Source organism: Salmo salar, chromosome 02, assembly GCF_965601325.2.
Source record: "Salmo salar chromosome 02, fSalSal1, whole genome shotgun sequence".
NCBI classification, from domain to species: domain Eukaryota; kingdom Metazoa; phylum Chordata; class Actinopteri; order Salmoniformes; family Salmonidae; genus Salmo; species Salmo salar.
The window spans coordinates 83,221,417-83,365,595 of record NC_138292.1 but is presented as its reverse complement, the minus strand read 5'-3'; the positions used below and the strand labels follow the sequence as shown (position 1 = coordinate 83,365,595).

The window sequence follows — 144,179 nt, the reverse complement described above, 5'->3', positions numbered from 1 at the left end:
GTGATGTGATCAGATCCACTACTGGCAGGGTGACAGACAGAACCAGACAGAGAAGGTGACTGTTGTGTTTGTTCCTGACATGCGTGTTCGTCTGGTCAACCTCACGTGTTACACATCCTACCTCGTCACGCTGTCTGCCTTCAACGTGGCTGGAGACGGCCCGCCCAGCGAACCCCGGGGCGCCAAGACCCTACAGGCTGGTAGGTTCCCTAACCTCTAACCTCTAACCCCAGGGGGCCAAGACCCTACAGGCTGGTAGGTTCCCTAACCTCTAACCCCAGGGGGCCAAGGCCCTACAGGCTGGTAGGTTCCCTAACCTCTAACCTCTAACCCCAGGGGGCCAAGGCCCTACAGGCTGGTAGGTTCCCTAACCTCTAACCTCTAACCCCAGGGGGCCAAGACCCTACAGGCTGGTAGGTTCCCTAACCTCTAACCTCTAACCCCAAGGGGCCAAGACCCTACAGGCTGGTAGGTTCCCAACCTCTAACCTCTAACCCCAGGGGGCCAAGACCCTACAGGCTGGTAGGTTCCCTAACCTCTAACCTCTAACCCCAGGGGGCCAAGACCCTACAGGCTGGTAGGTTCCCTAACCTCTAACCTCTAACCCCAGGGGGCCAAGACCCTACAGGCTGGTAGGTTCCCTAACCTCTAACCTCTAACCCCAGGGGGGCAAGACCCTACAGGCTGGTAGGTTCCCTAACCTCTAACCCCAGGGGGCCAAGACCCTACAGGCTGGTAGGTTCCCTAACCTCTAACCTCTAACCCCAGGGGGCCAAGACCCTACAGGCTGGTAGGTTCCCTAACCTCTAACCTCTAACCCCAGGGGGCCAAGACCCTACAGGCTGATAGGTTCCCTAACCTCTAACCTCTAACCCCAGGGGGCCAAGACCCTACAGGCTGGTAGGTTCCCTAACCTCTAACCTCTAACCCACCCAGTGAACCCTGGGATGCGTATATGTTAGACCTGGCTTCAAATATGATTTGAAATCAATGAAAAATCTTTATCTGGGCTTGATAATGATGGAGCCTGTTGTAATGGAAGGAATAGAACAGTCCCCAGACTGTCTAAAGCAGACACTGAGAGTATACACATACAGCTAATAGTATCTGATCCCAGGTCTGCACTGTCTAAAACAGACACTGAGAGTTTACACATACAGCTAATAGTATCTGATCCCAGGTCTGCACTGTCTAAAACAGACACTGAGAGTTTACACAAACATCTAACAGTATCTGATCCCAGGTCTGCACTGTCTAAAACAAACACTGAGAGTATACACATACATCTAATAGTATCTGATCCCAGGTCTGCACTGTCTGGTTGTGTTATTAAAGTTGAAAATCTAGATGGTATGAATGTAATGATCACCTGTGTAACCTACTCTCCCCCCCCCAGCCCCCAGCCAGCCTAGTTTCCTGTCGTTTTCGGAGGTGACAGGATGGAGTGTCAACGTCTCCTGGGGGGCGCCCAGCGCTTCTAACGGGGTAGTGGAGGGGTACAGGGTGGTCTACCAACCCACACAGCCTGTACAGGGTAACTAATACCCACACACACCTAGCAACACACTCACACCTAACAACACACACACATGCCTAGCAACACACTCACACTCACACCTAACAACACACACGCCTAGCAACACACACACACCTAACAACACATACACATGTCTAGCAACACACTCACACCTAACAACACTCACACCTAACAACACACACACCTAACAACACACACACACACGCCTAGCAACACACACACACCTAACACACACTCACACGCCTAACAACACACACACACACCTAGCAATACACACACGCACACACACACGTAACAACATACACACCAGTTTCTGGGCCTGTCTTGACATGATGATGAAGAGGAAAATGTTGCTGACACACAAAACAAGTTGTTCAATGATGTTTAATGGTGTTTACTGGTGTTTAATGGTGTTTACTGGTGTTTAATGGTGTTTACTGGTGTTTAATGGTGTTTACTGGTGCTTACTGGTGTTTAATGGTGTTTACTGGTGTTTAATGGTGTTTACTGGTGCTTACTGGCGTTTAATGGCGTTTAATGGTGTTTACTGGTGTTTAATGGCGTTTAATGGTGTTTAATGGTGTTTGATAGTGTTTGATAGTGTTTAATGGTGTTTGATAGTGTTTGATAGTGTTTGTATATCTACACATGTTTTAAAGTGTCCTGTGTGTGTGTGTGTGTGTGTGTGTGTGTGTGTGTGTGTGTGTGTGTGTGTGTGTGTGTGTGTGTGTGTGTGTGTGTGTGTGTGTGTGTGTGTGTGTGTGTGTGTGTGTGTGTCTAGGTGTGAGTCGGGTGGTGACGGTGGATGTGAAGGGTAGCTGGCAGCGTTGGTTAAAGGTCAGAGACCTGACTAAAGGAGTAACCTACAGGTTCAGTGTCCAGGCCAGAACAGTCAGCTACGGACCTGCTGCACACTGTAACGTCACCTCACAACCTCTTCAGGGTAAGAAGAGAGGGGGGGGGGGGGGTAGTGTGTGAGGTGTGTGTGTGCGAGGTGTGTATGGTGTGTGTGAGGTGTGTGTGAGGTGTGTGTGTGAGAGTGTGAGAGTGTGTGTGTGTGAGGTGTGTGTGAGGTGTGTGAGGTGTGTGTAGTGTGTGAGGTGTGTGAGAGTGTGTGTGTGAGTGTAGTGTGTGAGGTGTGTGAGTGTAGTGAGTGCAGTGTGTGAGGTGTGTGAGGTGTGTATCAAATCAAACATTGTCACAATCGCCGAATAAAACAGGTGTAGACTTTACCGTGAAATGCTTACTTACAAGCCCTTAACCAACAGTGCAGTTCAAGAAGAAAATATTTACCAAGTAGACTAAAATAAAAAGTAATAATAAAAAGTATCACAATAAGAACAACAATAACGAGGCTCTATACATACCTACACAATGGAAGGCTCTATACAGGGGGCACCGGTACCGAGTCAGTGTGGAGGCTATATACAGGGGGCACCGGTACCGAGTCAGTGTGGAGGCTATATACAGGGGGCACCGGTACCGAGTCAGTGTGGAGGCTCTATACAGGGGGCACCGGTACCGAGTCAGTGTGGAGGCTATATACAGGGGGCACCGGTACCGAGTCAGTGTGGAGGCTCTATACAGGGGGCACCGGTACCGAGTCAGTGTGGAGGCTATATACAGGGGGCACCGGTACCGAGTCAGTGTGGAGGCTATATACAGGGGGCACCAGTACAGCGTCAGTGTGGAGGCTCTATACAGGGGGCACCGGTACCGAGTCAGTGTGGAGGCTCTATACAGGGGGCACCGGTACCGAGTCAGTGTGGAGGCTATATACAGGGGGCACCGGTACCGAGTCAGTGTGGAGGCTATATACAGGGGGCACCGGTACCGAGTCAGTGTGGAGGCTATATACAGGGGGCACCAGTACAGCGTCAGTGTGGAGGCTATATACAGGGGGTACTGGTACAGAGTCAGTGTGGAGGCTCTATACAGGGGGCACCGGTACCGAGTCAGTGTGGAGGCTCTATACAGGGGGCACCGGTACCGAGTCAGTGTGGAGGCTATATACAGGGGGCACCGGTACCGAGTCGGTGTGGAGGCTATATACAGGGGGCACCAGTACAGCGTCAGTGTGGAGGCTCTATACAGGGGGTACCAGTACAGTGTCAATGTGGAGGCTCTATACAGGGGGCACCGGTACCGAGTCAGTGTGGAGGCTATATACAGGGGGCACCGGTACCGAGTCAGTGTGGAGGCTATATACAGGGGGCACCAGTACAGCGTCAGTGTGGAGGCTCTATACAGGGGGCACCAGTACAGCGTCAGTGTGGAGGCTCTATACAGGGGGCACCGGTACAGCGTCAGTGTGGAGGCTCTATACAGGGGGCACCGGTACAGCGTCAGTGTGGAGGCTCTATACAGGGGGCACCAGTACAGCGTCAGTGTGGAGGCTCTATACAGGGGGCACCGGTACAGCGTCAGTGTGGAGGCTCTATACAGGGGGCACCAATACAGCGTCAGTGTGGAGGCTCTATACAGGGGGTACCGGTACAGCGTCAGTGTGGAGGCTCTATACAGGGGGCACCGGTACAGCGTCAGTGTGGAGGCTCTATACAGGGGGCACCAGTACAGCGTCAGTGTGGAGGCTCTATACAGGGGGCACCGGTACAGCGTCAGTGTGGAGGCTCTATACAGGGGGCACCAGTACAGCGTCAGTGTGGAGGCTCTATACAGGGGGCACCGGTACAGCGTCAGTGTGGAGGCTCTATACAGGGGGCACCGGTACAGCGTCAGTGTGGAGGCTCTATACAGGGGGCACCAGTACAGCGTCAGTGTGCAGGGATACAGGTTAGAGGTAATTTGTACATGTCGGTGGGGGCGAAGTTATTATGCATAGATAATAACCAGCAAGTAGCAGCAGTGTACAATAGGGAAGAGGGATCAATGTAAATTGTCCGGTGGTGATTTTATGAATTGTTCAGCAGTCTTATGGCTTGGGGGTAGAAGCTGTTGAGAAGCCTTTTGGTCCTAGACTTGACGCTCCGGTACCTTGTGTGACTGGAGTCTGGACAATTTTATGGGCTTTCCTCTGACACCACCTATTATATAGGTCCTGGATGGCAGGAAGCTTGGCCCCAGTGATGTACTGGGCCGTGCTCACTACCCTGTGTAGCGCCTTACGGTCGGAAGCCGAGCAGTTTCCATACCAGGCGGTGATGCAACCAGTCAAGATGCTCTCGATGGTGTAGCTGTAGAACCTTTTGAGGATCTGGGGACCCATGTCAAATCTTTTCAGTCCAGGGTCCAGTTGCAGAAGGAGGTGTTTAGTCCCAGAGTCCTTAGCTTAGTGATGAGCTTCGTGGGCACTATGGTGTTGAACGCTGAGCTGTAGTCAATGAACAGCATTCTCACAGAGGTGTTCCTTTTGTCCAGGTGAGAAAGGGCAGTGTGGAGTGCGATTGAGATTGCCGCATCTGTGGATCTGTTGGGGCGGTATGCGAATTGGAGTGGATCTAGGGTATCCGGGAGGAGGCTGTTGATGTGAGCCATGACCAGCCTTTCAAAGCACTTTATGGCTACCGACGTGAGTTCCATGGGGTGGTAATCATTTAGGCAGGTTATCTTCGCTTCCTTGGGCACATGGACTATGTTGGTCTGCTTGAAACATGTAGGTATTACAGACTGTCAGGGAAAAATGTCAGTGAAGAAATGTTGAAAATGTCAGTGAAGACACTTGACAGTTGGTCCGTGTATGCTTTGAGTACACGTCCTGGTAATCCGTCTAACCCAGTAGCTTTGTAAATATTGACCTGTTTAAAGGTTTTGCTCACATCGACTACCGAGAGCATTATCACACGGTCATCCAGAACAGCTGGTGGTCTCGTGCATGCTTCAGTGTTGCTTGCCTCGAAGCGAGCATAAAAGGCATTTGGCTCGTCTGGTAGGCTCGCATCAATGGGCAGCTCGCGTCAGGGTTTCTCTTTGTAGGCCGTAATAGTTTACAAGCCCTGCCACATCTGACGAGCGTCAGAGCCGGTGTAGTAGGATTCCATTTTTATCCTGTATTGACGCTTTGCGCTTTGTGGTAGCTCTAGCCATTAGCTCGATGCGGATGTTGCCTGTAATCCATGGCTTCTGGTTGGGATATGTACGTACAGTCACTGTGGGGACAACGTCATCAATGCACCTATTGATGAAGCCAGGTGAGTGAGGTGGTGTATTCCTCAATGCCATTGGATGAATCCCGGAACATATTCCAGTCTGTGATAGCAAAACAGTTCTGTAGTGTAGCATCCATGCCATCTGACCACTTCTGTATTGAGCGAGTCACTGGTACTTCCTGCTTTAGTTTTTGCTTGTTAGCAGGAATTAGGAGGATAGAATTATGGTCAGATTTGCTGAGCTTTGTATGCATCTAAGTAAAGGTGGTCTAGGATGTTTTTTCCCCTGTTGCACATGTGACATGCTGGTAAAAATTTGGTAAAACTGATTTAAGTTTGCCAGCATTAAAGTCCCCGGCCACTAGGAGCTCCACTTCTGGATGAGCATTTTCTTCTTTGCTTATGGCCTTATAGAGTTGGTTGAGAGCGGTCTTAGTGCCAGCTTCACTTTGTGGTGGTAAATAAACGGCTACGAATAATTTAGATGAGAACTCTCTTGGTAGATAGTGTGGTCTACAGCTTATCATAAGGTACTCTACCTCAGGCGAGCAATACCTCGAGACTTCTTTAATATTCGACATTGCGCACCAGCTGTTTTGACAAAAAGACACACACCTCGTTTTACCAGATGCCGGTGCATGGAAAATCCCGTTAGCTCTATATTGTCCGTATCTTCGTTCAGCCACGTCTCGGTGAAACATAAAATATTACAGTTTTTAATGTCCCATTGGTAGGATAATCTTATTCGCAGATCATACATTTTATTTTCCTATGATTGCACGTTAGCAAGAAGAAAGGAAGGCAGTGGGAGTTTACTCGCTCGCCTCCGGATTCTCAGAAGGGTGCCCGATCTGCTGCCCCTTTTCCGGCATCTTTTCTTCACGCAAAAGGCATGATCTGTGCCTGTTCCAGTGAAAGCAGGATATCCTTCTCGTCGGACTCGTTAAAGGAAAAAGTTTCTTCCTGTCCGCGGTGAGTAATCGCTTTTCTGATGTCCAGAAGTTATTTTCAGTCATAAGAGACGGTAGCAGCAACATTATGTACAAAATAAGTTTAAAAATAAGTTACACAAAACGCCAAAAAAATAACAAAATAGTACAATTGGTTGGGAGAATATAAAACGTCAGCCATGTTCTTCTGGCACCATCTTATCAGATGACGCCATCGCCATCTGTGGTGTGTGTGAGGTGTGTGAGGTGTGTGTGTGAGGTGTGTGTGTGAGGTGTGTGTGTGTGTGTGTGTGTGTGTGTGTGTGTGTGTGTGTGTGTGTGTGTGTGTGTGTGTGTGTGTGTGTGTGTGTGTGTGTGTGTGAGGTGTGTTAGGTTTATGTGTGTTCAGCTCCACACCTGCTATACACACCAACATCCCCAACATCTACAGGTCTCTGTGTTTATATGGTCTGAATGGCTCCTCCCTCTCTCCCCCAGGCACCCCTGGTTCGCCCATGGAGATGTCAGTCACCAAGTCCTCCTCGGCGCTGACCATTCATTGGTCGGAGGGAGACGCGGGGGCGGGACCTGTCATAGGTTACATCATCGAGGCTCGTCCCTCAGGTGAGCAAGCGAATGTGTGTCTGTGGTGTGGTGTGTCTGTGGTATGTCTGTGGTGTGTGTCTGTGGTGGGCGGGGTGTGTATGTGGTGTGTGTCGGTGGTGTGTCGGTGGTGTGTCTGTGGTATGTGTCTGTTGTGTCTGTGGTTTGCCTGTGGTGTGTGTTGTGTGTGTGGTGTGTGTGTGTGTGTGTGTGTGTGTGTGTGTGTGGTGTGTCTGTGTTGTGTGTGGTGTGTCTGTGTTGTGTGTGGTGTGTGTGTGTGTGGTGTGTGTGTGTGTGTGTGTGTGTGGTGTGTCTGTGGTTTGTGTGTGTGTGTGTGTGTGTGTGTTTGTGGTGTCTGGTGTGTGTGTGGTGTCTCCTTCCATCTTTCCTCTCCTTCTATCACTAATGATATTTACACTTCCTTTTACATTCTCTCACTACCCTCCATTTTTCTCTCTCTCCCTTCCTTCTCTCTCTCCCTCTCACTCTCCCCCCTCTCTCTCCCCCCTCTCTCTCTCTTCAGATGAAGGTATGTGGGACTCGTTTGTCAGGCTCCTCCCCCCCAGCAGTAGGTCAGTAACCGTGGAGATGGACCGTCTGAGGTCAGGGGTTGGATATGAGTTCCGTGTCATCGCTGTCAATCGCTACGGTTATGGAGAACCCAGCACGCCATCCACCGCGCTCGCTGGTAAACATACACACAGACACACTCACAGTAACACAGTCTCTGTGTTAACACTGTGCTGCCATCTAGTGTCAGACTGAAGCAGCTCCAGCTGTAACACTATCAACAACATCCTGTCACCAGACTGGTTATAACGGCCTTCATAACAGTGATATGTCTCCATCCTGTCACCAGACTGGTTATAACGGCCTTCATAACAGTGATATGTGGGTCCATAGCGCTGTGGGACTGAAGCAGCTGTAACAGTATCAACAACATCCTGTCACCAGACTGGTTATAAAGGCCTTCATAACAGTGATATGTCTCCATCCTGTCACCAGACTGGTTATAACGGCCTTCATAACAGTGATATGTCTCCATCCTGTCACCAGACTGGTTATAACGGCCTTCATAACAGTGATATGTGGGTCCATAGCGCTGTGGGACTGAAGCAGCTGTAACAGTATCAACAACATCCTGTCACCAGACTGGTTATAAAGGCCTTCATAACAGTGATATGTCTCCATCCTGTCACCAGACTGGTTATAACGGCCTTCATAACAGTGATATGTCTCCATCCTGTCACCAGACTGGTTATAAAGGCCTTCATAACAGTGATATGTCTCCATCCTGTCACCAGACTGGCTATAAAGGCCTTCATAACAGTGATATGTCTCCATCCTGTCACCAGACTGGCTATAAAGGCCTTCATAACAGTGATATGTCTCCATCCTGTTACCAGACTGGTTATAAAGGCCTTCATAACAGTGATATGTCTCCATCCTGTCACCAGACTGGCTATAAAGGCCTTCATAACAGTGATATGTCTCCATCCTGTCACCAGACTGGCTATAAAGGCCTTCATAACAGTGATATGTGGGTCCATAGCGCTGTGGGACTGAAGCAGCTGTAACAGTATCAACAACATCCTGTTACCAGACTGGTTATAAAGGCCTTCATAACAGTGATATGTCTCCATCCTGTCACCAGACTGGCTATAAAGGCCTTCATAACAGTGATATGTCTCCATCCTGTCACCAGACTGGCTATAAAGGCCTTCATAACAGTGATATGTGGGTCCATAGCGCTGTGGGACTGAAGCAGCTGTAACAGTATCACCAACATCCTGTCACCAGACTGGTTATAAAGGCCTTCATAACAGTGATATAATGTCTCCATAGCGCTGTGGGACCGTCCCTTCTATGAGGAGTGGTGGTTCCTGTTGGTCCTGTCTCTGATTGGTCTGATCGTGGTCCTCATGTTGGTGTTCAGCCTCCTGCTGCACGGACACAACCAGCAGTACAGGAGCTGCAGCTCAGGTACACACCTACTACACACCTACTACATACATACCTACACACCTACTACACACCTACTACACACCTACTACATACATACCTATACACCTACTACACACCTACTACACACCTACTACACACCTACACACCTACTACACACCTACACACCTACTACACACCTACACACCTACTACACACCTACACACCTACTACACACCTACACACCTACTACACACCTACGACATACACACCTACACACCTACTACACACCTACTACACACCTACACACCTACACACCTACTACACACCTACACACCTACTACACACCTACGACATACACACCTACACACCTACTACACACCTACTACACACCTACACACCTACTACATACACACCTACACACCTACTACACACCTACACACCTACTACATACCTACTACACACCTTATACACACCTACTACAAACCTACTACACACCTACTACACACCTTATACACACCTACTACATACCTACTACACACCTACTACACACCTAATACACACCTACTACACACCTACTACACACCTTATACACACCTACTACACACCTAATACACACCTACTACACACCTAATACACACCTAATACACACGTACTACACACCTACTACACCTATTACACACCTAATACACACCTACTACACACCTACTACACACCTACTTACTACACACCTAATACACACCTAATACATACTTACTACACACCTAATACATACATACCTACACACCTACTACACACCTACTACATACATACCTACACACCTACTACACACCTACACACCTACTACACATCTACTACACACCTACACATCTACTACACACCTACGACATACACACCTACACACCTACTACACACCTACACACCTACTACACACCTACTACACACCTAATACACACCTACTACACACCTACTACACACCTTATACACACCTACTACACACCTAATACACACCTACTACACACCTAATACACACCTAATACACACGTACTACACACCTACTACACCTATTACACACCTAATACACACCTAATACACACCTACTACACACCTACTACACACCTACTTACTACACACCTAATACACACCTAATACATACTTACTACACACCTAATACATACATACCTACACACCTACTACACACCTACTACACACCTACTACATACATACCTACACACCTACTACACACCTACACACCTACTACACATCTACTACACACCTACACATCTACTACACACCTACGACCTACACACCTACTACACACCTACTACACACCTACACACCTACTACACACCTACACACCTACGACACACCTACACACCTACGACACACCTACACACCTACACACCTACTACACACCTACTACACACCTACTACATACACACCTACTACATACCTACTACACACCTTATACACACCTACTACACACCTACTACACACCTACTACACACCTTATACACACCTACTACATACCTACTACACACCTACTACACACCTAATACACACCTTATACACACCTACTACACACCTACACACCTACTACACACCTAATACACACCTACTACACACCTACTACACACCTACATACCTACTACACACCTTATACACACCTACTACATACCTACTACACACCTACTACACACCTACACACCTACTACACACCTACACACCTACTACACACCTACACACCTGCTACACACCTACTACACACCTTATACACACCTACTACATACCTACTACACACCTACACACCTACTACACACCTACTACACACCTACTTACTACACACCTAATACACACCTAATACATACCTACTGCACACCTAATACACACCTACTACACACCTAATACACACGTACTACACACCTACTACACCTAATACACACCTAATACACATCTACTACACACCTACTACACACCTACTTACTACACACCTAATACACACCTAATACATACTTACTACACACCTAATACATACCTAATACACACCTAATACATACCTACTACACACCTAATACACACCTACTACCTACACACCTGCACACCTACACACCTACACACACCTAACACACACCTAACATACACCTACACACCGAATACACACATACACACACCTACACACCTGCACACCTACACACCTACACACATCTACACACCTACACACATACACACCTAATACACACCTACACACCTCATACACACCTACACACCTCACACACACCTCACACCTCATACACACCTACACACACCTCACACACCTACACACCTCACACACACCAAACACACACCTCACACACCTACACACCTAATACACACCTACACACCTCATACACACCTACACACCTCACACACACCTCACACCTCATACACACCTACACACCTCACACACCTACACACCTCACACACACCAAACACACACCTCACACACCTACACACACCTCACACACACCTACACACACCGTCTGTCTGTCTGTCTGTCTGTCTGTCTGTCTGTCTGTCTGTCTGTCTGTCTGTCTGTCTGTCTCTTAGCTCTGCAGCAGCATATTTTACTTCTTTGTCATGTTGTTGTGTCTGTTTGTATAGTAACAAACGAAGGGTTTCACATAGAAACATGTTCTTCTGGGTGTAGAGGGGCTCCTAGTGAGTGTCTGACTGACTGTCACTAGGCTACCTGCCCCCCCCCCACTCTAACCACTAGGCAAACCTGCCGCCCCCCCCCCCCCCCCCCTCCCCCCCCCCCCCCCCCACCCCCCACCCCCCCCACTCTAACCACTAGGCTACCTGCCCCCCCACTCTAACCACTAGGCAAACCTGCCGCCCCCCCCCCCCACCCCACTCTAACCACTAGGCTACCTGCCCCCCCCCCCCCCCACTCTAACCACTAGGCTACCTGCCCCCCCACTCTAACCACTAGGCAAACCTGCCGCCCCCTCCCCACTCTAACCACTAGGCTACCTGCCCCCCCCCCCCCACTCTAACCACTAGGCTACCTGCCCCCCCCACTCTAACCACTAGGCTACCTGCCCCCCCACTCTAACCACTAGGCTACCTGCCCCCCCCCCACTCTAACCACTAGGCTACCTGCCCCCCACTCTAACCACTAGGCTACCTGCCCCCCCCCACTCTAACCACTAGGCTACCTGCCCCCCCCCACTCTAATCACTAGGCTACCTGCCGCCCCCCCCCTAACTACTAGGCTACCTGCCGCCCCCCCCACTCTGACCACTAGGCTACCTGCCGCCCCCCCTACTCTAACCACAAGGCTACCTGCCCCCCCCCCCCCCAATCTAACCACTAGGCTACCTGCCCCCCCCCCCCCCACTCTAACCACTAGGCTACCTGCCCCCCCCACTCTAACCACTAGGCTACCTGCCGCCCCCTACTCTAACCACTAGGCTATCTGCCCCCCCCCCACTCTAACCACTAGGCTACCTGCCGCCCCCCCTACTCTGACCACTAGGCTACCTGCCCCCCCCCACTCTAACCACTAGGCTACCTGCCCCCCCACTCTAACCACTAGGCTACCTGCCCCCCCACTCTAACCACTAGGCTACCTGCCCCCCCCACTCTAACCACTAGGCTACCTGCCCCCCGCCCACTCTAACCACTAGGCTACCTGCCGCCCCCCCCCCCCCCTAACTACTTGGCTACCTGCCGCCCCCCCACTCTGACCACTAGGCTACCTGCCGCCCCCCCTACTCTAACCACTAGGCTACCTGCCCCCCCACTCTAACCACTAGGCTACCTGCCGCCCCCCCCCCACTCTAACCACTAGGCTACCTGCCGCCCCCCCCCCACTCTAACCACTAGTCTACCTGCCCCCCCCCCCCCCCCCCCACTCTAACCACTAGGCTACCTGCCGCCCCCCACTCTAACCACTAGTCTACCTGCCCCCCCCCCACTCTAACCACTAGGCTACCTGCCGCCACCCCCCCACTCTAACCACTAGGCTACCTGCCCCCCACTCTAACCACTAGGCTACCTGCCCCCCACTCTAACCACTAGTCTACCTGCCCCCCCCCCACTCTAACCACTAGGCTACCTTGAGAGATTAAAGCTGATTTAGCTCACTGCAGTGAGAGATTAAAGATGATTTAGCTCACTGCAGTGAGAGATTAAAGATTATTTGGCTCACTGCATTGAGAGATTAAAGTTTATTTAGCTCACTGCAGTGAGAGATTAAAGTTGATTTAGCTCGCTGCAGTGAGAGATTAAAGCTGATTTAGCTCACTGCAGTGAGAGATTAAAACTGATATACCTCACTGCAGTGAGAGATTAAAGCTGATTTACCCCACTGCAGTGAGAGGTTAAAGCTGATTTTGCTCACTGCAGTGAGAGATTAAAGTTGATTTAGCTCACTGCAGTGAGAGATTAAAGCTGATTTAGCTCACTGCAGTGAGAGATTAAAGCTGATTTAGATCACTGTAGTGAGAGATTAAAGCTGATTTAGCTCACTGCAGTGAGAGATTAAAGCTGATTTAGCCCACTGCAGTGAGAGGTTAAAGCTGATTTAGCTCACTGCAGTGAGAGATTAAAGTTGATTTAGCTCACTGCAGTGAGAGATTAAAGCTGATTTAGCTCACTACAGTGAGAGGTTGTTTACCTGCATCCAGGTAATCAAAACCAAAACTGTCCTTGTCCCTAGTTTACAGGACACCAATATGGGGAGCTATTCCATATTAAGTGTGTGTGTGTGTGTGTGTGTGTGTGTGTGTGTGTGTGTGTGTGTGTGTGTGTGTGTGTGTGTGTGTGTAGGTCCCCTCCCAGGCCCAGTCCAGGCCTCCTCCACTACTCTGATGAAGACCTGTGTGATAACTACAACAATGGAGCCATCCTCACAGAGAGCACCACACTCACAGAGAAACCTACTGACATCTCAGAGTCTGAGGTACGCTCACAGAGAAACATACTGACATCTCAGAGTCTGAGGTACGCTCACAGAGAAACATACTGACATTTCAGAGTCTGAGGTACGCTCACAGAGAAACCTACTGACATCTCAGAGTCTGAGGTACGCTCACAGAGAAACATACTGACATATCAGTCTGAGGTACGCTCACAGAGAAACCTGCTGACATATCAGTCTGAGGTACGCTCACAGAGAAATCCACTGACATATCAGAGAGAAACCCACTGACATCTCAGAGTCTGAGGTACGCTCACAGAGAAACCTACTGACATATCAGTCTGAGGTACACTCACAGAGAAACCTACTGACATCTCAGAGCCTGAGGTACACCACAGAGAAATCTACTGACATATCAGGGAGCACCACACTCACAGAGAAACCTACTGACATCTCAGAGTCTGAGGTACGCTCACAGAGAAACCTACTGACATATCAGTCTGAGGTACACTCACAGAGAAACCTACTGACATCTCAGAGCCTGAGGTACGCCACAGAGAAATCTACTGACATATCAGAGTCTGAGGTACACTCACAGAGAAACCTAGTGACATATCAGAATCTGAGGTACGCTCACAGAGAAACCTACTGACATATCAGAGTCTGAGGTACGCTCACAGAAAAACCTACTGACATATCAGTCTGAGGTACGCTCACAGAGAAACCTACTGACATCTCAGAGTCTGAGGTACACTCACAGAGAAACCTACTGACATCTCAGAGCCTGAGGTACGCCACAGAGAAATCTACTGACATATCAGGGAGCACCACACTCACAGAGAAACCTACTGACATATCAGAGTCTGAGGTACATTCACAGAGAAACCTACTGACATATCAGTCTGAGGTACGCTCACAGAGAAACATACTGACATATCAGAGTCTGAGGTACACTCACAGAGAAACCTAGTGACATATCAGAGCCTGAGGTACACCACAGAGAAATATACTGACATATCAGGGAGCACCACACTCACAGAGAAACCTACTGACATATCAGAGTCTGAGGTACGCTAACAGAGAAACCTACTGACAAATCAGTCTGAGGTACGCTCACAGAGAAACCTACTGACATATCAGAGAGCACCACACTCACAGAGAAACCTACTGACATCTCAGAGTCTGAGGTACGCTCACAGAGAAACCTACTGACATATCAGTCTGAGGTACGCTCACAGAGAAACCTACTGACATATCAGAGTCTGAGGTACGCTCACAGAGAAACATACTGACATATCAGTCTGAGGTATGCTCACAGAGAAACATACTGACATATCAGAGAGCACCACACTCACAGAGAAATCTACTGACATATCAGAGAGAAACCTACTGACATCTCAGAGCCTGAGGTACGCTCACAGAGAAACCTACTGACATATCAGAGAGCACCACACTCACAGAGAAACCTACTGACATCTCAGAGTCTGAGGTACACTCACAGAGAAACCTACTGACATATCAGTCTGAGGTACGCTCACAGAGAAACCTACTGACATATCAGAGTCTAAGGTACCCTCACAGAGAAATCTACTGACATATCAGAGAGCACCACACTCACAGAAAAACCTACTGACATCTCAGAGTCTGAGGTACACTCACAGAGAAACCTACTGACATATCAGTCTGAGGTACGCTCACAGAGAAACCTACTGACATATCAGAGAGCACCACACTCACAGAGAAACCTAGTGACATATCAGAATCTGAGGTACGCTCACAGAGAAACCTACTGACATATAAGAGTCTGAGGTACGCTCGCAGAAAAACCTACTGACATATCAGTCTGAGGTACGCTCACAGAGAAACCTACTGTAATCTCAGAGTCTGAGGTACGTTCACAGAGAAACATACTGATATGTCAGAGTCTGAGGTACGCTCACAGAGAAACATACTGACATATCAGAGAGCACCACACTCACAGAGAAATCTACTGACATATCAGAGAGAAACCTACTGACATCTCAGAGCCTGAGGTACGCTCACAGAGAAACCTACTGACATATCAGAGAGCACCACACTCACAGAGAAACCTACTGACATCTCAGAGTCTGAGGTACACTCACAAAGAAACCTACTGACATATCAGTCTGAGGTACACTCACAGAGAAACCTAGTGACATATCAGAATCTGAGGTACGCTCACAGAGAAACCTACTGACATATCAGAGTCTGAGGTACGCTCACAGAGAAACCTATTGACATCTCAGTCTGAGGTACGCTCACAAAGAAACCTACTGACATATCAGTCTGAGGTACACTCACAGAGAAACCTAGTGACATATCAGAATCTGAGGTACGCTCACAGAGAAACCTACTGACATCTCAGAGCCTGAGGTACACCACAGAGAAATATACTGACATATCAGGGAGCACCACACTCACAGAGAAACCTACTGACATATCAGAGTCTGAGGTACGCTCACAGAGAAACCTACTGACATATCAGAGAGCACCACACTCACAGAGAAACCTACTGACATCTCAGAGTCTGAGGTACGCTCACAGAGAAACCTACTGACATATCAGTCTGAGGTACGCTCACAGAGAAACCTACTGACATATCAGAGTCTGAGGTACGCTCACAAACATACTGACATATCAGTCTGAGGTATGCTCACAGAGAAACATACTGACATATCAGAGAGCACCACACTCACAGAGAAATCTACTGACATATCAGAGAGAAACCTACTGACATCTCAGAGCCTGAGGTACGCTCACAGAGAAACCTACTGACATATCAGAGAGCACCACACTCACAGAGAAACCTACTGACATCTCAGAGTCTGAGGTACACTCACAGAGAAACCTACTGACATATCAGTCTGAGGTACGCTCACAGAGAAACCTACTGACATATCAGAGTCTAAGGTACCCTCACAGAGAAATCTACTGACATATCAGAGAGCACCACACTCACAGAGAAACCTACTGACATCTCAGAGTCTGAGGTACACTCACAGAGAAACCTACTGACATATCAGTCTGAGGTACGCTCACAGAGAAACCTACTGACATATCAGAGAGCACCACACTCACAGAGAAACCTAGTGACATATCAGAATCTGAGGTACGCTCACAGAGAAACCTACTGACATATCAGAGTCTGAGGTACGCTCGCAGAAAAACCTACTGACATATCAGTCTGAGGTACGCTCACAGAGAAACCTACTGAAATCTCAGAGTCTGAGGTACACTCACAGAGAAATCTACTGACATCTCAGAGTCTGAGGTACGCTCACAGAGAAACATACTGACATATCAGAGAGCACCACACTCACAGAGAAATCTACTGACATATCAGAGAGAAACCTACTGACATCTCAGAGCCTGAGGTACGCTCACAGAGAAACCTACTGACATATCAGAGAGCACCACACTCACAGAGAAACCTACTGACATCTCAGAGTCTGAGGTACACTCACAAAGAAACCTACTGACATATCAGTCTGAGGTACACTCACAGAGAAACCTAGTGACATATCAGAATCTGAGGTACGCTCACAGAGAAACCTACTGACATATCAGAGTCTGAGGTACGCTCACAGAGAAACCTATTGACATCTCAGTCTGAGGTACGCTCACAGAGAAACCTACTGACATATCAGAGTCTGAGGTACGCTCACAGAGAAACCTACTGACATATCAGAGTCTAAGGTACCCTCACAGAGAAATCTACTGACATATCAGAGAGCACCACACTCACAGAAAAACCTACTGACATCTCAGAGTGTGAGGTACACTCACAGAGAAACCTACTGACATATCAGTCTGAGGTACGCTCACAGAGAAATCTACTGACATATCAGAGAGCACCACACTCACAGAGAAACCTAGTGACATATCAGAATCTGAGGTACGCTCACAGAGAAACCTACTGACATCTCAGAGCCTGAGGTACACCACAGAGAAATATACTGACATATCAGGGAGCACCACACTCACAGAGAAACCTACTGACATATCAGAGTCTGAGGTACGCTAACAGAGAAACCTACTGACAAATCAGTCTGAGGTACGCTCACAGAGAAACCTACTGACATATCAGAGAGCACCACACTCACAGAGAAACCTACTGACATCTCAGAGTCTGAGGTACGCTCACAGAGAAACCTACTGACATATCAGTCTGAGGTACGCTCACAGAGAAACCTACTGACATATCAGAGTCTGAGGTACGCTCACAGAGAAACATACTGACATATCAGTCTGAGGTATGCTCACAGAGAAACATACTGACATATCAGAGAGCACCACACTCACAGAGAAATCTACTGACATATCAGAGAGAAACCTACTGACATCTCAGAGCCTGAGGTACGCTCACAGAGAAACCTACTGACATATCAGAGAGCACCACACTCACAGAGAAACCTACTGACATCTCAGAGTCTGAGGTACACTCACAGAGAAACCTACTGACATATCAGTCTGAGGTACGCTCACAGAGAAACCTACTGACATATCAGAGTCTAAGGTACCCTCACAGAGAAATCTACTGACATATCAGAGAGCACCACACTCACAGAGAAACCTACTGACATCTCAGAGTCTGAGGTACACTCACAGAGAAACCTACTGACATATCAGTCTGAGGTACGCTCACAGAGAAACCTACTGACATATCAGAGAGCACCACACTCACAGAGAAACCTAGTGACATATCAGAATCTGAGGTACGCTCACAGAGAAACCTACTGACATATCAGAGTCTGAGGTACGCTCGCAGAAAAACCTACTGACATATCAGTCTGAGGTACGCTCACAGAGAAACCTACTGTAATCTCAGAGTCTGAGGTACACTCACAGAGAAATCTACTGACATCTCAGAGTCTGAGGTACGCTCACAGAGAAACATACTGACATATCAGAGAGCACCACACTCACAGAGAAATCTACTGACATATCAGAGAGAAACCTACTGACATCTCAGAGCCTGAGGTACGCTCACAGAGAAACCTACTGACATATCAGAGAGCACCACACTCACAGAGAAACCTACTGACATCTCAGAGTCTGAGGTACACTCACAAAGAAACCTACTGACATATCAGTCTGAGGTACACTCACAGAGAAACCTAGTGACATATCAGAATCTGAGGTACGCTCACAGAGAAACCTACTGACATATCAGAGTCTGAGGTACGCTCACAGAGAAACCTATTGACATCTCAGTCTGAGGTACGCTCACAGAGAAACCTACTGACATATCAGAGTCTGAGGTACGCTCACAGAGAAACCTATTGACATCTCAGAGTCTGAGGTACGTTCACAGAGAAACATACTGATATGTCAGAGTCTGAGGTACGCTCACAGAGAAACATACTGACATATCAGAGAGCACCACACTCACAGAGAAATCTACTGACATATCAGAGAGAAACCTACTGACATCTCAGAGCCTGAGGTACGCTCACAGAGAAACCTACTGACATATCAGAGAGCACCACACTCACAGAGAAACCTACTGACATCTCAGAGTCTGAGGTACACTCACAGAGAAACCTACTGACATATCAGTCTGAGGTACGCTCACAGAGAAACCTACTGACATATCAGAGTCTAAGGTACCCTCACAGAGAAATCTACTGACATATCAGAGAGCACCACACTCACAGAGAAACCTACTGACATCTCAGAGTCTGAGGTACACTCACAGAGAAACCTACTGACATATCAGTCTGAGGTACGCTCACAGAGAAACCTACTGACATATCAGAGAGCACCACACTCACAGAGAAACCTAGTGACATATCAGAATCTGAGGTACGCTCACAGAGAAACCTACTGACATATCAGAGTCTGAGGTACGCTCGCAGAAAAACCTACTGACATATCAGTCTGAGGTACGCTCACAGAGAAACCTACTGAAATCTCAGAGTCTGAGGTACACTCACAGAGAAATCTACTGACATCTCAGAGTCTGAGGTACGCTCACAGAGAAACATACTGACATATCAGAGAGCACCACACTCACAGAGAAATCTACTGACATATCAGAGAGAAACCTACTGACATCTCAGAGCCTGAGGTATGCTCACAGAGAAACCTACTGACATATCAGAGAGCACCACACTCACAGAGAAACCTACTGACATCTCAGAGTCTGAGGTACACTCACAAAGAAACCTACTGACATATCAGTCTGAGGTACACTCACAGAGAAACCTAGTGACATATCAGAATCTGAGGTACGCTCACAGAGAAACCTACTGACATATCAGAGTCTGAGGTACGCTCACAGAGAAACCTATTGACATCTCAGTCTGAGGTACGCTCACAGAGAAACCTACTGACATATCAGAGTCTGAGGTACGCTCACAGAGAAACCTATTGACATCTCAGAGTCTGAGGTACGTTCACAGAGAAACATACTGATATGTCAGAGTCTGAGGTACGCTCACAGCAGACACACCCATTAACACACACTCAGGCAAGGACACAGACACACGCAAACTCCCCAACTAACCCTTTATCTTTCTCTCTCTCTCTGTCTCTCTCTGTCTCTGTCTCTCTGTCTGTCCCTCTGCCTGTCTCTCTGCCTGTCTCTCTGTCTCTCTCTCTCTCTCTCTCTGTCTGTCTGTCTGTCTGTCTGTCTGTCTGTCTGTCTGTCTGTCTGTCTGTCTGTCTCTCTCTCTCTCTGTGTCTCTCTGTCTCTCTCTCTCTCTTTCTCTGTCTGTCTCTCTCTCTGTCTGTCTCTCTCTCTCTCTCTCTCTCTCTCTGTCTCTGTCTCTCTGCCTGTCTCTCTCTCTGTCTCTGTCTGTCTCTCTCTCTCTCTCTCTCTCTCTCTGTCTGTCTGTCCGTCTCTCTCTGTCTCTCTCTGTCTCTCTCTCTCTCTCTGTCTCTGTCCGTCTCTCTCTGTCTCTGTCTCTGTCTCTCTCTCTCTCTCTGTCTCTGTCTCTCTCTCTCTCTCTGTCTGTCTGTCTCTCTCTCTCTCTCTGTCTGTCTGTCTCTCTCTCTCTCTGTCTCTGTCTTTCTCTGTCTCTGTTTTTCTCTCTGTCTGTCTCTCTGTCTGTCTCTCTGTAGGTAACAGACAGTGACTGTGAGGATGATCATCATCCTAAACATTCCTTTGTTAATCACTACATGTCAGATCCCACCTACTATAACAGCTGGAAGAGACAGCCTAAAGGCCTGAAGGGGTTAAGTCCACCGTATGGCTACGAGGAGTGTTCCAGCGCTGACGGAGCAGAGCCCTACTACCAGACCGTGGTCACACAGCACAGCACAGGAGGAGTGTACACACCCACTGGGCTGCCCGCCCACACACACACACTCCCACACACACACACGCACACACACGCCAACCCCAATACTAATCCACCAGGCTCACGCACGCCCGTCACAGGGTTCTCATCCTTTGTCTGACACGTGCACGTGCACACATGCGCACACACACACACACACACGCTCACACACACAGAGGGCGGAGCGGGGGAGGTTTGGAGCCCACTACTGTGGTAGGACACAGGGATGGAGGGAGAGGAGGAGGGAATGAGAAGAGGGAGAGGAGGATGGGGGAGAGGAGGGTGGAGGGAGAGGAGGGTGGGGGGAGAGGAGGGTGGGAGGAAGGAGGGAGAGGAGGATGGAGGGAGAGGAGGATGGGAGAGGAGGATGGGGAGAGGAGGATGGAGGGAGAGGAGGATGGAGGGAGGGAGAGGATGATGGGAGGAGAGGAGGATGGGAGGAAGGAGGGAGAGGAGGAAGGAGGGAGAGGAGGATGGAGGGAGGGAGAGGAGGATGGGAGGAAGGAGGGAGAGGAGGATGGGGAGAGAAGGATGGAGGAAGAGGAGGGAGAGGAGGGAGAGGAGGATGGAGGGAGAGGATGGGAGGAAGGAGGGAGAGGAGGAAGGAGGGAGAGGAGGATGGGGAGAGGAGGAAGGAGGGAGAGGAGAATGGGGAGAGGAGGATGGAGGGAGAGGAGGATGGGAGGAAGGAGGGAGAGGAGGATGGAGGGAGAGGAGGATGGGAGGAGGGAGGGAGAGGAGAATGGGGGAGAGGAGGATGGAGGGAGAGGAGGATGGGAGGAAGGAGGGAGAGGAGGATGGGGGAGAGGAGGATGGAGGGAGAGGAGGATGGAGGGAGAGGAGGATGGAGGGAGAGGAGGATGGAGGGAGAGGATGGGAGGAAGGAGGGAGAGGAGGAAGGAGGGAGAGGAGGATGGGGAGAGGAGGATGGAGGGAGAGGAGGATGGGGAGAGGAGGATGGAGGGAGATGTAGAACCAAGAGAAAATACTATGTCCACACCCACACACCTCCCTCCTTCCCTTCTCCATGCCCCACTGAACAGGAACGACTGTTGGTGTAGACTTCTTAGTGGACTTCTCCCTTTCTGTCCACTTAGTTCATGCTCCAATCACATCAGCGTGTCAATGTGTGTTTCCAAATCATAGATTTACTATTGTGATGTCACTGTGTACACACACACACACACACACACACACACACACACACACACACACACACACACACACACACACACACACACACACACACACAGATATTCCACATCTCTCTGGAGTGTGTGTAGTTCTGCACTGTCACAGAATGAAACAGTGATGTAACAGAATGAAACAGTGATGTCACAGCTAGGGAACTGAGAAGTGTGGAGTTACAGGCCCGATATCCGAGGGGACGGTTTTCAGGGTCCCACGGTTTCACAGACACAGACACTGAAGCTGCTGAAACAGCTTTTAAAACAGAAACACAAGAAGAAGAAGAAAATTCAATTGACTTGATAATCATCTCAGCTTTGGACTTGAGGGAGGGAGGGAGGGAGGGAGGGAGGAGAGAGGGCATGATGAAGGAGAATGTTGTAAGCATTTAAATCATCTCCAGTGCGAGCATGACTGTCTGGTTGTCAGGGAGACCATTAGCTAGTTTAGTTTGTTTAGTTTGGCATCTGAACCATGTCTGCGTCCTAATATAGTGCACTACTTTAGACCAGAGCCTCGTAGGGCTGCATAGAGAATAGGGTGAGATATAGTCGTCCACTCCTCTACTGCCCCCAGACGTGTTGTTTCACTGGAATCAACCTCTCCCTGTCTAGGGGGGGGGGGGGGGGGGGGGGGTGTGTGTGTGTGTGTGTGTGCGCACGTGTGTATTTCTACAATGGCTTTTGTACAGAATAAACTTTTTACTGTGTCTGACATTGCACCCAATTCCCGAGTGGCGCAGCGGTCTAAGGCACTGCATCTCAGTGCTAGAGGCGTCACTCCAGTCCCTGGTTTGAATCCAGGCTGTATCACATCCGGCTGTGATTGGGAGTCTCATAGGGCGGTGCACAATTGTCCCAGCGTCATCCGGTTTGGCCGGGGTAGGCCGTCATTGTAAATAAGAATTTGTTCTTAACTGACTTGCCTAGTTAAATAAAAAATGATATATATATATATATAAAGGCCAGCACTACCCTCAGGGCTCTGGTCAAAAGTAGTGCACTACAACCCATAGGGCTCTGGTCAAAAGTAGTGCACTACTAACACCTGTTAGACTCCATCTTTCTCTCTATCACTCCATCAGGACCCAGCACAGAGAGTCAGTCCCACCAAGAATCCCTGTTAGCCTCCATCTCTCTCTGTCTCTCTATCAGGACCCAGCACAGAGAGTCAGTCCCACCAAGAATCGCTGTTAGCCTCCATCTCTCTCTCTGTTTCTCTATCAGGACCCAGCACAGAGAGTCAGTCCCACCAAGAATCCCTGTTAGCCTCCATCTCTCTCTGTTTCTCTATCAGGACCCAGCACAGAGAGTCAGTCCCACCAAGAATCGCTGTTAGCCTCCATCTCTCTCTCTGTTTCTCTATCAGGACCCAGCACAGAGAGTCAGTCCCACCAAGAATCCCTGTTAGCCTCCATCTCTCTCTCTGTCTCTCCATCAGGACCCAGTACAGAGAGTCAGTCCCAACAAGAATCCCTGTTAGCCTCCATCTCTCTCTATCAGGACCCAGCACAGAGAGTCAGTCCCACCAAGAATCCCTGTTAGCCTCCATCTCTCTCTATCAGGACCCAGCACAGAGAGTCAGTCCCACCAAGAATCCCTGTTAGCCTCCATCTCTCTCTCTGTCTCTCTATCAGGACCCAGCACAGAGAGTCAGTCCCACCAAGAATCCCTGTTAGCCTCCATCTCTCTCTATCAGGACCCAGCACAGAGAGTCAGTCCCACCAAGAATCCCTGTTAGCATCCATCTCTCTCTCTGTCCATCAGCACCAGAGCGAGAGAGTGAGAGATAGGGAGGGGGCATGTGAGGGAGAGAGGGGACATGTGAAGGAGAAAGAGACGAAGACTGAATGTCACACACGTTAGGTGTAGACTGATGATGTCATCACAATCCTTTTGGTTATTAAACAGTTTATTGTCAATCTCTGCGTCTTTCATTTACATTTACATTTTAGTCATTTAGCAGACACTCTTATCCAGAGCGACTTACAGTAGTGAATGCATACATTTCATACAATTTTTCCCCCGTACTGGTCCCCCGTGGGAATCGAACCCACAACCCTGGCGTTGCAAACGTCTTTCGTGTGTGTGTGTGTGTGTGTGTGTGTGTGTGTGTGTGTGTGTGTGTGTGTGTGTGCTCACACTATATAAAATCCAGTGCTATTTGCATGTGATGCCAGTGTTTGTGTTGGTAACCCACTTTTTATATTATGTAGCAATAGTAATAATTTGGAATACAGAGTGTGACTTTGAGAGAATAACACATTACCTGTTTTTATGACAGTATTTAATATTCATGTACATATTCATATTACACTTGTACATCTGTGTATTGGAAAGTATTATTTTAAATGAATATGACGTTCTTTGCAGTGTAGTGAATTAGTGAAGTAAATTATTTTGTTGAACGGCCTTGCTCACTCCCACTCCAGTCAGCAGATGGCGACGTGAGTCTTTCAGATGACGCTTCTTGCGTGACGTATAATCTAGTGGACGGGGTGGGACTCTTTTTTCAACAACAACAACGATGACTACTCCTTCCACCACCTCCGTAGCACCGCTAGCAAACATTAAACCGAAACGTTGAAGCTCTTTACACCAACGTTGTACTTATTAAGTGGTTTCAACACACTCGTCATAGTTACTAATTACTCCATTTACGTTGTCTACTACCTGGCTTGTTATGTTAGTTTAACTCTGGGCTAGTCGTTAATGCTAACTAGCTAGTTAACATCCCCGACCATGAGCTCACTAAACTACTCCCCTCCTGCTAAAGAAGATGAGGTCTACTGGACGGAGAAAGAAACTCTGGGGCTGAACGTTGTCGTGAAAGAAGAAGAAGAAGAGGAGGATGATGAAGAGGATGCCGTTTTTGGAGTGAAGGGGGGGAAGGAGGAAGAAGAAGCTTTCAGAATAATAAAGGAGGAAGATGAGGCTATCACATTGAAAGAAGAAGAGAAGGATGTAATAGTGAAAGAAGATGAGGCCATCTCAATAAAAGAGAAGGAAGACGTTTTGGGAGTGAAAGGGGAGGAGGAGGAGGAGGGAGAGGAGACTGAAGATCTGAATAACACCAGTGAGTATTATTTAAAAAACGGGCACAAACTCTCTGCAGTTGTTGAACCACCGTGTGGTTTTTAAGGGGCGTTCTACTGAGGTTTTACACTTGTTCTGTACTGTAGGAATCGGGTAATTCCATATGATTTCAATCACTTTCTGACTGCACCCATTTTGGTAACTTCAATGCCAAAACATTCAGTAGAGGGTTAGTTCCGATTATGGTGATGCCTTCCATTGTGTAGGTATGTATAGAGCCTCGTTATTCTTGTGTTACTTTTTATTATTACTTTTTATTTTAGTCTACTTGGTAAATATTTTCTTCTTGAACGGTACTGTTGGTTAAGGGCTTGTAAGTAAAGCATTTCACGGTAAAGTCTACACTTGTTGTATTCGGCGCATGTGACAATGTTTGATTTGATTTGTATAGCCACGCACATTGTTTAAAATGTTGACCCACTGAAGGACCAAGCACACAAACAACCGGTAGAGTAAGTTCCAATGTTATTCAATTTTGCAATATGTCCCCCCCCCAGACTGTATACCAAGAATTGGTCAGTCTAATTTATTAGACAAGAGATAGGTCAAAGTTCACCCACTTTGCATACCCTACCCTGAGACGTCCATGTCTTCATCACTGGAAAAGATCAACGGTTGAGTTTGAGCTCTTTTGAAAGCTTACAAACAGGGTTGTCAAACTATTTCACAATTTTTAAGACAATTTTTTATTTTTTACCTTTAAAATAAATGATCTACAAACACGTAAACTCTATTGATATCAAACTCAACTGTTTATCTATTTCAGTGAAGAAGACATGGATGTCTCATGGTAGGGAGGGGTATGCAAAATGAGTGAGAACTGCTATCTCCTGAATGTTTTGGCATTGAGGTCGAAAAAGTCACCTTCTGACCTCTTCTACCATGGGCATGTTTGGAAGGTTTCTGGACTCTTCTACCATGGGCATGTTTGGAAGGTTTCTGGACACTTCTACCATGGGCATGTTTGGAAGGTTTCTGGACACTTCTACCATGGGCATGTTTGGAAGGTTTCTGGACACTTCTACCATGGGCATGTTTGGAAGGTTTCTGGACACTTCTACCATGGGCATGTTTGGAAGGTTTCTGGACTCTTTTACCATGGGCATGTTTGGAAGGTTTCTGGACACTTCTACCATGGGCATGTTTGGAAGGTTTCTGGACACTTCTACCATGGGTATGTTTGGAAGGTTTCTGGACACTTCTACCATGGGCATGTTTGGAAGGTTTCTGGACACTTCTACCATGGGCATGTTTGGAAGGTTTCTGGACACTTCTACCATGGGCATGTTTGGAAGGTTTCTGGACACTTCTACCATGGGCATGTTTGGAAGGTTTCTGGACACTTCTACCATGGGCATGTTTGGAAGGTTTCTGGACACTTCTACCATGGGCATGTTTGGAAGGTTTCTGGACACTTCTACCATGGGCATGTTTGGAAGGTTTCTGGACACTTCTACCATGGGCATGTTTGGAAGGTTTCTGGACACTTCTACCATGGGCATGTTTGGAAGGTTTCTGGACACTTCTACCATGGGCATGTTTGGAAGGTTTCTGACCTCTTCTACTATGGGCATGTTTGGAAGGTTTCATTTAAATATAAAGGGGTGCAGTTAGAAAGTGATTGAATTCATATGGAACAACAATGGTTTACTCTAGTAGCCAAATCCTCTATCCTACCAAATAACACAAATGTATCCTATACTGACTAGTCTATTTACCCATTAGGTCTAATACATGTATCCTATACTGACTAGTCTATTATCCATTAGGTCTAATACATGTATCCTATACTGACTAGTCTATTATCCATTAGGTCTAATACATGTATCCTATACTGACTAGTCTATTATCCATTAGGTCTAATACATGTATCCTATACTAACTAGTCTATTATCCATTAGGTCTAATATATGTATCCTATACTGACTAGTCTATTTATCCATTAGGTCTAATACATGTATCCTATACTGACTAGTCTATTTACCCATTAGGTCTAATACATGTATCCTATACTAACTAGTCTATTATCCATTAGGTCTAATACATGTATCTTATACTGACTAGTCTATTTATCCATTAGGTCTAATACATGTATCCTATACTGACTAGTCTATTTATCCATTAGGTCTAATACATGTATCCTATACTGACTAGTCTATTTATCCATTAGGTCTAATACATGTATCCTATACTGACTAGTCTATTTATCCATTAGGTCTAATAAATCAAATCACATCAAAGTTTATTTGTTACATGCGCTGAATACAACAGGTACAACAGGGGGTACCTTACAGTGAAATGCTTACTTACGAGTCAATGTGGAGGCTATATACAGGGGGTACTGGTACAGAGTCAATGTGGAGGCTATATACAGGAGGTACTGGTACAGAGTCAATGTGGAGGCTATATACAGGAGGTACTGGTACAGAGTCAATGTGGAGACTATATACAGGGGGTACTGGTACAGAGTCAATGTGGAGACTATATACAGGAGGTACCAGTACAGAGTCAATGTGTTAATGTTCAGGGGCACCGGTGTCGAGGTAATTGAGGTAATTATGTACATGTAGGTAGAGTTATTAAAGTAGCTATGCATAGATAATAACAGATGGTGGGGGGGCAATGCACAGAGTCTGGGTATCCATTTGATTAGCTGCTCAGGAGTCTTATGGCTTGGGGGTTTGCCATGCGGTAGCAGAGTAACAGTCTATGACTAGGGTGGCTGGAGTCTGACAATTTTGGAGTCTTTGACAAGTCCTGGATGGCAGAAAGCTTGGCCCCGGTGATGTACTGGGCCATACGCACTACCCTCGGCCTTGCGGTCGGAGACCGAGCAGTTGCCATACCAGGCAGTGATGCAACCAGTCAGGATGCTCTCGATGGTGCAGCTGTAAAACCTTTTGAGGATCTGAGGACCCATGCCAAATCTTTTCCGTCTCCTGAGAGGGAATAGGCTTTGTTGTGCCCTCTTCACGACTGTCTTGGTGTGCTTGGACCATGTTAGTTTGTTGGTGATGTGGACCTCAAGGAACTTGAAGCTCTCAACCTGCTCCACTGCAGCCCCGTCGATGAGAATGGGGGCGTGCTCTGTCCTCCTTTGCCTGTATTCCACAATCATCTCCTTTGTCTTGATCACGTTGAGGGAGAGGTTGTTGTCCTTGCACCACATGTTCAGGTCTCTGACCTCTTCCCTATAGGCTGTCTCTTCGTTGTCGGTGATCAGGCCTACCACTGTTGTGTCATCAGCAAACATAATTATGGTGTTGGAGTCGTGCCTTGCCGTGCAGTGGTTGGGGTATGTACGTACAGTCACTGTGGGGACGACGTCCTCGATATACTTATTGATAAAGCCAGTGACTGATATGGTGTACTCCTCAATGCCATCGGAAGAATCCTGGAACATATTCCAGTCTGTGATAGCAAAACAGTCCTGTAGTTTAGCATCTGCTTCATCTGACCACTTTTTTATAGCCCGAGTCACTGGTGCTTCCTGCTTTAATTTGTGCTTGTAAGCAGGAATCAGGAGGATAGAATTGTGATCAGATTTGCCAAATGGAGGGCAAGGGAGAGCTTTGTACGCGTCACTGTGTGTAGAGTACAGGTGGCCTAGAATTTTTTTCCCCTCTGGTTGCACATTTAACATGCTGATAGAAATGAAGTAAAACTGACTTAAGTTTCCCTGCATTAAAGTCATCGGCCACCAGGAGTGCCACCTCTGGATGAGCATTTTCCTGTTTGCTTATGGCGGAATAGAGCTCATTGAGTGCAGTTTTAGTGCCAGCCTCGGTCTGTGGTGGTATGTAGACAGCTACGAAAAATACAGATGAAACTTCTCTAGGTAGATGGTGTGGTCTACAGCTTATCATGAGATACTCTACCCCAGGCAAGCAAAACTTTGAGACTTCTTTAATATTAGATATCGTGCACCAGCTGTTGTTTACATAAATGCATATTGTGGAGAAACCTTACCACCGCCCCATGTCTTACCAGAGGTTCTGTCCTGCCGATAGAGTGTCTAACCAGCCAGCTGTTCTTAATGTATCCTATACTGACTAGTCTATTTATCCATTAGGTCTAATATATGTATCCTATACTTACCCATTAGGTCTAATACATGCATAACAACACTAAGTTTGATAGTGTTTATATTAGCCTCAAAGCACTACAGCCACTCTGTGATGACGCGCTCTGCTCGTTTATTGGGGGATCTAGTCTAGATTAAACCTCATTGGAAGACAGTTTTATCATGTGGAGGTTTCATTCAGGTCTCTCTGTTTAATCAAATACTCTCTTTAGCAGGAGAGAGACCAGATTCTAACTCTGACAGCGGGAAGAGTCCCTCAGTGGAACCAGACCCAGTGATGCCCAAACCAGCAAGACGACACCCCTGCTCCCACTGTGGAAAGAGATTTACTACATTAGAATACCTGAAAGTACATAAAAGAATAATACACTTTGGAGAAAAGCCATACCACTGTTCAGACTGTGGTAAGGAATTTAGCCGGTTAGATGGCCTGAAACAACATGAGAGAATACACTCTGGAGAGACGCCTCACCACTGCTCTCAGTGTGGAAAGAGTTTTAGCTGGTTAGGGAGCCTGAAAATACATGAGAAAACACATACAGGGGAGAAGCCTTACCACTGCTCTCATTGTGGAAAGAGATTTTCCCAGTTAGGGCATCTAAAAGGGCATAAGAGAACGCACACTGGAGAGAGGCCTTACCACTGCTCCCAGTGTGGGAAGAGATTTACCCAGTTAGGAAACCTAAAAAATCATGAGCTAATACACTCTGTATATAAGCCTTATCACTGCTCCCAGTGTGAAAATACATTTTTCTCATCAGATTCTCTGAGAAAACATGAGATAACACACTCTGATGAGAAACCTTTCCATTGTTCCCAGTGTGGCAAGAATTTTTTTACATTAGGGTCCCTGAAGGAACACGAGCGAACACACACAGCAGAGAAACCCTACCATTGCTCTAAGTGTGTAAAGACTTTTTCCTCATCAAAATACCTTAAAGAACATAAAAGAATACACTCTGGAGTGAAACCTTACCACTGCCCCCAGTGTGAAAAAAGTTTTGTCCGACCGAGGGACCTGAAATATCATGAGAGGACACACACAGGAGAGAAGCCTTACCGCTGTTCTCAGTGTGGAAAGAATTTTTTTTTATCAGGACACCTGAAAAGACATGAGCTAACACACTCTGTTGAGAAGCCTTTCCACTGCTTCCAGTGTGGGAAGGATTTCACCCAGTCAAGATACCTGAAAAAACATGAGACAATGCACTCTGTGGAGAAACCTTACCACTGCTCCCAGTGTGAAAAAAGTTTTGCACGGTCGGGGGACCTAAAATATCATGAGAGGACACACACAGGAGAGAAGCCTTACCACTGCTCCCAGTGTGGAAAGACATTTTTTTTATCAGGACACCTGAAAAGACATGAGCTAACACACTCTGTAGAGAAACCTTTCCACTGCTTCCAGTGTGGGAAGGATTTCACCCAGTCAAGATACCTGAAAAAACATGAGCTAATACACTCTGTGGAGAAACCTTTCCACTGTTCTCAATGTGAAAAGAGTTTTAAGAATTTATGGAACATGAAAGTGCATGAGCAAAGACACACAAAGGAGAAGCCTTCTACTGTTCCCACTGTGGAATGAAATGTTAATGGTTTTATCAACTGAAAGAGCATGAATGAATCCTCACTCCGGAGAGAAACGTCCGAAGCCATTATTTATACTGTGTAATTTAATCCTTTTTACATGTGTGAACCTTTTTACCATCCATATCAATTCGAACCTGTCTATGCATACAGGAAACTATTATTTCCTTCACCACTCATCAAAAAGGAACTGTGTGACAAACCTGGACGTTCTTTAAAAGAAGTGGTCATTTTTAGAATGTTGGGACATTGTTTGAAGCCACATCACATGGACTTAACGTTTATCAGGAAACACACAAAGTGCATATCTTTGGGTTTATGTTTATGCCACATTAATAAAATAAAGATGGGTCTTATAAAAGCCTGCACTGCTGAATTTGCAAGAATATAACTTTTCTTTCATTTTGATTTTGGCACAAATTAAAATGTGTCACTGACTCCACCCATGGATTGATGTTTCAGCATTGTCTGTCTCCATGAAGAGTTCTGTGTTCAACTAGCCACGTGCAACATAAACGCGCAGTTACAAGCCTAGCTCAAGCATGCTTGAGTGGGTACCAGATCAATATCCATCGTCATAATACGGATAGCATGTAGCCTGAGCTAGAAAGTGAAGCTAACTAGTTGGCTAGCTTTATACAGTACAAGAGAGTAGATCTAGCTAGCTTTATACAGTATAAGCCTGAGTAGATCTAGCTAGCTTTATATAGTATATGTCTGAGTAGATCTAGCTCTCTCTCTCCAGACATACTCAAACCTAGGAGAGGCCCTCCTTTATACAACACAACCCCTCTGATGGTTCTGGTCATGGTTGGGGTCAAACAGGGTGCAAACCGACCTTCAGACCCTCAAAAAACCACCCCTAGAATATTGCTGTGATGTTTAAACTTTATTTGTAGATGTAGAACTTGAAATAGAATTGACTTTTGATTTCTTTAAAGAATTATCTTAGACTAAAATGTAGTTTAAAAACTAAGCATTTTATGATTCGGGGCTCTAACCCCTCACCTGCTGCTTTTAGTTGCTCCTCCCCAAGTCTTTGTTCCCCTGCCCCTACCACTTCCCACCCTTCCCCCGTTTTCTGAAACATGGCCTGGCCATAGATACTTATAACTGACTGCCCAATTAGTAGAGGGAGAGAGAGAGTCTGACTTTGATGTCTGTTTAAAATGTTGTGACATTCAAGTTTGTTATGTTTAATACAGCTGGACTAAGATTGAAACCCTGTCTCCCTCTCCAATTTATTTGTATATATTGAATAAAGTTGGACTCAGAGTGCAACCTTGTCTCGCTCCCCAATTAATTTGTAAACTTTGAATAAAGTTGGACAAAGACTGCAACCTTGTCTCGCTTCCCAATTAATTTGAAAATGTTGATTAAAGTTGGCCTCAGACTGCAGCCTTGTCTCGCTCCCCAATTCATTTGTATATTTTGAATAAAGTTGGCCTCAGTCTGCAACCAAGTCTCACTCCCCAATTAATTTGTATATATTGAATAAAGTTGGACAAAGACTGAAACCTTGTCTCGCTCCCCAATTCATTTGCATATATTGAATAAAGTTGGCCTCAGACTGCAACCTTGTCTCTTGTCTCGAGAAGACATACCACTGCTCTCGTTGTGGAAAGACATGGACCTGAAATCACATGAGAGAAATGAGAGGCTGTGTTCTGACTTTTGCTTTTGACTGAAAATGTGTGTTTTTGTCATGAAATCTAATTGTATATATAAAATCATACTCATGATTAGGCCTACATTTTGTTTTTCATCTCGAAGCATGGTCATGGGATAGGGGCAGTATTACTGTATTTATCCCCAAGGGTACAGTCATGTGACACGGCAGTATATAGTAGTACTGTATTAATCCCCAAGGGTACAGTCATGTGACAGGGGCAGTAGTACTGTATTAATCCCCAAGGGTACAGTCGTGATGGGGCAGTATATAGTAGTACTGTATTAATCCGCAAGGTTACAGGCATGTGACAGGGGCAGTATATAGTAGTACTGTATTAATCCGCAAGGTTACAGGCATGTGACAGGGGCAGTATATAGTAGTACTGTATTAATCCTGTCGTGTCTTTGGGCATCATTAAAACCGAATACTTATTTTTATCAAATAACTCTCTGTAATTATTATTACGCGATTAACTGATTAATTGTGTAACTGTAATTAACTAGAAGGTCGGGGCACCAAGGAAAATATTCAGATTACAAAGTTATAATTTTCCTAATATAATTTTCCAGATATCATAATATCTGACCTATGAGTCTTCTGATTTAATGACTTATTTTTACCTCGCGTCAGTCTCATTCCAAACGTCGTAAATTGTTGTTATCTGCACGAACCCAGTCTTCACTAAGTCATCCATACATCAATTGTCTTAAAATAATTTATTTACTAAACTAAGTAATTCACAGAAAGCATACAAAACAGTAGGTATCGTTACAAAACAATGGTAGAGGAATGTGCCCTAGTGGGCTAAACCGGCATGGCGGCTTGTTAAACAAACAAGGGGGGTGGGGGCAGCAGAGAAGGCACACAGAGTTGGTAAATATTAACAATTGATATGCTATAACTTTGTACATGAACGCTCACTCATTCGGAAACAATTGCAATCAATATATATATTTACACTCAGTGTGTTGTCAAGATCTTTGTTGGAGAGTTTCATCCTCTCTCTCTTGGTTAGATGGATCTTTCAAAGCGACATTCATTAATGTCATTATAGAATGGATGTTTCGTCGGTCTTCGCGTTCAATGATACAGAATTTCTAGCTGCAGACTAGTAATTAATATCAAAGACTTGTTATTATTCTGTCGGTTTCGATAGTCTAAAAGTTTAACCACGTGGTATGGTTAAAGTTCAGTAGAGGAATGCATGGTCAAACCTTGGCCCTCTCTTCTCGAGGTAAGCTGGTCTCCAGAAAGAAACCCTGGGTGGGGGTTTATATACTGAACGTAGAAAAGTCTGTCACATGACGCCAGGTCCTGTCTGTGTCCCTGGGGGCGTGCCGATGACTTAAGACTCCAAAGGGAATTGGAGTTTCCTTCATTAACAGTCCAAAATCACATTGCACAATATCACAAACAGTTCTATCCTTATTCAATAATTTTATACAACCATTTAGATGTAAGTCTCACCACTGAGGCTATTATATAAACAGAGCCATGGTAATGTGGCCGTATTGTCTCTCATGAGTTTCATAAAATTGTACCAAACGGACCAGTTCGTAGCTGGATTCTTCACCAATCTTTTATACCTTCTCCAGAACATAAATGTCGTTCGGTTCCCCCGTCCTCTGAGGTGGAAGAATTCCTTTGTCTCTCTATGAAACCACCCTGTCTCAAAACTGTGGCCTGTGAGGCAGGACATTCCCTTTGGAATTTACGACCGCCTTCTGACCACAGCAGCCTGGGTGTAGGAGACAGAGGGAGATGGTGCAGAAGTAGGGGGATGGTAGAGGGGGAGGGGGTCAACTGTGCTCGCTGTACTCAGAGGGCAACGTCATGACAATCCCCAAGGGTACAGTCATGTGACAGGGGCAGTATTACTGTATTAATCCCCAAGGGTATAGTCACGTGATAGGGGCAGTATATAGTAGTATTGTATTAATCCCGAAGGGTACAGTCACATGATTGGGCAGTATATAGTAGTACTGTATTAATCCCCAAGGGTACAGTCACGTGATAAGGGGCAGTAGTACTGTATTAATCCTCAAGGGTACAGTCATGTGATAGGGCAATATATAGTAGTACTGTATTAATCCCCAAGGGTACAGTCATGTGATAGGGAAATATATAGTAGTACTGTATTAATCCCCAAGGGTACAGTCGTGATAGGAGCAGTATTAATGTATTAATCCTCAAGGGTACAGTCATGTTACAGGGGCAGTATATAGTAGTATTGTATTAATCCCGAAGGGTACAGTCACGTGATAGGGGCAGTAGTACTGTATTAATCCCCAAGGGTACAGTCACATGATGGGGCAGTATATAGTAATGCTGTATTAATCCCCAAGGGTACAGTCATGTGATGGGGCAGTATTACTGTATTAATCCCCAAGGGTACAGTCATGTTACAGGGGCAGTATATAGTAATACTGTATTAATCCCCAAGGGTACAGACATGTGATAGGGGCAGTAGTACTGTATTAATCCCCAAGGGTACAGTCACGTGATGGGGCAGTATATAGTAGTACTGTATTAATCCCCAAGGGTACAGACACGTGATAGGGGCAGTATATAGTAATACTGTATTAATCCCCAAGGGTACAGTCATGTGATGGGGCAGTATTACTGTATTAATCCCCAAGGGTACAGTCATGTGACAGGGGCAGTATATAGTAGTACTGTATTAATCCCCAAGGGTATAGTCACGTGATGGGGCAGTATATAGTAGTACTGTATTAATCCCCAAGGGTACAGACACATGATAGGGGCAGTATATAGTAATACTGTATTAATCCCCAAGGGTACAGTCATGTGATGGGGCAGTATTACTGTATTAATCCCCAAGGGTACAGTCATGTGACAGGGGCAGTATATAGTAGTACTGTATTAATCCCCAAGGGTATAGTCACGTGATGGGGCAGTATATAGTAGTACTGTATTAATCCCCAAGGGTACAGACACGTGATAGGGGCAGTATATAGTAATACTGTATTAATCCCCAAGGGTACAGTCATGTGATGGGGCAGTATTACTGTATTAATCCCCAAGGGTACAGTCATGTGACAGGGGCAGTATATAGTAGTACTGTATTAATCCCCAAGGGTACAGTCATGTGATAGGGGCAGGGCAGTATATAGTAGTACTGTATTTATCCCCAAGGGTACAGTCATGTGATAAGGGGTACATTAACCAAAAAAGGGAGAGAACCACTGAGCTAAGGGGCCAGGCTCAGTCTGTCATGCTAGCAATTCTGTTGTTGGTCCAGGCTCTTTGTTGTCCAAAGGGTGTTGGTCAAGCTGGGTACTAAAGAGTGTTGGGGGAGCTGGGTGATGAAGGGTGTTGGTGAAGCTGGGTGATGAAGGGTGTTGGTGAAGCTGGGTGATGAAGGGTGTTGGTGGAGCTGGGTGATGAATGGTGTTGGTGGAGCTGGGTGATGAAGGGTGTTGGTAGAGCTAGGTGATGAAGGGTGTTGGTGAAGCTGGGTGATGAAGGGTGTTGGTGGAGCTGGGTGATGAAGGGTGTTGGTGGAGCTGGGTGATGAATGGTGTTGGTGGAGCTGGGTGATGAAGGGTGTTGGTGGAGCTGGGTGATGAAGGGTGTTGGTGGAGCTGGGTGATGAATGGTGTTGGTGGAGCTGGGTGATGAAGGGTGTTGGTGGAGCTGGGTGATGAAGGGTGTTGGTGGAGCTGGGTGATGAAGGGTGTTGGTGGAGCTAGGTGATAAAGGGTGTTGGTGGAGCTGGGGGATGAATGGTGTTGGTGGAGCTGGGTGTCTGATAAAGAAGAAAGATAATATCTGTTATTAAACATTGTTTTTTTGTCTTTGTTATTTCTGATTTAGTCAGATGATAATTTCTGACCTAATCAGATTATAATTTTCTCTTTATTTTGCTTACCTACACGCCAGAGAGCATCAGCCTTCGTTTTAGCAATAAATAGCAATCCTGTGTAATCCACTACGATGTACTTACTGTAGTTGTTGCAGTGTCGCAGGAGTTTCCTTCACCCGCTGTGTTTGCATTAGGCCCCATCCTCTCCTGAAGTGGCACTGCAGGCTGCTGAAATGTTGCCTTCCCTTTTGGAGAGGGAGACAAAGGCAGAACGCTAACAGGACCTGTTGCAGAGGAACTGGAAAGTCTCTGCCGACATGAGGAAGTTACCAAATCCATTGGGTGTCTGTAAATTGTGGAACACAGCGGGTCCCACCACTCAGTGGACTGTCACCGGGCCCAGATAGAGGGCCCAGACAGAGGGTCCAGACAGAGGGCCCAGACAGAGGTCCCACCACTCAGTGGACTGTCACTGGGTCCAGACAGAGGGCCCAGACAGAGGCCCCAGACAGAGGGTCCAGAAAGTGGGTCCAGACAGAGGGTCCAGACAGAGGGTCCAGACAGACGGTCCAGAAAGTGGGCCCAGACAGAGGGCCCAGACAGAGGGTCCAGACAGTGGGTCCAGACAGTGGGTCCAGACAGAGGGTCCAGACAGTGGGTCCAGACAGAGGGTCCAGACAGAGGGTCCAGACAGTGGGTCTAGAAAGTGGGTCCAGACAGTGGGTCCAGACAGAGGGTCTAGAAAGTGGGTCTAGAAAGTGGGTCCAGACAGCGGGTCCAGACAGAGGGTCTAGAAAGTGGGTCCAGACAGTGGGTCCAGACAGAGGGTCCAGACAGAGGGTCCAGAAAGTGGGTCCAGACAGCGGGTCCAGACAGAGGGTCCAGAAAGTGGGTGCTCGCCTGTGGCTCTGCAACATGTGCTAGATATGAAACACATATTGCAGATTGTCACCATAGGTTCATGATATTGTAATATTCTTTAGGGAAATAGTCCTTTGTCTGCCGTTCCAACCTTGGCACCTACCCCCCCACTCAGAGTTCCTGGGAGAAATTACAGGACATTCTGAGAGCAATTACAATGACCATCCAGATGGTGGTACACACCAGATCAGACCATCTGGACCCAGGTGATCAATAGGATGGTGGTACACACGAGATCAGACCATCTGGACCCAGGTGATCAATAGGATGGTGGTACACACCAGATCAGACCATCTGGACCCAGGTGATCAATAGGATGGTGGTACACACCAGATCAGACCATCTGGACCCAGGTGATCAATAGGATGGTGGTACACACCAGATCAGACCATCTGGACCCAGGTGATCAATAGGATGGTGGTACACACCAGATCAGACCATCTGGACCCAGGTGATCAATAGGATGGTGGTACACACCAGATCAGACCATCTGGACCCAGGTGATCAATACGATGTGAGTTGGCTACTCCAGTCAATGGGAGAATCATCATATCACCAGAGACTTGGTAGAGATAAAATAGTGGATTGGGTTTATAACTTATCGTCTGAAGTGTTTCTCATAACAGTGTTCAGATAAATGACTCTCGCCATATTGAATGAGGACAGCTAAATGACTCTTGCAGTATTGAATGAGGACAGATAAATGACTCTTGCAGTATTGAATGAGGACAGCTAAATGATTCTTGCAGTATTGAATGAGGACAGATAAATGACTCTTGCAGTATTGAATGAGGAAAGCTAAATGTCTCTTGCAGTATTGAATGAGGAAAGCTAAATGATTCTTGCAGTATTGAATGAGGACAGCTAAATGATTCTTACAGTATTGAATAAGGACAGATAAATGATTCTTGCAATATTGAATGAGGACATCTAAATGACTCTTGCAGTATTGAATGAGAACAGATAAATGATTCTTGCAGTATTGAATGAGGACAGATAGCTATTACACTTGTAATAAGGTAAAGTCTGCAATATGACTGGCAGTAAGGTTGTGTGTGATGTAATGTCAGGCCTCGGTATGAATGTATCAGTGGAGGCTCCTCAGAGGAGAAAGGGGAGGACGATCCTCTGTGAAATTCATTTAAAAAAAGTTTAACATTAAAGTTATCCTTTTTAGATAAAAATACAGTAAATATATATTCACGCCACCAAATAATTGATGAAAACACATTGTTTTGCAATGATGGTCTACAGTAGCCTCAACAGCACTCTGTAGGGTAGCACCGTGGTCTAGCCCAGAGGACAGCTAGCTTCTGTCCTCCTCTGGGTACATTGACTTCTCATGGTTCTCACCCCCTTCAATAAGCTTACACAGTAATTATGGCAACTTCCGGAGGAAGTCCTCCAACTCATCAGAGCTCTTGCAGCATTAACTGACATGTTGTCACCCAATGAAAGGATCAGAGAATGAATCTAGTACTGAACGCATAAGCTACAGCTAGCTAGCACTGCAGTGCATCAAATGTGGTGAGTAGTTGACTCAAAAAGAGAGAGGACAATAGTTTAGCAGTTTTGAACAAATACATTTCTTTAAAAATGAAGGAGAAGCGAGAGAGAGAGAGAGAGAGAGAGCGCAAAGCTATATTTTGTAGTATTTTTTTTCACTTTCACTTAGCCTTTACAACTACGCCCAGAAAATGTATACAAATTATACCACCACCCAAAAGGGCACTTTGGAGACTGGTAGGACAAAGAGGCATGTGTTCTACACAGGTAGAACCCCATCTGTCACTGCTTCACGTGGCTGCTCACTTCAATAGCCCATATGTCACTGGGTGAGATAATTTTTCATTGTTTTTCGTCAGAATTATGTGAGGTGTTATTATGTGTTGTTAGTGATGCGTCTTGTCCGATTTATCTCTGAATATGCCACCATCGGCAATCTGTCACCTAATCCTGCCTAATGGGCAGGCAGCCTGGAGGGAAGAATTGGCTGTAAGAAGTAAGAGAAAACAACATCTGATTGTTTTTAAATGACTTCTTATGACATTGTTTGCCAGAATAAACATTGTAATGGAGATTTTTCCCCCCAATCTGCGTTACCCACTCCAGTCAGCAGGCGGCGATGTGAGTATTTCAGGTGATGCTTCTTGAATGACGTGTAATCTAGTGGACGGGACAGGAGGCTTCTTCAACAGCGACAAAAGGCTTCTGATCCGACCGATGCGGTGGTTTGCTAGCGAACATAAAACCGTAACACTTTAGACCATTCTTGTGTATATTAATGTCAGTGTTTGCTTGTTAAATGAAATTGGCTAATTTGTTCAATTGTTAACGTTACTGTACTAGGTTAATCGCTAATGCTAACTATCTAGCTAGCTAACATCCCGACCATGAGCTCACTAAGATACTCGGAGAAAGAAGCTCTAGGGCTGAACATGATCGTACAAGAAGAAGAGGAAGAAGCTTTAAGATTAAAAAAGGAAGAAGAGGCTATCACATTAGAAGAAGAGGTGGATATTACATTGAAAGAAGAGAAAGAACATTTTGGGGTGAAAGACGAAGAGGAGATATGTTTCAGAATCAAAAAGGAGGAAGATGCCATAACATTGAAAGAAGAGGAAGAACCGTTTGGAGTAAAAGAGGAAGAGGATGCTATCTCAATAAAAGAGGAAGACGTTTTGGGAGTGAAAGAGGAGGAGGAGACAGAATATCAGATTAACACCAGTGAGTACTGGGTTAAAAACAGGGACACAAACTATGCAGTTGTTGAACTAATGTGGGGTTTTAAAGGGGCATTCTACTGAAGTTCTACACTTGAATATGTTGTTCAGTACTGTAGGAATTGTTTAAGGGACAATCTGCCATTGGTACATATATTCTGGGACATTTAAATGTATAGATTTATTGAATTATCCGTGTGGTCTACATTATTCCCGTCATCTAATATAACAGGCTTTTAAAATTGGTGCATAATTTCTACTTAAAATATCAAAGGGACGTAAAAGGCACCCATTTTGTGAACGACCCTTTTACAATTGCATCATAAACAATATTTTATAAAATCATGATGAAAGTGGCCATTTTAGGCCTTTTTAGACATATTAATGCCTCTTGAAAGACCCTATGATTGTAATAGAAGATCATAAGTTTACCATCTGTTTGATGTTGTCATTCACACAGGAGAGAGACATGACTATTGTGGATCCTCTGGGGAGCCTCAACAACATCCTGATGCTGACGAGGCAGAGAAGAGTCTCTCCAGATCAGAACACCAGATGGTACAGCTTGGTCTGGTCTAGCATTCAGCTTGCTCTATCTGGGTCTGGGCTGGGTTTCTGTAAAGCACTTTATGACAACAGTGGCATCAGCATCCATAATGATATGTGTCTGTGTCCCCTCTTTATGGTTAACAGGACAACGCTAGCCCTTCCTCCCTCCTGGAGTCCCCGTGTCATGCCTCTCCCGGTAGCACCTTACTGCTGGGTATGAAGAGGTTGTCTGTGCTGCTGGTGGACTGCAGGAAAACAACGGGGCTGAATGGAACTGTGAGAGGAGGAGAAGAGAAGAAAGGATCAGATTTGACTTATCAAAGTAAGTGCTGTAGTTTGAACAAATACAATAGATCTGTCCACTGGTATCTGTTACCAGGATAATCAGCAGAGTTCTGTTAATTCTGGGATCGAACCTGGGTCTGTAGTGACACCTTAAACACTGCAATGCAGTGCCTTAGATCTCTGTGCCGCTCGGGTGGCAGCTCCTTTGTTTGGCTGACGTTGAGGGACAGGTTGTTTACCTGGCACCACGCTTGTTGTCCTCAGGGATTCTCCACGGCATCTGAGTCATTATGCTCGAAGTGGGAGAAAATGTATTTTAGCTCATCCAGTAGGGTGGCGTTGGTTTCTGCGACGTGACTAGTTTTATTTTTTTGTATTCTGTGACCGTTAGAAGCCCCTGACACATGTCCGACTCACTAAATAAGTCTTCAACATTTCTATGACTACTAGCACATGGTCAGACTGACTAGTACCACATGGACAGACTGACTAGTACCACATGGACAGACTGACTAGTACCACATGGACAGACTGACTACCACCACATGGACAGACTGACTACCACCACATGGACAGACTGACTACCACCACATGGACAGACTGACTACCACCACATGGACAGACTGACTAGTACCACATGGACAGACTGACTAGTACCACATGGTCAGACTGACTAGTACCACATGGACAGACTGACTAGTACCACATGGACAGACTGACTAGTACCACATGGACAGACTGACTAGTACCACATGGACAGACTGACAGACTGACTAGTACCACATGGTCAGACTGACTAGTACCACATGGACAGACTGACTAGTACCACATGGACAGACTGACTAGTACCACATGGACAGACTGTCTAGTACCACATGGACAGACTGTCTAGTACCACATGGACAGACTGACTAGTACCACATGGACAGACTGACTAGTACCACATGGACAGACTGTCTAGTACCACATGGACAGACTGTCTAGTACCACATGGACAGACTGACTAGTACCACATGGACAGACTACTAGTACCACATGGACAGACTACTAGTACCACATGGACAGACTGACTAGTACCACATGGACAGACTGACTAGTACCACATGGACAGACTTCGTTAGTGTGTTTGTGTCAGATTGACTTCTACCACATGGACAGACTGACTAGTACCACATGGACAGACTGACTAGTACCACATGGACAGACTGACTAGTACCACATGGACAGACTGACTAGTACCACATGGACAGACTGACTAGTACCACATGGACAGACTGACTAGTACCACATGGACAGACTGTCTAGTACCACATGGACAGACTGTCTAGTACCACATGGACAGACTGACTAGTACCACATGGACAGACTGACTAGTACCACATGGACAGACTGACTAGTACCACATGGACAGACTGTCTAGTACCACATGGACAGACTGACTAGTACCACATGGACAGACTGACTAGGACCACATGGACAGACTGACTAGGACCACATGGACAGACTGACTAGTACCACATGGACAGACTGACTAGGACCACATGGACAGACTGACTAGGACCACATGGACAGACTGTCTAGTACCACATGGACAGACTTCGTTAGTGTGTTTGTGTCAGATTGACTTCTACCACATGGACAGACTGACTAGTACCACATGGACAGACTGACTAGTACCACATGGACAGACTAACTAGTACCACATGGATAGACTGACTAGTACCACATGGATAGACTGACTAGTACCACATGGATAGACTGACTAGTACCACATGGATAGACTGACTAGTACCACATGGACAGACTGACTAGTACCACATGGACAGACTGACTAGTACCACATGGACAGACTGACTAGTACCACATGGACAGACTGTCTAGTACCACATGGACAGACTGACTACTACCACATGGACAGACTTCGTTAGTGTGTTTGTGTCAGATTGACTTCTACCACATGGACAGACTGACTAGTACCACATGGACAGACTGACTTCTACCACATGGACAGACTGACTAGTACCACATGGACAGACTGACTGGTACCACATGGATAGACTGACTAGTACCACGTGGATAGACTGACTAGTACCACGTGGATAGACTGACTAGTACCACGTGGATAGACTGACTAGTACCACGTGGACAGACTGACTAGGACCACGTGGACAGACTGACTAGGACCACATGGACAGACTGTCTAGTACCACATGGACAGACTTCGTTAGTGTGTTTGTGTCAGATTGACTTCTACCACATGGACAGACTGACTAGTACCACATGGACAGACTGACTAGTACCACATGGACAGACTGACTAGTACCACATGGACAGACTGACTAGTACCACATGGACAGACTGACTAGTACCACATGGACAGACTGTCTAGTACCACATGGACAGACTGACTACTACCACATGGACAGACTTCGTTAGTGTGTTTGTGTCAGATTGACTTCTACCACATGGACAGACTGACTAGTACCACATGGACAGACTGACTAGTACCACATGGACAGACTGACTGGTACCACATGGATAGACTGACTAGTACCACGTGGATAGACTGACTAGTACCACGTGGATAGAATGACTAGTACCACGTGGATAGACTGACTAGTACCACGTGGATAGACTGACTTGTACCACGTGGATAGACTGACTAGTACCACATGGATAGACTGACTAGTACCACATGGACAGACTGACTAGTACCACATGGACAGACTGACTAGTACCACATGGACAGACTGACTAGTACCACATGGACAGACTGACTAGTACCACATGGACAGACTGTCTAGTACCACATGGACAGACTTCGTTAGTGTGTTTGTGTCAGATTGACTTCTACCACATGGACAGACTGACTAGTACCACATGGACAGACTGACTAGTACCACATGGATAGACTGACTAGTACCACATGGATAGACTGACTAGTACCACATGGATAGACTGACTAGTACCACATGGATAGACTGACTAGTACCACATGGATAGACTGACTAGTACCACATGGATAGACTGACTAGTACCACATGGATAGACTGACTAGTACCACATGGATAGACTGACTAGTACCACATGGACAGACTGATTAGTACCACATGGACAGACTGACTAGTACCACGTGGACAGACCGTCTAGTACCACGTGGACAGACCGACTAGTACCACATGGATAGACCGACTAGTACCACATGGATAGACTGACTAGTACCACATGGACAGACTGACTAGTACCACATGGACAGACTGTCTAGTACCACATGGACAGACTGACTAGTACCACATGGACAGACTGTCTAGTACCACATGGACAGACTGACTAGTACCACATGGACAGACTGACTAGTACCACATGGACAGACTGACTAGTACCACATGGACAGACTTCATTAGTGTGTTTGTGTCAGATTGACTTCTACCACATGGACAGACTGACTAGTACCACATGGACAGACTGACTAGTAGCACATGGACAGACTGACTAGTACCACATGGACAGACTGTCTAGTACCACATGGACAGACTTCGTTAGTGTGTTTGTGTCAGATTGACTTCTACCACATGGACAGACTGACTAGTACCACATGGACAGACTGACTAGTACCACATGGACAGACTGACTAGTACCACATGGACAGACTTCGTTAGTGTGTTTGTGTCAGATTGACTTCTACCACATGGACAGACTGACTAGTACCACATGGACAGACTGACTAGTACCACATGGACAGACTGACTAGTACCACATGGACAGACTGTCTAGTACCACATGGACAGACTGACTAGTACCACATGGACAGACTTCGTTAGTGTGTTTGTGTCAGATTGACTTCTACCACATGGACAGACTGACTAGTACCACATGGACAGACTGACTAGTACCACATGGATAGACTGACTAGGACCACATGGACAGACTGACTAGGACCACATGGACAGACTGACTGGTACCACATGGACAGACTGACTAGTACCACATGGACAGACTGACTAGTACCACATGGACAGACTGACTAGTACCACATGGACAGACTGACTAGTACCACATGGACAGACTGACTAGTACCACATGGACAGACTGACTAGTACCACATGGACAGACTGACTAGTACCACATGGACAGACTGACTAGTACCACATGGACAGACTGACTAGTACCACATGGACAGACTGACTAGTACCACATGGACAGACTGACTACTACCACATGGACAGACTTCGTTAGTGTGTTTGTGTCAGATTGACTTCTACCACATGGACAGACTGACTAGTACCACATGGACAGACTGACTAGTACCACATGGACAGACTGTCTAGTACCACATGGACAGACTGTCTAGTACCACATGGACAGACTGACTAGTACCACATGGACAGACTGACTAGTACCACATGGACAGACTGTCTAGTACCACATGGACAGACTGTCTAGTACCACATGGACAGACTGTCTAGTACCACATGGACAGACTGACTAGTACCACATGGACAGACTGACTAGTACCACATGGACAGACTGACTAGTACCACATGGACAGACTTCGTTAGTGTGTTTGTGTCAGATTGACTTCTACCACATGGACAGACTGACTAGTACCACATGGACAGACTGACTAGTACCACATGGACAGACTGACTAGTACCACATGGACAGACTGACTAGTACCACATGGACAGACTGACTAGTACCACATGGACAGACTGACTAGTACCACATGGACAGACTGTCTAGTACCACATGGACAGACTGTCTAGTACCACATGGACAGACTGACTAGTACCACATGGACAGACTGACTAGTACCACATGGACAGACTGACTAGTACCACATGGACAGACTGTCTAGTACCACATGGACAGACTGACTAGTACCACATGGACAGACTGACTAGGACCACATGGACAGACTGACTAGGACCACATGGACAGACTGACTAGGACCACATGGACAGACTGACTAGTACCACATGGATAGACTGACTAGTACCACATGGATAGACTGACTAGTACCACATGGACAGACTGACTAGTACCACATGGACAGACTGACTAGTACCACATGGACAGACTGACTAGGACCACATGGACAGACTGACTAGGACCACATGGACAGACTGTCTAGTACCACATGGACAGACTTCGTTAGTGTGTTTGTGTCAGATTGACTTCTACCACATGGACAGACTGACTAGTACCACATGGACAGACTGACTAGTACCACATGGACAGACTGACTAGTACCACATGGATAGACTGACTAGTACCACATGGATAGACTGACTAGTACCACATGGACAGACTGACTAGTACCACATGGACAGACTGACTAGTACCACATGGACAGACTGTCTAGTACCACATGGACAGACTGACTACTACCACATGGACAGACTTCGTTAGTGTGTTTGTGTCAGATTGACTTCTACCACATGGACAGACTGACTAGTACCACATGGACAGACTGACTTCTACCACATGGACAGACTGACTAGTACCACATGGACAGACTGACTAGTACCACATGGACAGACTGACTGGTACCACATGGATAGACTGACTAGTACCACGTGGATTGACTGACTAGTACCACGTGGATAGACTGACTAGTACCACGTGGATAGACTGACTAGTACCACGTGGACAGACTGACTAGTACCACGTGGACAGACTGACTAGGACCACATGGACAGACTGTCTAGTACCACATGGACAGACTTCGTTAGTGTGTTTGTGTCAGATTGACTTCTACCACATGGACAGACTGACTAGTACCACATGGACAGACTGACTTCTACCACATGGACAGACTGACTAGTACCACATGGACAGACTGACTAGTACCACATGGACAGACTGACTGGTACCACATGGATAGACTGACTAGTACCACGTGGATTGACTGACTAGTACCACGTGGATAGACTGACTAGTACCACGTGGATAGACTGACTAGTACCACGTGGACAGACTGACTAGTACCACGTGGACAGACTGACTAGGACCACATGGACAGACTGTCTAGTACCACATGGACAGACTTCGTTAGTGTGTTTGTGTCAGATTGACTTCTACCACATGGACAGACTGACTAGTACCACATGGACAGACTGACTAGTACCACATGGATAGACTGACTAGTACCACATGGATAGACTGACTAGTACCACATGGATAGACTGACTAGTACCACATGGACAGACTGACTAGTACCACATGGACAGACTGACTAGTACCACATGGACAGACTGACTAGTACCACATGGACAGACTGTCTAGTACCACATGGACAGACTGACTACTACCACATGGACAGACTTCGTTAGTGTGTTTGTGTCAGATTGACTTCTACCACATGGACAGACTGACTAGTACCACATGGACAGACTGACTAGTACCACATGGACAGACTGACTGGTACCACATGGATAGACTGACTAGTACCACGTGGATAGACTGACTAGTACCACGTGGATAGACTGACTAGTACCACGTGGATAGACTGACTAGTACCACGTGGATAGACTGACTTGTACCACGTGGATAGACTGACTAGTAACACATGGACAGACTGACTAGTACCACATGGACAGACTGTCTAGTACCACATGGACAGACTGACTACTACCACATGGACAGACTTCGTTAGTGTGTTTGTGTCAGATTGACTTCTACCACATGGACAGACTGACTAGTACCACATGGACAGACTGACTAGTACCACATGGACAGACTGACTGGTACCACATGGATAGACTGACTAGTACCACGTGGATAGACTGACTAGTACCACGTGGATAGACTGACTAGTACCACGTGGATAGACTGACTAGTACCACGTGGATAGACTGACTTGTACCACGTGGATAGACTGACTAGTACCACATGGATAGACTGACTAGTACCACATGGATAGACTGACTAGTACCACATGGACAGACTGACTAGTACCACATGGACAGACTGACTAGTACCACATGGACAGACTTCGTTAGTGTGTTTGTGTCAGATTGACTTCTACCACATGGACAGACTGACTAGTACCACATGGACAGACTGACTAGTACCACATGGACAGACTGACTAGTACCACATGGACAGACTGACTAGTACCACATGGACAGACTGACTAGTACCACATGGATAGACTGACTAGTACCACATGGATAGACTGACTAGTACCACATGGATAGACTGACTAGTACCACATGGATAGACTGACTAGTACCACATGGACAGACTGATTAGTACCACATGGACAGACTGACTAGTACCAGATGGACAGACCGTCTAGTACCACATGGACAGACCGACTAGTACCACATGGATAGACTGACTAGTACCACATGGATAGACTGACTAGTACCACATGGACAGACTGACTAGTACCACATGGACAGACTGTCTAGTACCACATGGACAGACTGACTAGTACCACATGGACAGACTGTCTAGTACCACATGGACAGACTGACTAGTACCACATGGACAGACTGACTAGTACCACATGGACAGACTGACTAGTACCACATGGACAGACTTCATTAGTGTGTTTGTGTCAGTCTGTCCATGTGGTAGAAGTCAATCTGACACAAACACACTAACGAAGTCTGTCCATGTGGTAGTAGTCAGTCTGTCCATGTGGTACTAGACAGTCTGTCCATGTGGTACTAGTCAGTCTGTCCATGTGGTACTAGTCAGTCTGTCCATGTGGTCCTAGTCAGTCTGTCCATGTGGTCCTAGTCAGTCTGTCCATGTGGTACTAGTCAGTCTGTCCATGTGGTACTAGTCAGTCTGTCCATGTGGTCCTAGTCAGTCTGTCCATGTGGTACTAGTCAGTCTGTCCATGTGGTACTAGACAGTCTGTCCATGTGGTAGAAGTCAATCTGACACAAACACACTAACGAAGTCTGTCCATGTGGTACTAGACAGTCTGTCCATGTGGTACTAGTCAGTCTGTCCATGTGGTACTAGTCAGTCTGTCCATGTGGTACTAGTCAGTCTGTCCATGTGGTACTAGTCAGTCTGTCCATGTGGTAGAAGTCAATCTGACACAAACACACTAACGAAGTCTGTCCATGTGGTACTAGACAGTCTGTCCATGTGGTACTAGTCAGTCTGTCCATGTGCTACTAGTCAGTCTGTCCATGTGGTACTAGTCAGTCTGTCCATGTGGTAGAAGTCAGACTGACTAGTACCACATGGACAGACTGACTAGTAGCACATGGACAGACTGACTAGTACCACATGGACAGACTGTCTAGTACCACATGGACAGACTTCGTTAGTGTGTTTGTGTCAGATTGACTTCTACCACATGGACAGACTGACTAGTACCACATGGACAGACTGACTAGTACCACATGGACAGACTGACTAGTACCACATGGACAGACTGACTAGTACCACATGGACAGACTGTCTAGTACCACATGGACAGACTTCGTTAGTGTGTTTGTGTCAGATTGACTTCTACCACATGGACAGACTGTCTAGTACCACATGGACAGACTGACTAGTACCACATGGACAGACTGACTAGGACCACATGGACAGACTGACTAGTACCACATGGACAGACTGACTAGTACCACATGGACAGACTGACTAGGACCACATGGACAGACTGACTAGGACCACATGGACAGACTGACTAGTACCACATGGACAGACTGACTAGTACCACATGGACAGACTGTCTAGTACCACATGGACAGACTGACTACTACCACATGGACAGACTTCGTTAGTGTGTTTGTGTCAGATTGACTTCTACCACATGGACAGACTGACTAGTACCACATGGACAGACTGACTGGTACCACATGGATAGACTGACTAGTACCACATGGATAGACTGACTAGTACCACATGGATAGACTGACTAGTACCACGTGGATAGACTGACTAGTACCACGTGGATAGACTGACTAGTACCACGTGGATAGACTGACTAGTACCACGTGGATAGACTGACTAGTACCACGTGGATAGACTGACTAGTACCACGTGGACAGACTGACTAGTACCACGTGGACAGACTGACTAGTACCACATGGACAGACTGACTAGTACCACATGGACAGACTGACTAGTACCACATGGACAGACTGTCTAGTACCACATGGACAGACTGACTACTACCACATGGACAGACTTCGTTAGTGTGTTTGTGTCAGATTGACTTCTACCACATGGACAGACTGACTAGTACCACATGGACAGACTGACTAGTACCACATGGACAGACTGACTAGTACCACATGGACAGACTGTCTAGTACCACATGGACAGACTGACTACTACCACATGGACAGACTTCGTTAGTGTGTTTGTGTCAGATTGACTTCTACCACATGGACAGACTGACTAGTACCACATGGACAGACTGACTAGTACCACATGGACAGACTGACTAGTACCACATGGACAGACTGTCTAGTACCACATGGACAGACTGACTACTACCACATGGACAGACTTCGTTAGTGTGTTTGTGTCAGATTGACTTCTACCACATGGACAGACTGACTAGTACCACATGGACAGACTGACTAGTACCACATGGACAGACCGTCTAGTACCACATGGATAGACTGACTAGTACCACGTGGATAGACTGACTAGTACCACGTGGATAGACTGACTAGTACCACGTGGATAGACTGACTAGTACCACGTGGATAGACTGACTTGTACCACGTGGATAGACTGACTAGTAACACATGGACAGACTGACTAGTACCACATGGACAGACTGTCTAGTACCACATGGACAGACTGACTACTACCACATGGACAGACTTCGTTAGTGTGTTTGTGTCAGATTGACTTCTACCACATGGACAGACTGACTAGTACCACATGGACAGACTGACTAGTACCACATGGACAGACTGACTGGTACCACATGGATAGACTGACTAGTACCACGTGGATAGACTGACTAGTACCACGTGGATAGACTGACTAGTACCACGTGGATAGACTGACTAGTACCACGTGGATAGACTGACTTGTACCACGTGGATAGACTGACTAGTACCACATGGATAGACTGACTAGTACCACATGGATAGACTGACTAGTACCACATGGACAGACTGACTAGTACCACATGGACAGACTGACTAGTACCACATGGACAGACTTCGTTAGTGTGTTTGTGTCAGATTGACTTCTACCACATGGACAGACTGACTAGTACCACATGGACAGACTGACTAGTACCACATGGACAGACTGACTAGTACCACATGGACAGACTGACTAGTACCACATGGACAGACTGACTAGTACCACATGGACAGACTGACTAGTACCACATGGATAGACTGACTAGTACCACATGGATAGACTGACTAGTACCACATGGATAGACTGACTAGTACCACATGGATAGACTGACTAGTACCACATGGACAGACTGATTAGTACCACATGGACAGACTGACTAGTACCAGATGGACAGACCGTCTTGTACCACATGGACAGACCGACTAGTACCACATGGATAGACTGACTAGTACCACATGGATAGACTGACTAGTACCACATGGACAGACTGACTAGTACCACATGGACAGACTGTCTAGTACCACATGGACAGACTGACTAGTACCACATGGACAGACTGTCTAGTACCACATGGACAGACTGACTAGTACCACATGGACAGACTGACTAGTACCACATGGACAGACTGACTAGTACCACATGGACAGACTGACTAGTACCACATGGACAGACTTCATTAGTGTGTTTGTGTCAGATTGACTTCTACCACATGGACAGACTGACTAGTACCACATGGACAGACTGACTAGTAGCACATGGACAGACTGACTAGTACCACATGGACAGACTGTCTAGTACCACATGGACAGACTTCGTTAGTGTGTTTGTGTCAGATTGACTTCTACCACATGGACAGACTGACTAGTACCACATGGACAGACTGACTAGTACCACATGGACAGACTGACTAGTACCACATGGACAGACTGACTAGTACCACATGGACAGACTGTCTAGTACCACATGGACAGACTTCGTTAGTGTGTTTGTGTCAGATTGACTTCTACCACATGGACAGACTGTCTAGTACCACATGGACAGACTGACTAGTACCACATGGACAGACTGACTAGGACCACATGGACAGACTGACTAGTACCACATGGACAGACTGACTAGTACCACATGGACAGACTGACTAGGACCACATGGACAGACTGACTAGGACCACATGGACAGACTGACTAGTACCACATGGACAGACTGACTAGTACCACATGGACAGACTGTCTAGTACCACATGGACAGACTGACTACTACCACATGGACAGACTTCGTTAGTGTGTTTGTGTCAGATTGACTTCTACCACATGGACAGACTGACTAGTACCACATGGACAGACTGACTGGTACCACATGGATAGACTGACTAGTACCACATGGATAGACTGACTAGTACCACATGGATAGACTGACTAGTACCACGTGGATAGACTGACTAGTACCACGTGGATAGACTGACTAGTACCACGTGGATAGACTGACTAGTACCACGTGGATAGACTGACTAGTACCACGTGGATAGACTGACTAGTACCACGTGGACAGACTGACTAGTACCACGTGGACAGACTGACTAGTACCACATGGACAGACTGACTAGTACCACATGGACAGACTGACTAGTACCACATGGACAGACTGTCTAGTACCACATGGACAGACTGACTACTACCACATGGACAGACTTCGTTAGTGTGTTTGTGTCAGATTGACTTCTACCACATGGACAGACTGACTAGTACCACATGGACAGACTGACTAGTACCACATGGACAGACCGTCTAGTACCACATGGATAGACTGACTAGTACCACATGGATAGACTGACTAGTACCACATGGACAGACTGACTAGTACCACATGGACAGACTGTCTAGTACCACATGGACAGACTGACTAGTACCACATGGACAGACTGTCTAGTACCACATGGACAGACTGACTAGTACCACATGGACAGACTGACTAGTACCACATGGACAGACTGACTAGTACCACATGGACAGACTGTCTAGTACCACATGGACAGACTGACTACTACCACATGGACAGACTTCGTTAGTGTGTTTGTGTCAGATTGACTTCTACCACATGGACAGACTGACTAGTACCACATGGACAGACTGACTAGTACCACATGGACAGACCGTCTAGTACCACATGGATAGACTGACTAGTACCACATGGATAGACTGACTAGTACCACATGGATAGACTGACTAGTACCACATGGATAGACTGACTAGTACCACATGGACAGACTGACTAGTACCACATGGACAGACTGTCTAGTACCACATGGACAGACTGACTAGTACCACATGGACAGACTTCATTAGTGTGTTTGTGTCAGATTGACTTCTACCACATGGACAGACTGACTAGTACCACATGGACAGACTGACTAGTACCACATGGACAGACTGACTGGTACCACATGGACAGACTGACTAGTACCACATGGACAGACTGACTAGTACCACATGGACAGACTTCGTTAGTGTGTTTGTGTCAGATTGACTTCTACCACATGGACAGACTGACTAGTACCACATGGACAGACTGACTAGTACCACATGGATAGACTGACTAGTACCACATGGATAGACTGACTAGTACCACATGGATAGACTGACTAGTACCACATGGATAGACTGACTAGTACCACATGGACAGACTGACTAGTACCACATGGACAGACTGACTAGTACCACATGGACAGACTGACTAGTACCACATGGACAGACTGACTAGTACCACATGGACAGACTGACTAGTACCACATGGACAGACTGACTAGTACCACATGGACAGACTTCGTTAGTGTGTTTGTGTCAGATTGACTTCTACCACATGGACAGACTGACTAGTACCACAAGGACAGACTTCGTTAGTGTGTTTGTGTCAGATTGACTTCTACCACATGGACAGACTGACTAGTACCACATGGACAGACTGACTAGTACCACATGGACAGACTGACTAGTACCACATGGTTAGACTGACTAGTACCACATGGATAGACTGACTAGTACCACATGGATAGACTGACTAGTACCACATGGACAGACTGACTAGTACCACATGGACAGACTGACTAGTACCACATGGACAGACTGACTAGTACCACATGGACAGACTGACTAGTACCACATGGACAGACTGACTAGTACCACATGGACAGACTGACTAGTACCACATGGACAGACTGACTAGTACCACATGGACAGACTGACTAGTACCACATGGATAGACTGACTAGTACCACATGGACAGACTGACTAGTACCACATGGACAGACTGACTAGTACCACATGGACAGACCGTCTAGTACCACATGGATAGACTGACTAGTACCACATGGATAGACTGACTAGTACCACATGGATAGACTGACTAGTACCACATGGACAGACTGTCTAGTACCACATGGACAGACTGACTAGTACCACATGGACAGACTTCATTAGTGTGTTTGTGTCAGATTGACTTCTACCACATGGACAGACTGACTAGTACCACATGGACAGACTGACTAGTACCACATGGACAGACTTCGTTAGTGTGTTTGTGTCAGATTGACTTCTACCACATGGACAGACTGACTAGTACCACATGGACAGACTGACTAGTACCACATGGACAGACTGACTAGTACCACATGGACAGACTGACTAGTACCACATGGACAGACTGTCTAGTACCACATGGACAGACTTCGTTAGTGTGTTTGTGTCAGATTGACTTCTACCACATGGACAGACTGTCTAGTACCACATGGACAGACTGACTAGTACCACATGGACAGACTGACTAGGACCACATGGACAGACTGACTAGTACCACATGGACAGACTGACTAGTACCACATGGACAGACTGACTAGGACCACATGGACAGACTGACTAGGACCACATGGACAGACTGACTAGTACCACATGGACAGACTGACTAGTACCACATGGACAGACTGTCTAGTACCACATGGACAGACTGACTACTACCACATGGACAGACTTCGTTAGTGTGTTTGTGTCAGATTGACTTCTACCACATGGACAGACTGACTAGTACCACATGGACAGACTGACTGGTACCACATGGATAGACTGACTAGTACCACATGGATAGACTGACTAGTACCACATGGATAGACTGACTAGTACCACGTGGATAGACTGACTAGTACCACGTGGATAGACTGACTAGTACCACGTGGATAGACTGACTAGTACCACGTGGATAGACTGACTAGTACCACGTGGATAGACTGACTAGTACCACGTGGACAGACTGACTAGTACCACGTGGACAGACTGACTAGTACCACATGGACAGACTGACTAGTACCACATGGACAGACTGACTAGTACCACATGGACAGACTGTCTAGTACCACATGGACAGACTGACTACTACCACATGGACAGACTTCGTTAGTGTGTTTGTGTCAGATTGACTTCTACCACATGGACAGACTGACTAGTACCACATGGACAGACTGACTAGTACCACATGGACAGACTGACTAGTACCACATGGACAGACTGTCTAGTACCACATGGACAGACTGACTACTACCACATGGACAGACTTCGTTAGTGTGTTTGTGTCAGATTGACTTCTACCACATGGACAGACTGACTAGTACCACATGGACAGACTGACTAGTACCACATGGACAGACCGTCTAGTACCACATGGATAGACTGACTAGTACCACATGTATAGACTGACTAGTACCACATGGATAGACTGACTAGTACCACATGGACAGACTGACTAGTACCACATGGACAGACTGTCTAGTACCACATGGACAGACTGACTAGTACCACATGGACAGACTGTCTAGTACCACATGGACAGACTGACTAGTACCACATGGACAGACTGACTAGTACCACATGGACAGACTGACTAGTACCACATGGACAGACTGACTAGTACCACATGGACAGACTGTCTAGTACCACATGGACAGACTGACTACTACCACATGGACAGACTTCGTTAGTGTGTTTGTGTCAGATTGACTTCTACCACATGGACAGACTGACTAGTACCACATGGACAGACTGACTAGTACCACATGGACAGACCGTCTAGTACCACATGGATAGACTGACTAGTACCACATGGATAGACTGACTAGTACCACATGGATAGACTGACTAGTACCACATGGATAGACTGACTAGTACCACATGGACAGACTGACTAGTACCACATGGACAGACTGTCTAGTACCACATGGACAGACTGACTAGTACCACATGGACAGACTTCATTAGTGTGTTTGTGTCAGATTGACTTCTACCACATGGACAGACTGACTAGTACCACATGGACAGACTGACTAGTACCACATGGACAGACTGACTGGTACCACATGGACAGACTGACTAGTACCACATGGACAGACTGACTAGTACCACATGGACAGACTTCGTTAGTGTGTTTGTGTCAGATTGACTTCTACCACATGGACAGACTGACTAGTACCACATGGACAGACTGACTAGTACCACATGGATAGACTGACTAGTACCACATGGATAGACTGACTAGTACCACATGGATAGACTGACTAGTACCACATGGATAGACTGACTAGTACCACATGGACAGACTGACTAGTACCACATGGACAGACTGACTAGTACCACATGGACAGACTGACTAGTACCACATGGACAGACTGACTAGTACCACATGGACAGACTGACTAGTACCACATGGACAGACTGACTAGTACCACATGGACAGACTTCGTTAGTGTGTTTGTGTCAGATTGACTTCTACCACATGGACAGACTGACTAGTACCACAAGGACAGACTTCGTTAGTGTGTTTGTGTCAGATTGACTTCTACCACATGGACAGACTGACTAGTACCACATGGACAGACTGACTAGTACCACATGGACAGACTGACTAGTACCACATGGTTAGACTGACTAGTACCACATGGATAGACTGACTAGTACCACATGGATAGACTGACTAGTACCACATGGACAGACTGACTAGTACCACATGGACAGACTGACTAGTACCACATGGATAGACTGACTAGTACCACATGGACAGACTGACTAGTACCACATGGACAGACTGACTAGTACCACATGGACAGACTGACTAGTACCACATGGACAGACTGACTAGTACCACATGGACAGACTGACTAGTACCACATGGATAGACTGACTAGTACCACATGGACAGACTGACTAGTACCACATGGACAGACTGACTAGTACCACATGGACAGACCGTCTAGTACCACATGGATAGACTGACTAGTACCACATGGATAGACTGACTAGTACCACATGGATAGACTGACTAGTACCACATGGACAGACTGACTAGTACCACATGGACAGACTGTCTAGTACCACATGGACAGACTGACTAGTACCACATGGACAGACTTCATTAGTGTGTTTGTGTCAGATTGACTTCTACCACATGGACAGACTGACTAGTACCACATGGACAGACTGACTAGTACCACCTGGACAGACTGACTGGTACCACATGGACAGACTGACTAGTACCACATGGACAGACTGACTAGTACCACATGGACAGACTGACTAGTACCACATGGACAGACTGACTAGTACCACATGGACAGACTGACTAGTACCACATGGACAGACTGACTAGTACCACATGGACAGACTGTCTAGTACCACATGGACAGACTGTCTAGTACCACATGGACAGACTGTCTAGTACCACATGGACAGACTTCGTTAGTGTGTTTGTGTCAGATTGACTTCTACCACATGGACAGACTGACTAGTACCACATGGATAGACTGACTAGTACCACATGGACAGACTGACTAGTACCACATGGACAGACTGACTAGGACCACATGGACAGACTGACTAGGACCACATGGACAGACTGACTGGTACCACATGGACAGACTGACTGGTACCACATGGACAGACTGACTAGTACCACATGGACAGACTGACTAGTACCACATGGACAGACTGACTAGTACCACATGGACAGACTGACTAGTACCACATGGACAGACTGTCTAGTACCACATGGACAGACTGACTACTACCACATGGACAGACTTCGTTAGTGTGTTTGTGTCAGATTGACTTCTACCACATGGACAGACTGACTAGTACCACATGGACAGACTGACTAGTACCACATGGACAGACTGACTAGTACCACATGGACAGACTGTCTAGTACCACATGGACAGACTGACTACTACCACATGGACAGACTTCGTTAGTGTGTTTGTGTCAGATTGACTTCTACCACATGGACAGACTGACTAGTACCACATGGACAGACTGACTAGTACCACATGGACAGACCGTCTAGTACCACATGGATAGACTGACTAGTACCACATGGATAGACTGACTAGTACCACATGGATAGACTGACTAGTACCACATGGACAGACTGACTAGTACCACATGGACAGACTGTCTAGTACCACATGGACAGACTGACTAGTACCACATGGACAGACTGTCTAGTACCACATGGACAGACTGACTAGTACCACATGGACAGACTGACTAGTACCACATGGACAGACTGACTAGTACCACATGGACAGACTGACTAGTACCACATGGACAGACTGTCTAGTACCACATGGACAGACTGACTACTACCACATGGACAGACTTCGTTAGTGTGTTTGTGTCAGATTGACTTCTACCACATGGACAGACTGACTAGTACCACATGGACAGACTGACTAGTACCACATGGACAGACCGTCTAGTACCACATGGATAGACTGACTAGTACCACATGGATAGACTGACTAGTACCACATGGATAGACTGACTAGTACCACATGGACAGACTGACTAGTACCACATGGACAGACTGTCTAGTACCACATGGACAGACTGACTAGTACCACATGGACAGACTTCATTAGTGTGTTTGTGTCAGATTGACTTCTACCACATGGACAGACTGACTAGTACCACATGGACAGACTGACTAGTACCACATGGACAGACTGACTGGTACCACATGGACAGACTGACTAGTACCACATGGACAGACTGACTAGTACCACATGGACAGACTGACTAGTACCACATGGACAGACTGACTAGTACCACATGGACAGACTGACTAGTACCACATGGACAGACTGACTAGTACCACATGGACAGACTGTCTAGTACCACATGGACATACTGTCTAGTACCACATGGACAGACTGACTAGTACCACATGGACAGACTTCGTTAGTGTGTTTGTGTCAGATTGACTTCTACCACATGGACAGACTGACTAGTACCACATGGATAGACTGACTAGTACCACATGGACAGACTGACTAGTACCACATGGACAGACTGACTAGGACCACATGGACAGACTGACTAGGACCACATGGACAGACTGACTGGTACCACATGGACAGACTGACTGGTACCACATGGACAGACTGACTAGTACCACATGGACAGACTGACTAGTACCACATGGACAGACTGACTAGTACCACATGGACAGACTGACTAGTACCACATGGAAAGACTGTCTAGTACCACATGGACAGACTTCGTTAGTGTGTTTGTGTCAGATTGACTTCTACCACATGGACAGACTGACTAGTACCACATGGACAGACTGACTAGTACCACATGGATAGACTGACTAGTACCACATGGATAGACTGACTAGTACCACATGGATAGACTGACTAGTACCACATGGATAGACTGACTAGTACCACATGGACAGACTGACTAGTACCACATGGACAGACTGACTAGTACCACATGGACAGACTGACTAGTACCACATGGACAGACTGACTAGTACTACATGGACAGACTGACTAGTACCACATGGACAGACTGACTAGTACCACATGGACAGACTTCGTTAGTGTGTTTGTGTCAGATTGACTTCTACCACATGGACAGACTGACTAGTACCACAAGGACAGACTTCGTTAGTGTGTTTGTGTCAGATTGACTTCTACCACATGGACAGACTGACTAGTACCACATGGACAGACTGACTAGTACCACATGGACAGACTGACTAGTACCACATGGTTAGACTGACTAGTACCACATGGATAGACTGACTAGTACCACATGGATAGACTGACTAGTACCACATGGACAGACTGACTAGTACCACATGGACAGACTGACTAGTACCACATGGACAGACTGACTAGTACCACATGGACAGACTGACTAGTACCACATGGACAGACTGACTAGTACCACATGGACAGACTGACTAGTACCACATGGACAGACTGACTAGTACCACATGGATAGACTGACTAGTACCACATGGATAGACTGACTAGTACCACATGGACAGACTGACTAGTACCACATGGACAGACTGACTAGTACCACATGGACAGACTGTCTAGTACCACATGGACATACTGTCTAGTACCACATGGACAGACTGACTAGTACCACATGGACAGACTTCGTTAGTGTGTTTGTGTCAGATTGACTTCTACCACATGGACAGACTGACTAGTACCACATGGATAGACTGACTAGTACCACATGGACAGACTGACTAGTACCACATGGACAGACTGACTAGGACCACATGGACAGACTGACTAGGACCACATGGACAGACTGACTGGTACCACATGGACAGACTGACTGGTACCACATGGACAGACTGACTAGTACCACATGGACAGACTGACTAGTACCACATGGACAGACTGACTAGTACCACATGGACAGACTGACTAGTACCACATGGAAAGACTGTCTAGTACCACATGGACAGACTTCGTTAGTGTGTTTGTGTCAGATTGACTTCTACCACATGGACAGACTGACTAGTACCACATGGACAGACTGACTAGTACCACATGGATAGACTGACTAGTACCACATGGATAGACTGACTAGTACCACATGGATAGACTGACTAGTACCACATGGATAGACTGACTAGTACCACATGGACAGACTGACTAGTACCACATGGACAGACTGACTAGTACCACATGGACAGACTGACTAGTACCACATGGACAGACTGACTAGTACTACATGGACAGACTGACTAGTACCACATGGACAGACTGACTAGTACCACATGGACAGACTTCGTTAGTGTGTTTGTGTCAGATTGACTTCTACCACATGGACAGACTGACTAGTACCACAAGGACAGACTTCGTTAGTGTGTTTGTGTCAGATTGACTTCTACCACATGGACAGACTGACTAGTACCACATGGACAGACTGACTAGTACCACATGGACAGACTGACTAGTACCACATGGTTAGACTGACTAGTACCACATGGATAGACTGACTAGTACCACATGGATAGACTGACTAGTACCACATGGACAGACTGACTAGTACCACATGGACAGACTGACTAGTACCACATGGACAGACTGACTAGTACCACATGGACAGACTGACTAGTACCACATGGACAGACTGACTAGTACCACATGGACAGACTGACTAGTACCACATGGACAGACTGACTAGTACCACATGGATAGACTGACTAGTACCACATGGATAGACTGACTAGTACCACATGGACAGACTGACTAGTACCACATGGACAGACTGACTAGTACCACATGGACAGACCGTCTAGTACCACATGGATAGACTGACTAGTACCACATGGATAGACTGACTAGTACCACATGGATAGACTGACTAGTACCACATGGACAGACTGACTAGTACCACATGGACAGACTGTCTAGTACCACATGGACAGACTGACTAGTACCACATGGACAGACTTCATTAGTGTGTTTGTGTCAGATTGACTTCTACCACATGGACAGACTGACTAGTACCACATGGACAGACTGACTAGTACCACATGGACAGACTGACTGGTACCACATGGACAGACTGACTAGTACCACATGGACAGACTGACTAGTACCACATGGACAGACTGACTAGTACCACATGGACAGACTGACTAGTACCACATGGACAGACTGACTAGTACCACATGGACAGACTGACTAGTACCACATGGACAGACTGTCTAGTACCACATGGACAGACTGTCTAGTACCACATGGACAGACTTCGTTAGTGTGTTTGTGTCAGATTGACTTCTACCACATGGACAGACTGACTAGTACCACATGGATAGACTGACTAGTACCACATGGACAGACTGACTAGTACCACATGGACAGACTGACTAGGACCACATGGACAGACTGACTAGGACCACATGGACAGACTGACTGGTACCACATGGACAGACTGACTGGTACCACATGGACAGACTGACTAGTACCACATGGACAGACTGACTAGTACCACATGGACAGACTGACTAGTACCACATGGACAGACTGACTAGTACCACATGGAAAGACTGTCTAGTACCACATGGACAGACTTCGTTAGTGTGTTTGTGTCAGATTGACTTCTACCACATGGACAGACTGACTAGTACCACATGGACAGACTGACTAGTACCACATGGATAGACTGACTAGTACCACATGGATAGACTGACTAGTACCACATGGATAGACTGACTAGTACCACATGGATAGACTGACTAGTACCACATGGACAGACTGACTAGTACCACATGGACAGACTGACTAGTACCACATGGACAGACTGACTAGTACCACATGGACAGACTGACTAGTACCACATGGACAGACTGACTAGTACCACATGGAAAGACTGTCTAGTACCACATGGACAGACTTCGTTAGTGTGTTTGTGTCAGATTGACTTCTACCACATGGACAGACTGACTAGTACCACATGGACAGACTGACTAGTACCACATGGATAGACTGACTAGTACCACATGGATAGACTGACTAGTACCACATGGATAGACTGACTAGTACCACATGGATAGACTGACTAGTACCACATGGACAGACTGACTAGTACCACATGGACAGACTGACTAGTACCACATGGACAGACTGACTAGTACCACATGGACAGACTGACTAGTACTACATGGACAGACTGACTAGTACCACATGGACAGACTGACTAGTACCACAAGGACAGACTTCGTTAGTGTGTTTGTGTCAGATTGACTTCTACCACATGGACAGACTGACTAGTACCACATGGACAGACTGACTAGTACCACATGGACAGACTGACTAGTACCACATGGTTAGACTGACTAGTACCACATGGATAGACTGACTAGTACCACATGGATAGACTGACTAGTACCACATGGACAGACTGACTAGTACCACATGGACAGACTGACTAGTACCACATGGACAGACTGACTAGTACCACATGGACAGACTGACTAGTACCACATGGACAGACTGACTAGTACCACATGGACAGACTGACTAGTACCACATGGACAGACTGACTAGTACCACATGGATAGACTGACTAGTACCACATGGATAGACTGACTAGTACCACATGGACAGACTGACTAGTACCACATGGACAGACTGACTAGTACCACATGGACAGACCGTCTAGTACCACATGGATAGACTGACTAGTACCACATGGATAGACTGACTAGTACCACATGGATAGACTGACTAGTACCACATGGACAGACTGTCTAGTACCACATGGACAGACTGTCTAGTACCACATGGACAGACTGACTAGTACCACATGGACAGACTTCATTAGTGTGTTTGTGTCAGATTGACTTCTACCACATGGACAGACTGACTAGTACCACATGGACAGACTGACTAGTACCACATGGACAGACTGACTGGTACCACATGGACAGACTGACTAGTACCACATGGACAGACTGACTAGTACCACATGGACAGACTGACTAGTACCACATGGACAGACTGACTAGTACCACATGGACAGACTGACTAGTACCACATGGACAGACTGACTAGTACCACATGGACAGACTGTCTAGTACCACATGGACAGACTGTCTAGTACCACATGGACAGACTTCGTTAGTGTGTTTGTGTCAGATTGACTTCTACCACATGGACAGACTGACTAGTACCACATGGATAGACTGACTAGTACCACATGGACAGACTGACTAGTACCACATGGACAGACTGACTAGGACCACATGGACAGACTGACTAGGACCACATGGACAGACTGACTGGTACCACATGGACAGACTGACTGGTACCACATGGACAGACTGACTAGTACCACATGGACAGACTGACTAGTACCACATGGACAGACTGACTAGTACCACATGGACAGACTGACTAGTACCACATGGAAAGACTGTCTAGTACCACATGGACAGACTTCGTTAGTGTGTTTGTGTCAGATTGACTTCTACCACATGGACAGACTGACTAGTACCACATGGACAGACTGACTAGTACCACATGGATAGACTGACTAGTACCACATGGATAGACTGACTAGTACCACATGGATAGACTGACTAGTACCACATGGATAGACTGACTAGTACCACATGGACAGACTGACTAGTACCACATGGACAGACTGACTAGTACCACATGGACAGACTGACTAGTACCACATGGACAGACTGACTAGTACCACATGGACAGACTTCGTTAGTGTGTTTGTGTCAGATTGACTTCTACCACATGGACAGACTGACTAGTACCACAAGGACAGACTTCGTTAGTGTGTTTGTGTCAGATTGACTTCTACCACATGGACAGACTGACTAGTACCACATGGACAGACTGACTAGTACCACATGGACAGACTGACTAGTACCACATGGTTAGACTGACTAGTACCACATGGATAGACTGACTAGTACCACATGGACATACTGACTAGTACCACATGGACAGACTGACTAGTACCACATGGATAGACTGACTAGTACCACATGGACAGACTGACTAGTACCACATGGACAGACTGACTAGTACCACATGGACAGACTGACTAGTACCACATGGACAGACTGACTAGTACCACATGGACAGACTGACTAGTACCACATGGATAGACTGACTAGTACCACATGGACAGACTGACTAGTACCACATGGACAGACTGACTAGTACCACATGGACAGACCGTCTAGTACCACATGGATAGACCGACTAGTACCACATGGATAGACCGACTAGTACCACATGGATAGACTGACTAGTACCACATGGACAGACTGACTAGTACCACATGGAAAGACTGTCTAGTACCACATGGACAGACTGACTAGTACCACATGGACAGACTGTCTAGTACCACATGGACAGACTGTCTAGTACCACATGGACAGACTGTCTAGTACCACATGGACAGACTGACTAGTACCACATGGACAGACTTCATTAGTGTGTTTGTATCAGATTGACTTCTACCACATGGACAGACTGACTAGTACCACATGGACAGACTGACTAGTACCACATGGACAGACTGACTAGTACCACATGGACAGACTGACTAGTACCACATGGACAGACTGTCTAGTACCACATGGACAGACTTCGTTAGTGTGTTTGTGTCAGATTGACTTCTACCACATGGACAGACTGACTTCTACCACATGGACAGACTGACTAGTACCACATGGACAGACTGACTAGTACCACATGGACAGACTGACTAGTACCACATGGACAGACTGTCTAGTACCACATGGACAGACTGTCTAGTACCACATGGACAGACTGACTAGTACCACATGGACAGACTGACTAGTACCACATGGACAGACTGACTAGTACCACATGGACAGACTGACTAGTACCACATGGACAGACTGACTAGTACCACATGGACAGACTGACTAGGACCACATGGACAGACTGACTAGGACCACATGGACAGACTGACTAGTACCACATGGAAAGACTGTCTAGTACCACATGGACAGACTTCGTTAGTGTGTTTGTGTCAGATTGACTTCTACCACATGGACAGACTGACTAGTACCACATGGACAGACTGAGTAGTACCACATGGATAGACTGACTAGTACCACATGGATAGACTGACTAGTACCACATGGACATACTGACTAGTACCACATGGACAGACTGACTAGTACCACATGGACAGACTGACTAGTACCACATGGACAGACTGTCTAGTACCACATGGACAGACTGACTACTACCACATGGACAGACTTCGTTAGTGTGTTTGTGTCAGATTGACTTCTACCACATGGACAGACTGACTAGTACCACATGGACAGACTGACTAGTACCACATGGACAGACTGACTGGTACCACATGGATAGACTGACTAGTACCACATGGATAGACTGACTAGTACCACATGGATAGACTGACTAGTACCACGTGGATAGACTGACTAGTACCACGTGGATAGACTGACTAGTACCACGTGGATAGACTGACTAGTACCACGTGGACAGACTGACTAGTACCACATGGACAGACTGACTAGTACCACATGGACAGACTGACTAGTACCACATGGACAGACTGTCTAGTACCACATGGACAGACTGACTACTACCACATGGACAGACTTCGTTAGTGTGTTTGTGTCAGATTGACTTCTACCACATGGACAGACTGACTAGTACCACATGGACAGACTGACTAGTACCACATGGACAGACCGTCTAGTACCACATGGATAGACTGACTAGTACCACATGGATAGACTGACTAGTACCACATGGATAGACTGACTAGTACCACATGGACAGACTGACTAGTACCACATGGACAGACTGACTAGTACCACATGGACAGACTGACTAGTACCACATGGACAGACTGACTAGTACCACATGGACAGACTGTCTAGTACCACATGGACAGACTGTCTAGTACCACATGGACAGACTGTCTAGTACCACATGGACAGACTGACTAGTACCACATGGACAGACTGACTAGTACCACATGGACAGACTTCATTAGTGTGTTTGTGTCAGATTGACTTCTACCACATGGACAGACTGACTAGTACCACATGGACAGACTGACTAGTACCACATGGACAGACTGACTAGTACCACATGGACAGACTGACTAGTACCACATGGACAGACTGACTAGTACCACATGGACAGACCGTCTAGTACCACATGGATAGACCGACTAGTACCACATGGATAGACCGACTAGTACCACATGGATAGACTGACTAGTACCACATGGACAGACTGACTAGTACCACATGGAAAGACTGTCTAGTACCACATGGACAGACTGACTAGTACCACATGGACAGACTGTCTAGTACCACATGGACAGACTGTCTAGTACCACATGGACAGACTGTCTAGTACCACATGGACAGACTGACTAGTACCACATGGACAGACTGACTAGTACCACATGGACAGACTGACTAGTACCACATGGACAGACTTCATTAGTGTGTTTGTATCAGATTGACTTCTACCACATGGACAGACTGACTAGTACCACATGGACAGACTGACTAGTACCACATGGACAGACTGACTAGTACCACATGGACAGACTGACTAGTACCACATGGACAGACTGTCTAGTACCACATGGACAGACTTCGTTAGTGTGTTTGTGTCAGATTGACTTCTACCACATGGACAGACTGACTTCTACCACATGGACAGACTGACTAGTACCACATGGACAGACTGACTAGTACCACATGGACAGACTGACTAGTACCACATGGACAGACTGTCTAGTACCACATGGACAGACTGTCTAGTACCACATGGACAGACTGACTAGTACCACATGGACAGACTGACTAGTACCACATGGACAGACTGACTAGTACCACATGGACAGACTGACTAGTACCACATGGACAGACTGACTAGGACCACATGGACAGACTGACTAGGACCACATGGACAGACTGACTAGGACCACATGGACAGACTGACTAGTACCACATGGACAGACTGACTAGTACCACATGGAAAGACTGTCTAGTACCACATGGACAGACTTCGTTAGTGTGTTTGTGTCAGATTGACTTCTACCACATGGACAGACTGACTAGTACCACATGGACAGACTGAGTAGTACCACATGGATAGACTGACTAGTACCACATGGATAGACTGACTAGTACCACATGGACATACTGACTAGTACCACATGGACAGACTGACTAGTACCACATGGACAGACTGACTAGTACCACATGGACAGACTGACTAGTACCACATGGACAGACTGTCTAGTACCACATGGACAGACTGACTACTACCACATGGACAGACTTCGTTAGTGTGTTTGTGTCAGATTGACTTCTACCACATGGACAGACTGACTAGTACCACATGGACAGACTGACTAGTACCACATGGACAGACTGACTGGTACCACATGGATAGACTGACTAGTACCACATGGATAGACTGACTAGTACCACATGGATAGACTGACTAGTACCACGTGGATAGACTGACCAGTACCACGTGGATAGACTGACTAGTACCACGTGGATAGACTGACTAGTACCACGTGGATAGACTGACTAGTACCACGTGGACAGACTGACTAGTACCACATGGACAGACTGACTAGTACCACATGGACAGACTGACTAGTACCACATGGACAGACTGTCTAGTACCACATGGACAGACTGACTACTACCACATGGACAGACTTCGTTAGTGTGTTTGTGTCAGATTGACTTCTACCACATGGACAGACTGACTAGTACCACATGGACAGACTGACTAGTACCACATGGACAGACCGTCTAGTACCACATGGATAGACTGACTAGTACCACATGGATAGACTGACTAGTACCACATGGATAGACTGACTAGTACCACATGGACAGACTGACTAGTACCACATGGACAGACTGACTAGTACCACATGGACAGACTGACTAGTACCACATGGACAGACTGACTAGTACCACATGGACAGACTGACTAGTACCACATGGACAGACTGACTAGTACCACATGGACAGACTGTCTAGTACCACATGGACAGACTGACTAGTACCACATGGACAGACTTCGTTAGTGTGTTTGTGTCAGATTGACTTCTACCACATGGACAGACTGACTAGTACCACATGGACAGACTGACTAGTACCACATGGACAGACTGACTAGTACCACATGGATAGACTGACTAGTACCACATGGATAGACTGACTAGTACCACATGGATAGACTGACTAGTACCACATGGACAGACTGACTAGTACCAACTGGACAGACTGACTAGTACCACATGGACAGACTGACTAGTACCACATGGACAGACTGACTAGTACCACACGGACAGACTGACTAGTACCACACGGACAGACTGACTAGTACCACATGGACAGACTTCATTAGTGTGTTTGTGGGGAGCATGCTGTTTATTTAGTCAGGCATTGCCCACATTATTCTGACATATTTTAGAATGTTAATTATGTGAACGTCAATGCAAAATACTGTTGGGTAGGCTTATTAAAAATATATTTTTTTAGCCTGCTGGGGTGAGTTTTTAATCCTGTAGGCTATTACAACAATTCATCTTAAAATGTACGTTTTTGAAAATTACAATGAAGTGCTTGAGAAGTCCTTGAATTTGACTGTAAGAACCCGGTATGGGCTACTTGCTCAGCCAGCAAATGAAAGGTAAAATCACCTGCTATTGAAATTATGCATGCATCATTTACTTTCCTGCTGGATCGTCACCCTGGACAGTTTTTTTTGCTTTCTTTTATCAGGCCAGTAAATTTCAGTTGGTGCTGAACCCAGTGTGCCACTGGTAAATGTACCTCAATGTTGAACCCTGTGTGTGCGCGGTGCATGTTGGTCCTATATGTCTACCACTCCGTGTAGCCGTTAGTGATACTAATGTATTCAGGTAGACGGAATGACAAGGTAACTACAAAGGTACCACATGGACAGACTGACTAGTACCACAAAGTATTCTATGCCTACCTGGCAGAATCGTGATTATTTGCATCAATCCGGTGGCTATTTTGTTTGAAAAAATCCCATTGCAACTGCATCACAGATAGACTGGTGTCTGGTGGCACTTCAATTAAAGGGTAACTACACCAAAAAAATCACATTTTTCCCAGATCTCAAAAATGACACTGTTGTGGTTGTCTCACCTAGCTACCTTAAGATGGATGCACTAACTGCAAGTTGCTCTGGATAGTGACCATACTATTCCCTTAAATCCACACAGTGTAAAATACATGGGTCATGTAAACAGTAGAGCACATGCATCACATGCTAAGAGCACTTGACTGTAAGTCTCTCTGGATAAGAGCGTCTGCTAAATGACTAAAATATAAATGTATGTGGAGATTTCATTCAGGTCTCCCTGTTTTAATCACTCTGTTTGTCTTTGGCAGAAGAGAGACCCGACTCAGAGGAACCAGACACGTCTGAACCAGCGAGACGACACCACTGTTCACAGTGTGGAAAGAGTTATACCCGTTTATGGAGCCTGAAGAACCATAAGAGAACACATGCAGAGAAGAAGTCTTACAACTGTTCCCAGTGTGGAAAGAGTTTTAACCATTTAGGGAATCTTAAAAACCACAAGAGAACACATGCAGAGAAGAAGTCTTACAACTGCTCTCAGTGTGCAAAGAGTTTTACTCATTTATGTAACCTAAAATCGCATGAGAGACGACACACAGGAGATAAGCCTTACCAATGCTCTCAGTGTGGTAAGCGATTTATTGAGTCAACAGAACTGAAAGTTCATAAGAGAATACACACAGGGGAAAAACCATTCCAATGCGCTCAGTGTGTAAAGACATTTTCCCGACCAGGGGACCTGAAATCACATGAGAGAATACACACAGGGGAAAAGCCTTACCACTGTTCCCATTGTGAAAAGAGTTTCAGCTGGTCAGGAACACTGAAAGAGCATGAGAGAATGCACACAGGAGAAAAGCCATTCCAATGCGCTCAGTGTGGAAAGGGTTTTGGCCAGTTACGGTACCTGAAAACGCACGAGATGATTCACACAGGAGAGAAGCCTTTCCAGTGCTCTCAGTGTGGAAAGAGTTTTATCCTGTTAGTAAACCTGAAATCACATGAGAGAATACACACAGGGGAAAAGCCATACCATTGTTCCCATTGTGAAAAGAGTTTCAGCTGGTCAGGGACACTGAAAGAGCATGAGAGAATACACACAGGAGAAAAGCCATTCCAATGCTCTCAATGTGGAAAGGGTTTTACCCAGTCAGGGAGCCTGAAAACGCATGAGAGAATGCACACAGGAGAAAAGCCTTTCCATTGCTCCCAATGTGGAAAGAGTTTTACCCAATTAAGGAGCCTGAAAAGTCATGTGGTGACACACAAAGGAGGGTAGCCACACCTCTGTTCCCTGTGTGGAAAGAGTTTTACCCAATTAAGGGTCCTGAAAGAGCATAAAATAATACATACACTCTTCATGTCACTCATTTTCAGAGGACCTGAAGTCACATGAGAGAAAGAGGCTGTGTTCTGACTGAGAATGTGATTTTGTCATGAAATCTAATTGTATATTAAATCATACTCACAATTAGGCCTACATTTGTTTTTCTTTTTTCATCTTGAGGCATGGTCATGTGATAGGGGCAGGTCTGATTTGAACAACTACATTTTCAATTTTGTTTTGATTATAAACTTTGATTGGATACAAACTATTAGCTTAAATGTTATAATTTGGATATTTCAAAATGTAACTTAACATATAGATGAATATAATTAGCATTAATAATTAGCATTATTCTGACCTTGATTCTTTAACCTTGCAACATATTTAATTTAGTTTTTGGTTTTTCATCGAGTAAATTTGTGTACTATTCATCAAGACAAAGGAGTATGAAACTGATTACTTGTTCTGATAAAATTTTTACATTTGAGTAATTTAGCAGACACTCTTATCCAGGGCGATTTACACAAGCAATTAGGGTTAAGTTCCTTGTTCAAGGACACATCGACAGATTTATCAGCTAGTCGGCTGGGGGATTCTAACCATCGACCTTTCAGTTACTGGCCCAACACCAGACTACCTGCCGCCCTAAAGTCTTTCCTTGATTCTTTGCGTCCTCCCCCCTCCAAAACTCATTGGAGAAGAAGATCTGAGATGATCTGCGATGCAGTGCCTAAGACTGCTGCAGGAGGCCCCGGAAAACATTTTTAAACAGACTTTAAAATCAACAATCATACACTACGTGACCAAAAGTATGTGGACAGCTGCTCATCGAACATCTCATTCCAAAATCATTGGCATTAATATGGAATTGGTCCAACCTTTGCTGCTCTTACAGCCTCCCTCCGCTCTTCTGGGAAGGCTTTCCACTAGATGCTGGAACATTGCTGCAGGTACTTGATTTCATTCAGCCACGAGCATTATTGAGGTCCGGCACTGATGTTGGGCGATTAGGCTCGCAGTGGGTTCAGAAAAACTGACAAAAGAATATACAAATTATACCTCCAACCCAAAGGGCACTTTAGAGACTGGAAGGACAAAGGGGCATGTGCTCTACACAGGTAGAGCCATATCTGTCCATTTTGCAAAGTGGGTATTGCTTCATGTGGCAACACCACCACTCAACTAAATAGCCCATATGCCACTGGGTGAGAGAAGTTTTCATTATTTTTGGGCAGAATTATTTTACCTTTATTTAACTAGGCAAGTCAGTTAAGAACAAATTCTTATTTTCAATGACGGCCTAGGAACAGTGGGTTAACTGCCTTGTTCAGGGGGAGAACGACAGATTTTTACTTTGTCAGCTCGGGGATTCAATCTTGCAACCTTTCGGTTACTAGTCCAATGCTCTAACCACTAGGCTACCTGCCGCCCCAATTATGTGTTGTTAGCCATGTGTCTTGGCCCATTTAAAAAAAAAATGCGGCCATCGACAATCTGTTGTCTAATCCTGCCTAATGGGCAGGTCAGCCCTGGAGGAGAGTATTAGCTGTATGAAGTAAAAGAGAACATAGCATCTGATTGTTTTTAAATGATTTCTTATGACATTGTTTGCCAGAATAAACGATGTAATGGAGAGTTTACCAATCTGCGTTACCCACTCCAGTCAGCAGATGGCGATGGGAGGCTTTCAGGTGATGTTTCTTGCGTGACGTATAATCTAGTGGACGGAAAGCTTCAACGGCGGCAAAAGACAACTCATTCAACCACTTCGGTAGCGTGTAGCGCACATTAAACCAGTCTTGTTTATATTAAGGTCAGTGTTTTTAAACATAATTATGTTTACCTATTGACTAGTTTAAAAAAGGTTATTTGCTTGTTAAATGAAATTGGCTAATTTGTTCAATTGTTAACGTTACTGTACTAGGTTCATCGCTAATGCTAACTATCTAGCTAGCTAACATCCCGACCATGAGCTCACTAAGATACTCGGAGAAAGAAGCTCTAGGGCTGAACATGATCGTAAGAGAAGAAGAGGAAGAAGCTTTAAGAATAAAAAATGAAGAAGAGGAGATGGATATTACAGTGAAAGAAGAGAAAGAACCTTTTGGAGTGAAAGAGGAAGTAGAAGCTTTCAGAATTCAAAAGGAAGGTGCCATAACATTAAAAGAAGAAAATGTAGGGGAAGAAGAGAGAGAACATTTTGGAGTAAAAGAAGAAGAGGAAGGAATGGAGGAGGAGACAGAATATCTGATTAACACCAGTGAGTACTGTCTTAAAAACAGGGGCACACACTATGCCGTTGTTGAACTAATGTGGGGTGGGTGGTGGTGTGTGTGTGTGTGTGGGGGGGGGGGTGTTTAAGGGGCATTCTACTGAAGTTCTACACTTGAATATGTTGTTCAGTACTGTAGGAATTGTTGAAGGGGCAATCTGCCATTGGTACATGCATTTTTTACTTTTAAATTAATGTTATCTGGCAGTGGTACATATATCGGGGCGGCAGGTAGCCTAGTGGTTACAGCATTAGGCTAGTAACCGAAAGGTTGCTGGATCAAATCCCTGAGCTGACAAGGTAAAAACCTGTCGTTCTGCTCCTGAACAAGGCAATTAACACAGGCTGTCATTGTCAATGAGAAGTTGTTCAGAACTGACTTGCCTAGTTAAATAAAAAATAGATATATTTTTGGGACTTGTCGTCTACATTAAAGTGCACTTCGTCCCTAATGTAGGGTTTTTAAGGGAGATTCTACTAAAGTTCTACACTTGAATATGTTGTTCAGTACTGTATAAATTGTTAGTTTCAGTCTGCCATTGGTACATTTTTGGGACTTTTAAATTAGATTTATTGAATTCTCCATATGGTTTATATTAATGTGCACTTCATCTAATATAACAGGCTTTTAAAATTCAATATTGGTGCGTAATTTCTACTTAAAATATCAAAGGGACGTAAAAGGCATCCATTTAGTGGAACGACCCTCTTACAGTTGCATCATAAACAATATATTTGAAAATCATGATGAAAGTGGCCATTTTAGGCCTTTTTAGACATATTAATGCCTCTTGAAAGACCCTATGATTGTAATAGAAGATCATAAGTTTACCATCTGTTTGATGTTCTCATTCACACAGGAGAGAGACCTGACTATTGTGGATCCTCTGGGGAGCCTCAACAACATCCTGATGCTGACGAGGCAGAGAAGAGTCTCTCCAGATCAGAACACCAGATGGTACAGCTTGGTCTGGTCTAGCATACAGCTTGCTCTATCGGGGTCTGGGCTGGGTTTCTGTAATGCACTTTATGACAACAGTGGCATCAGCATCCAAAATGATATGTGTCTGTGTCCCCTCTTTATGGTTACCAGGACAACGCTAGCCCTTCCGCCCTCCCGGAGTCCCTGTGTCGTGCCTCTCCCGGTAGCGCCTTACTGCTGGGTATGAAGAGGTTGTCTGTGTTGCTGGTGGACTGCAGGAAAACAACGGGGCTGAATGGAACTGTGAGAGGAGGAGAAGAGAAGAAAGGATCAGATTTGACTCATCAAAGTAAGTGCTGTAGCTTAGTTTGAACAAATAAAATAGATCTGCCCACTGGTATCTGTTACCAGGACAACCAGCAGAGTTCTGTTAGTTGACATGAAGATAGACTGGTGGATATGGATATTATGAATATCATAACACTGAAAAAGGATTCTGCCAATGAAAAGAGAGAAGCCAATAGACCATATAAAACCTTGATGAAAGTTAGCTTTAGAGAGAAAGTTTCAAGATGATCTGATGTAAGGTGCATGTTTTACAAAAACATTTTTCTCAAAACATTATGGATGTTACATTGTCTGTCCCAGTCAAGACTCTAGAACACACAAACTAAACTCAAGACACTTCAAATTTGTATGTATTGCTTCATTAACATCTCATCTTCAGAACTTACACTGGGGGACAGCTGTGAGTGTTAAAAAATGAAAAAACAAGCTCTCTAAGCCATTTCTATAAGCCAGACTTGGCCTCCTCTGTAATGGTCAAAATGAATGCTATTTCCTACTTGATCAGGTCAAATAAAGCCTGAACTCCAACATACAGTCAGTCGTATGTACAAAAATATTGTCACCCTTGAACTTTTTTCAAATAATGCACCATTTCTTGGGCTCCCGAGTGGCACAGCAGTCTAAGGCACTGCATCTCAGTGCTAGAGGCGTCACTACAGACCCTGGTTTGATTCCAGGCTGTATCACAACCGGCTGTAATTGGGAGTCCCATAGGGCGGCGCACAATTGGCCCAGCGTCACCCGGGTTTGGCCGGGGTAGGCCGTCATTGTAAATAAGAATTTGTTCTTAACTGACTTGCCTAGTTAAATAAAGGTAAAATCAAATCTTCCAAAACTGTTCATATTAAAACATATTTTGGTATCCACTTATGTCTTCGGTTTACAGTTGAACAAAACAAAATAATCTGAATAATATTATTGGCACCTTCTAGAAGCAGTTAGAAATGATGAGATTTCAAGCAGCTGATTCTCCTTTACTTTGGAATTGAACTCACCTGTGGTGAGTTACAGGTCCCTGAAATATAAAAATCCCTCATTCAACCAGTTTGAATAGAGAAAAGGACTCATTCTGCTGTTTTATGTCACTGTGTGTACCACAATGAGCATGGAGAAAAGAAAACCAGAGAATTATCTGAGAAGTGGTCAGACACAAGATTGTAGCCAAGCATGGACAATCTCCAGAGACCTTGATGTTCCTGTTTCCACCGTACGTAATATTATCAATAAGTTTAAGGCCAATGCCACTGTAGCCAGCCTCACTGGACGTGGCCGCAACAGAACACTTGATGGAAGATTGCAGCGAAGGATTGTTCCAATGGTGGATAAAGCACCTTGATCAACTGCCACACAGATTCACAAGGTACGACAGTTTCAATTCGTACCATCCGTCGCCAACTCAATGAAAGGGGGTTATATGGTAGGAGACCCAGGAGGACCCCACTGCTGAGACAGACATAAGAAAGCTCGACTGCAATTTGCCAAAACACACCTGAACATGCCAAAATCTTTCTGGGAGAATGTCCTGTGGACAGATGAGAGCAAATTAGAGCTTTTTGGTAAAGCATACCATCTCTGTGTTTACAGAAAATAAAATGAAACCTTCAAAGAAAATAACTCCTTCCCTACAGTCAAACACAGAGGAGGTTCAGTGATGTTTTGGGGTTGATTTACTGCCTCTGACACTGGGTGGCTTGAACGTGTGCATGGCATCATGAAATCAGGGGAAACCAGTGTCAGAAAGCTGGGTCACCGTCAAAGGTCATGGGTCTTCCAGCAGGACAATGACCCCAAACACACTTCAAAAAGCACCCAGGAACGGTTCAAGACAAAACACTGGACTGTTCTGAAGTGTCCAGCAGTGAGTCCAGATTTAAATCACATTGAGAACTGGTGGAGAGATCTGAACACAGCAGTTGGTAGAAGTTGCACTTAAAATCTGGGACAACTGGAGCAGTTTGCACAAGAGGAGTGGGCCAAACTGCCAGGACCGAGGTGCAGGAAGCAGTGAGTCCAGATCTAAATCACACTGAAAACTGGTGGAGAGATCTGAACACAGAAGTTGTTGTTTACGCAGCCAAAACAACCGCTCCATTACAAATCTAGATGTTTCTATTGTCAACAAGACATGGTATCAAGAATGAAAGAGAGAATTGAATCCTACAAATTCAAGGTTTCCTTTTTGTTCCGTTGGTCTGTATCAAAATGTTGTGTCCAGTATTGCATGGATGCCTCCTTGACTTACAACAACTAATGATAGACAAAAATGTTCACGTTGTCGCATTAGCCAAAATCAACAACAACAACAAAAATCACACATTGTGCTTTCACAGCAGTAAAGATGTATATACAACATGTAAGTTTATATTCGTACATCCACCCCCACTCAAAAAGGTGGAGACACTGGTGTTGCTGTTAAATAGCTGTATGTAATGTACCCTTACTGCTAGGACTAACTGGTGTTGTTGTTAAATAGCTGAATGTAATGTACCCTTACTGCTAGGACTAACTGGTGTTGTTGTTAAATAGCTGTATGTAATGTAATGTACCCTTACTGCTAGGACTAACTGGTGGTGTTGTTAAATAGCTGTATGTAATGTAATGTACCCTTACTGCTAGGACTAACTGGTGTTGTTGTTAAATAGCTGTATGTAATGTAATGTACCCTTACTGCTAGGACTAACTGGTGTTGTTGTTAAATAGCTGTATGTAATGTAATGTACCCTTACTGCTAGGACTAACTGGTGTTGTTGTTAAATAGCTGTATGTAATGTAATGTACCCTTACTGCTAGGACTAACTGGTGTTGTTGTTAAATAGCTGTATGTAATGTAATGTACCCTTACTGCTAGGACTAACTGGTGTTGTTGTTAAATAGCTGAATGTAATGTACCCTTACTGCTAGGACTAACTGGTGTTGTTGTTAAATAGCTGAATGTAATGTACCCTTACTGCTAGGACTAACTGGTGTTGTTGTTAAATAGCTGAATGTAATGTAATGTACCCTTACTGCTAGGACTAACTGGTGTTGTTGTTAAATAGCTGTATGTAATGTAATGTACCCTTACTGCTAGGACTAACTGGTGTTGTTGTTAAATAGCTGTATGTAATGTAATGTACCCTTACTGCTAGGACTAACTGGTGGTGTTGTTAAATAGCTGTATGTAATGTAATGTACCCTTACTGCTAGGACTAACTGGTGTTGTTGTTAAATAGCTGTATGTAATGTACCCTTACTGCTAGGACTAACTGGTGTTGTTGTTAAATAGCTGAATGTAATGTACCCTTACTGCTAGGACTAACTGGTGTTGTTGTTAAATAGCTGTATGTAATGTACCCTTACTGCTAGGACTAACTGGTGTTGTTGTTAAATAGCTGTATGTAATGTAATGTACCCTTACTGCTAGGACTAACTGGTGTTGTTGTTAAATAGCTGTATGTAATGTACCCTTACTGCTAGGACTAACTGGTGTTGTTGTTAAATAGCTGTATGTAATGTAATGTACCCTTACTGCTAGGACTAACTGGTGTTGTTGTTAAATAGCTGTATGTAATGTAATGTACCCTTACTGCTAGGACTAACTGGTGTTGTTGTTAAATAGCTGTATGTAATGTACCCTTACTGCTAGGACTAACTGGTGTTGTTGTTAAATAGCTGAATGTAATGTACCCTTACTGCTAGGACTAACTGGTGTTGTTGTTAAATAGCTGTATGTAATGTACCCTTACTGCTAGGACTAACTGGTGTTGTTGTTAAATAGCTGTATGTAATGTACCCTTACTGCTAGGACTAACTGGTGTTGTTGTTAAATAGCTGAATGTAATGTACCCTTACTGCTAGGACTAACTGGTGTTGTTGTTAAATAGCTGAATGTAATGTACCCTTACTGCTAGGACTAACTGGTGTTGTTGTTAAATAGCTGTATGTAATGTAATGTACCCTTACTGCTAGGACTAACTGGTGGTGTTGTTAAATAGCTGTATGTAATGTAATGTACCCTTACTGCCAGGACTAACTGGTGGTGTTGTTAAATAGCTGTATGTAATGTAATGTACCCTTACTGCTAGGACTAACTGGTGTTGTTGTTAACCTCTTACATCTAGACGTTCCGCTAGCGGAACACCTGCTCCAATATCCAATGATGGGCGTGGCGCGAAATACAAACTCCTCTAAAATCCGAAAACGTCCATTTTTCAAACATATGACTATTTTACAGCATTTTAAAGACAAGACTCTCGTTAATCTAACCACACTGTCCGATTTCAAAAAGGCTTTACAGCGAAAGCAAAACATTACATTATGTCAGCAGAGTACCCAGCCAGAAATAATCAGACACCCATTTTTCAAGCTAGCATATAATGTCACAAAAAACAAAACCACAGCTAAATGCAGCACTAACCTTTGATGATCTTCATCAGATGACAACCCTAGGACATTATGTTATACAATGCATGCATGTTTTGTTCAATCAAGTTCATATTTATATCAAAAAACAGCTTTTTTACATTAGCATGTGACGTTCAGAACTAGCATACCCCCCGCAAACATCCGGTGAATTTACTAAATTACTCACGATAAACGTTCACAAAAAACATAACAATTATTTTAAGAATTATAGATACAGAACTCCTCTGTGCACTCGATATGTCCGATTTTAAAATAGCTTTTCGGTGAAAGCACATTTTGCAATATTCTCAGTAGATAGCCCAGCCATCACGGCTAGCCATTTAGACACCGACCAAGTTTAGCCCTGACCAAACTCCGATTTACTATTACAAAAGTTTGATTACCTTTGTTGTCTTCGTCAGAATGCACTCCCAGGACTGCTACTTCAATAACAAATGTTGGTTTGGTCCAAAATAATCCATCGTTATATCCAAATAGCGGCGTTTTGTTCGTGCGTTCAAGACACTATCCGAAGTGTAAATAAGGGTCACGAGCATGGCGCAATTCGTGACAAAAGATTTCTAAATATTCCATTACCGTACTTCGAAGCATGTCAACCGCTGTTTAAAATCAATTTTTATGCCATTTTTCTCGTAAAAAAGCGATAATATTCCGACCGGGAATCTGCGTTTAGGTAAACAGACAAAAGAAAACAAAGCATTCTGTCGATGCGGGCACGAGCCTGAGTCTCACAGTACTGTAACCAGCCACTACCCAAATGCGCTACTTTTTTTCAGCCAGAGCCTGCAAAGCCACGATTCAGCTTTTTGCCGCCTTCTGAGAGCCCATGGGAGCCGTAGGAAGTGTCACGTAACAGCAGAGATCCTCTGTAATGGATAGAGATAATCAAGAAGGGCAAGAAATTGTCAGACAGGCCACTTCCTGCATGGAATCTTCTCAGGTTTTGGCCTGCCAAATTAGTTCTGTTATACTCACAGACACCATTCAAACAGTTTTAGAAACGTTGGAGTATTTTCTATCCAAAACTAATAATTATATACATATTCTAGTTTCTGGGCAGGAGTAATAATCAGATTAAATCGGGTACGTTTTTTTTTTTCCGGCTGTGAAAATACTGCCCCCTAGCCATAACAGGTTAAATAGCTGAATGTAATGTACCCTTACTGCTAGGACTAACTGGTGTTGTTGTTAAATAGCTGAATGTAATGTACCCTTACTGCTAGGACTAACTGGTGTTGTTGTTAAATAGCTGTATGTAATGTACCCTTACGGCTAGGACTAACTGGTGTTGTTGTTAAATAGCTGTATTTAATGTACCCTTACTGCTAGGACTAACTGGTGTTGTTGTTAAATAGCTGTATGTAATGTAATGTACCCTTACTGCTAGGACTAACTGGGGGTTTGATCCACTAAGTCTGGAGACGCTCTACTGTAGGTCCTCGGGTTAAATAACACAGACCATGTTTATATGCGGCTTTATTAACTCAACAATGTGTTTTTTCCAATAAAAATATATACACACACAATACCAATCCCAAGTTTGGACACACCTACTCATTCAAGGGTTTTTCTTTATTTGTACGATTTTTGGGATGGCGTATCGCTGCAGAATCCCACTGTCAGCAGCAAAGCACCATCACACCTCCTCCATGCTTCACGGTGGGAACTACACATGCAGAGATCATCCGTTCACCTACTCTGCGTCTCAAAAAGACACGCGGATGGAACCAAAAATCTCAAATTTGGACTCAGCAGACCAAAGGACAGTTTTCCACCATGTCTAATGTCCATTGCTCGTGTTTCTTGGCCCAAGCAAGTATCTTCTTCTTATTGGTGTCCTTTAGTAGTGGTTTGTTTGCAGCAATTTGACCATGAAGGCCTGTTTTGCGCAGTCTCCTTTGAGATGTGTCTGTTACTTGAACTCTGAAGCATGTTTTTGGGCTGCAATTTCTGAGCTGCAGTTAACTCTAATGAACTTATCCTCTGCAGCAGAGGTAACTCTGGGTCTTCCTTTCCTGTGGCGGTCCTCATGAGAGCCAGTTTCATCATAAGGCTTGATGGCTTTTGCAACTGCACTTGAATAAACTTTCAAAGTTCTTGACATTTTCCGGATTGACTGAAGTAATGATGGACTGTCGTTTCTCTTTGCTTATTTGAGCTGTTCTTGCCAAAATATAGACTTGCTCTTAGCCCTATTTGGTAAATCTTCTGTATACCACCCCTACCTTGTCACAACACAACTGATTGGCTCACACGCATTAAGGAGGAAAGAAATTCCACAAATTTACTTGTAACAAGGCACACCTGTTAATTGAAATGCATTCCAGGTGACTAACTCGTGAGGCTGGTTGAGAGAATGCCAAGTGTGTGCAATCATCATCAAGGCAACAGGTGGCTACTTTGAAGAATCTAAAAATGTATCAAATATATTTTGATTTGTTTAACACTTTTTGGGGTTAATATATGATTCCATGTGTTATTTCATAGTTTTGATGTCTTCACTATCTATTATTCTACAATGTAGAAAATAGTCAAATAAAGAAAACCCTTGAATCAGTAGGTGTGTCCAAACTTTTGACTGGGGACTGTATGTGACAAAGTAGATGATAAAAATGCATATAAAATATAATCAATATGGCTTCTGAGGACTACTAATTACTTAGATTACTAATACATTACTAATAATGCTTTTCAAACTGCGTGCCCAGGGACTGGCAGCGCAGCCTCGGGAGGCTACCTGAGATTTTGTTATCTGGTCTCTTTTTTTCCCCTGCTGTGTAAATTGACAGGATATATTCACTGCAGTATGAAACCTAACATGAAGCTGATGATTTATGGCCTAATTTGCATACACTTCTAACTTAGGCTACACATTTCCAGCCTGTCTATCTTCGTTGCACAATTACGCACCTGGCCTCGTCTGCCTCTGCTATTAAATCTTGTGGATTCCCAGTAAAAGCCAAATTACAAAAGCTTGTTGGACACTTATTTCGACTTCTAGTCTTTACTAATAGCCTATTGGAGGAGAGGAACGCTTGCTCTTTCTTGCTGAATGAATGAATAAATAAATAATTGTATGCTCTCACTACTGTAAGTTGCTCTGTATAAGAGTGTCTGCTAAATGACTAAAATGTAACAAAATAAATGATAGTCTGGTTTCAAAAGGAAACGCCTCACTGATGAGATATATTTAGTAATTCTGTTGAAGAATCTTTGTATGAGAGTCGGATCAATCAGATGGTGACAAGGAATATCTGCTCCCCAACCTACTGGACTGTGAGCGTAGAATGTCTGATGATAATGGTGTCCACCCTAACCTTGTAAATGACAACTTGTTCTCAACTAGCCTACCTGGTTAAATAAAGGTGAAATAATGGTGTCCACCCTAACCTTGCAGGCAATGAGCATCCCTCAACTCCCCAAGATGCTGCTGCCAATCTTGTTGATGTTGAGGAGGATGGCCCCCGCTGCTGGAGATCCTGTCACTTCAAACCATCAGAGATAGACTTCAATGATTCCCTGTCTGGCGTACAAAGCACCCTGCCTACCCCCTCAGAGGCAGAGTGTTTTAAACTGTTCTTTGATAAGGAATTGGTGGAGAGTGTGGTGCAGGAAACCAACAGGTATATCCATTATCATATTACAGAAAAACCCAAAGCTCTCTTCAAATGTATCAACATTCAGAATGCCTTTAGCCTACTAAATTTTCATATTTGTTTGCAGGTATTCTCATGAACTGAAAGAGAAGACTCCCCCTGGCGTAAAAGGGAAGCTCTCAAAATGGGTGAACACTACTATCAGTGAAATGTATACCTTCCTGGTGGCGGTGATGCTGATGGGGCTAGTGAAGAAGGGCTCTGTGAGGGACTACTGGACCACTAACCCTATGCTACAGACACCTTTTTTCCAAACCCTTTTCTCCCAGGACCGCTTCCTTGTCTTGCTCAGAGCGCTCCACTTTGTGAACAACGCCACGGCAAACCTTGACGACCCCCTTCACAAAATCAGGAATATCCTGAGCAGCTTGACCAGGGCATTTGGAAGAGTGTTTGTGCCTCACAAGGACTTGTGCATTGGCGAGTCTCTCATGGCTTGGAAAGGGAAGCTTCCATTCCGCCGATACGTCCCGTCAAAGCGCCACAGATTTGGAGTCAAGTTCTTTGTTTTATGTGACTGTCTGACAGGATATGTGCAGGACCTGATCATCTACACCGACACCACCACAGATATAAAGCACGTTGAGGGTCTTGGCATATCTGGATCAGTGGTGATCACCATGCTGCAACCTTACCTCAGAAAGGGACACACTGTATTTGTGGACAGCTGGTACAGCAGCCCTACCCTTTTCCAGTACCTTCTAAGGGCGAACACGGGGGCCTGTGGCATGGTGAGATCCAAAAGGAAGGGGATGCCAATATTCAAAAAGAAACTGAGCAAGGGAGAGGTGGAGTTCCAAACCAACGGGGAGATAATGGCAGTGAAATGGCACGACAAACGACATGTCCATGTTCTGTCCACTGTGCACACCTCCACAATGTCGGACACAGGAAAACTGGACTATGTCACCGGAGAGAGGAAAATAATGCCAGACTGTGTCTTGGAGTACAACAAGAAGATGGGAGCAGTTGACAAAGTGGAAATGCAGAACACTTTTGTTGAGTGTGCCAGAAAGTCCCTCAAATGGTACAGGAAGCTATTTTTCCACCTAATAGACATAGCTCTCTTCAACGGCCACGTTGTCCACCGGCAGGTCACAGGACAGGTGATCTCCTACCAGCAGTACAGGGTAAACCTGATTCGGCAGATCCTTGAGAACCACCATACTCCTCGTCGTCCGTCTACTGGGGGCCGGCCTCCCTCTGACAATCCTCTACGCCTCACTGGACGCCACTTCCCGAGCGACGTCCCTCAGACCACCCTGCAAGGGAAGAGCACCAGGAGGCATTGCAAGGTCTGTCAAACATCTACCCGGCGGCAGAAACGAAGGAAGATGACTAAGTACATGTGTGAGCCTTGTAACACGGCCTTGTGTATAATTCCTTGCTTTGGAGAATACCACACCCTTAAGCACTACTGAGTGGCATTATGATGATAGAAAAACAAATGATACATTTCAATACATTTTACAGTTGTATGACTTGAGTTTTTTGATGCGTGGGGGGGATATTTTATTTTTTTAAACACCAAAAAAGAAATGAAACGTGTTTACCCGAAAATAAAATGTAACTCCTGTGCTCCATTTCTGAAATAAAAAAGTATGTCATCAACTTTAGTTATTCCTTGATTTGTAATGTATTCTACTGATTGTTTTATCAATTCATTTCCCCTAGCCAACAACCTTTATCCTAACCTGGTTCATCAGCTGACTACTACTGTAGACTAAAGAGCAGGATGTGAGTCGCTACATTACATAGACTGTTCCTAAGCGTATACGGTATAGTTAGTAATACCGGAAGTTTATACAGCTGTAACCAAGTTTTGGATGGAGAGCAAAGACTTGTCCTCGGAACATTCAGCCCGTAGATGGCGCCAAAGCATAAACCTAGATAATCCTGTCTAGCTCCACAGTTTAGGATAACCCACAACCTCGCTTCACTCACGCCACGGTCTCTGCATACAATACAGCTGTTCACCTGTACAAACTACCTCACTTTGTTGCTTACGTGGCTTGATCCACCCTGTTCTCATTCTCCTCAGCCCGACCAGCCTAAAACCTACCCAAGCCATAATACTCACCGCATTTGAAGATTGCAAAATATCTTCCTGTCTTGGCGACGAGGCTGGCGTCTGTAGGCTACATGTCCAGTGGTGATAATACGTTGACATGATGACAAAATCTAGCCACTGTTGTAGCCATGGTTTCCCAGAATCAGGAGGGAATAAGCAGGAAATCCGGAGTCCTTAAACTAGAGTTCTTCGTGGATCCAACTGTTCCCGTATAACCGACACCGTAACCAATGGTCGGCATAGGTGATATGCATTGTGTACAAAACATTAAGAACTCCTGCTCCTTCCATGAGACTGACCAGGTGGAAGCTTTGATCCCTTATTGATGTCACCTGTTAAATCCACTTCAATCAGTGTAGATGAAGGGGAGGAGACGGGTTACAGAAGGATTTTTAAGCCTTGAGACAGTTGAGACATGGATTGTGTATGTGTGCCATTCAGAGGGTGAATGGGCAAGACAAAAGATTTATGTGCCTTTGAGCGGGGTATGGTAGTAGATACCAGGCGCACCGTTTTTTGCCATGAACTGCAACACTACTGGGTTTTTCACGCTCAACAGTTTCCCACGTGTGCCAAGAACGGTCCACCACCCAAAGGACATCCAGCCAACTTGACACAACTGTGGGAAACATTGGAGTCAACATGGGCCAGCATCCCCGCGGAACGCTTTTGACACCTTGTGGAGTCCATGACCCGATGAATTGAGGCTGTTCTGAGGGCAAAATGGGGTGCAGCTCCGTATTAGGAAGGTGTTTCTAATGTTTGGTATAATCACTGTATGCTCATACCCTGCTGTCACTTTGTTTGTTCACCACTATTATATCAAATACACCAGACTTAGTACCTTAGCCCCTCAGACAGGCTAATACCACAGCCTCTTTCACGTAATAATACATGCAATATAGATGATGATAATTATTAGACAATTATCAATAATGCTATAGATACTTGCTGCTACTATATATAGGAAGGGAGGATATGTTTTCTAAAACATCATATGAAGCAGACATTGTGGTCTTGAAGCAGTGGGTGGGGGGGAGTGTGAAGAGAATTACATTTACATTTTAGTCATTTAGCAGACGCTCTTATCCAGAGCTAGTTACAGTAGTGAATACATTTCATTTCATGCATTCTTTTTTTTTTTTTTTACTGGCCTCCCGTGGGAATTGAACCCACAACCCTGGTGTTGCACACACCATGCTCTACCAACTGAGCCACAGGGAATAGTAGCATAATGCAACAATCACATTCTAGAACAGCAGCATAGAATTCTGGTTCCGCGTGCAACAAGAACTCATGCTGTAAGGGCTGTTATTCATATTTAGAACTCAGGCGTCAAAAGGTTAAATGCACTAAAAAAGAACAATGGGTACGTGTTGAAGATGCACATTCTCATCCCCAGACTGTTTAGTTAAAAACACTATAACAACATAGACTCTGCTTGATTTTCTTCCAACAAGAACCAATATCGCTCTCTAAAAAGACAACCCTATGGAGCAATCCTTGGATAGCTTTTCACAATTCACCAATAAATTGGTCCGCATGGAAAACTTAAGGCATAGAAACTGTAAACGACTTGGTAATAGGAAATCCAATTATTTCCATGACAATTTTTCTCATGCACTTGTGAAGGTGGTAAATTACCTTTTAATGGCATCAGACCGAGGCTCTGCATCTGTCCTCGTGCTCCTAGATCTTAGTGCTGCTTTTGATACCATCGATCACCACATTCTTTTGGAGAGATTGGAAACCCGAATTGGTCTACACGGACAAGTTCTGACCTGGTTTAGATCTTATCTGTCGGAAAGATATCAGTTTGTCTCTGTGAATGGTTTGTCATCTACCAAATCAACTGTAAATTTCAGTGTTCCTCAAGGTTCCATTATAGGACCACTATTGTTTTCACTATATATTTTACCTCTTGGGGATGTCATTCGAAAACATAATGTTAAATTTCACTGCTATGTGGATGACACACAGCTGTACATTTCGATGAAACATGGTGAAGCCCCAAAATTGCCCTCGCTAGAAGCCTGGGTTTCAGACACAAGGAAGTGGATGGCTGCAAACTTTCTACTTTTAAACTCGGACAAAACAGAGATGCTTGTTCTAGGTCCCAAGAAACAAAGAGATCTTCTGTTGAATCTGACAATTAATCTTGATGGTTGTACAGTCGTCTCAAATAAAACTGTGAAGGACCTCGGCTTTACTCTGGACCCTGATCTCTCTTTTGAAGAACATATCAAGACTGTTTCAAGGACAGCTTTTTTCCATCTACGTAACATTGCAAAAATCAGAAACTTTCTGTCCAAAAATGATGCAGAAAAATTAATCCATGCTTTTGTTACTTCCAGGCTGGACTACTGCAATGCTCTACTTTCCGGCTACCCGGATAAAGCACTAGATAAACTTCCGTTAGTGCTAAATACGGCTGCTAGAATCCTGACTAGAACCCCAAAATGGTATCATATTACTCCAGTGCTAGTCTCCCTACACTGGCTTCCTGTTAAGGCAAGGGCTGATTTCAAGATTTTACTGCTAACCTACAAAGCATTACATGGGCTTGCTCCTACCCATCTTTCCAATTTGGTCCTGCCGTCCATACCTACACGTACGCTACAGTCACAAGACGCAGGCCTCCTTATTGTCCCTAGAATTTCTAAGCAAACAGCTGGAGGCAGGGCTTTCTCCTATAGAGCTCCATTTTTATGGAATGGTCTGCCTACCCATGTGGGAGATGCAGACTCGGTCTCAACCTTTAAGTCTTTACTGAAGACTCATCTCTTCAGTGGGTCCTATGATTAAGTGTAGTCTGGCCCAGGAGTGTGAAGGTGAACGGAAAGACTCTGGAGCAACGAACCGCCCTTGCTGTCTCTGCTTGGCCGGTTCCCCTCTCTCCACTGGGATTCTCTGCCTCTAACCCTATTACAGGGGCTGAGTCACTGGCTTACTGGTGTTCTTCCATGCCATCCCTAGGAGGGGTGCATCACTTGAGTGGGTTGAGTCACTGACGTGGTCTTCCTGTCTGGGTTGGCGCCCCCCCTTGGGTTGTGCCGTGGCGGAGATCTTTGTGGGCTATACTCGGCCTTGTCTCAGGATGGTAAGTTGTTGGTTGAAGTGATCCCTCTAGTGGTGTGGGGGCTGTGCTTTGGCAAAGTGGGTGGGGTTATATCCTGCCTGTTTGGCCCTGTCCGGGGGTATCATCGGATGGGGCCACAGTGTCTCCTGACCCCTCCTGTCTCAGCCTCCAGTATTTATGCTGCAGTAGTTTGTGTCGGGGGGCTAGGGTCAGTCTGTTACATCTGGAGTATTTCTCCTGTCTTATCCAGTGTCCTGTGTGAATTTAAGTATGCTCTCTCTAATTATCTCTTTCTTTCTTTCTCTCTCTCGGAGGACCTGAGCCCTAGGACCATGCCCCAGGACTACCTGGCATGATGACTCCCTGCTGTCCCCAGTCCACCTGGCCGTGCTGCTGCTCCAGTTTCAACTGTTCTGCCTGCGGCTATGGAACCCTGACCTGTTCACCGGACGTGCTACCTGTCCCAGACCTGCTGTTTTCAACTCTCTAAAGACAGCAGGAGCGGTAGAGATACTCTCAATGATCGGCTATGAAAAGCCAACTGACATTACTCGAGGCGCTGACTTGTTGCACCCTCGACAACTACTGTGATTATTATTATTTGACCATGCTGGTCATTTATGAACATTTGAACATCTTGGCCATGTTCTGTTATAATCTCCACCCGGCACAGCCAGAAGAGGACTGGCCACCCCTCATAGCCTGGTTCCTCTCTAGGTTTCTTCCTAGGTTCTGGCCTTTCTAGGGAGTTTTTCCTAGCCACCGTGCTTCTACACCTGCATTACTTGTTTGGGGTTTTAGGCTGGGTTTCTGTACAGCACTTGGAGATATCAGCTGATGTAAGAAGGGCAATATAAATACATTTGATTTGATTATTTAAAAAATCTGCACTAATCCATCAACACACGCTTCACTTTGTACGTTTACATATAATATTACACTTCTATTAAACAAATGTTTGCCCCCCAAAAATAATCTGCAACTGCGTTACCCACTCCAATCAGCAGATGGCGATGTGCATATTTCAGGCGATACCGCTAGTGTGACGTCTAATGTAGTGGACCGGACACTTCTTCAACTGTAACAACAGTTAGTCAGCCACCTCCGGGGCCGAAAACATTAAATATTTTGATGTACAATAGTCACTGTGTTTTAAACACAATTATGTTGTCAACTTGTTGGTCCATTTAATATAATATTTACGTTGTTTGTCAGGTAGCTGGCTTGCCAAATTAGCTTTGCACTAGGCTAATCGCTAATGCTAAGTAGCTAGCTAGTTAACATCCCCGGCCATGACTTTACTAAGCTACTCCACTCCTGCTAAAGAAAAGGTCTGCTGGACGGAGAAAGAAGAAGAGGCTGTTACAGTTAAACAAGAAGTAGAGGGTGAGGCTGTTACAGTGAAAGAAGAAGAGAAAAAAGGTTTCAGAGTGAAAGAGGAGGAGGATGTTACTGTGAAAGAAGAGGCTGTTACAGTGAAAGAGGAGGAAGGAGTGGAGGAAGAGGGGCAGATTACTTTCACGTTGAAAGAAGAGGAGGAAGGAGAGGAAGAGGGGCAGATTACTTTCACGTTGAAAGAGGAGGAGGAAGAGGAGACGGGAGATCTGAGTTACACCAGTAAGTACGGTTCTTAAAAACTGGGGCACAAGCTCTGCAGTCCTTGAAGATTGCTAGGTCACATGTTTGAAAACCGGCTACTGAAATTTAAAAGGTTCAAATATTTATTTTAAAACGTGTAAGTGCTTTATTGGAAAACCATAGGGTGAACAATCCTATGGGAAAACCTACCCTGTGAACGATGCTGAGTTGGTTTTAGGTTTCTCGGTCACATTGTGAATGAGCTATTGAAATTAAGTGATTTGTAAAAAAAAAAATATATATATCTAAAGAGTGTTCAACATGCCTTTCCATGAAAGGAATAATGGACAGTTGGAATTAGGTTTCTAAACCATGTGGTGAAAGAGGTGATTCTCATGAAAAGTGTCTGTGGACATATTTCTCATTACCGGTAACACTTGTTCAAGTTGCTGTAAAAACTCCAATATTTGTTTATAATAAAGTTTATTCACCCATGATGCATCATCTAGTGGAGTAGCCTTTAGATGAGCCCAAGTTTGTTAACTTTTTTCACTTATATGCGTTCAGAATGAGGATCTTATTCTCACACACCCCCTTTACGACACTTGACCTTGACATTACCGAAATGACAAAAAAACTAAAATTGGGAAAAACTTAAGATACCCATTACCTTACCAACATGGAGACATGAATGGGCTTTAGTGATGTGGTAAACACTTAGAGACCCATTACCTTACCAACATGGAGACATGAATGGGCTTTAGTGATGTGGTCAACAGTTTGCTAACTCATAATGTCTGTCTCCTATTACTTCCAGATGAAGCTAAGGGCCTCTCATTACCAAAACACACATTTCTCATTACCGCATCATTTTTAGGCCCGTTTCGGTAATGAGAACCTTCATTTCAGTAATGATAATAAGCTAATTCTAATGTATCGTCAGTGGGTGTGCTATGCTGGTAACTTTCATTATTTACTAGGACCACTGCTTTCACCTACCTATAGTGTTGTTAGATATCCCACCTGTTATAACACCTACCTATAGTGTTGTTAGATATCCCACCTGTTATAACACCTACCTATAGTGTTGTTAGATATCCCACCTGTTATAACACCTACCTATAGTGTTGTTAGATATCCCACCTGTTATAACACCTACCTATAGTGTTGTTAGATATCCCACCTGTTATAACACCTACCTATAGTGTTGTTAGATATCCCACCTGTTATAACACCTACCTATAGTGTTGTTAGATATCCCACCTGTTATAACACCTACCTATAGTGTTGTTAGATATCCCACCTGTTATAACACCTACCTGTAGTGTTGTTAGATATCCCACCTGTTATAACACCTACCTATAGTGCTGTTAGATATCCCACATGTTATAACACCTACCTATAGTGTTGTTAGATATCCCACCTGTTATAACACCTACCTATAGTGTTGTTAGATATCCCACCTGTTATAACACCTACCTATAGTGTTGTTAGATATCCCAGTTGTTGGTCCATATCCCACATATTTAGATACTTAAAAGGCATATCATGTTATGCCATTTTTTTCATAGAATCCCACTCAATTTAGAAATAAATCTAAAATACCGGAACGCCTAGGACCGAAAGGCTCCTTAACAGCTTGTACCCCCAAGCCATAAGACAACAACTACGGTAATCAAATGGCCACCGGACTATTTACATACTCGCTGTTTATTATCTATGCATAGTCACTTCACCCCTACCTACATGTACAAATTACCTCTAACCTGTACCCCCGCATACTGACTCTGTACCGGTACCCCCTGTATATAGCCTCCACATTGACACTGTACTGGTACCCCCTGTATATAGCCTCCACATTGACTCTGTACCGGTACCCCCTGTATATAGCCTCCACATTGACTCTGTACTGGTACCCCTGTATATAGCCTTCACATTGACACTGTACTGGTACCCCCTGTATATAGCCTCCACATTGACACTGTACTGGTACCCCCTGTATATAGCCTCCACATTGACTCTGTACCGGTACCCCCTGTATATAGGCTCCACATTGACTCTGTACTGGTACCCTCTGTATATAGCCTCCACATTGACTCTGTACCGGTACCCTCTGTATATAGACTCCACATTGACTCTGTACCATTGACTCTGTATTCTCGCCACACCACCTGGTAGGAGCGACCTGTCAGGTAGGACGCAATCCAAGCGTGGGCCCCGCCGGAGATGCCCAACTCGGAGAGGGTGGAGAGGAGGATCTGATGGTTCACAGTATCAAAGGCAGCAGATAGGTCTAGAAGGATGAGAGCAGAGGAGAGAGAGTTAGCTTTAGCAGTGCGGCGAGCCTCCGTGACACAGAGAAGAGCAGTCTCAGTTGAATGACCAGTCTTGAAACCTGACTGATTTGGATCAAGAAGGTCATTCTGAGAGAGATAGCAGGAGAGCTGGCCAAGGACGGCACTTTCAAGAGTTTTGGAGAGAAAAGAAAGAAGGGATACTGGTCTGTAGTTGTTGACATCGGAGGGATCGAGTGTAGGTTTTTTTCAGAAGGGGTGCAACTCTCGCTCTCTTGAAGACGGAAGGGACGTAGCCAGCGGTCAAGGATGAGTTGATGAGCGAGGTGAGGTAAGGGATAAGGTCTCCGGAAATGGTCTGGAGAAGAGAGGAGGGGATAGGGTCAAGCGGGCAGGTTGTTGGGCGGCCGGCCGTCACAAGACGCGAGATTTCATCTGGAGAGAGAGGGGAGAAAGAGGTCAAAGCACAGGGTAGGGCAGTGTGAGCAGGACCAGCGGTGTCGTTTGACTTAGCAAACGAGGATCGGATGTCGTCGACCTTCTTTTCAAAATGGTTGATGAAGTCATCCGCAGAGAGGGAGGAGGGAGGGGGAGGAGGATTCAGGAGTGAGGAGAAGGTGGCAAAGAGCTTCCTAGGGTTAGAGGCAGATGCTTGGAATTTAGAGTGGTGGAAAGTGGCTTTAGCAGCAGAGACAGAAGAGGAAAATGTAGAGAGGAGGGAGTGAAAGGATGCCAGGTCCGCAGGGAGGCGAGTTTTCCTCCATTTCCGCTCGGCTGCCCGGAGCCCTGTTCTGTGAGCTCGCAATGAGTCGTCGAGCCACGGGGCAGGAGGGGAGGACCGAGCCGGCCTGGAGGATAGGGGACATAGAGAATCAAAGGATGCAGAAAGGGAGGAGAGGAGGGTTGAGGAGGCAGAATCAGGAGATAGGTTGGAGAAGGTTTGAGCAGAGGGAAGAGATGATAGGATGGAAGAGGAGAGAGTAGCGGGAGAGAGAGAGCGAAGGTTGGGACGGCGCAATACCATCCGAGTAGGGGCAGAGTGAGAAGTGTTGGATGAGAGCGAGAGGGAAAAGGATACAAGGTAGTGGTCGGAGACTTGGAGGGGAGTTGCAATGAGATTAGTGGACGAACAGCATCTAGTAAAGATGAGGTCAAGCGTATTGCCTGCCTTGTGAGTAGGGGGGGAAGGTGAGAGGGTGAGGTCAAAAGAGGAGAGGAGTGGAAAGAAGGAGGCAGAGAGGAATGAGTCAAAGGTAGACGTGGGGAGGTTAAAGTCACCCAGAACTGTGAGAGGTGAGCCTTCCTCAGGAAAGGAACTTATCAAGACGTCAAGCTCATTGATGAACTCTCCAAGGGAACCTGGAGGGCGATAAATGATAAGGATGTTAAGCTTGAAAGGGCTGGTAACTGTGACAGCATGGAATTCAAATGAGGAGATAGACAGATGGGTCAGGGGAGAAAGAGAGAATGTCCACTTGGGAGAGATGATGATTCCAGTGCCACCACCCCGCTGGCCAGATGCTCTCGGGGTATGCGAGAACACGTGGGCAGACGAGGAGAGAGCAGTAGGAGTAGCAGTGTTATCTGTGGTAATCCATGTTTCTGTCAGTGGCAAGAAGTCGAGGGACTGGAGAGTAGCATAGGCTGAGATTAACTCTGCCTTGTTGGCCGCAGACCGGCAGTTCCAGAGGCTGCCGGAGACCTGGAACTCCACGTGGGTCTTGCGCGCTGGGACCACCAGGTTAGAGTGGCAACGGCCACGCGGTGTGAAGCGTTTGTGTGGCCTGTGCAGAGGGGAGAGAACAGGGATAGACAGACACATAGTTAAGAGGCTACGCTAATGGAAAGGAGATTGGAATGACAAGTGGACTACACATCTCGAATGTTCAGAAAGTTAAACTTACATTGCAAAAATTTTGTTGACTAAAATGACAAAGATGATTCAGTACAGCTGGCTGGTGAAGTAGGCTAGCTAGTAGTGGCTGTGTTGTTGACTTTGTTTGAACGTGTAGCTGGCTAGGTAACCTCGATAGTTTCAGTACTACACCTTATCATGATACAAAAGCAACTATGTAGCTAGCTAACATAGCACTAATCAAGACGTTCCTTTGTAATGTATTTAGTTTCTACAATGCTGCTCGTCGGTAATAGTTGGCTAGGTTTGGAAAAATGGCGTTCGCGGGGGACGAAAATAGCTGGCTAGCTAACCTCGATAATTACTCTAAACTACACAATTATCAAACTATGACAAAGACAACAATGTAGCTAGCTAACACTGCACTAGTCAAATCGTTCCGTTGTAATGTATTAGTTTCTACAGTGCTGCTAGTCAGTAAAGGTTGGCTAGCTAGCAGTGGGTTTGATGATGACTAGGTGTGTTGACTAAGTCTGGAGTCTGGACAACGGCGTTGCGTCGCGGCTGGCTAGCTAACCTCGATAATTACTCTAAACTACACAATTATCTTAGATACAAAGACAGAAAAGACAACTATGTAGCTAGCTAACACTACACTAATCAAGTCGTTCCGTTGTAATGTAATAGTTTCTACAGTGCTGCTAGTCGGAAGAAGTTGGCTAGTTGGCTAGCTAGCAGTGTTGACTAAGTTAGGAGGACGAAAACAGCTGGCTGGCTAGCTAACCTCGATAATTACTCTAAACTACACAATTAACTATGATACAAAGACGGCTATGTAGCTAGCTAAGAAAAATTGCTCAGATCAAACAAATCAACCGTTGTAATGAAATGTAATATTACCTGTGGAGCGAAGCGAAGTGCGACTACCCGCTCCAAACCCGGGTAGTCACAGTCTCCACAAACCCGGGTAGCCTCCACATTGACTCTGTACCGGAACCCCCTGTACCGGAACCGCCTGTATATAGCCTCCACTTTGACTCTGTACTAGTACCTCCTGTATATAGCCTCCACATTGACTCTGTACCGGTACCCCCTGTATATAGCCTCCACATTGACTCTGTACCGGTACCCCCTGTATATAGCCTCCACATTGACTCGGTACCGGTACCCCCTGTATATAGCCTCGTTATTGTTACTTTATTGTGTTACTTTTTATTATTTTTGACTTTAGTTTATTTGGTAAATATTTTCTTAACTCTTCTGGAACTGAACTGTTGGTTAAAGGCTTGTACTTTCATGGTAAGGTCTACACTTGTTGTTTTCAGCGCATGTAATAAATAAAGTTTCATTTGATTTGAACCACACTTATCCATGTCTTAAAACACTGATATTTCCTGTAAAGACCTGATAGAGATCAGTACAGTTTGATGATGTATTGGGTTACTGAATCTCTAGTAGAGATCAGTACAGTTTGATGATGTATTGGGTTACTGAATCTCTAGTAGAGATCAGTACAGTTTGATGATGTATTGGGTTACTGAATCTCTGATAGAGATCAGTACAGTCTGATGATGTATTGGGTTACTGAATCTCTGATAGAGATCAGTACAGTTTGATGATGTATTGGGTTACTGAATCTCTAGTAGAGATCAGTACAGTCTGATGATGTATTGGGTTACTGAATCTCTGATAGAGATCAGTACAGTTTGACGATGTATTGGGTTACTGAATCTCTAGTAGAGATCAGTACAGTCTGATGATGTATTGGGTTACTGAATCTCTGATAGAGATCAGTACAGTTTGACGATGTATTGGGTTACTGAATCTCTAGTAGAGATCAGTACAGTCTGATGATGTATTGGGTTACTGAATCTCTGATAGAGATCAGTACAGTCTGATGATGTATTGGGTTACTGAATCTCTGATAGAGATCAGTACAGTTTGATGATGTATTGGGTTACTGAATCTCTGATAGAGATCAGTACAGTTTGATGATGTATTGGGTTACTGAATCTCTGATAGAGATCAGTACAGTTTGATGATGTATTGGGTTACTGAATCTCTGATAGAGATCAGTACAGTCTGATGATGTATTGGGTTACTGAATCTCTGATAGAGATCAGTACAGTTTGATGAAGTATTGGGTTACTGAATCTCTGATCAGTGGGTAACAGCCGGCCCCCCTACCAAGATGGTACCGTAATGCACCAATATTTAGGAAATATTAGTCTCAGTAAAACGGATACTACGTAATGTTGTCTTAATATGATTGATTGTGCATTTTGTTCTTTATCCAAATGTCTACATAAAAATAACATAATTATTATGAAATAGATAAATACAGATCTGAATCTTAGTGATCCAAGAGCAATTATGGTGGAAAATATATATATTTTGTCAAGTGAGAGCTATTTTCTCTGTTATACTAATCTATAATGAGCCTTTGGCTGATCAGTGGGCAATGGCCTACCCCCCTACCTAGATGGGCCAGCCCCCCTACCTAGATGAGCTGGCTCAGTTTTCTGATAGGCTGAGCTAAGTATACACAAACTCACATTCAAAGTCAACCGCAGCATCAGCAAAGAGACCTACGTTTGACTCTGTCGTCAGTTAGACAGCCAAGATCATGGACCGAATGCAATGGAAAGGGTGACTAAACGTAGAAAGAACACTTTCTACATTGTCACCTCACTCAAAACGTTTTTGGGTTGGCTAAAACAATGATTTGGTCAAACAGTAAAGTGCATTATCCTCATGATTCCTGTAGTGAAAGTGTGTGTGCCCTGCCCCTGTTTCACCGGGGCCTGCTGCTGTAATGAGCGAGCCACTCCTCTTGCCCCGTGCGCTCCAGAGAAAGATGCAGAAATAAGCTTTTTCTGGGATCTTTTATTTCAGCTCATGAAATATGGGGCCAACACTTTACGTGTTGTTTATATTTTCGTAAGGTATATTATTATAGAACCCTGCTCAGGCAATAAACATGACATTATCTATTATAGAGCTCTGCTCAGCCTATAAACATGACATTATCTATTATTATAGAGCTCTGCTCAGCCTGTAACATGACATGATCTATTGTTATAGAGCTCTGGACAGCCTGTAAACATGACATTATCTATTATTATAGAGCTCTGCTCAGTCTGTAAACATGACATTATCTATTATTATAGAGCTCTGCTCAGCCTATAAACATGACATTATCTATTATTATAGAGCTCTGCTCAGCCTATAAACATGACATTATGTATTATTATAAAGCTCTGCTCAGCCTGTAAACATGACATTATCTATTATTATAGAGCTCTTCTCGGCCTGTAACCATGACATTATCTATTATTATAGAGCTCTGCTCAGCCTGTAACCATGACAGTATCTGTTATTATAGAGCTCTGCTCAGCCTATAAACATGACATTATCTATTATTATAGAGCTCTGCTCAGCCTGTAACCATGACAGTATCTATTATTATAGAGCTCTTCTCGGCCTGTAACCATGACATTATCTATTATTATAGAGCTCTTCTCGGCCTGTAACCATGACAGTATCTGTTATTATAGAGCTCTGCTCAGCCTATAAACATGACATTATCTATTATTATAGGGCTCTTCTCGGCCTGTAACCATGACATCTATTATTATAGAGCTCTGCTCAGCCTCTAACCATGACATTATCTATTATTATAGAGCTCTGCTGTGCCTATAAACATGACATTATCTATTGTTATAGAGCTCTGCTCAGCCTGTAAACATGACATGATCTATTATTCTAGAGCTTTGCTCAGCCTAAAGACATGGCATTATCTATTATTATAGAGCTCTGCTCAGCCTAAAAACATGACATTATCTATTATTATAGAGCTTTGCTCAGCCTATAAATATGACATGATCTATTATTATAGAGCTTTGCTCCGCCTAAAGACATGGTATTATCTATTATTATAGAGCTCTGCTCAGCCTAAAGACATGGCATTATCTATTGTTATAGAGCTCTGCTCAGCCTGTAAACATGACATGATCTATTATTATAGAGCTTTGCTCAGCCTAAAAACATCACATTATCTATTATTATAGAGCTCTGCTCAGCCTGTAACCATAACATTATCTGTTATTATAGAGCTCTGCTCAGCCTATAAACATGACATTATCTATTATTATAGAGCTCTGATCAGACTGTAAACATGACATTATCTATTATTATAGAGCTCTGCTCAGCCTGTAACCATGACATTCCATGAAACAAGAATAGATGTGAAGCTCTGATGTTAGTGGTGATAAGTAGCAGTGAATCAGGGCTCCCTTGTAATAGATTAGATTTGAAGCTTTACTGTGAGTGGTGATAAGTAGCAGTGAAGCAGGGCTCCCTTGTAATAGATTAGATTTGAAGCTTTACTGTGAGTGGTGATAAGTAGCAGTGAAGCAGGGATCCCTTGTAACAGATTAGATTTGAAGCTCTACTGTTAGTGGTGATAAGTAGCAGTGAAGCAGGGCTCCCTTCTAATAGATCTGTATCTCAATGGGACTCCCCACTAAAATAAAGGTGAAATAAAACAAACTAAATATTTTTTCTTTATTATTATTATTATTTCGCACTTGTTGCAAATATCTCAATGCCCGATTGTTTGAAAATATTATTCTTCGACAATATTGAAGTACTGTATGTCAGCACTACTACTCAGACACCAAAAAGTCACAGATTGGCCCATAGGTGGCACTGTAAGAAGCATTCAAAGTAGAAGGTTCAGCCCGCCACCCTGTTTGACGTACAACCTAGAACCTTGGTACAAGTGTTTCTCATCATAGTGAACGTATTTGCCTCATGAACCTATGACCTCTGCCATATCTTCTCATGAACCAAACATCTGATCGACGCCAAACTCAAAGTCCATTAACCAGTAACTCAAATCATGTCTGTCTCTAGTACGTTTGAGTAAAGATAAACAACAAATAAACAATATCTCAAAAGATTAAATAAAATGCCATCTTTGTTAAAAATAAAAATAATTGTCTTCAATTAAACTGTAATAACTTGTCTTCTCTCTATCAACTTGAAAACTTGAAGTGTTTTGATCATTACATGTCCACAAGGGAGGATGTATAATACTACATGCTGCTGTCTCTTTCAGCCTGGACCTATAGTACTATAATATACACTGCTCAAAAAAATAAAGGGAACACTAAAATAACACATCCTAGATCTGAATGAATGAAATAATCTTATTAAATACTTTTTTCTTTACATAGTTGAATGTGCTGACAACAAAATCACACAAAAATAATCAATGGAAATCCAATTTATCAACCCATGGAGGTCTGGATTTGGAGTCACACTCAAAATTAAAGTGGAAAACCACACTACAGGCTGATCCAACTTTGATGTAATGTCTTTAAAACAAGTCAAAATGAGGCTCAGTAGTGTGTGTGGCCTCCACGTGCCTGTATGACCTCCCTACAATGCCTGGGCATGCTCCTGATGAGGTGGCGGATGGTCTCCTGAGGGATCTTCTCCCAGACCTGGACTAAAGCATCCGCCAACTCCTGGACAGTCTGTGGTGCAACGTGGCGTTGGTGGATGGAGCGAGACATGATGTCCCAGATGTGCTCAATTGGATTCAGGTCTGGGGAACGGGCGGGCCAGTCCATAGCATCAATGCCTTCCTCTTGCAGGAACTGCTGACACACTCCAGCCACATGAGGTCTAGCATTAGGAGGAACCCAGGGCCAACCGCACCAGTATCTGGTCTCATAAGGGGTCTGAGGATCTCATCTCGGTACCTAATGGCAGTCAGGCTACCTCTGGCGAGCACATGGAGGGCTGTGCGGCCCCCCCAAAGAAATGCCACCCCACACCATGACTGACCCACCGCCAAACCGGTCATGCTGGAGGATGTTGCATGCAGCATAACGTTCTCCACGGCGTCTCCAGACTCTGTCACGTCTGTCACATGTGCTCAGTGTGAACCTGCTTTCATCTGTGAAGAACACAGGGCGCCAGTGGCGAATTTGCCAATCTTGGTGTTCTCTGGCAAATGCCAAACGTCCTGCACGGTGTTGGGCTGTAAGCACAACCCCCACCTGTGGACGTCGGGCCCTCATACCACCCTTATGGAGTCTGTTTCTGACCGTTTGAGCAGACACATGCACATTTGTGGCCTGCTGGAGGTCATTTTGCAGGGCTCTGGCAGTGCTCCTCCTGCTCCTCCTTGCACAAAGGCGGAGGTAGCGGTCCTGTTGCTGGGTTGTTTCCCTCCTACGGCCTCCTCCACGTCTCCTGATGTACTGGCCTGTCTCCTGGTAGTGCCTCCATGCTCTGGACACTACGCTGACAGACACAGCAAACCTTCTTGCCACAGCTCGCATTGATGTGCCATCCTGGATGAGCTGCACTACCTGAGCCACTTGTGTGGGTTGTAGACTCCGTCTCATGCTACCACTAGAGTGAAAGCACCGCCAGCATTCAAAAGTGACCAAAACATCAGCCAGGAAGCATAGGAACTGACAAGTGGTCTGTGGTCACCACCTGCAGAACCACTCCTTTATTGGGGGTCTTGCTAATTGCCTATAATTTCCACCTGTTGTCTATACCATTTGCATAACAGCATGTGAAATTTATTGTCAATCAGTGTTGCTTCCTAAGTGGACAGTTTGATTTCACAGAAATCTGATTGACTTGGAGTTACATTGTGTTGTTTAAGTGTTCCCTTTATTTTTTTGAGCAGTGTATTTGAATCCACTAATTTGAATGGGTGGCCACGTACTGCTGTATGTATATAAATATATATATATAAATAATATAGTGTATATTTATTATTATCATGGACACAAGTAGGGTTGCATATTGGGGAATATTCAGTGGTGGAAATACAGTGGGGGAAAAAAGTATTTGATGCCCTGCTGATTTTGTACATTTGCCCACTGACAAAGAAATTATCAGTGTATAATTTTAATGGTAGGTTTATATGAACAGTGAGAGACAGAATAACAACAAAAAAATCCAGAAAAGTGCATGTCAAAAATGTTATAAAATGATTTGCATTTTAATAAGGGAAATAAGTATTTGACCCCTCTGCAAAACATGACTTAGTACTTGGTGGCAAAACTCTTGTTGGCAATCAGAGGTCAGACGTTTCTTGTAGTTGGCCACCAGGTTTGCACACATCTCAGGAGGGATTTTGTCCCACTCCTCTTTGCAGATCTTCTCCAAGTCATTAAGGTTGCGAGGCCTACGTTCGGCAACTCGAACCTTCAGCTCCCTCCACAGATTATCTATGGGATTAAGGTCTGGAGACTGGCTAGGCCACTCCAGGACCTTAATGTGCTTCTTCTGGAGCCACTCCTTTGTTGCCTTGGCTGTGTGTTTTGGGTCATTGTCATGCTGGAATACCCATCCACAACCCATTTTCAATGCCCTGGCTGAGGGAAGGAGGTTCTCACCCAAGATTTGACGGTACATGGCCCCGTCCATCGTCCCTTTGATGCTGTGAAGTTGTCCTGTCCCCTTAGCAGAAAAACACCCACAAAGCATAATGTTTCCAGCTACATGTTTGATGGTGGGGATGGTGTTCTTGGGGTCATAGGCAGCATTCCTCCTCCAAACACGGCGAGTTGAGTTGATGCCAAAGAGCTCTTTTTTGGTCTCATCTGACCACAACACTTTCACCCAGTTGTCTTCTGAATCATTCAGATGTTCATTGGCAAACTTCAGACAGGCATGTATATGTGCTTTCTTGAGCAAGGGGACCTTGAGGGCGCTGCAGGATTTCAGTCCTTCACAGTGTAGTGTGTTACCAATTGTTTTCTTGGTGACTATGGTCCCAGCTGCCTTGAGATCATTGACAAGATCCTCCCATGTAGTTCTGGGCTGATTCCTCACCGTTCTCATGATCATTGCAACTCCACGAGGTGAGATCTTGCATGGAGCCCCAGGCCGAGGGATACTGACAGTTCTTTTGTGTTTCTTCCATTTGCGAATAATCGCACCAAATGTTGTCACCTTCTCACCAAGCTGCATGGAGATGGTCTTGTAGCCCATTCCAGCCTTGTGTGGGTCTACAATCTTGTCCCTGACATCCTTGGAGAGCTCCTTGGTCTTGGCCATGGTGGAGAGTTTGGAATCTGATTGATTGATTGATTGCTTCTGTGGACAGGTGTCTTTTATACAGGTAACAAGCTGCGGTTAGGAGCACTCCCTTTAAGAGTGTGCTCCTAATCTCAGCTCATTACCTGTATAAAAGACACCTGGGAGCCAGAAATCTTTCTGATTGAGAGGGGGTCAAATACTTATTTCCCTCATTAAAATGCAAATCAATTTATAATATTTTTGACGTGCGTTTTTCTGGATATTTTTGTTGTTATTCTGTCTCTCACTGTTCAAATAAACCTACCATTAAAATGATAGACTGATCATTTCTTTGTCAGTGGGCAAACGTACAAAATCAGCAGGGGATCAAATACTTTTTTCCCCCCACTGTATATGGGAATTAACGGAAATATATGCAAATTAATATTAATGGCATGTTTTTTTGCATTGGATATATTTACCATATGGAGACAGAAACAGAAACCTTTTACCATATCATATGGAGACAGAAACAGAAACCTTTTACCATATCATATGGAGACAAACAGAAACCTTTTACTATATCATATGGAGACAGAAACATAAACATAAGTAGACATAATTGCAAATGATTAATTCCTTCCAATAGAAATTTAAAAAACAATTTAGTTACGAATTTAACTTTAATTAAATGAGTTGACTCTTCACATGGGATGATTTCACTGAACAACAAAAGAAAGCGAATATTGAATGATCCCCAATGATCCATCGCGTTTCCCAAAAACGTTTTCAACATACAGTTGAAGTCGGAAGTTTACATACACTTAGGTTGGAGTCATTAAAACTTGTTTTTCAACCACTCCACAAATTTCTTGTTAACAAACTATTGTTTTGGCATGTTGGTTAGAACATCTACTTTGTTCATGACCCAAGTCATTTTTCCAACAATTGTTTACAGACAGATTATTTCCCTTATAACTCACTGTATCACAATTCCAGTGGGTCAGAAGTTTACATACACTAAGTTGACTGTGCCTTTAAACAGCTTGGAAAATTCCAGAAATGATGTCATGGCTTTAGAAGCTTCTGTTAGGCTAATTGACATCATTTGTGTCAATTGGAGGTGTACATGTGGATGTATTTCAAGGCCTACCTTCAAACTCAGTGCCTCTTTGCTTGACATCATGGGAACATCAAAAGAAATCAGCCAAGACCTCAGAGAAAAAATTGTAGACCTCCACAAGTCTGGTTAATCCTTGGGAGCAATTTCCAAACGCCCGAAGGTACCACATTAATCTGTACAAACAATAGTAGGCAAGTATAAACACCATGGGACCACGCAGCCATCATACCGCTCAGGAAGGAGAAGCGTTCTGTCTCCGAGAGATGAACGTACTTTGGTGCGAAAAGTGCAAATCAATCCCAGAACAACAGCAAAGGACCTTGTGAAGATGCTGGAGGAAACAGTTACAATAGTATCTATATCCACAGTAAAGGCCGCTCAGAAAGGAAGAAGCCACTGCTCCAAAGCCGCCATAAAAAAGCCAGACTACGGTTTGCAACTGCACATGGGGACAAAGATTGTACTTTTTGGAGAAATGTCCTCTGGTCTGATGAAACAAAAATAGAACTGTTTGGCCATAATGACCATCATTATGTTTGGAGGAAAAAGGGGGCGGCTTGCAAGCCAAAGAACACCATCCCAACCGTGAAGCACGATGGTGGCAGCATCATGTTGTGGGGGTGCTTTGCTGCAGGAGGGACTGGTTCACTTCACAAAATAGATGGCATCAGGAGGCAGGAAGATTATGTGGATATATTGAAGCAGCATCACAAGACATCAGTCAGGAAGTTAAACCTTTGTCACAAATGGGTCTTCCAAATGGACAATGACCCCAAGCATACTTCAAAAGTTGTGTCAAAATGGCTTAAGGACAACAAAGTCAAGGTATTGGAGTGGCCATCACAAAGCCCTGACCTCAATCCTATAGAAAATGTGTGGGCAGAACTGAAAAAGCGTGTGAGAGCAAGGATGCCTACAAACCTGACTCAGTTACACCAGCTCTGTCAGGAGGAATGGGCCAAAATTCACCCAACTTATTGTGGAAGGCTACCCGAAACGTTTGACCCAAGTTAAACAATTTATAGGCAATGCTACCAAATACTAATTGAGTGTATGCAAACTTCTGACCCACTGGGAATGTGATGAAATAAATAAATGCTGAAATAAATAATTCTCTAAACTATTATTCTGACATTTCACATTCTTAAAATAAAGTGGTGATCCTAACTGACCTAAGACAGGGACTTTTTACTCAGATTAAATGTCAGGAATTGTGAAAAACTGAGTTTAAATGTATTTGGCTAAGGTGTATGTAAACTTCTGACTTCATCTGTAAAATGATAGTCTAGAAACTAAAGCTTTGGTTGTCTTCCTCTCAGGCTTCCATGTCTTCTCCCTGGAACTCCTCAATGTCCACCTCTTGAACATCAGACTCTGAGGCCTCATCTTCACTGTCACATTCCAACCTTGTTGAGGATGGCTCGTTGTCAGGCTCAAAAATCCTCAAATTTGCTCGGATGGCCACCAATTTTTCTAACCCTTGTATTGGTACAGGCAACATCCGTACTGAGATAAAGGGTAGAGCTGCCGCTTTCAAGGAGTGGGACTCTAACCTGGAAGTTTATAAAAAATCCCGCTATGCCCTCCAATGAATCATCAAACAGGCCAAGCATCAATACAGGACAAAGATTGAATCGTACTACACCGGCTCCAACGATCATCGGATGTGGCAGGGCTTGCAAACTATTACAGACTACAAAGGGTAGCCCAGCCGCGAGCTGCCCAGTGACACAAGCCTACCAGGCGAGCTAAATTACTTCTGTGCTTGCTTCGAGGCAAGCAACACTGAAGCATGTATGAGAGCACCAGCTGTTCCAGACGACTGCGTGATCGTTTTGCTTTCGTTGTAAAGCCTTTTTGAAATCGGACAGTGTGGTTAGATTAACGAGAGTCTTGTCTTTAAATAGCTGTAAAATAGTCATGTTTGAGAAATTGAAGTAATAGGATTTTGAAGGTTTTGAAAATCGCGCCACAGGCTGCAAGTGGCTGTTACGTAGGTGGGACGAATTCGTCCCGCCTAGCCCAGAGAGGTTAAACAGGTCAACATTCACAAGGCCCCAGGGCCAGACGGATTACCAGGATGTGTACTCCGAGCATGCGCTTACCAACTGGCAAGTGTCTTCACTGAGATTTTCAACCTCTCCCTGACTGAGTCTCTAATACCAACTTGTTTCAAGCAGACGCCTATGGTAACCTGCCTAAATGACTACCGACCCTTAGCACTCACGTCTGTAGCCATGAAGTGCTTTGAAAGGCTGGTAATGGCTCACATCAACACCATTATCCCAGAAACCCTACACCCACTCCAATTTGCATACAGCCCCAACAGACCCACAGATGATGCAATCTCTAATGCATTCCACACTGCCCTTTCCCACCTGGACAAAAGGAACACCTATTGTATGTGAGAATGCTATTCATTGACTACAGCTCAGCGTTCAACACCATAGTGCCCTCAAAGCTCATCACTAAGCTAAGGACCCTGGGACTAAACACCTCCCTTTGCAACTGGATCCTGGACTTCCTGACGGGCCGCCCCCAGGTGGTAAGGGTAGGTAACAACATATCCGCCATGCTGATCCTCAACACGGGGGCCCCTCAGGGGTGCATGCTCACTCCCCTCCTGTGCTCCCTGTTCACTCATGACTGCACGGCCAGGCATGACTCCAACACCATCATTAAGTTTTCCGACGACACAACAGCGGTAGGCCTGATCACCAACAACGATGAGACAGCCTATAGGGAGGTGGTCAGAGACCTGGCAGTGTGGTGCCAGGATAACAACCTCTCCCTCAACGTGATCAAGACAAAGGAGATGATTGTAGACTACAGGCAAAGGAGGACCGAGCACACCCACATTCTCATCGACGGGGCTGTAGTGGAGCAGGTTGAGAGCTTCAAGTTCCTTGGTGTCCACATCACCAACAAACTATCATGGTCCAAACACACCAAGACAGTCGTGAAGAGGGCACAACAAAGCCTATTCCCCCACATGGGTTCTCAGATCCTCAAAAAGTTCTCCAGCTGCACCATCGAGAGTATGCCTGGTACTGCCTGGTATGGCAACTGCTCGGCCTCCGACCGCAAGGTACTACAGAGGGTAGTGCGTACGGCCCAGTACATCACTGGGGCCACGCTTCCTGCCATCCAGGACCTCTATACCAGGCTGTGTCAGAGGAAGGCCCTAAAAATTGTCAGAGACTCCAGCCACCCTAGTCATTGACTGTTCTCTCTACTCTCGCACGGCAAGCGGTACCAGAGCGCCAAGTCTAGGTCCAAAAGGCTTCTAAACAGCTTCCATCCCCAAGCGATAAGACTCCTGAACAGCTAATCAAATGGCTACGGACTATAAGCCGTAACTTTTTTCCCAGCTTTGAACCTCGCCACTTAAACAATGACGCGGCTAATATATGGATTTTTCCCGTTTTTTTTTTTGCCGAACGGGTTAAGGTCAAACAACTTTTTTGTTTACTGTTTAGATTAAATCGAGCGCTCTCAAACTTCCCATCATTCTGATTACAGTAGTCATTTTGTCACCCTCATCATGGCAAAGACATGGAGAAATGCATATGATGCAGCTTTCAAGTTGAAGGCGATTGATCTGGCTGTTGGAAAAGGAAATAGAGCTGCTGCACGGGAGCTTGGTCTTAATGAGTCGATGACAAGACGTTGGAAACAGCAGCGTGAGGAATTGACTCAGTGCAAAAAGACAACTAAAGCTTACTGCTAATTTTTATTTTTTGTTACAAGCCGTGTTTCGTTAAAGCCTATTTATTTTTGTTACAAGCCGTGTTTCGTTAAAGCCTGTGTAAAGTTAATTTGTTTCAATGTACCGGTAGGCACCTGCGGCTTATAGACATGTGCGGCTTATTTATGTTAAAAAAAAATATATATATATTTAATTCAGTGGGTGCGGCTTCAGTGGGTGCGCTTAATAGTCCGGAAATTACGGTAGTTACTTTCTCTACCTGCATGTACATATTACCTCAATTATCTCGACTAACCTGTCCCCCGCACATTGTCTCTGTACCGGTACCCCCTGTATATAGCCTCACTATTGTTATTTTTTCTGCTGCTCTTTCATTATTTGTAATTTTTTACTTATATTTTTTACTCAACACTTATTTTTCTTAACTACATTGTTGGTTAAGGATTTTGTAAGTAAGCATTTCACTGTAATATCTACACCTGTTGTATTCGGCGCATGTGACAAATAAGATTTAATTTGATGAGTTGGTTGAATCGAGGACCGACTTATACTAGCTGTCTAGTCTGTGTTTTATAAATGTGCAATAATCATAAAACACAATTTATATAAGTTATTTGCAACTCGTTCTCATTCTGAGAAATAAAGTAGGCCACTGATTTCAACATCTGAACAAAGTGGACAGGCTAGCATGCTGTTCAAACAATTCAACTGTTCTACCTTGTTAGCTAGCCAATAGATCCAAGTTTGTTTGTGGTCTTTAAGATCTGTGTTCCAAACTGTAACTATTCCAATTGGTTTACAGGGGGCTTCTGTGAGTTAATATATACTGACCAAAAATAGAAACGCAACATGCAACAATGTCAACCATTTTACTGAGTTACAGTTCATATAAGGAAATCAGTCAATTGAAATAAATTAATTAGGCCCTAATCTATAGATTTTACATGACTGGGCAGGGGCGCAGCCATGGGTGGGCCTGGGAAGGCATTTGCCCACCCACTTGGGAGCCAGGCCTGCCCAGCCAATCAGAATGATTTTTTCCCCACAAAAGGGCTTTTACTACAGACAGAAATACTCCTTAAATGGTATTTGCCCTATACCTTGAGATGCCTTGACGAGTACCACTTTTCATATGTTATGGGTATGCTTGTCACCTGCAAGGACTAGGGAGTTAAAAAAAAAAATAGCGCCAAGCACAGGAAAAATCCTAGAGGAAAACTGGGAGACAAATTCACCTTTCAGCAGGACAATAACCCAATACACAAGGCCAGATATACAGTGCATTCGGGAAAGTATTCAGACCCGTTGACTTTTTCCAAATTCTGTTACGTTACTGCCTTATTCTAAGATTGGTTAAATAGTTTTTTAATTGCTCTTAACTGCTAGGCTACCTATCACCCATTAAACCACATAGGAAGATAGTTTATCACATGGAGGTTTCATTCAGGTCTCTGTTTAGTATTTAATTAAATACTTTGTCTTTAGCAGGAGAGCGACCAGACTCTCACTCTGACAGCGGGGAGAGTCCTTCAGGGGAACCAGACTCAGAGACGTCCAAACCAGCGAGACGACATCACTGCTCCCAGTGTGGAAAAAGTTTTATCCGATCACAACACCTGAAATTACATGAGAGAACACACACAGGAGAAAAGCCTTACCACTGTTCCCAGTGTGGAAAGAGTTTTAGTCAGTTAGGGAGCCTGAAAAGTCATAAGCGAATACACTCTGGAGAGAAGCCTTACCACTGTTTCCAGTGTGGAAATAGTTTTAGTCAGTTAGGGAGCCTGAAAAGTCATAAGCGAATACACTCTGGAGAGAAGCCTTATCACTGCTCCAAATGTGGAATTACTTTTTCATGGTTAGACAACCTGAAAACGCATGAGAGAATACACACAGGTGAGAAGCCTTACCACTGTTCCTACTGTGGAAAGAGTTTTCGGGTGCTAGGGAACCAGAAACACCATGAGAAAACACACACACGAGAGATGTCTTACCCCTGTTCCCATTGTGGAAAGAGTTTTAGGTGGTTAGGGACCCTGAAAACGCACGAGCGAATACACACACAAAAAAAGGAAAAGCTCTATCAATGTTCCCTGTGTGGAATGAGTTTTACCCAGTTAGAAGCCCTGAATATGCATGACAGGATACACACAGGAGAGGATAAGCCCTATCATTGCTCCCAGTGTGGAAAGAGATTTAATTGGTTAAGGCACCTGAATAAGCATGAAAGAATACATACACAGGAGGAGAAGATATACCACTGCTCTCATTGTGGAAAGACATTTTCCCAGTCAGAGGACCTGAAATCACATGAGAGAATAGAGAGGCTTTGTTCTGACTTGTGTTTTTGACTGAGAATGTGTTTTTGTTTAATCCTCATGCAATCAAATTGTATATATGAAACCAAAATAAGTTTACTTTTGTTGTTGTTTCTTCATTTTGAGACATGATCATGTCTAATACCAGATTAAATATTTTAATTTCTATTTGGTTTTGATTATAAGCTTTTATTGATTTGATACAAGTATAAACCCTCATGTTGTTCATCATGATTTTCTATTGCAAAATGTCAATTATTATATAAGTAAGTAAGTAGCCTTGCACAAGCCTTTGTGTTTGTATTTATTATGGATCCCCCTACTCTCCCTGGGGTCCAGCAAAATTAAGGCAGTTAAACATTACAATACATTAAAAACAGATTTCACAACATATTAAGAGTGTGCCCTCAGGCCTCTACTCTACTACCACATATCTACAACACAAAATCCATGTGAACGTGTGTGTATAGACCCCCGACTTTCCAACCTGAAGATCACTGACGTCATGATTTGACCATGTTTTTTTTCCAGAGTTCCCAGTTGTCTTGAGAGTCCCATTATTCCACCATGTCAGAGAAAACACTGTTGATGATTGCAAAAACGATTTGAGAAATGCAACATATTTTTCTGGATTAAAAAAATATTCATAGTTTTTAACTGTGTTAGCTACTAGTGGACGTTCATTATATACATCTATGTATTGTTACACCATGCAGGAGGAGTAAAGACCTAGTCTGTTCATTTTAATATTATCTGTTAGTCTACTTGTATTAATATGAAATTGCCTTATGCACAGTTCAGATGCTAAATTTATGGCGATTTGAACTGAATAGAAAAATAACAACAGTAAACATGTTGACCCGCACGAATGATGCAGCGCCCCCTTTGGCCAATCAGTGTAATTTAGCAAATACCGGATCAATGGAAAGACTCATCATTCACCCAGGTTTTGTCAAAGTTGGGCCAGTGGTGTCAGATACTAGACTCATATCCCTGAGCATGTGTGACAAATTTCACCACTCCGAGTCAAACAGATCACCACCGTGTGGTAGATATGAATGTTCTTGCATATATTGAGTCTTGACAGTGTTTGCAACATGTGTACCAAATGTTGTTACAATACGAATATCCTTGAATGATTTATATGCCTTTATGGTGACAGTCCACATGGGTGTTTAGAGACCTTTGGCCATAGATGCCACATATCAAGTTTGGTGCAGATTGATCATTCGGTGCCAGAAGAGTAGAGTTTTCAGTGTTTTCCACAAAATTCAAAAGTTACCACAGCCACAAAGTCAGAAGGTCCGCCTACTTGACCAATCAGATGAGGAGTGTATTCCGATTTGCGTGAAATACATTTTTTTAAATTACATTCGGAAAGCATTCAGACCCCTTGCCTTTTCCATATTTTGTGACATTACAGCCTTATTCTAAAATTGATTAAATATATAAAAATGTTCATCAATCTACACACAATACCCCATAATGACAAAGCGAAAACAGATTTTTTGAAATGTTTGCAAAAAATGAAATTCCTTGTTTAAGTGTTCAGACCCTTTGCTATGAGTCTCGAGAATGACCTCCGGTGCATTCTGTTTCCGTTGACCATCCTTGAGATGTTTCTCCAACTTCATTGGGAGTCCAGCTGTGGTAAATTCAATTGGTTGGACATGATTTTATATATAAGGTCCCACCGTTGACAGTGCATGTCAGAGCAAAAACCAAGCCATGAGGTTGAACGTAGAGCTCTGAGACAGGATTGTGTTGAGGCACAGATCTAGGGAAGGGTACCAAAACATGTCTGCAGCATTGAAGGTCCCCAGGAACACAGTGGCCTCCATCATTCTTAAATGGAAGACGTTTGGTACCACCAAGACTCTTCCTAGAGTTGGCCGCCCGGCCAAACTGAGCAATCAGGGGAGAAGGGCCTTGGTCAGGGAGGTGATCGAGGGAAAGATGAACTGAGAAAAGTACAGAGATTCTTGATGAAAACCTGCTCCAGAGCGCTCAGGACCTCAGACTGGGGCGAAGGTTCACCTTCCAACAGAACAACCCTAAGCACACAGCCAAGACAATGCAGGAGTGGCTTCGGGACAAGTCTCTGAATGTCATTGAGTGACCCAGACAGAGCCCGGACTTGAACCCGATTGAACATCTCTGGAGAGACCTGAAAATAGCAGTGCAGCGACGCTCCCCATCCAACCTGACAGAGCTTGAGAGGATCTGCAGAGAACAATGAGAGAAACTCCCCAAATATAGGTTATCCAAGCTTGTAGCGTCATACCCAAGAAGACTCAAGGCTGTAGTTGCTGCCCAAGGTGCTTCAACAAAGTACTGAGTCTGAATTTATATGTAAATGTCATATGTATTTTTATTTTATAAATTTGATCATTTCAAACAACCTGTTTTTGCTTTGTCATTATCGGGTATTGTGTGTATATTGATGACGGGGGAAAAAAGTTTAATCAATTTTAGAACAAGGCTGTAACGTAACAAAATGTGGAAAAAGTCAAGCAGTCTGAATGCTTTCTGAATGCTCTGTATCTCGAGTTCAAGTTTGAGAACCAAATATCTAAATACATTCAGGAAGAAGAATTGGCAATGTCCCTAACATCCATAACATTGAGAAAGGACCAATGTCACTAACATCCATAACATTGAGAAAGGACCAATGTCCCTAACATCCATAACATTGAGAAAGGACCAATGTCACTAACATCCATAACATTGAGAAAGGACCAATGTCACTAACATCCATAACATTGAGAAAGGACCAATGTCCCTAACATTCATAACATTGAGAAAGGACCAATGTCACTAACATCCATAACATTGAGAAAGGACCAATGTCACTAACATCCATAACATTGAGAAAGGACCAATGTCACTAACATCCATAACATTGAGAAAGGACCAATGTCACTAACATCCATAACATTGAGAAAGGACCAATGTCACTAACATCCATAACATTGAGAAAGGACCAATGTCCCTAACATTCATAACATTGAGAAAGGACCAATGTCACTAACATCCATAACATTGAGAAAGGACCAATGTCACTAACATCCATAACATTGAGAAAGGACCAATGTCCCTAACATTCATAACATTGAGAAAGGACCAATGTGACTAACATTCATAACATTGAGAAAGGACCAATGTGACTAACATTCATAACATTGAGAAAGGACCAATGTCCCTAACATTCATCAGAAAATGACATTATTTTGGTCAAAAGGGTAAGTAGTATGCTCTTCTTTCAGATGCCTAGTAGCTAACTGTTAATAGCCTCATCTAAAATGAGCTCGCTAGCTGGCATCAGGGATTCCATTCCAAGCTCAGAGGAGTTATTCTACTGGATAGAGAAACGTTGTTAGTTTCCATACAAGCCTTTCATTCTAATAGTAATATGTCATGTTGTTGACCTTCACCAGATGTCCAGCCTTTAACAGGAAAACAGTTGGGAGAGGAAAAGGCTCCTATTTAAATGGGGTTCCATTTCAAGTTGTTGGCACAAAGATGTATGAATGTCACCAAGGGTAAAGACAGACAAACAAAAGACAAAGGAAATATGAGGCCGAAATTTACAAGAAGACTGTAATTGCAAAGACAGATCACTGTAATTTATACCATACATATTTACAACATTAATATAATTTGACTTGTGTTCAATTACTAACTAACAATGGAATGTTCCTCAACAAAATGGAAGAAGATGGGACTTTAAAACAGGTGTCTCAACTCTGTGGTCTCTAAAGATCCCATGGTACTGATGAAGCTGGTCAGCATACACACTCATCTGATTGGTCGAGGAGGCGGGCCTTCTGACTTTGTGGCTGTGGTAACTGGTGACGACCATGGGGCAAATTGGTTCCTTGTGAGGAGAGGGACCTATGTACCGAATTTCATGACTTTGAGTAAAACGGGGTGAATGGAGCATGGCCTTTCAATCTCTTGTTATAGCGCCACCATCTGGCCAATTGGTGTAATATTGTAAATGCCAGATCTCCATGGCAAGACGCATCATTCACCCAAGTTTCGTCAAAATCAGGTTTGGCATTATTTTTCCGTGAAGGGCGGGGTTTAGAGGGAGGCGTAGACAATGAGTCTCCATTGGTCCGCTACTTTTGGAGTGACGGTTCGTCATTGGAGTTGCTACTCTGATTGGTTGGGGATGAACCAATCGCTGATTACTTTGTTTTGTACAACACCCCTCATTTAGACGTCACCACTATCGACTTCAATGACGTCAGTCTCAGACTGAAGTATGTAGCGAACGACAGAACAGTGGAATAATTCAGTTTGAGTCGACAGGCCACTCTGTCGTTCATCTTTCCTAAGAGAAAGTGACATATTTTTTGGGGGGTGCAGCGATAGAGCCCTGCATGAACTAGGGATTAAATGCTCATGTAGATGCGCTGTAAAATAAAATCTAATTGTATTGATCACATACACATATTTAGCAGATGTTATTGCGGGTGTTGCGATATGATTGTGTTTCTAGCTCCAACAACGCAGTAGTATCTAACGATTCATAACAATACAGACACATCTAAAAGTAAAATAATGGAATTAAGAAATATATAAATATTACGACGAGTGGCATTGACTAAAATACAGTAGAATACAGTATTTGCATATGAAGTGAGTAAAACAGTATGTAAACACGATTAAAGTGACTAGTGTTCCATTTTTAAAGTGACCAGAGATTACATGTCTATGTACATAGGGCAGCAGCCTCTAAGGTGCAGGGTTGAGTAACCGGATGGTAACCAGCTAACAGTCTAATGGCCTTGAGATAGAAGCTGTTTTTCAGTCTCTAGGTCCCAGCTTTGTAGATGTCTCGTCATTGTTGGTAATCAGACCTACTACTGTTGTGTCTTATAGTATTTAAATTATCTCTTTACAAAATCTGCACTAATCCATCAACACACGTGTCTCTTTGTACGTTTACATATAATATTATACTTCGATTAAACAAATGTTTGCCCCCCAAAATAAAATAAAAATAAAACTGCGTTACCCACTCCAGTCAGCAGATGGCGATGTGCATATTCAGGCGATACTGCCAGTGTGACGTCTGATGTAGACGGGACACTTCATCAACAGGAACAACAGTTAGTCAGCCACCTCTGTAGCCAACATTGCCGAAAACATTAGTCACTGTGTTTTAAACATACTTCTGTCGTGTCTTCTTGTTGGCCCATTTAATGAAACGTTAATATTTACGTTGTTTGTCAGGTAGCTGGCTTGCTAAATGGGCTTTGCACTAGGCTAATCGCTAATGCTAAGTAGCTAACTAGTTAACATCCCCGACCATGAGTTCACTAAGATACTCCACTCCTGCTAAAGAAAAGGTCTGCTGGACGGAGAAAGAAGAAGAGGCTGTTAAAGTTAAACAAGAAGTAGAGGGTGAGGCTGTTACAGTCAAAGAAGAAGAGAAAGAAGTTACTGTGACAGAAGAGAAAGACGTTTTCGGAGTGAAAGAAGAGGAGGATGTTACTGTGAAAGAAGAGGAAGGAGTTTTCAGAGTGGCGGGGGAGATTACTGGCACGTTGAAAGAGGAAGAAGAGGAGGGGCAGATTACTGTCACGTTGAAAGAGGAAGAAGAGGAGGGGCAGATTACTGTCACGTTGAAAGAGGAAGAAGAAGATGAGGGGGAGATTACTGTCACGTTGAAAGAGGAAGAGGAGGGGCAGATTACTGTCACGTTGAAAGAGGAAGAGGAGGGGCTGATTACAGTCACGTTGAAAGAGGAAGAGGAGGGGCAGATTACTGTCACGTTGAAAGAGGAAGAGGAGGGGCTGATTACTGTCACGTTGAAAGAGGAGGAGGAGGAGGAAGAAGATATGGGAGACCTGAGTAACACCAGTAAGTACGGTCTTCAAAACTGGGGCACAAGCTCTTCAGGCCTTGAAGATTGCTAGGTCACATGTTTGAAGACGAGGTATTGAAATTTAAAAGTTACTAATATTTATATATAAACGTGTAAGTGCTTTTTGGGTGAACAATCCTATGGGAACTACCCATAGGTAGGATTGTGAACAATACTGAGTTGGTTTTAGGTTTCTCGGTCACATTGTGAATGAGCTATTGAAACTAAGTGATTTGTAAAAAAAAAAAAAAAAGATCTAAAGAGTGTTCAACATGCCTTTCCATGAAAGGAATAATGGACAGTTGGAATTAGGTTTCTAAACCATGTGGTGAAAGAGGTGATTCTCATGAAAAGTGTCTGTGGACATATTTTTCATTACCGGTAACACTTGTTCAAGTTGCTGTAAAAACTCCAATATTTGTTTTTATAGTTTTATTCACCCATGATGCATCATCTAGTGGAGTAGTCCTTAGATGAGCACAAGTTGTATTGTATAGGTGAAAGCAGTAGGGGTTAATAAAAAAAATCTTCTTTTTTTTCTCACCTTTATTTAACCAGGTAGGCAAGTTGAGAACAAGTTCTCATTTACAATTGCGACCTGGCAAAGATAAAGCCAGCAGTTTGACACATACAACAACACAGAGTTACACATGGAGTAAAACAAACATACAGTCAATAATACAGTAGAAAAATACGTCTATATAAAATGTGAGCAAATGAGGTGAGATCAGGGAGGTAAAGGCAAAAAAGGCCATGGTGGCAGAGTATATACAGTATAGCAAGTAAAACACTGGAATGGTAGATTTGCAGTGGAAGAAAGTGCAAAGTAGAAATAGAAATAATGGGGTGCAACGGAGCAAAATAAATAAATGCTATAGGGCAAGAGGTAGTTGTTTGGGCTAAATGATAGATGGGCTATGTACAGGTGCAGTAATCTGTGAGCTGCTCTGACAGCTGGTGCTTAAAGCTAGTGAGGGAGATAAGTGTTTCCAGTTTTAGAGATTTTTGTAGTTCGTTCCAGTCATTGGCAGCAGAGAACTGGAAAGAGAGGCGGCCGAAGGAGGAATTGGCTTTGGGGGTGACCAGAGAGATATACCTGCTGGAGCGCGTGCTACAGGTAGGTGCTGCTATGGTGACCAGCAAGCTGAGATAAGGGGGAACTTTACCTAGCAGGGTCTTGTAGATGACCTGGAGCCAGTGGGTTTAGAGACGAGTATGAAGCGAGGGCCAGCCAACGAGAGCGTACAGGTCGCAGTGGTGGGTAGTATATGGGGCTTTGGTGACAAAACGGATGGCACTGTGATAGACTACATCCAATTTATTGAGTAGGGTATTGAAGGCTATTTTGTAAATGACATCGCCGAAGTCGAGGATCGGTAGGATGGTCAGTTTTACGAGAGTATGTTTGGTAGCATGAGGGAAAGATGCTTTGTTGCGAAATAGGAAGCCAATTCTAGATTTAACTTTGGATTGGAGATGTTTGATGTGAGTCTGGAAGGAGAGTTTACAGTCTAACCAGACACCTAGGTACTTGTAGTTGTCCACATATTCTAAGTCAGAACCGTCCAGAGTAGTGATGCTGGACGGGCGGGCAGCGGTCGGTTGAAGAGCATGCATTTAGTTTTACTTGTATTTAAGAGCAGTTGGAGGCCACGAAAGGAGAGTTGTATGGCATTGAAGCTTGTCTGGAGGGTAGTTAACACAGTGTCCAAAGAAGGGCCAGAAGTATACAGAATGGTGTCGTCTGCATAGAGGTGGATCAGAGACTCATCAGCAGCAAGAGCGACATCATTGATGTATACAGAGAAAAGTGTCGGCCCAAGAATTGAACCCTGTGGCACCCCCATAGAGACTGCCAGAGGCCCGGACAACAGGCCCTTCGATTTGACACACTGAACTCTATCAGAGAAGTAGTTGGTGAACCAGGCGAGGCAATCATTTGAGAAACCAAGACTGTTGAGTCTGCCGATGAGGATGTGGTGATTGACAGAGTCGAAAGCCTTGGCCAGGTCAATGAATACGGCTGCACAGTATTGTTTCTTATCGATGGCGGTTAAGATATCATTTAGGACCTTGAGCGTGGCTGAGGTGCACCCATGACCAGCTCTGAAACCAGATTGCATAGCGGAGAAGATTCGAAATTAGAGAGGCAGGGTAGGATAGATATAGGTCTGTAGCAGTTTGGGTCAAGAGTGTCCCCCCCTTTGAAGAGGGGGATGGCCGCAGCTGCTTTCCAATCTTTGGGAATCTCAGACGACACGAAAGAGAGGTTGAACAGGCTAGTAATAGGGGTTGCAACAATTTCGGCAGATCATTTTAGAAAGAAAGGGTCCAGATTGTCTAGCCCGGCTGCTTTGTAGGGGTCCAGATTTTGCAGCTCTTTCAGAACATCAGCTGACTGGATTTGGGAGAAGGAGAAATGGGTAAGGCTTGGGCGAGTTGCTGTGGGGGGTGCAGTGCTGTTGACCGGTGTAGGGGTAGCCAGGTGGAAAGCATGGCCAGCCGTAGAAAAATGCTTATTGAAATTCTCAATTATAGTGGATTTATCGGTGGTGACAGAGTTTCCTATCCTTAGTGCAGTGGGCAGCTGAGAGGAGGTGCTCTTATTCTCCAAGGACTTTACAGTGTCCCAGAACTTTTTTGAGTTTGTGTTGCAGGAAGCACATTTCTGCTTGAAAAAGCTAGACTTGGCTTTTCTAACTGCCTGTGTATATTGGTTTCTAACTTCCCTGAAAAGTTGCATATCACGGGGGCTGTTCGATGCTAATGCAGAACGCCACAGGATGTTTTTGTGTTGGTTAAGGGCAGTCAGGTCAGGAGAGAACCAAGGGCTATATCTGTTCCTGGTTCTAAATTTCTTGAATGGGGCATGCTTATTTAAGATGGTGAGGAAGGCATTTAAAAAAAATAACCAGGCATCCTCTACTGAAGGGATGAGGTCAATATCCTTCCAGGATACCCGGGCCAGGTCGATTAGAAAGGCCTGCTCACTGAAGTGTTTCAGGGAGCGTTTGACAGTGATGAGGGGTGGTCGTTTGACCGCTGACCCATTACAGATGCAGGCAATGAGGCAGTGATCGCTGAGATCTTGGTTGAGAACAGCAGAGGTGTATTTAGAGGGCAATTTGGTTAGGATGATATCTAAGAGGGTGCCCGTGTTTACGGCTTTGGGGTGGTACCTGGTAGGTTCATTGATAATTTGTGTGAGATTGAGGGCATCAAGCTTAGATTGTAGGATGGCCGGGGTGTTAAGTGTGGTGCCTAATTTCCGCATTACCAAATGAGGATTTACAAACACACCAGTCCGAGTTAAAACTACATCTTTAATACTTAAGATACTTTTGCAAAAGTTCTTGACCCCCAATAATGCATTCTCTCGAATGAATCATTTAATGAGGTGATTGCAGAATGGCTACAGGGATCTTTTATAGCAACGATACAGCCCCTTCAACGTACATTGACAAACCACAGATACTTAGTAACAGTTCACAAAGGTTACGTTTTGTATGACAGATATCAATAAAACACATCAGACAGTAACTGCTATGTCAACAGGATTAATTGTATAGCCCAGTATCTGGTTCCCTTAGAACTGTCCCTCCCTGGTACGGTATTGAACAAAAACACAATTTCATCCAATGTCATATATCAATTGTCAACTCCAGATACTCCCATCTCAAGCAAACCCCCTCTTGACCCCACTCCTGGACAGGCTCACTGGAGGGAGTGAGCCTCTAGGCCATATATTATCACAGGATAAGTGTGAGATCTAAGAGACCATGGTCCCAGACACTGCCATAAACCTCCCCACAATAAGGAAAAGGAGGGTGTGACTTGCTCACAGACATTGTGGAGACAAGTCATTGGTTCCCCAGTAATCACGCCATCCCTTCACATGGTTTAAGCATAGGTAAAGACACATTCCCATGACGACAAGTCTGACCTCTCCCCTCTCTGGGCCCCAAGTGTCTGAGCCCCAGCTAAGGTAGACATGCAACTGAAAAGACACCAGAGTCCAATGGACACTTTCTAATGACAAGTACCTCAAATAAGCATATTATACTAATAAAACATCTTAATTATCTATGTTACCCAACTAATTCTGATTCGTCCACGACATAAGCATGTCCCAGTTTAGGTCACCTAGCAGCACGAGCTCTGAATATAGATGGGGGGCAATCAGTTCACATATGGTGTCCAGAGCACAGCTGGGGGCAGAGGGTGGTCAATAGCAGGCGGTAATGGTGAGAGACTTGTTTTTAGAGAGATGGATTTTTAAAAGTAGAAGTTCAAATTGTTTGGGTACAGACCTGGATAGTAGCCTGCAGAGTTCTGTCCTATCTCTGCAGTAGATTGCAACACCGCCCCCTTTGGCCGTTCTATCTTGTCTGAAAATGTTGTAGTTAGGGATGGAGATTTCAGAGTTTTTGGTGGTCTTCCTAAGCCAGGATTCAGACACGGCTAGGACATCCGGGTTGGCAGAGTGTCCTAAAGCAGTGAATAAAACAAACTTAGGGAGGAGGCTTCTAATGTTAACATGCATGAAACCAAGGCTATTACGGTTACAGAAGTCATCAAAAGAGAGCGCCTGGGAAATAGGAGTGGAGCTAGGCACTGCAGGGCCTGGATTCACCTCTACATCGCCATAGGAACAGAGGAGGAGTAGGATAAGGGTACGGCTAAAAGCTATGAGAATTGGTCGTCTAGGACGTCCGGAACAGAGAGTAAAAGGAGCAGGTTTCTGGGGGCGATAAAATAGCTTCAAGGTATAATGTACAGACAAAGGTATGGTAGGATGTGAATACAGTGGAGGTAAACCTAGGCATTTAGTGATTATGAGAGAGATATTGTCTCTAGAAACATCATTGAAACCAGGTGATGTCATCGCATATGTGGGTGGTGGAACTGAGAGGTTGGAAAAGGTATAATGAGCAGGGCTAAAGGCTCTACAGTGAAATACGCCAATAAATACTAACCAGAACAGCAATGGACAAGGCATATTGACATTAAGGAGAGGCATGCTTAGCCAAGTGATCAAAAGGGTCCAGTGAGTAGTGAGGTCGGGTTGAGTTAAGTAGGGGTTGTCAATAAATATGGGTGTAAAAACCCCATTTAATTAACATAAAGCCACAATCTGGAGTTTGTGTTTCAGCAAAGAGCAACACTGCCACTTAAAGAAGGATATCCCCCCATTTTGACATGTGCACCTGTTATAACACCTACCTAATAGTGTTGTTAGATATCCCACCTGTTATAACACCTACCTATAGTGTTGTTAGATATCCCACCTGTTATAACACCTACCTATAGTGTTGTTAGATATCCTACCTGTTATAACACCCACCTATAGTGTTGTTAGATATCCCACCTGTTATAACACCCACCTATAGTGTTGTTAGATATCCCACCTGTTATAACACCTACCTATAGTGTTGTTAGATATCCCACCTGTTATAACACCTACCTATAGTGTTGTTAGATATCCCACCTGTTATAACACCTACCTATAGTGTTGTTAGATATCCCACCTGTTATAACACCTACCTATAGTGTTGTTAGATATCCCACCTGTTATAACACCTACCTATAGTGTTGTTAGATATCCCAGTTGTTGGTCCATATCCCACATATTTAGATACTTAAAAGGCATATCATGTTATGCCATTTTCCCTTAGAATCCTATTCAACATAGAAATACATCTACAATACCTTAGAATCACAGAGATACGGAGTGGGGTGCACGCTTAATGTGCACAGGCCATTGTGAGGTCATAGACCTATAGGTCTCATGGGTAGTAGCACACAACTGCTAACATTTTTAGGACATTCCATTTACTGTTGAACCTGGCTACTAGCATATCATAATTAATGTAACTAATATCCTAATTAATGTCATTAATATCATACTTTGTTTGGATTTCAACACCTGAGTAAGTGGAAACTCGAATCACATTAGCTAGATAGCTAACTCTAAATATAATACCCACTAATTATGATATTAGTGCTCAAAAATATCTATACACGCAACAGTTTCACCAATTTTACTGAGTTACTTTTCATATAAGGAAATCGAATCAAATTGTATTAGTCACATGCGCCAAATACAACAGGTTTCACCTTACAGTTTCACCTTACAGTGAAATGCTTACTTATGAGCCCCTAACCAATAGTGCATTTAAAAAAAAATATGGATAAGAATAAGAGATAAAAGTAACAAGTAATTAAAGAGCAGCAGTAAATAATAACTATATACAAGAGGGTGCCGGTACCAAGTCAAGGCACCGGTTATTTGAAGTAGTATGTACATGTAGATAGAGTTATTAAAGTGACTATGCAAAGATGACAACATAATGTGGCAGTGGTGGGGGGGGGCAATGTGAATAGTCTGGGTAGCCATTTGACTAGATGTTCACAAGTCTTATGGCTTGGGGGTAGAAGCTATTTAGAAGCCTCTTGGACCAAGACTTGGCTCTGCGGTACCGCTTTCCGTGCGGTAGCAGAGACAACAGTCTATGACTAGGGTGTCTGGAGTCTTTGACAATTTTTAGGGCCTTCCTCTGACACCGCCTGATAAAGAGGTCCTGGATGACAAGAAGCTTGGCCTCAGTGATGTACTGGGCCGTTCGTACTAGCCTCTGTAGTACCTTGCGGTCGGAGGCCGAGCAGTTGCCATACCAGGCAGTGATGCAACCAGTCAGGATGCTCTCGATGGTGCAGCTGTGGGACCTTTTGAGGATTTGAGGACCCATGCCAAATCTTTTCAGTCTCCTGAGGGGGAATATGTTTTGTTGTGCCCGCTTCACGACTGTCTTGGTGTTCTTGGACCATGTTAGTTTGTTGGTGATGTGGACGCCAAGGAACTTGAAGCTCTCAACCTGCTCAGCTGCAGCCCCATCGATGAGAATGGGGGCGTGCTCGGTCCTCTTTTTCCTGTAGTCCACAATCATCTCCTTTGTCTTGATCACGTTGAGGGAGAGGTTGTTGTCCTGGCACCACACGGCCAGGTCTCTGACCTCCTCCCTATAGGCTGTCTCGTTGTTGTCGGTGATCAGGCCTACCACTGTCGTCGAAAAATAAATGATGGTGTTGGAGTCGTGCCTGGCCATGCAGTCATGAGTGAACAGGGAGTACAGGAGGGGCTGAGCACACACCCCTGAGGGGCCCCTGTGTTGAGGATCAGCGTGGCGGATGAGTTGTTAACTACCCTCACCACCTGGGGGCGGCCCATCAGGAAGTCCAGGATCCAGTTGCAGAGGGAGGTGTTTAGTCCCAGGGTCCTTAGCTTAGTGATGAGCTTTGAGGGCACTATGGTGTTGAACGCTGAGCAGTAGTCAATGAATAGTTGAATGAATAGGTGAATAACATAGGTGTTCTTTTTGTCCAGGTGGGAAAGGGCAGTGTGGAGTGCAATATAGATTGCACCATCTGTGGATGTTGGGCTGGTATGTAAATTGGAGTGGGTCTAGGGTTTCTGGGATGATGGTGTTGATGTGAGCCATGACCAGCCTTTCAAAGCACTTGGATTTTACTGAGTTATATAAGGAAATCAGTTAATTGAAATAAATTAATTAGGTCCTAATCTATGGATTTCACATTACTGGGCAGGAGCGCAGCCATAGGTGGGCCTGGAGTGCATAGGCCCACCCACTTGGGAGCCAGGCCCAGCCAATCAGAATGAGTTTTCCCCACAAAAGGGCTTTATTACAGACGGAAATACTCATCAGTTTCATCAGCTGTCCGGGTGGCTGGTCTCAGACAATCCCGCAGGTGAAGAAGCCGGATGTGGAGGTCCTCGGCTGGCGTGGTTACATGTGGTCTGTGGTTGTGAGGCCAGTTGGATATACTGCCAAGTTCTCTGGAAATGAACATTAAATTCTCTGGCAACAGCTCTTGTGGTTATTCCTGCAGTCAGCATGCCAATTACACGCTCCCTCAAAACTTGATACATCTGTGGCATTGTGTTGTGTGACAGAACATGCACCTTTTACAGTGGCCTTTTATTGTCCCCAGCACAAGGTGCACCTGTGTAATGATCATGCTGTTTAATCAGCTTCTTGATATACCTGTCAGATGGATGGATTATCTTGGCAAAGGAGAAACGTTAACGAACTGGGATGAACTCTCAACATTCAGCTCAATAGCAAATGGCTTTTTGTGCGTATAGAAAAATTCTGGGATCTTTTATTTCAGCTCATGAAACATGGGGTCAACACTTTACATGTTGTGTTCATATTTTTGTTCTGTATATTATTGTAGAGCTCTGCTGAGCCTATAAACATGACATCTATTATAGAGCTCTGCTCAGCATGTAACCATGACATTATCTATTATTATAGAGCTCTGCTCAGCCTGTAACCATGACAATCTATGAAATCAGACCTGGTTGAAAGATTCCCAGAATCAGAGGTCTTCGCGGCTCCAACTGTTCCCGAATACCCGAGACGCAATCCTGGTATTCTAAATTATGTTTTGGGTTGGATCAAAAATGATTGTCACGGGTCTCGGGTTTAATTTTAACTGACTTGTCCGGAAGGGTCCATATAGATCCAAACGCGACTTCTGCAGTAGAGAGAGACAATTTCCTTGTAATAATTTATGCTGCTGCTCTTGCTTTTTCACGAAAGTGGAGCGTTGCACATGTAGTTTGTTGTTGGCCAATCACAAGTCATCAAAGCAGCGCTAGGCTACAGATCCTCTCTGTTTGGCAAAAGTTAGGAGATATCTAATTAATAGAAGATGGAATTAAAATGACGGAATAAAAGTTCAAGGAGAAGGATAGGCTACAACGACCAAGAGCCAACAGGTAGACTTAATAGTCTGAATGGAGTTGTTGTTGTTTGTAACTGTAGGATCAGAAAGCGTATGCACTCCTAGCCTGAATTAGAGTAGCTAGCTAACCTTAGCTATGTAGCTTAACTAGTTTCTCCCGGTTTTTAGTCCAAGACAGGTACTACGTAATCTTATTTGATAAATAACCTAGTAATGGCAGCTATTAGTCTACTATAGCCCGAGCTTTCACAGCATGGCACCTCTCCCGCTCTTCTCGTGCTTTGTCAGCTTCAGATAATAAAGTAGGTTAAAAAAGAAAACTTTTCTGCTGCTTTTTGTTAGTTCGGATCCGGGTGGTAGAGCCCCAGGGCTTTTTGTTAGTTCGGATCTGGGTGGTAGAGCCCCAGGGCTTTCTGTTAGTTCGGATCCGGGTGGTAGAGCCCCAGGGCTTTCTGTTAGTTCGGATCCGGGCGATAGAGCCCCAGGGCTTTCTGTTAGTTCGGATCCGGGTGGTAGAGCCCCAGGGCTTTCTGTTAGTTTGGATCCGGGTGGTAGAGCCCCAGGGCTTTCTGTTAGTTTGGATCCGGGTGGTAGAGCCCCAGGGCTTTCTGTTAGTTCGGATCCGGGTGGTAGAGCCCCAGGGCTTTTTGTTAGTTCGGATCTGGGTGGTAGAGCCCCAGGGCTTTCTGTTAGTTCGAATCCGGGTGGTAGAGCCCCAGGGCTTTCTGTTAGTTCGGATCCGGGTGGTAGAGCCCCAGGGCTTTCTGTTAGTTCGTATCCGGGCGGTAGAGCCCCAGGGCTTTCTGTTAGTTCGGATCCGGGTGGTTGAGCCCCAGGGCTTTCTGTTAGTTTGGATCCGGGTGGTAGAGCCCCAGGGCTTTCTGTTAGTTCGGATCCGGGTGGTAGAGCCCCAGGGCTTTCTGTTAGTTCGGATCCGGGTGGTAGAGCCCCAGGGCTTTCTGTTAGTTCGGATCCGGGTGGTAGAGCCCCAGGGCTTTCTGTTAGTTCGGATCCGGGTGGTAGAGCCCCAGGGCTTTCTGTTAGTTCGGATCCGGGTGGTAGAGCCCCAGGGCTTTCTGTTAGTTCGGATCCGGGTGGTAGAGCCCCAGGGCTTTCTGTTAGTTCGGATCCGGGTGGTAGAGCCCCAGGGCTTTCTGTTAGTTCGGATCCGGGTGGTAGAGCCCCAGGGCTTTCTGTTAGTTCGGATCCGGGTGGTAGAGCCCCAGGGCTTTCTGTTAGTTCGGATCCGGGTGGTCGAGCCCCAGGGCTTTCTGTTAGTTCGGATCCGGGTGGTCGAGCCCCAGGGCTTTCTGTTAGTTTGGATCCGGGTGGTCGAGCCCCAGGGCTTTCTGTTAGTTCGGATCCGGGTGGTCGAGCCCCAGGGCTTTCTGTTAGTTCGGATCCGGGTGGTCGAGCCCCAGGTCCCTTTCTGTTAGTTCAGATTCGGGTGGTAGAGCCCCAGGTCCCTTTCTGTTAGTTCAGATTCGGGTGGTAGAGCCCCAGGTCCCTTTCTGTTAGTTCAGATTCGGGTGGTAGAGCCCCAGGTCCCTTTCTGTTAGTTCAGATCCGGGTGGTAGAGCCCCAGGTCCCTTTCTGTTAGTTCGGATCCGAATGGTGGAGCCCCAGGTCCCTTTCTGTTCGTTCGGATTCGGGTGGTAGAGCCCCAGGTCCCTTTCTGTTATTTCGGATCCGGGTGGTAGAGCCCCAGGTCCCTTTCTGTTAGTTCAGATTCGGGTGGTAGAGCCCCAGGTCCCTTTCTGTTAGTTTGGATCCGGGTGGTAGAGTCCCAGGTCCCTTTCTGTTAGTTCGGATCCGAATGGTGGAGCCCCAGGTCCCTTTCTGTTCGTTCGGATTCGGGTGGTAGAGCCCCAGGTCCCTTTCTGTTAGTTTGGATCCGGGTGGTAGAGCCCCAGGTCGCTTTCTGTTAGTTTGGATCCGGGTGGTAGAGCCCCAGGTCCCTTTCTGTTAGTTTGGATTCGGGTGGTAGATCCCAGGTCCCTTTCGGAACAGGTACAACTTTTTGGACCCGTGAAGACCTCTACCTCCAACCAGGATATCTGAAAAACTTGGGAATTCTGTGAAAGCTACCGGGTTTTTGCAACCCTAATAGAAATAAAGTTTTAGCGGCAGGGTAGCCTAGTGGTTAGAGCATTGGGCTAGTAACCGAAAGGTTGCAAGTTCGAATCCCCCAGCTGACAAGGTACAAATCTGTCGTTCTGTCCCTGAACAAGGCAGTTAACCTCTTACATCTAGACGTTCCGCTAGCGGAACACCTGCTCCAATATCCAATGATAGGCGTGGCGCGAATTACAAATTCCTCAAAATCCCAAAACTTCCATTTTTCAAACATATGACTATTTTACACCATTTTAAAGACAAGACTCTCCTTTATCTAACCATACTGTCCGATTTCAAAAAGGCTTTACAGCGAAAGCAAAACATTAGATTATGTCAGCAGAGTACCCAGTCAGAAATAATCAGACAACCATTTTTCAAGCTAGCATATAATGTCACAAAAAACAAAACCACAGCTAAATGCAGCACTAACCTTTGATGATCTTCATCAGATGACAACCCTAGGACATTATGTTATACAATACATGCATGGTTTGTTCAATCAAGTTCATATTTATATCAAAAACCAGCTTTTTACATTAGCATGTGACGTTCAGAACTAGCATTCCCACCGAACACTTCCGGTGAATTTACTAAATTACTCACGATAAACGTTCACAAAAAACATAACAATTATTTTAAGAATTATAGATACAGAACTCCTTTATGCAATCGAGGTGTCCGATTTTAAAATAGCTTTTCGGTGAAAGCACATTTTGCAATATTCTGAGTAGATAGCTCGCCATCACAGGCTAGCTATTTTGACACCCACCAAGTTTGACCCTCACCAAACTCAGATTTACTATAAGAAAAATTGGATTATCTTTGTTGTTCTTCGTCAGAATGCACTCTCAGGACTTCTACTTCAATAACAAATATTGGTTTGGTTCAAAATAATCCATAGTTATATCCAAATAGCGGCATTTTGTTCGTACGTTCAAGACACTATCCAAGGGTGACGAAGGGTTACGCGCCCGACGCGTTTCGTGACAAAAAAATTATAAATATTCCATTACCGTACTTCGAAGCATGTCAACCGCTGTTTAAAATCAATTTTTATGCTATTTTTCTCGTAAAAAAGCGATAATATTCCAACCGGGAGTCGTTGTTTTCGTTCAAAGACGAAAGAATAAAAACATGGGGTCGGCTCGTGCACGCGCCTCAGTCTCATTGTACTCAGATCGACCACTATCAAAATGCTCTAATGTTTTTCAGCCAGGGGCTGCAAAGACATCATTCAGCTTTTTCCCGCCTTCTGCGAGCCGATGGGAGCCGTAGGAAGTGTCACGTTACAGCAGAGATCCTCAGTTTTCAATAAAGAGAGTCAAGAAGCCCAAGGAATGGTCAGAGAGGGCACTTCCTGTACAGAATCTTCTCAGGTTTTGGCCTGCCAAATGAGTTCTGTTATACTCACAGACACCATTCAAACAGTTTTAGAAACTTTGGAGTGTTTTCTATCCAAAGCTAATAATTATATGCATATTCTAGTTTCTGGGCAGGAGTAATAATCAGATTAAATCGGGTACGTTTTTTTATCCGGCCGTGAAAATACTGCCCCCTATCCATAACAGGTTAACCCACTGTTCCTAGGCTGTCATTGAAAATAAGAATTTGTTCTTAACTGACTTGCTTAGTTAAATAAAGGTAAAATAAAAAAAATTTGTAGGTTTCATTGAGGTCTCTGTTTAACAAAATAATATGTCTTTGGCAGGAAAGAGACCAGATTCTCACTCCAGTAGGAAGAGATTCTCCAATAGCGGGAAGAGTCCTTCAGGGAAACCAGAACCAGAGACTCCCAAACCAGCAAGACGACACCACTGTTCCCATTGTGGAAAGAGTTTTACTAAGTTACGGAACCTAAAAGAGCATGAGAGGACACACACGGGAGAAAAGCCTTTCCAATGTTCCCACTGTGGAAAGAGTTTTACTAAGTTACGGAACCTAAAAGAGCATGAGAGGACACACACGGGAGAAAAGCCTTTCCAATGTTCCCACTGTGGAAAGAGTTTTACCGTGTTAGTTAACATGAAAAGGCATGAGAGAATACACACAGGAGAAAAGCCATACCAATGTTCTCAGTGTGGCAAGAGTTTCACCCAGTTAGGGAGCCTGAAAATACATAACAGAATACACTCTGGAAAGAAGTCTTACCACTGTTCCCAATGTGGAAAGAGTTTTAACCAGTTAAAGCACCTGAAATCACATGAAAGAACACATTCAGGAGAGAAGCCTTTCCACTGTTCTCATTGTGGAAAGACATTTTCCCTGTCAGAGGACTTGAAATCACATGAGAGAATAGAGAGGCTGTGTTCCGACTTATGTTTTTGACTGGGAATTTGTGTTTTTGTTTATGCAACTTGAAGTCATATTGTTTATATGAAACCTTACTCACAAATAAATCATTGTTTATATGAAACCTTACTCATATAAATCAAATTCTTTATATGAAACCTTACTCAAAAATATAAATCAAATTGTTTATATGAAACCTTACAAACTTACAGTTGAAGTCGGAAGTTTACATACACCTTAGCCAAATACATTTAAACTCAGTTTTTCACAATTCCTGACATTTAATCCATTCACTGTCTTAGGTCAGTTAGGATCACCACTTTATTTTAAGAATGTGAAATGTCAGAATAATAGTAGAGAGAAGGATTTATTTCAGCTTTTATTTCTTTCATCACATTCCCAGTGGGTCAGAAGTTTACATACACTCAATTAGTATTTGGTAGCATTGCCTTTAAATTGTTTAACTTGGGTTAAATGTTTCGGGTAGCCTTCCACAAGCTTCCCACAATAAGTTGGGTGAATTTTGGCCCATTCCTCCTGACAGAGCTGGTGTAACTGAGTCAGGTTTGTAGGCCTCCTTTCTCTCACATTCTTTTTCAGTTCTGTCCACACGTTTTCTATAGGATTGAGGTCAGGGCTTTGTGATGGCCACTCCAATACCTTGACTTTGTTGTCCTTAAGCCATTTTGACACAACTTTGGAAGTTTGCTTGGGGTCATTGTCCATTTGGAAGACCATGCCAATCTCTCCTGGCTTAAAGTTGAGGCGAGATTGACTGCATCACTATTGGTCTTTTGTTTGAGGTGTTGAATGTACCGACTGTCTGTTTCAACCAGTTAGCACACAGTTTGAACACTCATGGGTACAACACAAGACATGCAACCAGCGGTCTCTTCACACCCCAGGTCCAGAACAGAGGCTAGGAAAAGCACAGTATTAGATAGAACTCTCTGTCACCCAGGTAACTCAACATAGACAGTATTAAATAGAACTCTCTGTCACCCAGGTAACTCAAGATAACAATAAAGCCAGATTAAAACCAGACAAAAGAACACCTAACGGCAGGACGGGGAGTGTGAAGAGATCAACATGTTTTCTTCTTCTAGATGTTGTATTATATTATGTATTGTATTATGTAGTGATTACGTGGTTGTTGTGATACCACTGTGATAAGTGGTTGTCTGGCCTGGGTAACTTGAGATGACAGTGATGAGCCCTGAGCTGTGGGTCTCTGGATGGGAGCGTCTCTGCTAAATGACTACATTATAATGTTAATGTAGTACTGTGTTTTATTTGTTGTGTTTTGATTCCTTTTTTGGACCCCAGGAAGAGTAGCCGCTGCCTCGGCACCAGCTAATTAAGGGGATCCTAATAAATAAATCAATCAATAAAACGGAGTCCAGAAAGATTCTGACTGTATCGTCATTGATTGCATGTCAGCATCACTGCAGTCTAAATTAATGGGCAAACAATATGACCCAGTGTATAGAACAGGATTACACTACATGTACATCAGTTCACATTAGTTACAGGGTAAACAATATGACCCGGTGTACAGAACAGGATTAGACTACATGTACATCAGTTCACATTAGTTACTGGGTAAACAATATGACCCGGTGTACAGAACAGGATTAGACTACATGTACATCAGTTCACATTAGTTACTGGGTAAACAATATGACCCGGTGTACAGAACAGGATTAGACTACATGTACATCAGTTCACATTAGTTACTGGGCAAACAATATGACCCAGTGTATAGAACAGGATTAGACTACATGTACATCAGTTCACATTAGTTACAGGGTAAACAATATGACCCGGTGTACAGAACAGGATTAGACTACATGTACATCAGTTCACATTAGTTACTGGGTAAACAATATGACCCAGTGTATAGAACAGGATTAGACTACATGTACATCAGTTCACATTAGTTACTGGGTTAACAATATGACCCGGTGTACAGAACAGGATTAGACTACATGTACATCAGTTCACATTAGTTACTGGGTTAACAATATGACCCGGTGTACAGAACAGGATTAGACTATGTACATCAGTTCACATTAGTTACTGGGTAAACAATATGACCCAGTGTACAGAACAGGATTACACTACATGTACATCAGTTCACATTAGTTACTGGGTTAACAATATGACCCAGTGTATAGAACAGGATTAGACTATGTGCATCAGTTCACATTAGTTACTGGGTTAACAATATGACCCGGTGTACAGAACAGGATTAGACTATGTACATCAGTTCACATTAGTTACTGGGTAAACAATATGACCCAGTGTACTGAACAGGATTAGACTATGTACATCAGGTCACATTAGTTACTGGGTAAACAATATGACCCAGTGTATAGAACAGGATTACACTACATGTACATCAGTTCAGAATAGTGATTATGTAAATGCCGGATCTCTATGGCAAGACGCATCATTCACCCAAGTGTGGTCAAAATCGTGCCAGTTCAGTCTGAGATCTCGTATGTGACTAAAGGTACGAACTTACCGACATAATAAAGTACTAACAGACCGAGACCCGTCCACAGTAACAGAATGCCAAGAGCGTGCAAATCTGTCATTCAAGGCAAAAAATGGCTGTTTGAAGAATCTCAAATATAAAATATATTTTGATTTGTTTAACACTTTTTTTGGTTACTACATGATTCCATATGTGTCATTTCATAGTTTTGATGTTTTCACTATTATTCTACAATGTAGAAAATAGTACAAATAAAGAAAAGCCCTTGAATGAGTAGGTGTGCCCAAACTTTTGACTGGCCAACCAGAATGTGGTAAAAGTTAAGCTGTTTGAAAGGACCATATAAACGTTGCCCAATTCTTTTTTTCCGGGCAACATTCCACAAATCCCATGTGAATCAGGTTTATGGTTGGCGGGGAAGGAGCTATTGAAATTTAAAGTAGAAAAAGTTACTAATAAATTAATGTAAAAGAAATTCCGCCTTTTTTCAGAAAAAAACAAAGGGTGTTCAATGTGTGTCTCCTGTGAACAAACCAAATTTGTGTCTCTGTTCCGTATAGACCTGGTTGGAACCTGATCCGATCCGTGTGGGAAGCAGCAGAAAAGTATATTTTTAAGCTACTTTATTAACCGGCACTGATAAATTGTTAAAAAAGTGATGGATGTTACATTGCCTGTCCCAGTAAACCCCCCTATCTTTACAAGACTGTAAAAACACAAACAAAACTCAAGACACTTCAATTTGGCTGTAAATGGAAGAACAGGCTCTGTATTGCTTCATTGTCATCTTCATAACAGCTTTAAATAGAAGAAAAGGCTCTGTATTGCTTCATTGTCATCTTATCTTCATAACAGATGCTACAGTCCTCCTTTAAGACTCCATAATGTTTCATCATTAGATGCTACAGTCCTCCTTCGAGACTCCATAATGTTTCATCATTAGATGCTACAGTCCTCCTCTAAAACTCCATAATGTTTCATCATTAGATGCTACAGTCCTCCTTTAAAACTCCATAATGTTTCATCATTAGATGCTACAGTCCTCCTTTAAGACTCCATAATGTTTCATCATTAGATGCTACAGTCCTCCTTTAAAACTCCATAATGTTACATCATTAGATGCTACAGTCCTCCTTCGAGACTCAATAATGTTTCATCATTAGATGCCACAGGCCTCCTTTGAGACTCCATAATGTATGTGTATGTGCTCCAAGGCCAACATTGGTGTCATATGATGCTTTACCGCTCTGTAATGAAATATACAAATATCAAATAGATGTCAACAATCCTCCAAAGGACCCTTCTATGGAATACATGTAGTGAGGAATCCCCCTGTATGGGCATTCTAGTGAAGATGGATTACATGTAGTGAGGAATCCTCCTGTATGGGCATTCTAGTGAAGATGGATTACATGTAGTGAGGAATCCCCCTGTATGGGCATTCTAGTGAAGATGGATTACATGTAGTGAGGAATCCCCCTGTATGGGCATTCTAGTGAAGATGGATTACATGTAGTGAGGAATCCCCCTGTATGGGCATTCTAGTGAAGATGGATTACATGTAGTGAGGAATCCTCCTGTATGGGCATTCTAGTGAAGATGGATTACATGTAGTGAGGAATCCCCCTGTATGGGCATTCTACTGAAGTTCTACATTGAAAATGTTGTTTTTTAATGTAGGAATACTGTGAGATTCTGGCGTTCTGTCACTCCTGGATACCATTTTTATGGTGTTTGTGTGCAGTAGGAAGGAATTTAAGAGGTTGTTTTGTTAGCCAATGATAACTAGTGTTAGTGAAATGACTGGATGTCTTTCTTCCCCCCCCCCCCTTATTTTATTTAACCCTTCTTTTATTTAACCCTTATTTTACCTGGTAAGTTGACTGAGAACACATTCTCATTTAAACCAACGAAATGGGGAATAGTTTCAGGAGAGAGGATGGGGGATTAATGAGCCAATTGTAGACTGGGGAGGATTAGGTGACCGTGATGGTATGAGGGCCAGATTGGGAATACAGGTACGTTAGCATATGTTACTGTACCTGTAGACTTCCAGTCATTGCGCTAATGCTAGTTACCAGAATCTGGATCTGATTTGGATTAAATATCATAGGAAGACAGTTTTGTCATGTGGAGGTTTCATTCATGTCTCTATGATTAAATAAACACTTTGTTTGTCTTTGGCAGGAGAAAGACCAGACTCGGAGGAACCAGAGGACGAAACGTCCAAACCAGCAAGACCATACCACTGCTCTCAGTGTTCAAAGAGTTTTACTCAGTTAGGGAACATGAAAAGACACGAGAAGACACACACAGGTGATAAACCGTTCCAATGCTCCCAGTGTGGAAAGAGTTTTACCCGGATAGGGTCCCTGAAAATGCATGAGAGAATGCACACAGGAGACAAGCCTTACCCCTGCTCCTTGTGTGTAAAGAGATTTTCCTCGTCAGGATGCCTGAAAATACATGAGAAAACACACACAGGCGATAAACCTTTCCAATGCTCCCAGTGTGGAAAGAACTTTTCCTTGTTAGCGAGCCTGAAAAGACATGAGAGGGCACACACAGGAAATAAGCCTCATCACTGCTCCCAGTGTGGAAAGAGTTTTACCCGGATAGGGTCCCTGAAAATGCATGAGAGAATACATACAGGAGAAAAGCCTTACCCCTGCTCCCAGTGTGGAAAGAGTTTTAACCAGTTAAGGGACCTGAAAGATCATGACAGAATACATACAGGAGAAAGGCCATACCACTGCTCCCAGTGTGGAAAGAGCTTTAACCAGTCAAGAGACCTGAAAGAACATGAAAGAATACATACAGGAGAAAAGCCGTACCACTGCGCCCAGTGTGCAAAGCGTTTTACCCAGTTAGGTCACCTGAAACGTCACCAAAGAACACACACCGGAGAGAAGCCTTACCACTGCTCCCAATGTGGAAAGAGTTTTTCCCAGTTAAGTCACCTGAAAGAACATAAGAGATTGCACACAGGGGAGAAGCCTTACCACTGCTCCCACTGTGGAAAAACGTTTTCCTCGTTAATGAACCTGAAAAGACATGAGGACACACACAGGAGAGAAGCCTTTCCAATGCTACCAGGACCTGTAAATTGATATTTCACGTCACATTGACTTAAAGTTCATCAGAGAACATACACAGTGCTCCCATTGTCTTATATCTTTTACGAAGAATGTGTTTTTTTGTTTATGCCATATTAAATCGAATTGTACAAAAAATACATTTGTATGTTTTTATTAGAAAACATTAATTGAATATGGAGTATTTCAGTTTAAATATATAGTATGCCAGTGTCAGTGTAGACGCTCTGTGATTAAATTACCATTTTAAAACTGCGTGTGTTTGTGTGTTTATCTGCGTGTGTCATTCCTCCAGCACTACAGATCATCTATTTGGATGTGATGCATTTGCTCCATTGTTTCCCTCCAAGGAGCCACCATTGGAAGACTTGAGGAATTACTTCTTAACCTTGTGGAGGGACTCCATACCTTGGCGGAACCATGCCTTCAAGGCATTTCTGGAACAATTCCGCGGAATATCTGCTAGGCAACAAGCCACAACGGTAACCTTCCAGACTCCTAGTAACCCCACTACCAGCGGTGTTTCTCCCCATATCCATTTCATTTGGTTTCCCACTCTGATGATTTATATCTTACAGAGTGGCTTTAAATGAATGGTATGGTGACATCTTACAGATCTTGGTGGAGTTCCTGACCGACTAGACGTGCAGATGTTGCATTGCATCAACCAATGGCTGCGTGCCACGTCTTTTAACTGTGCAGTAGGGCATCGGAATGCTATATCATATGATGTGGTTAGCTGATATGTTAAATACCTATTCAGACGTTGTAAGATGAAATCTGGCATGTGTCTGCAGCCTACTCAGGTAGATACACAGAGTGGCTTTAATAGTCTGGTCTCACCTAACAGAGTGGCTTTAATAGTCTGGTCACATCTAACAGAGTGACTTTAATAGTCTGGTCACATCTAACAGAGTGGCTTTCATAGTCTGGTCACATCTAACAGAGTGACTTTAATAGTCTGGTCACATCTAACAGAGTGGCTTTCATAGTCTGGTCACATCTAACAGAGTGACTTGAATAGTCTGGTCACATCTAACAGAGTGACTTTAATAGTCTGGTCACATCTAACAGAGTGGCTTTAATAGTCTGGTGACATCTAACAGAGTGGCTTTAATAGTCTGGTCACATCTAACAGAGTGGCTTGAATAGTCTGGTCACATCTAACAGAGTGGCTTTATAGTCTGGTCACATCTAACAGAGTGGCTTTAATAGTCTGGTCACATCTAACAGAGGGGCTTTAATAGTCTGGTCACATCTAACAGAGTGTCTTTAATAGTCTGGTCACACCTAACAGAGTGGCTTTAATAGTCTGGTCACATCTAACAGAGTGGCTTTAATAGTCTGGTCACATCTAACAGAGTGGCTTTAATAGTCTGGTCACATCTAACAGAGTGGCTTTAATAGTCTGGTCACATCTAACAGAGTGGCTTTAATAGTCTGGTCACATCTAACAGAGTGGCTTTAATAGTCTGGTCACATCTAACAGAGTGGCTTTAATAGTCTGGTCACATCTAACAGAGTGGCTTTAATAGTCTGGTCACATCTAACAGAGTGGCTTTAATAGTCTGGTAACATCTAACAGAGTGGCTTTAATAGTCTGGTCACATCTAACAGAGTGGCTTTAATAGTCTGGTCACATCTAACAGAATGGCTTTAATAGTCTGGTCACATCTAACAGAGTGGCTTTAATAGTCTGGTCACATCTAACAGAGTGGCTTTAATAGTCTGTTCACATCTAACAGAGTGGCTTTAATAGTCTGGTCACATCTAACAGAGTGGCTTTAATAGTCTGGTCACATCTAACAGAGTGGCTTTAAGGGAATAGTTTGGTCACATCTAACAGAGTGCCTTTAATAGTATGGTCACATCTTACAGAGTGGCTTTAATAGTCTGGTCACATCTTACAGGGTGGCTTTAATAGTCTGGTCACATCTAACAGAGTGGCTTTAATAGTCTGGTCACATCTTACAGTGTGGCTTTGTATATTAAAAAGAACAGCCAGGCCATCAGTAAGAATTTGTTCTTAATTTACCTGCCTGGTAAAATTAAGACAGAACAATTGGTCTGTAATTGTTTAGGGTGTTGGGGTCCTGGTGTTTAAAAAAAAAAATGTTCTCCCCCTTTTGTCCCCAATTTCGTGATATCTAATTGGTAGTTACAGTCTGTCCCATCGCTGTAACTCCCGTACGGACTCAGGAGAGGCGAAGGTTGAGAGTCATGCGTCTTATGAAACATGACCCTGCCAAGCCTCACTGCTTCTTGACACACTGCTCCCTTACCCCGGAATGGGGAGGAAACACCGTACAGCTGGCGACCTGAAGGTGGACACCAGTCCAGGTGTTTTCAAGGTTGGTTTAATGGAGGCAGTCTTCAGGGAATAAGGCACAGTGCCTGATTTAAGAGAGTTATTTATGATTGTAGTTGGACTGAGAAGAGCAGCTTTCATAGAATGGAGATCACTGTTAAAACCTGTTGAGGTGTAGGGGGCAGTATTTTCACGGCCGGATGAAAAACGTACCCACATTAAACTGGTTACTACTCTGGCCCAGAAACTAGAATATGCATATTATTAGTAGATTTGGATAGAAAACACTCTGAAGTTTCTAAAACTGTTTAAATGGTGTCTGTGAGTATAACAGAACATATGGCAGGCAAAAACCTGAGAAAAATCCAACCAGGAAGTGGAAAGTCTGAGAATTGTAGTTCTTTTTTTGATTCTCTATCGAAACTACAGTTTCTGTGGGGTCACGTTGCACTTCCTAAGGCTTCCATTGGCTGTAAACAGCCTTCAGAAAGTTCTTTAAGCATTCTCCTGTCATTGGGCAGATATTGGGAGCTCAGTCACTGAGTGGACTGCCTGGAGACGAAGGGATTGGATATGCGCGATCCCGCGAGCGCACCGTTCCTTCTTTTTCTTCTTGAATGAATATGCTATTGTCCGGTTGGAATATTATCGCAATTTTACGTAAAAAATACCATAAAGATTGATTTTAAACAGCATATGACATGCTTCTAAGTACGGTAATGGAACATTTTGACATTTCGTCTCTGGTACCACGCTCGCGCGTTATGCCTTTGGATAGTGCTCTGAACGCACGAACAAAACGGAGGTATTTGGACATAAATATGGATTATTTTGAACAAAAACAACATTTCTTGTGGAAGTAGCAGTCTTGGGAGTGCATTCTGATGAAGATCAGCAAAGGTAAGAGAATATTTATAATACTAATTCTGAGTTTAGGTGACCCCGAACTTGGCAGGTGTCTGTATAGCTTGCTGTGATGGCGAGCTATGTACTCAGAATATTGAAAAATGTGCTTTCTCCGTAAAGCTATTTTAAAATCTGACACAGCGGTTGCATCCAGGAGTAGTCTATCAATAATTCTTTCAATAATTGTTATATATTTTGTCAACGTTTATGATGAGTATTTTTGTTAATTGATGTGCACATTCACCGGGTGTTTTGGTGGGAATACATTTTCTGAACATTACGTGCCAATGTAAAATGTTGTTTTTGGATATAAATATGAACTTTATCGAACAAAACATACATGTATTGTGTAACATAATGTCCTAGGAGTGTCATCTGATGAAGATCGTCAAAGGTTAGTGCTTCATTTAGCTGTGTTTTGGGTTTTTGTGACACATGTCCTTGCTTGGAAAATGGCTGTGTGATTATTTTTGTCTATGTAGTCTCCTAACATAATCGAATGTTTTGCTTTCGCTGTAAAGCCTTTTTGAAATCGGACAATGTTGTTACATCAAGGAGAAGTGTATCTTTAAAATGGTGTAAAATAGTTGTATGTTTGAGAAAGTTGAATTATGACATTTTGTTGTTTTGAATTTTCCGCCCTGATATTTCACTGGCTGTGTCCCGCAGGTGGGACGCTAGCGTCCCACGTAGCCCATAGAAGTTAAACCATGGTGCAGAGCATTTGTTTCACTGAACTAAGAAATTGCCTTAAATGTAGTTTGTTTTAAATTCTCAAAAACAAAAAAAATCTGCACTAATCAATCAACACATGCTTCTCTTTGTACGTCTCAATATAATTTTATTACTACTGGGGTAGCATTAGTATTACTAGGGTAAATTACTGGGGTAGCCATTTTATTACTGGGGTAAACTACTAGGGTAGCCATAGTATTACTAGGGTAACCAAAGTATTACTAGGGTAAACTACTGGGGTAAACTACTAGAGTAGCTATAGTATTACTAGGGTCAACTACTGGGGTAGTGATAAGAGAATTATCTAATAAAGGTAAATGAATCAATAAACCATGATGAAATATTAGTCATACAGCAGGTTTAATGAATAATCAATGTAATGATCAATGTAGGGATCGATTAGTCTGATTAATTCCAGAAAGTCCAGGAACCACTGGAGAGGGAAAGAAATGTGTGTATGCCATTAGGAGGGACAGCAGGAGACAGATGGTCAAGGGAGTAAAAGCTTCAAAGAGTTCCTAACCTTGAGGGAAAAGAACAGGCTGAGCTCTGGATAGTAATAAACAGTGTGAGAAGTTTATGGGGGATGCAGGTCACCAACAGTTTGTGTGTAAATGCATGTGTGTAAGTAAGCAAGAACTATATAATGACTGTTTTGTTATCCTGACCTCAGAACGTTCTCTGAATAAAGCTACAGAAACCTTTTGCATAAAGCTAAGTCCTTGCCTAATTATTTTAACCCATTGTCTTACAAACCTTGGGCATTAGTCAAGGCGAATTGATTATCATCAAGATATAAAATTCCTTTAACAGGTAGCCATAGTATTACTAGGGTAAACTACTGGGGTAGCCATAGTATTACTAGGGTAAACTACTGAGGTAGCCATTTTATTACTAGGGTAAACTACTACAGTAAACTACTAGGGTAGCCATAGTATTTCTAGGGTAAACTACTGGGGTAGCCATAGTATTTCTAGGGTAAACTACTGGGGTAGCCATAGTATTACTAGGGTAAAGTACTGAGGTAGCCATTTTATTACTAGGGTAAACTACTACAGTAAACTACTAGGGTAGCCATAGTATTTCTAGGGTAAACTACTGGGGTAGCCATAGTTTTACTTCTGTAAACTACTAGGATAAACTACAGGGTAGCAATAGTATTACTAGGGTAAACTACTGGGGTAGCCATAGTATTACTAGGGTAAACTACTGAGGTAGCCATTTTATTACTAGGGTAAACTACAGTAAACTACTGGGGTAGCCATAGTATTACTAGGGTAAACTACTGGGGTAGCCATAGTATTACTAGGGTAAACTACTGGGGTAGCCATAGTATTACTAGGGTAAACTACTGGGGTAGCCATAGTATTACTAGGGTAAATGACGCTCCTCAACTCCAGCCATATTACTCTCCTCACTCCAGCCATATTACTCTCCTCACTCCAGCCATATTACTCTCCTCACTCCAGCCATATTACTCTCCTCACTCCAGCCATATTACTCTCCTCACTCCAGCCATATTACTCTCCTCACTCCAGCCATATTACTCTCCTCACTCCAGCCATATTACTCTCCTCAACTCCAGCCATATTACTCTCCTCACTCCAGCCATATTACTCTCCTCACTCCAGCCAAATTACTCTCCTCACTCCAGCCATATTACTCTCTTCACACCAGCAATATTACTCTCCTCACTCCAGCCATATTACTCTCCTCACTCCAGCCATATTACTCTCCTCACTCCAGCCATATTACTCTCCTCACTCCAGCCATATTACTCTCCTCACTCCAGCCATATGACTCTCTTCACTCCAGCCATATTACTCTCCTCACTCCAGCCATATTACTCTCCTCAACACCAGCCATATTACTCTCCTCACTCCAGCAATATTACTCTCCTCAACTCAGCCATATTACTCTCCTCACTCCAGCCATATTACTCTCCTCACTCCAGCCATATTACTCTCCTCACTCCAGCCATATTACTCTCCTCACTCCAGCAATATTACTCTCTTCACTCCAGCCATATTACTCTCCTCACTCCAGCCATATTACTCTCCTCACTCCAGCCATATTACTCTCTTCACTCCAGCCATATTACTCTCCTCACTCCAGCCATATTACTCTCCTCACTCCAGCCAAATTACTCTCCTCACTCCAGCCATATTACTCTCTTCACTCCAGCAATATTACTCTCCTCACTCCAGCCATATTACTCTCTTCACTCCAGCCATATTACTCTCCTCACTCCAGCCATATTACTCTCCTCACTCCAGCCATATTACTCTCCTCACTCCAGCCATATTACTCTCCTCAACTCAGCCAAATGACGCTCCACACTCCAGCCATATTACTCTCCTCACTCCAGCCAAATTACTCTCCTCACTCCAGCCATATTACTCTCTTCACTCCAGCCATATTACTCTCCTCACTCCAGCCATATTACTCTCCTCACTCCAGCAATATTACTCTCCTCAACTCCAGCCATATTACTCTCCTCACTCCAGCCATATTACTCTACTCACTCCAGCCATATTACTCTCCTCACTCCAGCCATATTACTCTCCTCACTCCAGCCAAATGACACTCCACACTCCAGCCATATTACTCTCCTCAACTCCAGCCATATTACGCTCCTCAACTTCATCTCCACTCTGCTCACATCCTGGTTGGTACTGTGTGTACCTTTTAGGTTACTCTCCATGTGTAGGCTATTGTCCTGGCCTGTGTGGTACAGTCTTTCATATGCGTAGTAGTTTGTTGCATTGTATTGCTTAGTTTATCATTTGTGTCAACTTTGAATTCAATCTAAAGCCACAGATTTGTTAACTTCCTGTACTTTGAGAGCAAACATCCCAAGTCTCCATTGGATCCTGGTTAATGTCCTAACTGACCACACACACACTCAGCTGGGATAAGATTCTTCCATCATTCACACACAGAGTAGACACATAGTGTAAAAAACCACCATGTTGTCAACAGATCTCTGTCCTCAATGCTGAAGTTGTATTGTGTTTGGCTCTGTGGAAATGCTGTGATTCACTCATCATCTTTAATGTTGTGATTCACAGACAGACACACCATGGCTACAGTTTGAATGCTGCAACGGAGACGGAATGACGTGGAAGGGACACACGCTGAGACAAATGTTGTGTAATGCTGTACTGGGGTTCAGACTGAATACTGTGGTAAATGTTGTGTAGTGCTGTACTGGGGTTCAGACTGAATACTGTGGTAAATGTTGTATAATGCTGTACTAGGGGTTCAGACTGAATGCTGTACTGGGGTTCAGACTGAATGCTGTGGTAAATGTGCTGCTCACCATTGACAGCAGCTACATGAACCTGTTATATTGACTAGAAGGGTGTTGATATAGCTGTGTTTAGACATGGCTACATGAAACTGTGTTTATATAACTGTGTTTTAAACTGTGTTTAAATAAAAAAAGAAACGTCCCTTTTTCAGGACCCTGTCTTTCAAAGATAAATTGTAAAATTCCAAATAACTTCACAGATCTTCATTATAAAGGGTTTAAACACTGTTTCTATGCTTGTTCAATGAACCATAAACAGTTAATGAACATGTACCTGTGGAACGGTCGTTAAGAAACTAACAGCTTACAGACGATAGGCAATTAAGGTCACAGTTATGAAAACTTAGGACACTAAAGAGGCCTTTCTACTGACTCTTAAAAACACTAAAAGAAAGATGCCCAGGGTCCCTGCTCATCTGCGGGAACGTGCCTTAGGCATGCTGCAAGGAAGCATGAGGACTGCAGATGTGGCCAGGGCAATAAATAACAATGTCTGTACTGTGAGACATTTAAGACAGCGCTACAGGGAGACAGGACGGACAGCTTATCATCCTCGCAGTGGCAGACCACGTGTAACAACACCTGCACAGGATCGGTACATCCGAACATCACACCTGCGGGACAGGTACATTATGGCAACAACAACTACCCGAGTTACAGCAGGAACGCACAATCCCTCCATCAGTGCTCAGACTGTCCGCAATAGGCTGAGAAAGGCTGGACTGAGGGCTTGTAGGCCTGTTGAAGGCAGGTCCTCACCAGACATCACCGGCAACAACGTAGCCTATGGGCACAAACCCACCGTCGCTGAACCAGACAGGACTGGCAAAAAGTGCTCATCACTGACAAGTCGCGGTTTTGTCTCACCAGGGGTGATGGTTGGATTCGCGTTTAGCGTCGAAGGAATGAGCGTTACACCGAGGCCTGCACTATGAAGTGGGATCGATTTGGAGGTTGAGGGTCCGTCATGGTCTGGGGCGGTGTGTCACAGCATCATCGGACTGAGCTTGTTGTCATTGCAGGCAATCTCAACGCTGTGCATTACAGGGAAGACATCCTCCTCCGTCATGTGGTACCCTTCCTGCCGGCTCATCCTGACATGACCCTCCAGCATGACAATGCCACCAGCCGTACTGCTCGTTCTGTGTGAGATTTCCTGCAAGACAGGAATGTCAGTGTTCTGCCATGGCCAGTGAAGAGCCATTGAGCACGTCTGGGACCTGTTGGATCAGAGGGTGAGGGCTAGGGCCATTCCCCCCAGAAATGTCCGGGAACTTGCAGTTGCCTTGGTGGAAGAGTGGGGTAACATCTCACTGCAAGAACTGGCAAATCTGGTGCAGTCCATGAGGAGGAGATGCACTGCAGTACTTAATGCAGCTGGTGGCTACAGCAGATACTGACTGTTACTTTTAATTTTGACCCCCCCCCCCTTTGTTCAGGGACACATTATTCAATTTCTGTTAGTCACATGTCTGTGGAACTTCTTCAGTTTATGTCTCAGTTGTTGAATCTTATTATGTTCATACAAATATTTACACATGTTAAGTTTGCTGAAAATAAACACAGTTGACAGTGAGAGGACGTTTCTTTTTTTGCTGAGTTTAGCTGTGTTTAGACATGGCTTCCTTGTTTTCAGTCTGTTAAGTGTGTTTCTCATTCTGCTGGAGTTGACCTCGTATTTTATAGTAACCCTACATTACACATCCAGTTGTTTCTCATTCAGCTGGAGTTGACCTCGTATTTTATACTAACCCTACATTACACATCCAGTTGTTTCTCATTCTGCTGGAGTTGACCTCGTATTTTATAGTAACCCTACATTACACATCCAGTTGTTTCCATTTGTAACTCACCCACCAATAATCCCAATATGCTGTTTTACATGTTGTTATATTGGTGCTGGTTCCTATAATGGACAAGCAGAAGAGTCTGTACTCTGTCTGATAGTAATCATATACTGTAGTGGTATAGTAGTGTGGATAGTATGGTACTCTTCAATGTCCCACGTTTGTGGCATTGACTAACAAATCATTTCATTTTTACTTCAAAGTGAGATGTTTATATGTTATGTATAAAAGGCATATGTATGCATTGTTTACTATTTGGATTTCTTTATAACAATGTGATTGATGGAGTTCAAGTGTTTGATGTGATTGATGGGTGCATTATTTTCATATAAATATGCTTATTCATTCATGATTATGGATACAATCTGCAATGAGTTAACCTGGCTTTGAATCTGCAACAGAAACGTGTCGACAAGTTAGTTCTGAATTTCTTGAATACAGCAGTGCATTATGACATCATGAATTGAAATAGATTTCACCTCTTTAATATAGTTGGCAGAAATGATAAGCCATTTAATATAGACCTCCAACGGCTGAAGGAGAAGAGGATCTGGTAAAATAAGGGTATGTTGCTAATAACAATCTAGGTAGGTAGTTAGCTAGCCTGCTAGCGTGTTTGTAAAAAAAAAAATATCCTAGTATTCATGTCACATTGTAAATATCTGACTGCTACTAGGATAGTATTCTGTACAAGACACAAGACCAAATGCATAAATAAGACAAATATTTGTTAAATAAAATATGGAACAATAAATTAATATCTTTCGTTTTGGATCAAGATAACTAGTAGCTAGCTAGTTGTCAGCAAAGGTGTCAGCTTGCGATTACATGCAGGAGCTTGCAGAAATTTGTACTGTAGTCTTCCTGACAGCTAGTAGCTAGGTAGCAGTCAGCAAAGGTGAAAGCTAGCAATTACATGCAGGAGCTTGCAGGGATTTGTACTGTAGTCTTTAAAATATAAATATATATTTCACCTTTATTTAACCAGGTAGGCCAGTTGCGAACAAGTTCTCATTTACAACTGCGACCTGGCCAAGATAAAGCAAATTAGTGTAACAAAAACAACAACACAGA

The 144,179-nt window shown here is 44.3% G+C and overlaps 5 protein-coding genes and 1 long non-coding RNA gene across 9 annotated transcripts in view; all 6 read left to right on the top strand.

The window, feature by feature from the left end:
* The window catches only part of LOC106594732 (protein sidekick-1), a 414,915-nt gene extending 396,851 nt beyond the window's left edge, over positions 1–18,064 (top strand). Inside the window, exons 37-43 of the mRNA XM_082969524.1 lie at positions 14–200; positions 1,397–1,534; positions 2,319–2,480; positions 7,071–7,196; positions 7,699–7,863; positions 9,021–9,158; positions 17,868–18,064. Of these exons, the coding sequence (XP_082825650.1) occupies positions 14–200; positions 1,397–1,534; positions 2,319–2,480; positions 7,071–7,196; positions 7,699–7,863; positions 9,021–9,158; positions 17,868–18,064 (1,113 nt within the window). The remainder of the gene's footprint in view (positions 1–13; positions 201–1,396; positions 1,535–2,318; positions 2,481–7,070; positions 7,197–7,698; positions 7,864–9,020; positions 9,159–17,867) is intronic.
* Positions 18,065–24,663: 6,599 nt separating this feature from the next.
* Positions 24,664–32,620, top strand: LOC106594941 (uncharacterized). The gene is made up of 2 exons (XR_014382195.1): positions 24,664–25,589; positions 29,906–32,620. It is a non-coding gene; the product is annotated as an uncharacterized LOC106594941 (long non-coding RNA).
* A 7,232-nt stretch (positions 32,621–39,852) lies between these two features.
* On the top strand, positions 39,853–71,807 carry LOC106595012 (uncharacterized). The gene is made up of 4 exons (XM_014186399.3): positions 39,853–40,426; positions 40,883–40,980; positions 41,116–41,293; positions 70,645–71,807. The coding sequence occupies exons 1-4, from the start codon at positions 40,093–40,095 to the stop codon at positions 71,613–71,615; spliced, it is 1,581 nt and encodes a 526-aa protein (XP_014041874.2). The 5' UTR covers positions 39,853–40,092; the 3' UTR covers positions 71,616–71,807.
* A 1,531-nt stretch (positions 71,808–73,338) lies between these two features.
* On the top strand, positions 73,339–84,876 carry LOC106594932 (piggyBac transposable element-derived protein 4). 2 transcript variants are annotated; one of them, XM_014186321.3, is made up of 6 exons: positions 73,340–73,476; positions 73,588–73,923; positions 74,796–74,893; positions 75,029–75,206; positions 83,007–83,232; positions 83,333–84,876. In XM_014186321.3, the coding sequence occupies exons 2-6, from the start codon at positions 73,632–73,634 to the stop codon at positions 84,684–84,686; spliced, it is 2,148 nt and encodes a 715-aa protein (XP_014041796.2). In that variant the 5' UTR covers positions 73,340–73,476; positions 73,588–73,631; the 3' UTR covers positions 84,687–84,876. The 2 variants fall into 2 exon arrangements, with proteins under 2 accessions (XP_082824860.1, XP_014041796.2); XM_082968734.1 differs by having other exon boundaries at positions 73,339–73,923.
* Positions 84,877–89,468: 4,592 nt separating this feature from the next.
* LOC106594966 (uncharacterized) lies at positions 89,469–109,999 on the top strand. 2 transcript variants are annotated; one of them, XM_014186361.3, is made up of 2 exons: positions 89,469–90,032; positions 108,518–109,999. In XM_014186361.3, exons 1-2 carry the CDS (start codon positions 89,708–89,710, stop codon positions 109,378–109,380), a joined length of 1,188 nt encoding a protein of 395 aa, XP_014041836.1. In that variant the 5' UTR covers positions 89,469–89,707; the 3' UTR covers positions 109,381–109,999. The 2 variants fall into 2 exon arrangements, with proteins under 2 accessions (XP_014041836.1, XP_014041831.1); XM_014186356.3 differs by having other exon boundaries at positions 108,515–109,999.
* Positions 110,000–114,436: 4,437 nt separating this feature from the next.
* Positions 114,437–134,220, top strand: LOC106594978 (uncharacterized). 2 transcript variants are annotated; one of them, XM_082968779.1, is made up of 2 exons: positions 114,437–115,221; positions 133,089–134,220. In XM_082968779.1, the coding sequence occupies exons 1-2, from the start codon at positions 114,669–114,671 to the stop codon at positions 134,009–134,011; spliced, it is 1,476 nt and encodes a 491-aa protein (XP_082824905.1). In that variant the 5' UTR covers positions 114,437–114,668; the 3' UTR covers positions 134,012–134,220. The 2 variants fall into 2 exon arrangements, with proteins under 2 accessions (XP_082824905.1, XP_082824906.1); XM_082968780.1 differs by lacking the exon at positions 133,089–134,220 and adding an exon at positions 127,821–129,809.
* The last annotated feature ends 9,959 nt before the right edge of the window (positions 134,221–144,179 follow it).

Excerpts from the sequence above, each read along its gene's own strand:
- LOC106595012 (XM_014186399.3), top strand. The coding sequence starts at position 40,093 with ATGAGCTCACTAAGATACTCGGAGAAAGAAGCTCTAGGGCTGAACATG. Across the intron at positions 40,427-40,882 it reads AGAATATCAGATTAACACCA|GAGAGAGACATGACTATTGT; the intron begins GTGAGTACTGGG and ends TCATTCACACAG. Across the intron at positions 40,981-41,115 it reads CCAGATCAGAACACCAGATG|GACAACGCTAGCCCTTCCTC; the intron begins GTACAGCTTGGT and ends TATGGTTAACAG.
- LOC106594932 (XM_082968734.1), top strand. The coding sequence starts at position 73,632 with ATGAGCTCACTAAGATACTCGGAGAAAGAAGCTCTAGGGCTGAACATG. Across the intron at positions 74,894-75,028 it reads CCAGATCAGAACACCAGATG|GACAACGCTAGCCCTTCCGC; the intron begins GTACAGCTTGGT and ends TATGGTTACCAG. Across the intron at positions 83,233-83,332 it reads GTGGTGCAGGAAACCAACAG|GTATTCTCATGAACTGAAAG; the intron begins GTATATCCATTA and ends ATTTGTTTGCAG.
- LOC106594966 (XM_014186356.3), top strand. The coding sequence starts at position 89,708 with ATGACTTTACTAAGCTACTCCACTCCTGCTAAAGAAAAGGTCTGCTGG. Across the intron at positions 90,033-108,514 it reads GGGAGATCTGAGTTACACCA|CAGGAGAGCGACCAGACTCT; the intron begins GTAAGTACGGTT and ends CTTTGTCTTTAG.
- LOC106594978 (XM_082968779.1), top strand. The coding sequence starts at position 114,669 with ATGAGTTCACTAAGATACTCCACTCCTGCTAAAGAAAAGGTCTGCTGG. Across the intron at positions 115,222-133,088 it reads GGGAGACCTGAGTAACACCA|GAGAAAGACCAGACTCGGAG; the intron begins GTAAGTACGGTC and ends TGTCTTTGGCAG.